Raw genomic sequence first — 144,179 nt, 5'->3', positions numbered from 1 at the left:
TATTATATGTGGATAGAGGATGTTTTTAGTAGCTTATGTTTCCGATGGTTTACTGTAACCAAAAACATGACATCTTTACATTTCTCAATTTGGCAATAATTGCTGTGCAAGACAATTGTATGCGAATGCAATCATTGTTCCTGAAACAACATCCTTGTATAACTACGGCTTTGTACGCACGAATGGCCAACTCTTTTATGGTTGATGCAGTTGACACATCTTTTTACGATATTCCTGGCATTCATTGGCATTTTGGTGATAAATAGATCTATCTCTTCTCGGGGAATTATGTCTCTTCCACATTCGAGTATTGCCTGGAGAACTTCATGTTTGTATTTGAATTAACAATGTGATATGTGTTATTTTCGTCAAAGAGGAAGCTTTGCTATATCTTCGTTCGTCTTTGTTGGCAATACGTACAAAACATTATCTTACATGTTTGCCAATCCTGACACAGGAACCATCAGACGAACGCTTATTGATAGTGAGCATCAGATCACAAGAGCTCTTTCATGTTTCATTTCGGCGAGTCAAACTTAAAAGGATGTTGCCGAAATAAACAGGTACTGCTTCATGCATTCTTCCGATTATTTTCGCAGGATATTTCGGAACCATGTTCTCGGAATCGAAACTGTACCCTTAGTATTTCTTGTACTTGTATATCTTAAATATCTGTTCTTACAAACATTATATAAATACACTATTGCTGACATTCAAGTTTCTTGATTATAGTCTCTTTCAAACATGATGGTTTTTTCAAGGGTATCTAGGGACAAATATGTGAAACAAAGTTCATATATTCGTGCTGCTCAACTTTCCTTGTCTCTCAACGTTTCTACGGATGGAGTGAAAACGCAACCAACTGGATGCCAGAGGAATATTCTATGAAGTCAAATACAACTCAGTATACACACTCTATGGTTTTGTACCATGCGGGAAACGTCACGTTTCTTGATTGAGTCCATTTACAATTTAGACAAAGTAAACTTGATGGAAGAAGCCTGAAAGTTCGCCACGTCATCAGTCTCGCCCTTTTCGCTCCATACGAAATCGCACTTCAAGGCCTATTTAAAATTTATTTTTAAAATGTTAATGAATATTTTTTCGGAGAATTGTATTTCAAAAATTGTATGTCACTGTTGACGAGTAGCTGTTTTTCATCAAATCCCGGCCAGTGATTACTCTGAAACGTCGCTCACATCCTTTCAACCTATACAAATGCTGTTATTGGTCATGAGATGCCTATGTTCCATCACATGTCAATCCTCAAACATGTTCTAAACCCGTCAAGATTCGGGTGAGAATTGGTCTTCAGTAATCCATGCTTGTCGTAAGAGGCGACTAACGGGATCGTGTGATTAGGCTCATTGACATGGTTAACACTATCATCTGCTCATGCTGGTGATCAGTGGATTGTCAGGTTCAGACTTGATTATTTAGACGCCGTCGTCTTATTGGTGGAACACTACAGTGTGCGGCATTACACAGCATATAAACATATGTAAACAATATTTTTTAATCAAATGACTAACGCTCTTTCGCGTCATGTACACAACATCCACACGATATCTATGACAAAAATGAGGTCTAAATCTTTTGCCGCGTGACGTGTCTCTTCGTTTGGAGTCACGATACTATATCATTCTACCAGGTACCCAGTTACAGTTTGCTGAACACCCAAAGAAATAGCAAGCGTGTCACATGCACTGAAGTGTAGACAACGACCTAGAGCCCTAGAAATTGTCAGCTTCCAATTTAGTTTTGTGTAACACGACACATATAACAATAATCCGTTTTCATATGAGCTGTGTTCATATCCAACTGAAACGCTCACTCAGTTTTGTATTAACCTATGAAAAGAACGATGAATATTACTTTTTTCACGAAACCCCGAAATGCGATCACATTCCAACAGTGCACATTTATACGGTTACAAATATCCTTGTATAGATTCATATCGTTTTAAAAACTTTTTTGATTATTAAGTGATATATGTTTTGTTTGAAAGTGAATCAGATACACATGTATATTAGATCACGCTTCAAGTCTAAAGTTAATCACGTGATATCTAATATCAGAGGAAAATTTCTGCCTCGCTTTCAACTTAATTTTCAACCCTATCGTGGTTCTGTCACGTGACTGTTCCTATGTGCTTTTTGTTTGACGTCTCTTGCTAGACGACGGTGGTCCACCGTTTGCCGAGGTGGTATCAGACAATCACGAGCATCAATCGAGCACAAGATAATGCCATGCATCAGCAACGTCGGCGAGGATGACACCCGTCCCCGTTAGACTCGTTGTGCGATAGGCAGAGGTTGCTTCACTTGTTTACAACTGTGGCACATGGTGATGACATCTCCTGGAAACATAAACAGTGCGAACCGGCATTTGAACCGGAGCCATTGCAGACCATTTCTAACCCAGATCTTCACGAAGTCTCACTTGAGTCAGTATAAGATGGAAGATCATATGTCTGATACCAAATGTGTTAGCAGTGTGTAAATATTGAGATCATATAGTGGCCTAACTTTGGTACTCAGACGAAATTCATTTTAACCGTATGTATTTAAGTATCTTTTGTGACTAGCCCGTTTCAGTGATACTGAGAAATGTCTGCTAAAATGAGTACATTGTACGACTCGGACTATACCTTGACCATCTGTTTACAAATACTGTCAACAATACTTATAAGATCACTCGTTTGCGAAACGACATCCCTTTGTAAGGACAAGACAAATATTCATTTTAACAGACACATTTAGTACAAGGGAAACAATTCTATGGAAAACATTCTTTACCTCATAAACAGAAATCCCACTAGTTATGACAGATGAATTCTTCAACATGAGCATGTAACGCATCAAAATTATACAATCCTCATGTTTTTTTCATATCTGTGTAATATATTTAATACATATAATATAAGTACGTTGTTACATAATGTTCCTTACTCCAATAGTGTAAAATCTTTTTTCAAATTTGTTTATTAAATGTAGAACAGTATCTTTACACAGTTTGCAGGGTCATGCATAGGAACCCACATTACATCATGTGTTTCATTTAAACAATACTCAAGGGACAACTAAACTTTATTTCATCCTTTCAACAAATATTTCCACAAAATATATCCCATTTCTTTGGCAATGATTGATTTACACTCTGGGGAACCATCTCCACCACACGCTTTTTTTCTGCGATTTTGTCAATAAAACATAGTCAGGTTGACATATCTGGAATGTAGAAAGTGTAATATAGTAAAACTGTTTATGGGGTGACGTAAATCATACTACTACAGCCTTGTGCTGGAGTTAAGCTAATTTACTGTTTTTCGCCCGTGACTTTGACAACGTTCAAACACAGTTAAGAAACATTATTTCCTGATATAAAACAGAAACATGAACAGGAAAGTCTTTACCCGATTAATAATATTTACAATCAGACACTTGACGAGTGCCGATGGCTGACTAACTTGAGTGGCCTCCGCTTTAGCAATAGTCTAGCAATACGACGGCCGGAAACACTTGAAATGGGCATCACACATTGTATTGGGAATCGAACACGGGACTTCGAGCGGGGGTTTTAAACACAAGACTACTGCCACTCCCCCATTCTTCATAAATGATAATATACGTACGAGTAAAAAACACAGAGTCCACAAACAAAGTGAATGTATGGTTTTTAACACTGACATCTGCAATGTTCCATTTCCATATTAAATGCAAAAATGCAAACAATTGGGCCTCAAACGTGCAAACCACCGACTGCCAACAAGAACAACAATTCCCGACCCATTCCAAACCAGGGTTCAGTCTCGGAAGTGACGTCTTCGCTCTCTGTCTAATTACTACCCAAGACTGCAAAATCGGGCGCACCAGGGCGAAGTTTGCATTGATGGTTATGTCATGATATTTGTACAAGGCTCAAAAGTTGTTGCTATATATTCATGTATCTTAACAGAGTGGACGTGTAATACACACGGATGAATCAGAAGGGGATGATAAATACGATTACTTCGTAAGCAAAGCCTCCTATCCATTTCTCCTAAACGGTCAATGGTTATTCTCACAAGAAATTTATCGGTGAGCAATGCCATCTGTCAAATGACAGGTATTATCCGTTAACGAGTTAGGTTCCAAGGGGTTATTTCTTCCTATGTATTGTAAACCAAAAACACTGTGTTCTGTAATCTGATTGGTTGAAAAACGTGATCAAATGGGATTTGATTCCCGGAAATTGCAAGACTATTCGATGCGTTCGACACGAAGAAACATCGGAAACAATTGTTTTGGTACGACATCCACAGTGGTGACGTCATTCAAACCATATTCTGACGTAAATTCGGAATGACGTCACAAATGTGCAGCTCCATGGGAACCAGATGAAACGGCCAGCTGATGACACTTCATCGCTGTACCCGTACTCGATGTAAAGGAGTGCAGACAGTAAAACTCTTTGGTTTACTCTTTGGTTTACGGGGTCGGTTCCAAATGTATTCCCGGGCTTCAAATAGACAATAACACCCGGAAATTGGCCAACACATGATGTTTATCTCCTAGTTATGGCAAGTTCAGTTACGCATCGACACCATTCCAGATGTTCCTGTAAAACAGTGGAATATGTTTGTGACACCTAATACCCATCGACACCTAAATGAGGAATGTGCCACGAGAGTTCATAGTTCCTGAAATGAAACCTTGGATTGTCATTGTCACAACTATATGTATCCAAGCATCCTCTGGCATCTTTTACTATGTTCATTAAGATGCCCACGCGGATACCATGACAATAGTGGATGGTGTAACGTCACATAAGACATAGTGCATAGGTTTTTAACACGTGAAACTTGCATTAATTGCGTGTTGATGCTTCTGGGTGACACCAATGCAAAACGTACTTTCTTCCCTCATCGCACTGTGACATAGCCGAAATATTGTTCAAATGGACGTTAACGTAAATTCATCCACTGTTGTTAGACATCCAGCAACGAAACGAATCAGTGAACATCGGTGTCCACTTGAAGTTTGAATATTTCATTATGGACATAAAACAAGACTATGCACATGCAAATGTTATTGATTCTGCAGGAATCTGCTTTGAAGGTAACGTCAGAACTGACGTTGCAACATCCGATCCTCCCAATATCAACGAGACGGCTGCTTTGAAAAACATTTTAGTGGGACACTGATAATGTGCATGGTTATTTTATTAAAGTATTACTGTAGAAATCTGTTAAACCAGTAGTGACTACCGCCTCGATTCCATCCATTTGAGTGCACATACAATTTGTGTGCTTTCAGCTTTATGGCATTAAATAGTACCCTAATCAGTTTTTCCTCACAGTTGTTGTCATGCATACAGGACAAACACTGGTCCATATTTCCGAACATATATGAATTATTATGTTGTACAATTACCTGTCTTTAATCGTAGAATACGTGTCTTTTAATGTATGGCTAGATGTCCTCAACTGATAACTGCTGAAGCGATGGTGTAAGTCCCCACCGTCCCCAGTATGGTGATCTGAATGAGCGAGTGAGTTTAGTTTTACGCCGCACTCAACAATATTCAAGCTATATGGCGGCGATCTGTAAAGAATCGAGTCTGGGCCATGCAATCCAGTGACCAACAACATGACCATCAAGACATTCATTCAAACCTGTCAAGTTACCTTTAAAACAGATCCATGTCAGGCATTGGCGGGTTTCCATGACATTTTCTACAAATGGATGTTTGGAATTTATTTGCATACGTTGAGTTGTTAGTGCTATTAAAGAGATGAAAATGTCTTGAGGAAGAAATGAGCTATGAATGGAGAATGAAGAGTGTCAAGCAAAATGATTAATTAATCATCTTCGTGGAAATTATGTTGCACTTATAATCTGATATTGAACTTCTTCAGAGATATAAATGCATGCTTCCCTTATCACTTCATCTGCAACATTATCAATGCATTTTTTTGTTGTTGCATAAATCCCGTGAGAGTAAAATTATTCCAGATGATATTTACATTAACATCTAAATGCCTGAAGGGGGTACCAGTAGGTTATGTGTCAATGTTAACTCTCATCCATCACAGCAGTGTCCGCAGAGACTACCGACTACCTTCCTCAACCTTGAAAACAGGTTTTCTATTCTTCCACAAATGGTTCAACACTTAGCAAGTAAAGAACAAGAATGTGATCCGGGTGATGGATTCACCAATGACAGGATCTTACCAGACCCTACGGATGTCTTAGGATCAATTGGGCATTAATTGCAAAATGTTACGTGGTAAATGCTGTTCGGAAGCAGAGGTGTACTGAAACTCATAAATGTAGATGGCAAACACATTGTCTTAGATTTTACCATGAGATACTTAATCCGGTAACCGACGACAATTTTGACGTCTATCACGTTTGGGACACACAAAAGACCATGCGTGGTGCTCTAGGATAATGAATAATGTACGACCAAAGGGACCTTAGAAGGAATTAAAAAGTACAATTAATGTACAACACACAAATAGCCATGGCAATTCTTGACAACGTCTGATTTTTTCATCACATGGGATAAATATGTTAAAACAGTGAGGGATCGTTTTAAGTAAATTATTTTAAATCATTGAAGTTTCAAAAGAAATGGAATTGCTAGACATAATTTAGAAAATGGTTTGTAAATGATTCAGTATTTCATTATTGGTAGCTATCCCCAAAGAGGGTTTAAGTACTGTAAGCTTATTGCTCTCCGGAGCGGGTATGTAAGTCCGAAAACTTTCAAACTCCATTTTCAAATATGTTCTCGTCACGATATGGCTGAAATATTGTAGATTTGACGTTAAAACATATTTACTCACTCGCTCACTCACTCACACGATAATGCCACTTAAATATTATTGTCTTTCTCAACATGTTTATGCAGACCTCGTGAGTGAACACCATTATGCATTTTAGAGAACACTATTATTCATGAGTCCAAAGTGTTTAATAGAGTACCTTTCCAAAAACGGGTGGATGCTTCCTTTCAATAGATGCAGAGAACATGTAACTTTGCAGAGTTGCATAATATCTGTACATCAATTTACAGTAAGGATAATTCACACTTAATTGTTGTTAAATGCTAGTGTTTAATAATGTTGACCTTTCTGTAGTGGTAATGAATACATGTACACACATAGAAATACATGTACACACATAGAAATACATGTACACACATAAAAATACATGTACAAACATAGAAATACATGTACAAACATACAGATACATGTACAAACATAGAAATACATGTACACACATAGAAATACATGTACAAACATAGAAATACATGTACACACATAAAAATACATGTACAAACATAAAGCTACATGTACACACATAGAAATACATGTACAAACATAGACATACATGTACACACATAGAAATACATGTACACACATAGATATACATGTACACACATAAAAATACATGTACAAACATAAAGCTACATGCACACACATAAAAATACATGTACAAACATAAAGCTACATGTACACACATGGAAATACATGTACACACATAGAAATACATGTACACACATAAAAATACATGTACAAACATAAAGCTACATGTACAAACATAAAGCTACATGTACAAACACAAAAATACATGTACATACATAGAAATACATGCACACACATAAAAATACATGTACAAACATAGAAATACACACAAGCAGATGTTCAAATGTGTTGTCTCCATTATTTAGAGTTAGTGATAGTGACAAAAGTCGACAACAATTCATGATATGATTCACAGACGGCTCAAACGACAGACAACATAACATGATTTTGCGACTATACACATACATTCGGGCGCATAAGATATATCACATGGCATCACATCAATACCTGACGAGATATGAAAAGTAAACAAGTTCTGTCGCTGAAAATGTCAGACTAGTCACACAGTTTTGTCAATTGCTGACAAACGGCATGACATTGATTTCTGCCTAACTGTTCCAGGTTTTGGAGTCCTGCTGTTATTCTTTATATAAGCTAGGCTTAAATTTTGAAACTGATGATTTTACAAACCTGAAAGCCCGCGACTGAAATGCGAGCACCCGAGTCTTAAATCTGAGCACGGGATACATTAGTTTCATATTTTAGCCCAGAGAAAAGAATCTCAAGAATATCAAGTGGAGCTGACCTATATAGTATAACTTAAAAACAAAGAGAATCAGGCAATATTGACAAAAGTGTCAATAAATCTCAAGGGTTTTATTGTCATACCTTATCACGAGCAAAAACACATTTAATCAGTCCTGTTCCTAATTCTTAAAACCTCAAGCAACATTGGATTTAAAATAAAATGTTATGAGGAGCTCATTTTGATTCAGCTCTCTGCATTCAAGTACTGAAGAGGCCACAGGTCTATAGTCAGACAGATAACAATAACATCAGATGAGATCAGTTGTTGATCCTGTATCGAAAGAATGGTGGAACTACATACAACGAGGTGTATGTTAATACCCTTTCCTTAAATCTGTGTAGTAACACAAACAAAAAGTGGTACCCACTATTAATCCCATTCAATGTAAACGAATTTGTTCTCTCTTGGAATATTATAATATATAACAATTTCGAACATGAGATCATGTGAAAAACATCGTAATTAGGATAATAAAATGAAGCATTGTTCGAGGTTTAACTCCAGGAGGTTTTACGCTGTGTTTAGAACAGCACTGTAATAAGTGGATCTGGTGTCAGGGTTTATTACCACTCCCTTACAATCGTTCTTTGCCAGGAGTCGAGGTTGAGCAAACATCAAACATCTACGTATTCTGCAGCCTCGTCAAAATACAGTGTGATTACCATCCTGATCTAAACTCAGTGATTTGCCAAATACTGAAACCAGCCAAGGCTCCTATGATCATGGTAATTTGGTGACCTTTTAGTTTCGATACCACGTTCCGTGTGTGGGGTTTTAAAGTCATATACCGTCCTATCATGCAATACTAACGTTCGACACGTACAACAATATTGATCAGAGAAGATCATGGATTCGTCAAAACTGCACAAACACGAACATATCTTTCGGGTCTGTGTCTGTTCCTTTAATTTGGCTTTTCTCTGGAAGCGTTCCTCAGACAACTGTTTTAATATCTAAGCTAGTTTATAAGCATTTCTATTCGAATACCTTTGTCATATCCACTTATATTCTTACAGCTACTGGACGAAGGGGTGATCTTGTCGAATGGTGCTAGACAGTAGAAAATTGGTCCAGAGTTTATCTTCTTCTTGACCTGAGTACAGTCTGCAATGGGGTTCATGTTATATGGCTGTTATGATTGATTAGAGATGGCGTGTATATTTGGAGAAGTATTAATATAAATTGTACCAGTGCGTGAGAATGGCACCTTGCATACATAGCCGGTTTTATATTGTGCAAGCTGGGGTGATGTGAATTGCAATTTCTAATGGCACTCTCAACATTCATTTCTGTTCCCTTTCAGACAAATAACGTAAGGCTTCCTTCCTTACAGATGTAACTAAACTAGCTAACGCCTTGCTTACAGACACAGTTAATGTAATTAATCTATTTAATTCAGAATTCTGCAATGTTCCGGTTCTATATCGAGCCTCAACCAGGCAAGCCATTGACTATCAAAAGAGCAACAGTTCCGGATTCAGGGGAGACCAGGGTGTCGTTTCGGAGGTAAACTGTTTCTCACACAATCGTGTAATCTGCTTTGATGGTGATGTCATGAAATCCTATTCTGACTCAAAAACAGTTGATGCAGGGTATTTAACAAAATGCACATATAATACAAGGTGAGGACCAAGTCACTGGGGATAGTAAAACACATGAAACTCGTCACCAAGCACCGACTCTCTGGTTCTCGGTAATCAACAGACGATAGTTATGGCTAATTGAGCACCAGTTCACACACACAATACTCCAGAGTGCGAATCCCAAACACATCACCTATCCAATGTCATATGTAAATATTTAACGAGTCAGGTTCCAAAATATTATCCCTTCCAATAGTATATGCATTTGGGAATAGCGGTTGCTGATACGTATGAACACCACTCTTAGCGATTCGACACAACACTGTCATGAAAGTGCCATGTCCATACCTCTAAGACAGGTACCTTTTATAAACTCCCGTCGGCGTCAGCAGGTAACATTGTCCAGTGTCGGAACTTTGTCTGTACTGGTTACTTGATTGTGGCAGCAACCAGGACAAATTCGAACTGTCTACACAAGGGCACAATCAGTATTCATGATCTCTCCAAACGGAGGCCAAGGAACGTGAGATGTAAATAGCCATAAGGCATTTTAAACACGATTGTAGACGTTCCCAGAAAGGATAAATATACCGTGAATCACCTGCGACTAAAATCACGCATTTAATTGATGACAAACCCGGCACCAAACAGCAATCCTCTTGTACAGCATGTCCTGTAAACAATCGAGTAAAAGAAAAAGTACAAGTATCTGAATCTCCTCTTTAGCGTATGGATTTCCCTCTCTCATCTAGCCGGCGCACTGTGACACAGCTGAAATACGGTCCAATAAATAGCTGAAAGTAAGTTCATCCACTGTTGTTAGACATCCAGCAATGAAAGTAATCAGTGAACACCAGCTTCGACGTGAAGTCTGAATATTTCATTAAAGATTCACCAGACTATTAAAAACAAAATGCACATCCTAATGTTATTGATTCTGCAGGAATCTACTTTGAAGGTAACGGCAAAGCTGACGTTGCAAAAACGATCCTCCCAATATCAATGACACGGCTGCTTTGGAACTTATCTTTGGTGTAACACTGATAATGTGCATGATTGGTTTATTAAAGTATTTCTGTAGCGAACTGTTAAACGAGTAGTGAAATGGTTATAATTCAGTCAAATCATATTTGGTCGTTTGAACAGAACACTTGTGTTCTTTTGTGGCACGAAATAGTCAGAGCACTGAACTGGTTTCTTTTCAGTTACTGTCCGGATAAATGTCAGATCCTTATACGGTCATCTAATCAAAGCAGCTTCTTCCCATGACCTCACTTGCAAATGGATGTTTGATATCAATTTGCATACGTTGAGTTGTAAATGTTATTAACGAGTGAGTGAGTGAGTTTAGTTTTACGTCGCACTTAGCAATATTCCAGCTATATGGCGACGGTTTGTAAATAATCGACTCTGGACCAGAGAATCCGGTGATCAACAACATGAGCATCGATCTGCGCAACTGGGAACCGATGACATCTGTCAACCAAGTCAGCTAGGCTGACCACCCGATCCCGTTAGTCGCCTCTTACGACAAGCCTAGTCACCTTTTATGGCAAGCATGGGTTGCTGAAGGCCTATTCTACCCCGGGACCTTCACGGGTCTGTTATTTACGAAATGAGAACGCTTTAAGGATAAACACTCAACCCTGAAGAAGGTGAATGGCAAGCATGATGATTACCTGGTCGTATTTCTCAGACAGGTATACTTTGGATAAAGATACATGCTGTCGTTTCACAGTTTTCTCAGTTTGTGGTGGCGAGTGGTTCTGTGCGTATAGCTCACGTCACAAATCAGACGAAGTTAAGCATCATCTAGCTCGGGCAGTCCTTGTATGGGAGATCGTGTTTGGAAGCTCGACTCCTGTGAATTTCTAGGCCTTCAGTCCTGCCCCACAATAAAACGCGTGGTACATGTGGTCTTACCTTAGGCAAGTGAGTTTGTTCAATATTGCTTTTTTGATTTTACACATCACAAAATGGGTACCCGGTGACGGTGAGATAAAGTCACGTGACTATAACCTTCTAGTGCCTAGGAGGCAGCTTGGGTTATAAAAATCAGATTCGGATTACAGCGTCCAGTGAGCAACTAATCACATGCATACTAAGCGCTATATAAGTGAAGTAGTAGTAGTAGTAGTAGTAGTAGTAGTAGTAGTAGTAGTAGTAGTAGTAGTAGTAGTAGTAGTAGTGGTGGTGGTTACTGCAATATTACCTATGCATGGTTTCGTTGTTGCCTGAGCAGCCATCTGGTATTTACACATTAACATCTGAAGGGGTATCTTCGGGTACCAGTAGGTTATGTGTCATTGTCAAAGGCCGGGCGGGACAACTTAGGAATGGCCAGCGAGTCCTAACTTGACACACAGAAGGGGGCAAGCTACAAAGACATGTTTTATATCATTGGAAAGATCTCGAGGAGATGAACACGAAACGTTCATTTGAGAATGTGTTCACGTGTTAATAATTAAAGTATTAATTCCCATCTATCACAGCAGTGTCAGCAGAGACTGAAGACTCATCTCGTCATCCTTGAAAACAGGTTTCTATTCTTTCACAGATGGTTCAATACTCGCCAACGAAAGAACAATTAAGCCATTAAGGTCAAGGATTCTCCCATCGCAGCTCCCATGCGATTTGGGTTAACTAAAGCTTATGTCATTTGCAGCTATGTACTGAAAGACAAAGATGACAAACGTAAACATGTAATTTGGAGGGACCAGTCTTGAAATAGAAAGTGACAGAAAATGACTATACAGAATGGACAATGCATACTGAATTATAACACTGATTCTAACTGCTGAATGTTCTGGAATGTCCGAGGTTCCGGACAAGCAGTTAATACATGCATAACATAGAGAAAACATACATACATCTATAATGTTTGTTCCAATTTTTAACTTGTTTGAGTGGCATTTAAGAATCTTACCAGTTCCGACAGCAAATCATTTTTCTCTCACCACAGTCACCAGTTCGAGTAATCTGACATCACCATTCTTGCCATCAACCAAACGGAATTCACCAAATGCAAGTTCACCCAATCCATTCATATCAAACGACAAAAGCCCAGATCAACCGAGACCAAGAATACTGGACACCTATGATGCACTCCTCCACAAAGAACAGTCTGAATAAACACCCTCGTTGCGTTCGTAACTACTGCTTCGTTTGAACAACTCTGGCACTCCCTTCCCTTTGCCTATTCACTCGCGTCATGAGCTCCGTGCTTAGCCAATTATGTTTTTGATTGTTATTATTTTTTTACATTCAATATGTATACACACCTCCCCATGATGATTCATTCCTGTTTGACAACGGTACAAAAATCTGTATCGAAACGGTACGAAATGAAGAAGTTGTTATCCATAAAGTTTGTTCCTAGTTTTGAGAGTTGACCAAGAGAAGTACTACTGAATATAATAAACCATAAAGGAAAACGAAGCTCAGAAATAACACGCACAATACTGCGACAGCAGAAGCGTAGGATGCTTATCATATGTCCAATGTTGATATGCAGACATGGTGAATTGATATGTCATGTCATAATTACTGAAAGGTGAACGTCATGTCGTGCCTAGATATGAATATAATCGAGGATCTGACACACACATGTACAGTTAAATACTGAAGGTGAAATGGTATTCTCTAAGACCCAAATATCGTATACAAAAATGAAGAAGTTTGAAAAAGGACACGTTTTCATGGGCTGAAAATGTCACATCTTAATGGCTTGGTTTGCAAGTTTGTTATGAAAGTCATCAGACATGTACATATGGCTTACAAATGGTCAGAGTGCTATCTAACAGTTGGAGGATTTACATTCCTGATGCTTTTTTTTAACATTGAATATTACCCGACGACAAATGAATAGAGAACTAGTCTTTGACTCGACATAGGCGTTACCCATATAGCTGTTCTTGGCAAATGTATTTCCCACAGACAGACTGTAGACTGTAGATTTCCTCCAGGATAATATCTTTTAGACACTATTGATCTTACACACGTATTTTTTCATAAAAATCTACGATCAAATTCAGGAAAGAAATGTTTTCCCGTTTCCCTCCGTTACATATGAGCCCGATATACACTTTTTCAAATTTCAGCTCAGCCAAGAGAATAATTAAATTGCAGGTGAGATCAAACGGACCTGACTTGCGTTGTGGTGGAAGGTCGATATTTCCGTCGAGGAGACAAAATGAGGACTTCCGTTGTGGAACCTCAGAGAATTGTGACGGGAGGTTAATGAATGTCGTCGATTTTATTGTGGTACCTTGTCATGGTAACTAAACCCCTTTAGACCAGCGTTGTTCAAATTAAAGACATAAAAAATCAACGTCAGATATAAACTGGCATACTATACTGAACAGCACAAAGAAACGCAAGTTTTGAAAAATGAAATCTTGTTCTACCTGAACGCTTTAACAAGAAGGCAGAGTTGCGTGTATTTTGCTGTTCAGTATGTTGGGATTCATTGTTATATCAGAAACACGCGTTTTATAATAATGCTGTGTTGATGCCTCCATGTTCTTAATAGCAAAACAAGTTTAGTCGTCCAACTACTCAATTGTTGTATGGAACATAAAGTCTTGTCTCCGGTATTCCAGACTGATCAATGATAGCCCGTGGGCAACAATTATTTATTTCAAATACTGTAAGAGATATATACTATAGAATGGAAATAATAAGCATGAACTTGTACCATCCACCAACAAATAGGACGAGCTAAAACAATAAAACTCAAACAGTGGAACTATAAAGGAAATGTCAGTATAACAGTCTGATATAACAGATATAATTTATGTGTTGATTGCTATGCCTCTGTATGCTCACATCTTGACACTGCAGTTCGGAAATCGGGGTTAGCAAAACATAAGCACCTACGTTTTTTCTGCAAATGATGTGAGTGGCGGGTAATACCGGATGTGCAGGACATGCATTATCTAATTAGAGAACAGTTTGCTTCATTAAGGACTTTTGAAAGGTTGTGTTGTTTGGTGTTGTTTGGTGTTGGTTTGTTTTCTGTTATTGGTGATTTACATTAAACACTTGTTCGAATATTGCAATGCGTTGTCCTTCTTTGCTTCAAGCCAGAGAATAATATATTACCTGAAATAAAACGACGTGCATCTGATCGGTTCGAGTGTTCAACTTCTGATACCAATGTGTTCGCTTCTAGTATGTCATGCAGAGTTGGATAATATTTAGATTCTGCTTTACACTCGGTTTCAAATTTGGTCTTTTTCTTACCACTGGCCTACCCTTATGAAACGGGAACATGAATGCACAGCACCAGGATGACTATAGAGAAAAACGCTTTAAAAGAGCAGAGATGCTTGTACGATTGTGGCATTAAACCATCATTCACTCACACACTCAACCTTGGTTTCAAGAAACACTTTCAATCGTAAAGGCACGCAACAGACTAAAAAATACACAATGTGATATCTATCATGACGTGCAGTTTCTGATTTACCAAACCTATTATCCTATCCTATCATCATGTTCCATCATTTGTTTTTCATCATCGATACCACGATGTCACATTTTGTTTGTGAAGGTTCTGCCAATCAAATACCGTTCTGTTGTGCAGGCCTGAGGTTCTCAAATGCCACAATATTCAGAGACTATTATTGACTCCTTGCTTGTTGTGCAAGCCTAAGGTTCTCAAGGTACCACAATATTCGGAGACTATTTTTGACTCATAAAGACAGTGTTTAAACACGAAATCATCTCGCTGATTTGTTTGTCTTCCGATAATTTGGCTCGTCTCTGAAATGTCATCCTTAACAACTGTACAAATGTTTCCGCTGTAGTAAGCTGGTTTATATGCATATAGATACGATTGTCCTGGCCATGCCAAATAATTTCCTTACTGCTGGAGGATGAAACAGTGCTCGGTCATCTTGCTGGGTGGTGCCAGGCAGAAGGAAATTGGCCCAGTGTCTATCTGCTTCTGGTCTTAAGTATAGAGTACAACGAGGATCGTGGCATCCCTATGATTGATTGGGGACGGCGTGTATGTTTAGAGTTGGAGTAATAAAAGTACGTGCTCATAGAGAATAGCTTATGTTATACACGTTGATACGATGTAAATAAATGTAATAACACTTTGTCATTTGGGTTTCCTCAAACAATATCACCAATTTGGTAAATATACAAAATACTTTCTGTGACGAACATATGAATGACGACGTCTCAATTTAGAGTTTAATTGACTTTGAATGAAATACGTTGACATCCTTTTCCACAACATTTCAGCAGTGTCATGTCGGAAATACCACACTTGTTCACGAAAAAGGAGGAAGTTCAAACTGTGATGACACTGACAAAATGATGCTGAGGACAACATGATGCTGAGGTTTGTATGGTGATATACATTCAGTTGTTGACAATCTGTAGTCGTTTGTTGTTTGTTTTTCTCATGCTGTATTGTCTTCGGTATTTCAGATTCACATACTAGTTTTATATTTATAAGTGTGGTGGCTTTTTATTATTCACATTTATTTATAGTGAATTTAACACTATTCACGATATGGATGCAATATTTTCCATGTGACTGTATGAGTTATGACGATATATCGTAGTATCTATAATCATGACTTTTTTCGGGCGATAAATGTATCGATACTTTTTTCCATATTGTGATGCGTATCGTTGACCTTAACATTGTTTGTTTTCACTAGAAATTGATGGTTATGTCACAATTTACACTAATATTTGATATCAAAATATACGGTTTTAAAGAAAATAACAAAGAATAACAGATCGTGATGTGCATCGAATCGAATCGAATTCCAGGATATCGCGATACGTATCGTATCATATCGAGAATTTTCTGTATCGTCACACTTCTAGTGACTGTAAATCCTAATTCTCTCACTCACGTATGTTGAGAGTTACAGGTGTACTATCATATATGTGGGTATGTGAAAATCCTCACACCCTACGAAGATCCTTTCATCTCAATATTCTACATCTCTTCCTTCACACCCACTAATGTGATCTAGAAACTATCTTATGTGGTTACAAGTTTTTAAGCAAAAATGTTGAAATGGATATATTAAAATCTGTTCATCACTTCACAACTAAAAGCAATCGATTTGTAAATGCTTAGGCAACTTTAGTGTGATTACGACCAAAACACCTAAGGACCTAGAACCCGCGTATGCCTGTACGTTCACTTGCCTTCATTGGACTTATCACCATATTGTTAATTGCATCTAACATATGCTTTATTTATCTATGAAAACAAGAGTTGTCAATTATTTTTGTTTACTTGTAACCCATCACGATTTTCGAAATGTTTTGTTACTGGGGCGGTATTTATATAAGCATAGTAATGCTTGCTTACCAACCCAGGTTTCAGAAAATAAATACAATGTATGTTTAAACCATAAGTTCCATTATCCAATCCGATGTATTTCATCACCATAGCTTACGTACCCTGCCCCTCACTTACATGAATATCTTCTTAAACAGGCACTTGTACATCATCTTACACTACAAATGTAGATGTATATCTTCTTACATAGGTATATCAATGACAGCATACCAAATATAGGTTTATGATCCAATATTAATATTGACATCTATAATACCACACTATCCTACAACAATACGTCATCTTATTCCAAATGGTTTTAACACAGCGTGTAAAATTCTCACTCAACTCACAGAATCACCTTGAACAAAAAAAATTAGCAACAGTACCCAAGACTCACATACGGTTTATGGTCAATGTTTTCAGAAATGGGCGTATTACATCAAGTGTTTTGGTAGCTTTCTCAAATGCTTCATGCTTGCTTATATGTGGATACAATTGAATCTGTAGTATGGTACAATAATCATAAACTCTATAATCAGTCATTAACACCGACAAAAAGAGTGTTTGATTGATGGTGTGGTATAATAGTAAAAGGAGCATGTTTTTACAATTGCTTAAGAAACGCCTCCAACAATGAAATTATCAATTACATTCTCCCACAGACACTGTGAAGTTATGTTAGTAACGTCGAAGTTTGCAATAGAACCCTTCTACCGAGACTGACTCCGGTAAGTCTTATCTGAAACAGGCAGACAATCCACTGTCAACAAGATCAATGAACAATTCGTCACATAGGTATCCTTTCGGAAGCGAAGTCTTGCTCTGTCGCATCACTAACCTATCGTAGAACATATCTTGCTGATGTGTGTAGATTGATGGAATGGGTATTTCTTACCGCTATGAAATTTGAATCGGGATAAAACGAACTGTAGCAGTATCTATGATAACACAATGGACATGAATTAAACAGGATACGGATGAAGAAGACCTCGGGACACGATAAAGTTCGACTACATCCTCAACGAAATTGACTACTCAGTTTTCTTTAATGAACAGTTGACAATTACATACCAGTTGGACCAATTCTCACCCGATACCCCCATGGTGCAATCTCCTTGTAATACCATCTGTCACATTTATGTATTGCTGACACTAAATTCCTATCAAACTGACTCTTGAGATTCCCAGTGATGAATTGGGCCGCTATGCTGTCTTTTTGTTGTCTTGTTGAATACATCACGACCTATTCAGTGTTCCTCCTAGCCATGTATGGTGGACATAAACATGCCCGCACTAATTCCACGACATCGGTGGAGGTAGCGTGGATACTTAAGTACCTTGTCAACTATCACAAAGAGCCTTGTAACACGTGATAATTGCATTCATTGTCCTAGTAAGTTTCGAACATCCTTCATAATGTTAGTGAGATCATGACTCAGGTACTCACATACTGATACATATTCTGCACTGAAACTAAGAAGTGAATATCCCGTCAAAATGAAATGCGCAAGTTTCATTAAAGACGCAAAATAAGAATATTACACGCAAAATGCACATCCTGATGTTATCGACTCTCAGAGAATCTGCTTTGAAGGTAATGTCAAGGTCGACTGTTCAAAAACCCACACTGCCACTTTCAGTGAGATGGCTGCTTTGAAATGTCTCTTTGCTGGGATGCCTAATGAGCATAATTGATTCAGTAAAGGTTTCGTGTTTCAAACTGTTAAACGAATAATAATTTTTGTCATTTACCTTTGTAAACCTAGTTTTCCTTCTTATGAAACATCTTCCATTACATATTCTGCAATGAAACCAGGAACTGAACATCACATCAAACTGAAACGCTCATACTTCATTAAAGGCGTAAAACAAGAATGCAGATCCTGATGTTATCGACTCTAAGAGAATCTGCTTTGAAGGTGATGCCAAAGTTGATGGTTCAAAAACCCATACTGCCACTTTCAGTGAGATGACTCTTTGTTGGGAAACTTATTGAGCATAATTGATTCAGTAAAGGTTTCGTTTTTCAAATTGTTAAACGAGTAATAATTTTTGTCATTTACCTTTGTAAACCTAGTTTTCCTTCTTATGAAACATCTACTGTTACATATTCTGCAATATTCCAGGAGTTGAACATCCTGTCAAAATGAAACGCTCGTATTTCCTTAAAGGCGTAAAACAAGAAAGCACATCCTGACGTTATCGACTCTCAGAGAATCTGCTTTGAAAGCAATGCCAAAGTCGATTGTTCAAAAGCCGACACTGCCGCTTTCAGTGAGATCATTGCTTTGAAAAGTCTCTTTGCTGGGATACCTAATGTGCATAATTGGTTCAGTAAAGGGTTCCTTTTTCAAACTGTTAAACGAGTGATGATTTCTATAATTTGCCGTTGTAAACCTAGTTTTCCTTCTTAGGACACATTTCAGCTTGCAAAACACACTGTGGGTGTTCTTGTATGAAATTATGTATTCCGGGCCATGAACCGACCTTTTTAGTGGATTCCTATAATCTATTTCTTTACAGAGGAATTGTTAAAAAAATACTGCACATGTCGGAACAGGCCATGAATAAGTCTATAAAACTTTCACGGTTTAGAAACATTCTATATTCTCTTTACTGGCATTTCTTCAGAGCGGTCATTTTGCTTCTAAAACAGATTCACATGAGATTATAACGAGTTTCCACGGCGATACCTGCAAATGGATTTTCGGAATGAATTCGCACATATTGTGTTGCAAGTACGATTAAATGGATGAACTTGCTTTGAGGAGTGAGCACTGAACCATGAAGGGCGAGTGAATGTCAGGCATGGTGATTTTCTAAGCAAATCGTGGAAAGTTGTACAGCAGTTATCCTCCACTTCTATGCTGATAAAGATGCATGCTTTTGTTGGTGTTTTATAGTATCTGAAGCATTATCAATACATGGTTTCTTTGCAGGTTAAATCATGTGTGACTAAGAGCCCAGCTGGTGTTTACACTGAATATCAATATATGAAATGGGAGTCAGTAGGAAATCCATCAGAGGTAACTGTGATCCATCCCAGCAATGATAGCAGAGGCTATTGACTGCTTTGTTCAACCTTGGAAATTGCATTTACTTCAAATCCAGATACTTCGAAAATTCATGAGAAACATTTCATGATTAAGATGACGTCTTCCCTATCCCACTGATTATTTAGAAATTGTCTTCTTCATGAATGGATGCGCAAGTTCCAAAACATTCGAAGTAAAATTTGATTTTTAGTCGTTTATTTGACCCACAGTAGCCAGCAACTTAGGAGATCACTTTATGCCGGTAGTCACTATATGCCGAGGTGAAGTAATATTTTACAACTCACTCAATCTTCCTGAATGTGCTGCAGTAGACCCGTGATCATAAGTGTTAATTGTTTATCTATTGCAAAATGTTTTACAGGTTTTGTAAAGACCACCATGACGGTTCAGATGTAACTATGTTACTTCTATGTTGCTATGACGACCATAACATTTGGTATTGCAAACCTTGCACTGGAAATTGCCACATCGTCTAAACAGACTGAAAGAGTAAACGACTGATGATAATTTATACATAATAATTTATTATTTATTCTAAAATAGCTTTTAAAGGTAATTTGCTCTTGTAATAAGCATTTGATCTGAATAAATTGAATGAACATGAATATAGGTCCAAGGGTCTAATTATAACCCGAATTATATCCACGGGTAAAATAAATAAGAATCAAAATATGGTTCTTACGCCAAACTGTTATGTTGATTTTCAACTATCAAATTATAAAAAAAACAAATATCTTTCTCCAGCTGTAAGTCTCTGCACCGCTTTGGATCTCGTCATAGCCAACATAAATAAGAATTATCATATGTCTTAATGTGGTTCCTACGCCAAAATGTAAGGTTAATTTTTCAGCTATCAATTTAGAGAAATTAATAACTTTTTCAATTTATAAATCTCTACATCCTTTTAGATCGGAAGTCAAGCCAAGTAGATATTTGTTATGCAGGTCTAATAAAAAGATCTGACTTCCGTCTTGGTGAAAAATGAAGACCTTCGCCGCGGCGACAAGGCAGACTTCCGTTGAGGAGAAGCAAATAATAATTTCTAAAATGTTAATGCATCGAGAGGAATTTCGCGTACTGCCTCACTCTAGGTAAACGGCTTTAAACCAGCATTGTTCTGACTGCAGTCTAAAAACAATATACATACAAAGTTGAATGTTTGGCTGGGTTACTTAGTCGTGTACACATGTCCATACCATTCTGTTGCCTGAACTCATCAAATCCATGTCCAAAACATATCCCTTGTCCTAATCAGTACCATTTTCTGTTTGGAATTCAGACAAAGTAGAGCCGTTCTTTTATTAAAATCGGAGAATGATTATAATAAGCATACTTGTGATCAACAAGAGAACCCGTTGAAATGGTATCTTCAACACGTACAGAGTTAAAAGTGACGTCTAGGATATCATTTTAAAGTAAAGATAGGTGCTTTGTGTATATTCATGTCTACTTGAGTCTGCTTACAGGGCTTTACCGTATGAAGGGGAACCGTTGGCAGCGGTATGCAACAAACTGTTTTACATGCTGGGTATGTGTGTAGAGGGTTGTTCCGTTAGAAGTTGATGTTCTTCATGAGAAATACTGTGTCGTGACCGAGTTGGTTCTGGTAAATAACAGAGACAAGTATCACTGACGTTATATGTTTTCTTCTGGTGGAGAAACAAGTTTATCTTACCTCACACATGAATGTCGCTTTCTGATTGGCTAAGTGCCATTCTATTATTTTCAGGCGACGTATTATTTTCAGTGTACACCGCTGGGAATTCAGAACTCTTCTGGTGCTTCGTAGTAGTACTTCTTTTATCTCAAATAACATTAAATCACGCATAAAGCACGTAAATTACCGACGTTTTGCGATTGAAAATCGATGGAAGGGAGATCACTCTAAATCTGTTTACCTTGTGTCGTCTGCAAAATGGCGATTCGCCCCCACCGTTCAACAGAAGTGTTCCAAACAGTTCAAAAATAAAATTCAGTTGTTCGGTAAGATAAATACGTTGTTCACTGGTCCCTCGGGAGCCATGGGCTTGCGAGCTCGAGGAATACAAACAAACCTCGAGGGTACATGAGCCCATGGCCCCCTCGTGACCAGTGGACAACTTATAATGTCGATATTATGTATCATCATGGTCTTTTTCTGACCATGGCGAGAAAGAGGAAGTTGTCTTAAATATACAAATATTGAGATTATCACATTTCATAGATGTTCATTCAGTACCAAACAAAATATTTTTGCGCGCTTTTGCGCACATATTTAATTTATATGTTGCCCACTATTGGGCATTGTAATATTTCCTATGTATGCACATGAATAATAGCATGTGTGCGTATCCTGAATTCTGTTCGGAAAGTATGCGGTTATTTTTTGCCGCTCATAGGTTTTTATTCGCAATAACCATATATGAGTGAATCAGCTGACGTTTTAACCCGTATTCTTTTAGTTCTGCTCCAAAAGAGGCGAAAGGGTAGTCTAGTGGTCAAAGCGTCCGCTCGTCACGCCAAAGACTCGAGTGCGATTCACATTTTTGTGATCCCCGCACTCACTCGCCCTGTTTCAAAAATAGGTTGACATAATTTGACACTGATACTGAGACACTTCCATGTTTCGTTCAGATAAATATAAGAAACAATATCCTTTCTATGTTCGTAAGAAATAACTGGTGATTTGAGATAAAATGCCCACACATTCAATCACTAGAAACACATTCTATAATGCATAAAAGTAACGGTATCTGTCATTCCCATTCCGACATACACTGTCTTGTTCGGACCCGTGAAGGTCCCGGGGTAGAATAGGCCTTCAGCAACCTATGCTTGCCATAAAAGCCGACTATGCTTGTCGTAAGAGGTGACTAACGGGATCGGGCTTGCTGACTTGGTTGACACATATCGTCACCCAATTGAGCAGATCGATCTTCATGTTGTTGATTACTGGACTGTCTGGTCCAGACTCGATTATTTACAGACCGCCGCCATATATCTGGAATATTGCTGAGTGCGCCGTAAAACTCAACTCACTCACTCACTGTTTTGTTCGTTTAACACTCTCTGTTCCCATGTTCCTGTCATCATGTTGCTAGCTGCCTTCCATCTTGGAAAACCAGTATGTTTGAGAAAGTAATAAAAACCGAAGACCGTTCAAGTCCCAAAGCACCATATTGTTCAGAGACTACCATCAACTACTAAAGACAGTGTATAAACACATAATCATCTCGCTGATTTGTTTGTCTTCCGATAATTTGGCCTCTCCCTTGCACGTCTTCTTCAGGAAGCGGTGTAAATATCTGCACTGTAGTAAGCTAGTTTGTAAAGAAATGGATTTGATTGACCTGGTCATGCCAACTAATTTCCTTACAGTGCGATGATTGTGTCAGACAAGGAAATTGGTCCAGCGTTCCTCTGCTTCTTGAGTTGGGTATAGTATGATGTGAGCTTTGCAGCAATAGACCGTTATCATTGATTAGAGATGGTGTGTATGTTTGCAGTAGAATTAATAGAAGGGCGAGGTCATACAGGAAGCACCACCTTGTCCATAGAAATGACTGACAGATGTCTGACTTTAGATGTAAAACTGTATTCTCAATGGTGTGATCGTTATATACTATTCAAAACAGGTGAGAGATGTTGGATGATATTACTTGCAAACCAGGCTGTTTGATTGTATATGGGGTTTGGAAATAGTTATTACATGATGAATGTATGAATTCCATGCAATGACAGCAATTTCGCGCAAGCGCTTTTTATTTGAATTTGCCCTGTGTAGAATTAGAAACTGACAGTTAAACGTTGGTGTACATTTCAGTGATAAGACTAAACTGAATGTAAAATTCGAAATCGACACTGAAATATGTTTCTTTGTTGTTTTGGTTGTGGTAAAAAAAAGACCGAAAGAAGTTCTGGCGGTTTTAAAGTCCATTCAACGTTACAACGGGCATCGTGTGTGTCATGAACGCCTACATACGACTAGCAGGTTGTTAGTTGGAACACAATATTGTGACACAGGTTCGCAAAGTTTCACAGCCAGTAATAAGCAGATTACAATCACGATATCGGCAGAACACAACTGACAGACGTCGACTGGTGCACAAGGATGCTTCATCAGATCGAATAGATTAATAACCCTCAAACTGGAGCTGAGGAACTTGCATTTGTGTGCGTGGACAGTCAGTTCGTGCAGAGACCTTTCTTGGACAGAACGGTCATTTGGAGGTGAATCTGCAACATCCTGGTGGCACACTTGCGAGTCGACATTGACATCGTTTTGTCTTTCAGGATGACAACGAAAGAGTGAGTGAGTTTAGTTTTACGCTGCGCTTAGCAACATTTCAGCAACATTCCAGGAATATGGCGGTGACCTTTAAATAGACAACGTAAGACCACACCTTGCCTCTCAGTACCCCAGCGGAGTAACAACTCTATCATAACCAGCATTCAATCCACACGTGTCACCCATTAAAATGTCTGGGACATCCGTCAACGAACTCGGAACAGTCCTGGCTGAAGAAGGCGATAAAATGAAACAAACTGACACTCGAATTTGATTAAGTCTCGTTCAAAGCCCGAGGTTGCTTTAAGAGTAGAGACGAATTCATGTTCTGTTACTGAGTTTAACGATATTGACAGTTTTGGCGTTTTGGCCAATCTTCCTACATAATCTATGGTTGCTTGACGTCCAACGACAAATGCAAATTTCATTCAGATGTCTTTCTGAACGGTTATTCCACAATATTCATAGTAGGACCTGATTATACAGGAAGCACAGTCCTAGCATGTATTCATTGATAAGGCGATGGAGCGGTCTTGTGGGTACAACACTCTCTCGCCACGCCAAAGATCCGAGTTCGATTCCTCACGTGTTTACACAAATGTGAAGCCCATTTCTTGTGTCCAGTAGCAGGAATAATGAGAAACGCGACGCTAGACATTCACTCACCCAGTGTATATATAAAATCGCCAGCTCGGGGAATTGGCTCATTTGGGAAGAGGTATGACTATGACAGCCCACACACAACACAGCACAACACCTGAGTAAATAAACAAGGAGTTTAATGCACAGCAGTCACAGGATTATTTTTACATTATCATTCGATACATATAGTTATCTATCAGCTTTCGGAGTACAGAAACATCATACGTAGATTCGCTGTACATACTACATTAATCACGATACACATTCAAAAGTATACAACTGCCAAAGGGCATTTATACAATCTACATTGTACACAGTTGCACAACAACATAGTATTCACTACGTAATACAATAAATAAAATTGGACCACCGTGGACTACAAACAGCCATATAGGCAGATACATGCATTGCACCTTGGCTGTGGTAGTTAGATAGATATTGGTCACGGATTAAGTCCGATGCTCGTTATCATTGTGACCCATGACTGGTTTAACACTGAGGAACGTGGTCAGTTAGTCCGTAAATTTCTAGTTTTCAATAACACACATCGTTATAACATACTGGTAAAACTTTTACCAACTTTCCAGTGTTAATATATACACTCCTACCATAGTGTATTTTTCTATTGCTACTCTTGCCATCCATTTTATTCTCAACAGTATGACCGGTTTGGTCAGTTAACGTAACACCTTCTGCGTCGAATCTAGACCATACTGAGTTCATATTAAACAGCTGACCAATAAATGGCTGCTAATAAGTATAAACAAATAGATTAAATCATAAATATTAAATTACATCTTTCATATAATCCTATTTGCCCATCATTTCGTGTATATGATGTTATGGACGTCATTATAGACTATATCCTTGTATTGTCATTGTATTCTACATAACTAGTGTATATCATCTTATTTTCCGGAAATAAATAATGTCATGGTATCCAACATTACCAAAGTGTGTCATATTACCCAACACAAACAAAATACAACGTATGCCATATTATCCTACATAATTAAAGTATGTCATTGTATCCTATACAACTAATGTATACTATTTTATCCCCCCAAACTGAAATACAATGTATGTCATTGTATCCTCTTAACTACAACACTAAAGTATGTTATATTGACTTACATAGCTAAGTTATATCACCGTGTTTTTATATATACCAGTACCAATGCGTTTGCAATATCATATGACTAAGAATATTTTGTCCAGCATAGGTAGATGTTTATCGCCTTGTCCTAAATGCAGGTATATCCTCTAATCCTTCACAGTAATGCGTATATCACCGTACAAAGGCTTATCGTCTTTTCTGACGAAGGTAAATCGGGTTATATCCTGGACTGGTATATCATCTTATCCCGCATTGATACATTGCCTTTGTCTACACAAGTATACCGTGCTTTCCCACATAGGTACATCATACTTATTTTCCCACATAGGTACATCATACTATCCCACACAAGTATACCGTGCTTTCCCACATAGGTACATCATACTTTCTTTCCCACATAGGTACATCATACTTACTTTCCCACACAGGTACATCATACTATCCCACAAAAGTACATCGTGCTTTCCCACATAGGTACATCATACTTACTTTCCCACATAGGTACATCATACTTACTTTCCCACATAGGTACATCATACTATCCCACAAAAGTACACCGTGCTTTCCCACATAGGTACATCATACTTTCTTTCCCACATAGGTACATCATACTTACTTTCCCACATAGGTACATCATACTATCCCACAAAAGTACACCGTGCTTTCCCACATAGGTACATCATACTTTCTTTCCCACATAGGTACATCATACTTACTTTCCCACATAGGTACATCATACTATCCCACAAAAGTACACCGTGCTTTCCCACATAGGTACATCATACTTTCTTTCCCACATAGGTACAACATACTTACTTTCCCACATAGGCACATCATACTATCCCACAAAAGTACATCGTGCTTTCCCACATAGGTACATCATACTTTCCAACACAAGTATACCGTGCTTTCCCACATAGGTACATCATACTATCCCACACAAGTATACCGTGCTTTCCCACATAGGTACATCATACTATCCAACAAAAGTACATCGTGCTTTCTCACATAGGTACATCATACTTACTTTCCCACATAGGTACATCATACTATCCCACACAAGTATACCGTGCTTTCCCACATAGGCACATCATACTTACTTTCCCACATAGGTACATCATACTATCCCACAAAAGTACATCGTGCTTTCCCACATAGGTACATCATACTTACTTTCCCACATAGGTACATCATACTATCCCACAAAAGTACATCGTGCTTTCCCACATAGGTACATCATACTTACTTTCCCACATAGGTACATCATACTTTCCCACATAGGTACATCATACTTTCCCACATAGGTACATCATACTATCCCACATAGGTACATCATACTTTCCCACATAGGTACATCATACTTACTTTCCCACATAGGTACATCATACTTTCCCACATAGGTACATCATACTATCCCACATAGGTACATCATACTATCCCACATAGGTACATCATACTTTCCCACATAGGTACATCATACTTTCCCACATAGGTACACTATACTTCCCATATAAGTGCGTCACATTTTTTCCACACAGGTACATCAATCCAGTCACATCTTGACACGTGGTATACGCAAGGTGAAATACATTAGACTCATCCAAAACAGTGTTGACATAAATCTATATCCTATGTCATTTGAATTTGAAAGCAACACTGACCAGCAGGTAGATGCGCCGGAGCTGATGGCACGCTGCACGTAGCCCCTAATCTTAAAACGTCATCTCTCACCAACTCTACCCATACACATAGAGATAATTTCTCATTACTTGGACGTGAGCCTGATACGTGTGGTAAAAGATTCCTGATTACCACATAATTCTGGTGTATGTTTTTAAATGATGACAGTCTTTCTAAAACGTCTGTTTCATTAAACCCCATCTTGCTCAATTAAAATAGTCACAGGCAGGATACAAAATAATATGCCTTTGATGTTGCAAACATGCCAAACTGAATTTCTGAAGACCCTTCTGGTGAACGACGAATGACCCTTCTTTATCACAAGTTTGATAAAAATCACCTTTTCATGAAAGGTATCAGTTAACAGTTGAGGTTCATTTCAGTGACATTAATTGGTAAATGAGAATAAACCTAACAACTGACATTTCTCAATGATTCTTCTGTTCCATCCTCAAGGGAAAGTTAACCAAAGAAGCTTTATACATCTTCTTAGAAAGGCTTTAAATTAGCCTGTCATGTCTCTGTTATCAAGACCATTACCCGTCTGTATTTACACTTAAACGGTTACGTCTATTAACGTTAAAATGCAAACATCAACGTTTGTGCCAAATGCCAGATCATAAAAGAAGTCAATGTCCTTGGCTTTACCTTTCATTTGATTTTCGGATAAAATTTGCATACATATGAGACGTCCTATTCACTAGAGAAGCAAGCTTTGAAGATGTGCCTGTATCCTTGAACTTCCAGTAGACCGCAAATCACGAAAACCCTCTCATCATCTCCACCGGAAAGCTTGTTTACTTAAGATGTGGAGTTATTATGCTGACAACTGCGAACAGACATTGTTGGCAGCGATGCTTTTTTCTTTAGTTCATTTAATCTTTTAACAACTAGGTTTTTAACACTGGACGCATCTAATTGCTATGCATGATACGGACACCGGTGCCTTAAACGGATACAAATCATAATTATCAGTCGTTACGGTTTCCGGGACCTTGTAATCCAGAAGAACAAGAGCGAGATGAACAGAAAATATTCTGACATGATAACGTGCTGTTCTTGTTTCTCGACAGGTGGGTTTTTATTCGATTCATAAATTGAAAATAAGATAAACATGGAATTGGATGTGCTTTGGGCCCTACCTTAGAAACTATGTGCTGAACGATGTTGCAGAAAGAAGTTGTCTACCCATGTCTTCATACTCATCATACCAACTTCTAAAATGCCACCTAAAGAAGTTGAACGATCTTGCTGGGATGTGTAACATCAAACTGTGCTTCTTCAGAATGGAAAAAAACAATTGGGCCTGGATCTATATTAAGTTTCAGAAATAGTAGATAAAGATGCAAACGGGAAACGAAATGTTGAAAAACCTCTGCCAGGATGTGTGCCATTAGTATTTTCATTATTGGGCCTGGAACTACATTTAGCATACCGTTTCATTTTCAAACATGATCACCGACAAATAAATGAACACAACCGTACCTCAGAGGACGCATCACTCGATATACTTAGCGCACACTGATCATTATTGCACCTGCAATATATACATTTTCATTATTATTAAGCAGCTCACCCGTAAAGATTCGGGTTACAACTGTTCTACAGTACCCCAGTTTCAAGCATCGATGCTCATGATGTTAACCACATGGTTAGGGCCACCGCCATACAGCAGGGACAGTGCCGCTTTAATCAATTAACATTAGTAACGCGATGTTAATCTCCATTTTACCTCACCTGAATAGTTGCACCTGTCAAGGTTGTCGGATAGAATTCTCATTTCCAAACAGACCCTTGAATGTCCGGATTAGACCTGTAACCCATACTTGTCGTCAGAGGCGACTAACGCGATCGGGTGGATCAGGCTCGCTGACATGGTTGACGTATGTCATCGTATCCCAACTGCGGATGACAGTCGACATGAAACGAACTGGGGTGATGCTACTGAATATCCTACAATGTAGCATAATTGTATCTGTTTATAGATCTTGCCCAACGGAAGACTACTGGCGTTTAACGGTCTGAATTTTAACGTGAATGGGTTTCGATATTCAGAATGCATCCACTCAAACATCCGTGAGATCCGGAAACCAAATGTGCTGATGCTAGTTTTAAACTCTAACTGAGATATCCTTACTGCCCTTCGTCGACAGGTTTTTCATAACAGCATGTATTTCATTTCTATGACAGGCATGTTCTCGTCACGACATAGCTGCAATATTGCCGATGTGACGTTAAATAATATCACTCACTCATTCAATAGCTTCTAGCAGTTTGCACCTGTGGTACAATCATTATGAGAAAACGAGTCATTTTAATTTATCAATATATACACGTTCGTGTATGTATATATATATATATATATTTCTCAGAGTAGTTGACAACATTAAACACGATTCTTATGTGTGGCGAGCTACAAAAGTTCACATTTTTCTTAAAACGTGCACAACATCTTAACGTTTAATAGATGTCAGCGTTTTCATTGCCGGTAATAGAGAGTTACATTCGCGACCATAAAACGGTGTTCTAACACAGTAGACGCCCTTATAAAAACGTCTTTTGAGACTTTCGGAAACTGTATTGTGCGAAATAATTAGGTTTCGTCTATTTGTGTTGGTATATTTCGTCAGTTGATGCTGACACCAGAAAGCAAGCTCATGACGCATTATCCAAGACTGATCAATAATATTGTTTAATTTGACCAACGTTCACTTTACCTGTGATTAGATGTTCAACGTCTAGCATCACCTTTGATAGGAATAAAGTAATGAAGCCTCGCTGAGTTTGCAAATGCATCCTAATTCAATATTTGATGCTTTGCCAATATATTCAACAGAACAATTTCAGGAATGTGATTCCAAGGCAATTTGCATATAATAAAGCAAATCAGCCATCGAGCCAAAAAGTACGTCTCCTTCTATTTGAATAGAAAATGAACTAGCTATTTATTGTAATTTCATCATACTCAGGGAGTGAATATATGATAGATACCCTTTCTTGACCAATATTCCCGGATTCCATTCTGTTAGCGCAGTGGAAGGATGGATAAATGAATAGAGGTTGTTACTTTAGCACTGATATTGTTACTTCTGCGGGGAGATTTGAAAAGGCATAAGAAAGCCTCGAGCAAATACGATGTTAGTGCTGGTTGTAGGTATTGATCATTGCGTTTGTGTAGTCGTCTACAAGAGTGAATGTCCGGGAGTGGGGGCGAATTGCTTTCAACTTATCACATAAATCGAATTGTTTGGGATATTTAGAGACCCGTTAGTTGCAACAAAGAGGCAAATTTAATCACCGATGAATTACCGCAGCGATTTCATCAATTCGTTGATTCCTGTGAATAAAACGGTTCATACTGGCGATGGAAGTGGTTCGTGACGTCTGTTCTGCTTCTATTCAAACACCATTGGAGTATAGCTGTGTTTTCGACATAAATGTTTTATGAAGTAAGACGCATTTGGACACATTGAATATCTACTAAATTACTGAGTTGGGAATTCTTATTGAAATGATCACCTTTTCTGCCGCTTGGTTGTGCTTCACATAATTAATTGCTTTCCCGTATCCTTTGATATATCGTATGTGTTTAATGGCGTATTAGTTATTGCGTGTCGTTCTTTCATGGCTACAAATGTGCACGCATGAAGCTTTAAATATACACCAATAAACACAGCGATACAAATGCTGTTATTTTTCAAATCAGTTATATATATGAATATAATGCAAAAAGGTATCACCTTGTGGTTTTTCAGATAAATTAAAACGGGCGTTTATGACTGAAGCTGTTTTGTGTCATCGAATGGAGAGTTGCAAATGTAATCACACTTTCAGTGGGTGAGGTCTGCAAGGTCCCAGTAGATCCCACTAAGGTCAAGGTTTTATTCCCTAGGTGAATAAAACGTTTGGAAACTGTTTTATGGTTTGAATATTGAATCAAAGATAAGATAGATTAGGTGGATATGTGTAATTTGGTGTAGTTTACGCCGCATCGTGAGATGAATATGATGAATGAGTTCAAAACTTAAAAAGTAACACACATACGTAAAACTAGAGGAAGAAAAGGAGGGGACAATACCAAGGAGATTATCCCAAGGGGATAATACCAGGAGATTATCCCAAGAGGATAATACCACGGCCCAGATAATACCACGGATACTATCAAACACATTGTGGAAAGGTCAAATATGTCAGGGAAAGTAATATTGCACCTAACATGTTAATGTTGCCTTGCCTTTTGCTTAAATATTGAATTCCACGAGGGCGGTCTGTAAATTGGCGAGTCTGGACAAGACAATCCAATGATTATGAGCATAGCAACTGGGATATGATGACGTTTCATCATGGCCTGACCACCAAGCGTGGGTAGCTTAAAACAATTCGGAACCCGAACATTCACGGGTATGTAGCATCTCTAACACAATCACTCATGGCGACATACAATGCATTTGTTTGGTGCTATACCTGCCTGTATAATCCAAGGTGTGTCCGCTTAATAGTGTCTGCATACTGAGATATCTGATCGCAGCTAAATAAGGACGCCCGATAGAGACAGGATGCGACTCTGCATCGAAGACCCGAGATCACGGGTTCGACTCCCCACATGGGTACTAAAACGTTTAAAGCACACACACTTCCACACTCTTCTTTACGATGTGCAGTCAGCTACCAGAGTGTTAAAGACTCTTAGTAATGTCTTACTAAAACCGACGAATCACTTTATCTCCTGTTGTATTCTAGATTGTCGTTTCCGTGACAAGTTTATTAAAACAGTCTGTCATCCTGTGCAGCCACGAATTAGAAGCCTAACTTCCACCTACACATGAACAGAAACTTCAGGGCCAGTAATTTGATTGTCTCAAGAGCAAGGATACGTCCAATGAATTTGGATCGTCTCATCTCGGAAGATGCACTTGACATTCAACTCTGAGGAGGCAATAGTCCGGATTATTGTGTGTGTAAGACTGCTGTTCTTGAGAGGTAGAAACCAGGAAAGTAGTGACACGAAATGTTTAAGTAATTTGTGGAGTGACAGGGTGTGTGTGTGTTTCAACGACAGAATGACTGTGAGTGAATCAGGGAAGGTGTGTCATGATTGAGTGAGTGAATCAAGGGGAGGTGACATGACAGAGAGGGTGAATCAAGGGAAAGTGTGATATGACAGCTTGAGTGAATCAAGGCAAGATGTGAAATGACAGCGTGAGTGAGTCAAGGGAAGGTGTGACATGCCAGTGAGTGAATCAGTGGAAGGTGTGAATTGACAGCGTGAATGAATCAAGGCAAAGTGTGGAATGACAGAGTGAGTGAATCAGGGAAAGGTGTGACATGACAGTGTGAATCAAGGAAAGGTGTGACATGACAATGAATGAATTAAGGGAAGAAGTGATCTTACAGTGAGTGTATGAGGGGAAGATGTGACACAACAGAGTGAGTGTGTTTCGTCAAAGGCATGAGCAGAGAGCGTCATCATTATTGATTATTATCTAAATGATTCATACAGTAAAGTGGTGTCAATGCAACAGTACTGGAAATAACCCGTGCTCTGTTTGGGCTTACCTTCTCCTAATAACGTACAGATTTCGGTACTTTGGGGGATCCTAGATCCAAACCCAGACACCCAGAGTAAGGCACCTAATCGCCACCACACACATTCAGTAACCATTCAACCACAATAATGGAAGCCTGGAAACTGAGAGTTTCAATCATATGCTTTGTTTATCCCTCCGACAAGAGGAAATGAGCACGGCTCCCATACTGGAAGCAATAAATACACATGCATTTTGAAAAGTGTCAGATGTGACGCAAGGTATAATATTTTCACAGTACTAAAGGTTAAAGTATAGACATGCTTACACAAAATCATCTACGGTGCGATCAATCATAACCTTTATAACGTCCCAAGTTCCCAGATGGCATAAGTACACACGAAACTACAATCTACGCCCCACCTGAGCTCCAACTGAAAATACATTAAACAATTAGCGTCATATATCAGGATGAAAATGTCATACTCATCAACCAGTGATGTCATTACTTTCGTCAAGCTTCACATTCAAAGCAACGATTCTGACAGCAGGACGTTATGACTTGCAAATATACACACAAAGTTGATATACAGTCCAAAGTCTGTAATCACTGGCTCAATAATCTGACACGCAAAGTGAAATGATTCTGAAAAGGAGATAACTTGCACCCTCCATCACTACTACTTATCATGACCGCAAATAGTCCATACTCCATGCTGACTCTGAAAGTCTTCAATGACTTCATAGCAAAACACGGTATCTGGTTTGACAACTTTTTATCCAATCCGTACATCAGTCCACCTCGTATTACCACCTGTCAATATCCTGTAAGCAAAGAATAAAAAATGCTTCCTCCAGTATTATTTTCTAAAAACTTGCGTGCGTGGGTAAATATGAAGATTAGTCTCATGTGGGTGTTTCTGCCCGCGGCGTGCTTCAAATTAACCAAGCTTCAAAAGGCTAATATGGTGTTCCCGCAGCCATTTTGACAAGACGTCATTAAACGGCCAGTCGACATCAAACGAAGTGCGGTGATGATATTGAATATCTTACAATGTAGCATACGCACATCTGTTTATAGACCTTGGCCAGCGGAAGACTTTCGACAGCTACTGGCGTTTAACGATCTGAATTTTAACGTGAATGGGTTTCTATATTCAGAATTAATCCACTCGGACCTCCGTGAGATCAGGAAACCAAATGTGCTGATATGCAGTTTGTTATGAGAAAAACATGTTGCGTAGTAGGTATGACAACAGCCGTGAAGTTCTGGGTTCAAACTGATCTCCAGTAATGCATGCTTGTCGTAAGAGGCAACCAACGGGGTCGGGTGGTCAGGCGCGCTGACTTGGTTGACACATGTCAACATATCCCAAACATGGCAGAATATATAGGAACTGTGTAGACTACCGCCATAGGGCTGGAATATTGCTGAGAACGGAGTTGGAAAACAAACAAACAAACGTACCTGTGACGACCGGGATTAGAATGAATCTATGCAATGGTTATTGCATGTCACTGTATCCAAAGTGAGCGAATTGATGCTTATGATATCAATCACTGGATTCTCTGGTCCAGATTCTTGACCAGTTCGAATACTGCTGGGATAGCATTTTAAGATAAAATAGATACACTTTATGATAACCTGTATTGATAAGCTGTAGAAATATACTAGTACACCATTCTACAACAATAAGACGTGGTCCGTCCCATAAAGCTAGTTTAGCTTTTAGACAAAACAAAACAAAATTTGTAAACCCCATATGGCGCTGTACATTAATCGGCTGAACGTTTATGTTGGGTTTCAATGTGGGTACCGAACACCATATCAAACTCAACTGGTGACGTAATTACTTATCTGATTGTGAAGGTCTTCAGCAACCCATACCCGTGGTTAGAGTGCGACTAACAGGATCGGGTGGCTCGCTGATCTGTTTGACAATTGTCGCCATATCCGAACTGCGTAGGTCGTTGCTCATGACGTTAATCACTGGATTGCCCGCCTCCATATAGCTGGAATATTGCTAAGTGTGGCGTTATACACCAAACGAGAATAATATTCAGGATCAAGCATCAACCAACTCCAAAATATGCCTAGCGTTCAGGAGTTAGCTCCCCTTATTGTCTTACTTGCTGCGCGATATCTCCATGCCCAATTGTAATACGTCTTTGCAGATATTACATGTATACATAACATACCTAGCGAATGTCATAAACAATTGTTGAGATGTTGTCCTGTACCCTCTGTGGTTTCTCACAAATATATCTGCCTTCATTCTAGATAGAAGAAATTCCAGAAGGTGAAGATCATAGTGGTGATTTACAGATTTTACGTGCGCTGTCGGTGGATGAGTATCTTCACATATTTCAAATAAGTGGGTTGGACCAGTGGGTTGCCCATTTTTGGGGAAATGCTTCCCATGCGATAGTCAGAAAAAATTAATACAGTACCTACCAGCGTATCACCAATATAGCGGACAAGTTGATTTGAGGAAAATTATCGATCTGCGTGCACATACGTAGAGGTTACACATCGTTCACAACCTCTGACTTCATGACTTCAGGTTTGTGTTCGGACGATCGTGAACAGGAAGTAGTACTTTGAGGAACGTTTTTGTTAGCGTTCTGTTTGTTTCAGCTGGAAAACCAGCTCCTGTTTGTGTCTGTGATATATGTGAATGTGAATATGTTATGTATTGGAAAACTGGAATTTGTCTTCAGCAACCCATCATTGTCGTAAAACGTGACCAACAGGATCGTGTGGTCAGGCTCGCTGATTTGGTTGTCACATGTCATCGTATCCCAGCTGCATAGGTCGGTGGACATGCTATCAGTAACAGCATTGTCAGGTCCAAACCTGATTATTTACAGGCAGCTGCCATGTAACTAGAATATTGCCTTAAGTATTAGGCAGCATCGCAGTTGTCGGTGTTTGAGATTGTATGCATCGTTATTGATGTCACCCTGTGTATCGGTGATACTGATCAAAGAAAAAAGCGATAATATATACATAGTTTCATTTTTGAATTTACTCTGTGTTAGTACGGAACATTCCAATTCTACAGGACAGGAAATGATGGCTTCTCAATAAATACTTGATGATGTGGAACGGAAAGAGATGATTCACCATTGTGGACAGTTGTGTGTTTGAAAACAGTCAACTTTACCTTTTCCACCTTTAAAACCGCTTCCCTCCTCACTCCCCCCACCCCCACTCCCCTCCCCCCTCAAACATGATATGGCTCAATTAAGCATCACTTTAGCCATGGCAATGGGTGGAAGCATCGATAAGCAATAAATATCATGATTGAATAAATACATTAATACTTTGAAACATTACACAACACTCACATAATTACCAACTCCGGTTCTCTATCTGAAATGCTGTTATTATGAACGATCAGACCAGCATTCACTGGCTAAGGAAACCACATTCAGTCCATCGGCTTCATATGCATTCACAAGCGTGCATCATTTAGCAGAAATTGAACTTAAATATAATACTGGGAAACATGGAAATTACTTGTATCGCTTCAAGAGATGGCAAGATGGACAGCAACAAATGAGCAATTTTAACATTACTGTATAGAGTAAATTACTAATAAAAATTATCTACACGCAGGGTATTTCTCTCTTCGTTTGTTGGCAGTAGTCCTTTGGTAAGCCCTCGATTGAAAAACAATGTGATAAAAACTTTGTTCCCAGCATATTTTGAAGTAATGTGGACATTATTACACCATGAACAAGTCACACAGCTGGAGTATTTGATCACACAACTAAATGCACTGAGCAGATAGCAACAAGAAAGAAAACCACGATTTGTCTTTTCGTCAGCGAAATGATCCAGCTGCCCATCATGTAGAGTAGTCTCCCTTGGACTGGTCACGGGGTTTACTTGCCGACAGCGACGCATACAAATACACTGCTAGAAATGTATGCACGAATGTGCACGTCATAAATATATTACCAGATCACATCATGTTTATGTATTTTGGCATTTGCTGACAATTTTACTTCCAGTATTCCATTAAAGTGTTTTCTGTTTTCTTAGTCCCATGTAACATAAATATATATGCAGATAAAGTTTTGATGCTAACTCCATTCTTCCACCAGTAAAGGCCTCAAACGAAGGTTACAAGAAATGGCTTCTGGTTGCAATGCGGGGCCAGTTGAAGTATATCTCTTTCTTATTAAAACTTGTCGTCGCCAATTTGTGTTTTATAAAATACCGTTTGCCAGTTATACCGCATACATAACTCACCAAATAGCCCTTTAACAGTCGAATAGGAATCTTTCTTTACCATGCCTTATGCCACTGTGTGAACCAAATATGGCAATATTCATTCAAACACCGTCGTTCTTCGAAGTATTCTGGTAGATCCCTTCAACGTCGACATAATGGTGTATGGCTGAAGCATACTGCCATGTTATAAATACACAACGTTTCGGGATTCCTATCTCCTTTCTGATTATCCTTGTTCCAGATCATGGGTCTGTGAAAACATTCTGAGCTCATGGACTTTGAAGACTCCGACATCCACGGCCCATACCACTTCCCCAGCATTAAACTGACACCCATGATATGAATAGACCTGATTTTTTCACAAGGTGGGCGAAGTCAGTCACACTCAGCTGTCTCTCTCTTCGTGTTCTGTCGGGGTTCGTTCTGTGGACGTTGAAACATCTGGATCACGGGTTCCTGGGCTTTGTAGTCGCATGGCAGGAAAACCAGAATTGTAGAGAGACTGACATCCATTCAGAGACCCCAAAGCTGGTCCTCTCGGAAACTCTTTCCATGACAAAGGGCTAAGTTCGTTGCTGATTCCATGACCGTGAGGTTCAAGACGTCTGCCAGCATCACTATCCGTCGTCACCGGTGATGTTGGAGCATCCAGGCGCACTGTCGTCGTGGGGTTGGTGTATAACTGCGGACTCCCTTCGTCCGAACAATCCACAGCTCTCTGACAAAGGTCCTGTGGACACTGTTCGCAAGGCCACGCCATTGCTCTGGGCTGAGCCCTAACCCTCTCTTCACAGCCTGTGTTACCCAATCTCTCACAACTTCTCACCTCAAGTTCCACCATAGCTGAATCAATACAACCATAATTCACTGTTACCCTAAATTCTACATCCATCAGTTTGATACTGCTTCTGTCCAGGAGGTCTGCCTCCATCCCGGGTTTCAGGGTCATCGGTTTCTTCTGGCAGAGCTCCAAGATGACAGATTTATTCTTTGTACAGTTCTTCAAGAAGAATCTCACGCCTTCGTCGCCCCCAGGTTTTGTTGTAATGGTTGCATATGTTCGAGACATACGTTCGTCGTTTAGAAGTACGTCCGATCCCTTCCCTCGACCTAGGATGAAGTCCTCGCCCACTGACTTCTCTATTGTTCGTGAAGGAAAATGGGAGCTGATCTGTGGACGGAGGTCACGCTTGTACTCAAGGATGATCTTGTGTGCTGCCTCTTCAGTGGTCTTGTTGTAGAAAGACTCGTGTGTTCCTTCTGTTCCCGCTGTGGATGCATCTTGGTCCACAAGGGCCGCCATGTCTGCTTAACAGCTTCTGGAAAAGGGAGTGAATGAATAGAGCTGTGACAATATAACGTAGTATCGATAATCGTGATACTTTATCGAATGATAAATATATCGATACTTTTTTCGTATCGTGTTACGTGCCGTTGACCTCAAAATTGTTAATTGTCACTAAATATTGACAGTTATGTCAAAATTTACACTGTTACTTGTAATCAAAATATACGTTTCTGAAAAAAATAACTGAAGATAGCATATCGCGATGTGTATCGAATCGTATTGTATCGTTCCAAGATGTCATGATACGCATCGTATCGTGAATGTTCTGTACCGTCACACCTCTATGAATGAGTTTGGTTTAATGCTGCTTTTTTGCTTGTTTGCTTTGTTTTTGTTGTTTGTCGTTGTTTGGGAGAATGCATTTAGTTTTACGCCACACTCAGCAATATTCCAGCTATATGTAAATAATTGAGTCTAGACCAGCCACTCCACTGTTCAACATTACGAGTATCGATCGACGCAATTGGGAGAGTATGAAAAGTGTCAACCAATTTATTGAACCTGACCACGCGATCCTGCCATTTCCTTCTCCGACAATTAGACTGCTCTGAACAGGACCCGTGAAGGTCCCGGGGTAGAATAGGCCTTCAGCAACCCATGCTTGCTATAAAAGGTGACTTTGCTTGTCGTAAGAGGCAACTAACGGGATCGGGTGGTCAGACTAGCTGACTTGGTTGACACATGTCATCGGTTCCCAATTGTGCAGAGCAGATCGATGCTCATGTTGTCACTGGACTGTCTGGTCCAGACTCGACTATTTACAGACCGTCGCCACATAGCTGGAGTATTGCTGAGTGCGGCGTAAGACTACACTCACTCACTCACTCACTCTGAACAGTGCGGAACGTATGGCTTGGTAGAAATGCCGAAGGCAAGTGTCAGACGTACACCACATCAACTCGCAATCGTAAGTGTCAGGCACACAACTCTTCATAGATATTGGCGTCTGGGCCATCCGTGTTTCTTTCAAACAGGAAGTATAATTTCTAGCAAATAAAAGATTAAACATTTGTTGACTGCCGATATATCATGTTCCGAAAGACACCAGTCAGATTACATTTATCCTCTCTCCGCCAAAGGTCACGGAGTAAAAAGTAACGAGTAAAAACTAGTGTTAAAATCACATTTAATCAGCATTACATACAAGGACTATGTCATTTGATTGCGAAAGTACTGTAACGGATGACTTCACAGTTGTCTGATTGTAGCTCCAGTTGATTCCGGGTATGATAAAACGGGAGAATCTTTAGTAACAAACATAATCATCCCAAGCTAAAGTGGAAAATTCCAAGTGGGGATATCCTGCTGCGTATCCTGACCCAAATTCTGGCGCTCGTACTCAGCATGTTCAGTTCAATCATCTAACAGGCCAGAACTGAATTTTACCTTTGCTTGCATTTCCTGCCCAAACCAAAACAAGTGCGAAGATCCGGGTTTAGAATGAGAAAGTAGGATGTCGAGGATATGTGTAACGTGATATGTCCACGTTGCGCAAATACTGGGAATTTCTATGGCGATAACCTCAGCGTTACCGAGCAGTTATGTCGCTGAGCAGCGATATCTTACATATCGCGGTCTGCTGGACAATACACCCATCTATGACGTCAGTGAATTATCAGGTATTATATTCAGAGGCGTGCTTCCGAAATTAATGAGCATCGGTGTCGGGTTTCATCCGTGGGCTCTGTTTCTACAGCACGTGTCATGCGTTACTTGTTTGTTTTTTTCAATTCTGAATGTGACAGTAATGAATAATGAATCACTGCTTCCCCTTGACGATACGTGTTTCGATGAGAGACTATTGCACGACAAGACGTAACATTCAGCGTTTGTCGTCCCGTAGACAGGCCACTTAGACTCCGTGACTGAAACTATCGCCTGAGTGTGAGGGATACCACACCGATACAGCTCACGTCAGCAAGTGTAATAAAAGTGCACTGTCATTCTAATGAGGAAGCGTTATATCTGAGTGGCAAACATCATTGTTGTTTTTTAGTTCATCTGTTTAGTGCTCAGTTGTGGTTATATAGAATCATTAGGATTTTAGGTATTAGGATTTTAGTGCAGGTAGTAGTAGTTTTGTTATTATAACTTAAGCAATGTAAGTGGTAGGCAGAAATGTATGTGCAGCTAGTAATTAGGTCAGTTAGTTGTATCTGTACATGTTTACTTTTGTATAGTTATTGAGGTCATTTGTATCTTAAGGGAGGAATATAGATTTTTTTAAAAGAAACACACAAACTATTCATATGTTGTGGTTACTTTGGTATGTGACATCAACTGTGTATTAGTCGGGTTCATTGAAGACTGATTTGAAATCCGAAGCACAAACTGCAGGACGTTTCAAAGCACGCAGACATTCCCAATATCAGATTGAGTGATGCTCCAGTATAACACATCGCCATGGCTGGCGTGATTGAGTTAACATTTAAAGTCATTTTGGCAATGTTTCAGCCATATCGTGACTAAAAAAATAATTATAAATATCTACTACAATTCTGTCAACGAAGGGTAGTAAAACAACTAGAATATCACCGATATAGGTGTAATACTAGCAATTGAATCTACAACGCTGTAACCATAGTGAACAACACAATATAAAAACAGGATATAGATCGCCAAGAACTGAAGGTAGATCACCGTATTAGGGACTATGGGAACTTACAGTACCTTTGCTACCTGCATGGACCCTAGCTTGATTTACACCATCCCATGTATAAAATAATTAGCCAACTTAAAAAAAACCAATAAACAAATATACTAAGTTTTTTAATCTAGCAATTTATAATAATTTAGCTTTGAAAATCTGGGGACTTATGTACCCTCTCAGGAGAATACCATGACTGAGAGCTTCCAGAATAAGCATCACACACACGACACACACACACACACACACACACACACACACACACACACACACACACACACACACACACACACACACACACACACACACACACACACACACACACACACACACACACACACACAGAGTAAATCGAACCTGGACCTTCGGCTTGACACATGAACACTTTAACCAACAGACTAACCCACAGCTGTCAACGTGGCCACGTTTTATGCCGTAAGATTGTCATAATTATGTTTAGGAAACAGGAATAGGGGACCTTCAAAACGATTTCCTGTTTGGTGAGTAAATGAGTATATGGTTTTACGTGGCAATATTGCAGCTATATCACGACGGAGGACACTAGAAATTAACTTCACACATAGTACCCATTCCGGGAATCGAACCGGGTCTTCGGCGTGACGAGTCAACGCATTAACCAGTAGGTCCATCCAAAGTTATAAACTTTACTCACCTTGATATGCAGATAGTTTCTCAAACGTCGAATGCAAGCATGTATGGCAACTTCGACATCGGTGGAGAACTGAAATTAGGGGTTTCCCCAAACGGTTTATTAATAGCAACTGATGCATTTGGTCTGTTAATCAATACTGTCAGACATTCCATCATGTACCTTTCACTCACTACATTCTATGACGTTACAATGCATCAAACTCGTGACACTTTGGGTGAGAAGTCAGCATACAACGGCATATTCCCCGATACAAGACAAAACATGTTCACGAAGCTTAGGCGTTTACAACCTGTTTCTTTCATAGGTATATGGTTACAGCTTGCTGTATCCCGCCTGTTCTGCGAACAATGATAGCCGGCGGGAAGTAGAGCATGATGCCCAGTAGAGGCAACGTGCTCCACTCGACTCGACACTACATGTCCTATGAAATAACCTGTTGCTTCTGCAAGCTGCATCCGCTAGTTATGTGAGGCGTTTGTTATGACCGAGTCAAATGTTGTGACTGCGGTATGTGAAGGGTGCAAGTAACTATATTATTTCCTGTACCATCACAAACATTCACACTGATCCCCACTGATCCCCGAAGCTGGTATCTTCCGGACTGGATACCACAGGTCCTCTAGACTTGTATCATATGTCCTCCAGACTGGGTATCACATGTCCTCCAGACTAGGTATCACATGTCCACCGGTATGGGTTTTACATGTTCTCCAGTCTGGGTAACACATGTCCTCCAGAGTTTTTGTCATCTTCCTCTAGACATGGTTTCATATGTCCTGAAGACTGGGTATCATCTTCCTCTAGACTGGGTATCACATGTCCTCTAGATAGGGTATGATCTTCCTCTAGACTGGGTATCACATGTCCTCTAGACTGGGTATCATCTTCCTCTAGACTGGGTATCACATATCCTCCAGGCTGGGTATCACATGTCCTGAAGACTGGATATCATCTTCCTCTAGACTGACTATCATCTTCCTCTAGACTGGGTATCACATGTCCTCTAGACTAAGTATCACATGTCCATCGGTATGGGTTTCACATGTCCTCTTGCCTGGGTATCAGATGTCCTCCTGTCTGGTATCACATGTCTTCCAGAATGGTATCACATGTCATCTAGACTAGATATCATCTTCCTCCAGGCTAGGTATCACAGATTCTCCTGTCTGGGCATCTCATTTTCTCCTGTCTGGGTGTCACATGTGTTTCAGAATGGGTATCATCTGTTTTCCAGACTGGGTATCACCTGTCCCCAAAGCTGGGTATCACCTGTCCTCCAGTGTAGGTGTCACACGTCAAGGCTGGATATCACATGCCCTTCACCTGTCCTCAAGGCTGGGTATGACATATGGATATCACCTGTCCTCCATACTAGGTTTCTCATGTACTCCAGACTGGATACCACTTGACCTCCAGAATGAGTATCATCTTTCTCTGGGCTGGGTATCACATGTCCTCCACCTGTCCTCAAGGCTGGGTATCACATATGTCCTCAAGGTTGGATATCACCTGTTCTCCAGTTTGGATATCACATGTTCACCAGACTGGGTATCACATGTTCTCCAGACTGGGTATCACATATCCTCCAGACTGGGTATCACTTGTTCTCCACACTGGGTATCACATGACTTCCGCGGGGAAGGGGAGGGGGGCTAGTTTTTGGTAGGTCGGTTGGGTCTAATTTGTCTTTTTGTCATGTTAGCATGTCCACGAGCTTCATGGAAAATGAATCCAGGAAGTGTCCTCCCCGGAGCGGGGGAGTCACCAATTTACCTGGTGCGGGACGGCTTGTTTGTTGTAAACCCGGGCCAAGCAGCTAATAGAGGGCCAGGGATCAAGGAGTGGCGACTGCCTTTCCAATAAATCTGATCACGTGAATATCCAGCGTTATACTTGGATTTGTAGTATTTATGGGGCGGGGTTCATTACATCCGTAGAATTATGTTTGGCAAGCAACTATAATGAAGGGAATTATTAGCTATTTCATCAGTTACAGTGAAACATCATCATCGACTGGATTCTACTGGATTCTATCGCCTACAACAACACACTTTGATGCGCACAGTTGCGTCCCTTGGGTTCAACAGAAACCTATGAACGGTGGTTCGACTTTCATTTCGCACACATGCTACCACTGGAGCCAGGGATAGAGCTTAATATGTCATAGTTCACTACCAAACAGACATAACAGGAGGACGAAGAAGTCCTTCACTGCCACTGATACAGTAGAAGCTTCGGGATTAGGGCTGTTGCTCAACAAGGGGTCAGACGTCGCCACAGTCCTGAATCGTAGCTGACTGCTGTGTAGTTATCAGGTAATGTAATGACGTAACGGGTATATTTGAACTGTTCACCTTTGTGTATGTGAATAACAGTATAAGGGTATCGTATGTAAGTAATTCGATGTAATAAATGATACCTAAATAAGGAATAAGCATTGGAAACGCACAACAACATACTGAGGTTCGACACAACGATGTTGTAATGACTGATGATTACACCGATGATTACAGTTATGTTGATGTAGCATACAGTACTTGCTAGTCAAGTAAAACTGCATGTATAGAATTCCACGTCACGTGTAATTGACTTATTTGTCTACTTTCTTATTTTGACAGCTTTGATCTATTTTGTATGAAATTATAATTTTAGCTTTTTTAAGGCTCATGTATTTCAGCAGTTGTCTAAATCATTAATTTGCCTTTGTAGACTAATCATTGACTCGGAGAAAATTAAGTTGAAACACGAAAATAGAAAGGGGCTTAGGACAGAACCATGCTCAAGGATCATAATATATTGTTGCATGCATTGTTGAATGGCGACCACCCTTTTAAAGGGAGTCTTCTGCTAAGGGTGTGTCAGTCAACGCATTCATGCTGGTGTTATTGTGTATAATGAACTACTTTAATGACCTTTATGTGTGTTGTTACCATTGGTGAATTCGTAACCATTGCCTGACATACGTACGGTGCAACCATGACAACAACAGTCCTGTGCAAACATAAGTTGACCTGGTGGAACAGTAAAGGCTGAGCTGTCCATCTAATTCGGTGTTATGAATGCTATGTTTGAAAATAGAATATATAAACCCATTTTTCATTGTTTCGATGTGTGCCAGGAAGTACTGATCTCAAATGTTTTCATACCACAGCCTTGTCTTACATTGCCGAGATTTTATTGTATTCAATGAGTCATTATTTCAGTACCGGTGTGATATAAATCCTTACGTGATTGTAAATAATGTTGATGGCCCTTGGGAGGGTTTGCCCCTCATACAGATATGCCAACCCACACAATAAATTTCGAACTGTAGATAGAAAGGATTTTTCAGTTTGTTTGGTCCAGCATTCAGTGTATTAGGAAACAGTCAGTGATTGAGTTTAGTTTTAAGCCGCGTTTAGCAGTATTCCAGCAATATCACGGTTTGGTACATCAGAAAATGGACTTCACATGTTGTTCTCATGTGGGGAATCGAACCCAGATCTTCGGCGTGACGACCGAACGCTTTAACCACTAGGCTACCCCACCGCCCCGTATTAGGAAACAGGCACACAGAACTTTCAATAGAGAGAAATCACATTGTTCCAGTTAAAATGTCTATGCTGTAAGTACCAGTCCACCATCGCTCCGTCTGTTCAGGTTTCGTGATCGGTGATGGAATTCCTCGACTTTTCTGTCAACCCAATGCATGCAGATCAGTTCTAATTGTCTCCGTACAGACAGTTTCACTATCAATCATATCCAGTCTTTATATTTTCTAAACTACTTCGTTTGGTTTTAGAAACAAGAATATTTACTTGCCTTCCGTCACCGAGAGCCAATTTTCTGGACCTACCTGCGCCTCCTTAGTGTTCAGTGCCATATCCATTTGCAATATTTTTCAAATCCGGATAAACAGTGGACAAAGGGATGCTTGTTCTACTCGAGGATCACTGAAAGGTCGTCTGCTAGCAAGCAAACAAAGAGGGATAACTCTTCATAAACTAATGAAAAAGGATTAACGGAGTTGTCTCTTGATTAAACGGAGTTGTCTCTGGAATGAACGGCGTTGTCTCTTGAATGAAACAGAGCACTTGATAGCTGGTCAAGGTTGTTTATAATCGAAATCCAATTAAACATACTCCTAAAATTCTCAATAATTTCTGGTCATACTATAACGCCTCGAGCAATTTGACTGTAACAAGTCGTAAGATGCTCGTTGGCTTGGTTGATGGACGTCATCGCATTCCACCTGTATGGATGCTCATAATGTCAATCACTGGATTGTCAGAGTCATTTATCTAGAAGATTACTGAGTTAAACGGCAAAACCTGACGTGTATTCAAAACTGAATGTTGATGTAACATGTAGGCAACAGCAACGTTGCAGTTACATATGACAACCCTCGTGAAGGTCCGGGTTAGAATATTGGCCTTACGTAACCAGTGCTTATCGTAAGAGACAACTAACGGGACCTGGTGGTCAGACACGCTGACTTGTTGAAACATGTTTTCGGTTCCCAGTTATGCTGACCGATGCACATGATATTGATCACTGGATTGTCTGGTCCCGACACGAATATTTACAGACAGCCGCTGGAATATTGCTGAGTGCGGAGTAAAACTAAACTCACTCACTCACATAAATCAATATGCGCAAGATAACCCTACCAAGAACCTGGGAATTGTTATCAGATACAGTCTTGTCTGGACTTGACTACGCACTCTTCCTGTTACAAAGTCGCAATAGATATATGCCTACCGTTCACCCACTTGTAACTATTTACAACCACGCAAGGTATATACCTGAGCACCGAATGACGTCATCCGACAACAAACATGGCACTGTGATCCCGGATATGGCGCTATCGAGCTAAGGTATCTCAGTGTTTACGGGCGCACGTGACGGTCAATAAACTGTTGCAGATATTTCACAACATGCACTCACATTCAACATTTTGCCGCCACAAGTTTGATCGTTCGACATAAAATCATGAATTGTTAAATATAACTACAAGTTAAAACAGAGAGAGAGATGGGGGGAGGGGGGAGAGGGGGAGAGAGAGAATGTGTGTGTTTTAGTGTTTCTGTGTGTAAGAGAGAGAGAGGGCGTGTATGTGAGTGTATGTGCGTGCAAGAGAGAGGGAGAGGGAAAGAGAGACTGTGTGTGTGCCTTTTCGTGTTCCTGTCTGTGAGTGTGCGTGAGAGAGGGCGTGTCTATGAGTGCTTGTATGTGCATGTGTGTGAGAGATGCCAAATGTGTGTGTGTTTAGATTGTGTTTCCTTTAATTATGAAGTCTGAATGTGGTGAAACGCCCTGCGCCTTTGACAACAGGTCAGATACACTTGTATGCTATTAATACCACAGACAGAACAAAATAACAAAACACGTGTTTCGTTAGGTTACGTTCCACCAAAGGCCCAAACACACTGATATTCGGGCTTTTCCTCTTCGTTGATAAATGATAAATGAAAGAAAAGAGAACCCTGCCTTATCCACAGAGAAGCTCTGGTAACAGAGGTGGGACAGTATATTGGCATCCGTGCAACATCTTACCTATGACGGGGTTCATGCTTCTTCCACCTCCATGCCATCCGAATGCCTTGTTTCATTGGATGCATATAAACTCTTAAAAAAGTAGGGGATAATGAACTTTGAATTTGGACAGGAAGTGTAAACGTTAACAAATGAAGATCCCTTACTTTTTTCAAGAGTATATGTACTTGGCCCATGGTAATGATACAACATGACATAGTGAGTGAGTGAGTGAGTTAACATTTAACGTCACATCGGCAATATCTCAGCCATGTCGTGACGAGAACATTCAACAATGAAATAGAGCATGTATACATCATAAAAACCCGTCAGCGAAGGACAGTAAACAACTAGAATATCACAATTTCAATTAAAACTAGCATGGAAAGTTAAAACTAATACCGCTATTTAGACAATACAACATAAAAACAGACTATAGATCGCCAACAACAGAAGGTAGATCACCACACTAGGAACCATGGGGACTTACAGTGCCTTTGCTACCTACATGGACCCTAGTTGGATTTACACCATCCCTTCAGCTGCTGGCGATTGTACGAAAAGTTAGCCGAAATTAAAATCACATGAATACTACGATTAAAATCCTGGTAGACTTAAATTTACTGTGAATGTTTGTGGACTTACGTACCCTCTCAGGAGGACAATAATTTTACAATTCTTCAACCCCCTTTGAGGGTACAGCCACCAACAATTCAAGTTACTAATCCAAACTACCAATCGTTAAAATACATCTATTTACACAACAAAACATTCAAAATTCCACCAAAAAATCAATTTCTTTTAAAAAAAACAATAATTAAATATGAATTAACGCTAGCAAAAATATCCTTTATTGTTTTAACTGTAAAATACTTATCCCTTGTGATGGAGAATTCAACAGTCAAGCAGAATATGCTTGACCGTGACTCTCTCATCACAAGGGATACAAAACGGAGGATCCTCACCTCCTAACAGGTGCACATGAGTATATCTAGTATGGCCAATGCGACATCGTTGTAAAATAACCTCTTCAAATCTGGACTGACAACCCAAGTAGGTGTAACCAATATACGATTTTATTTTATGTAATTTATTTATACCTACTTGGGTGTCCCACTTCTGCATCAGATCACGGATGTAAGTTCTAATGCTAGCTTTGAAATCAGACTATGGAATAAGAAGTGGTGTCACAGATTTGTTGAGTGCTGCCCTGGCAGCAAGATTGCGTTACCGGAAATGTCTACGTGGCTGAGTAACCAACAAAAGACGATGTCGTATTGGCCAGTGGCAAGATTATTATACAATTCAATAATTTCAATTAAAAGTGGATGTTTACAAGAGATATTTTAATAGCCTGAAGCCAAGAAAGAGAGTTTTAACAGATTATATATTGTTTACGTTTAGGATGTCTTTGAATATATTTAAGAGCTGTTAGTATAGTGTTAGCTTCTGCTGTAAAAATAGAACTGTTATCTGATAATCTAGAAGATATTGTTCTGGATCCAATGACAGTGGCACAAGGCACAGCGCCACCGTCCTTGGACCCATCTGTAAATGATGATTTATAATTGCTATATTTATGTTTCAGTAGATTATATTTCTTGTTTATACTGAAATTCATTCGTTTCTGATTTTTTAAAAGTCGTTAATGTTAGGTCAACCTGTGGCCTAACCGACTGCCAAGGAGGAGAAGAAAGAAGACGGGAAGGAGCTATGTTTTCCAGCTCAAAGCTGGCAGCAGAAATAAGTGGTTTTATTCTTAAACCAAGTGGCGGAACAGAAGATTTCTTATTGTATAAATCCTAATACAGAGGATTGAAAACACAGTTATATGCAGGGTTTGACTCATTTGAATATAGTTATGTTACATACTGTAAAGCTAATTTTATACGTCGCTGCATAAGAGATGGTTCATCAGTCTCGACATACAGGCTGTCAACAGGTGAAGTTCTAAAGGAGCCAAGACAAAGTCTTAGACCTTGATGATGGACTGAATCTAATAGTTTTAAGTTGCTTTTGCAGGCTCCACCATAGACAATGGAGCCATAATCAAGTTTAGAACGCACGAGAGATCGATATAGATGGAGAAGGGTAGCTTGGTCCCCTCCCCATTTAGAATTTGAAACCACTTTCAACAAGTTAAGTGCTTTCAGGCATTTAGGTTTAAGTGACTTATATGCGGTGAAAACGTTAAGTGTGAGCCAAAATGAGACCCAAGAACTCAGCTTCCTTCACAACTGTAATTGGTGTGCCATCTAGAGATAGTTCAGGGTCTTTATGTGGTTTATATTTACGACAAAAATGTATAGTTAGTTTTCGATTTAGAAAAATTAAAGCCGTTTTCAAGACACCATTTATTAATCTTGTTTAAACACAACTGTAGTTGCCGTTCAATGGTATTCATATTTTTACCACGACAAGAAATATTAAAATCACCCACAAATAACGATCCATCAATGGAATCGTTTAAAACTTTTGATAAACTGTTTATCCTTATACTAAAAACTGTGACTGACAAAATACTGCCATGTGGAACACCCTGATTCTGATTGTAATGATCAGACAGGGTAGAATCCACTCGGACTTGAAATTGTCTGTTATTTAAAAATTTGCCTATGAATTCAGGCAAACGACCTCGCAAACCGAAATCGTTTAATCTCTCAGAATGCCATACTTCCAGGTTGTGTCATATGCCTTCTCAAGATCAAAAAAGATAGACACAGCATGTTGTTTATTTCCAAGTACCAAACAAGTCGATTATTTATCATGCGTTCCATGGTCTTGCAAACACAGCTAGTTAATGAAATCGGACGATAATTGGATGGATCCGTATGATCACGTCCAGGTTTAGGTATTGGTACTACTATAGCATCACGACATGAAGAAGGAAATTTCCCGGAAGTCCAAATATCATCAAAAATTGATAAGAGCGTCTCTAAACAGGATTCTGGTAAGTGCTTCAGGAGTTGATAATGTATGTTTTCAGCTCCAGTAGCAGTGTCATGAGCTTGATCAAGAGCAGTATGGAGTTCATGAATAGAAAACGTTTCATTATAATCTTCCCATTATCAGAATTGAAATTAATAGTTTTCTTTTCCTCTTGTTTTTGATATAATTGAAATTTAGGTATATAATTAGAAGATTAAGAACGTTTAGGAAGAGTTTCGCCCAGTTTATTCGCAATATCTGATTTATCAGTAAGTAATTGATCTCCATGTTTAAGATGATGGACAGTAGATTTAGTACCTTTTATTACCTTTAATTTTCTGGACCATGTTCCATACCTTGGACATGGGTGTCCGAGAATTTATTTTAGATACATAATTTTGCCAAGATTGGCGTTTGTTCTGTTTAAAAGTACGCCGTGCTTTAGCATTTAAAATTTTAAATTTATTTAAATTATGCACCATGGGATGGCGACGGTAATAATGTTCTGCTTTTTTCCTTGCCTTTATAGCTGGTTTGCATTCATCGCTGAACCATGGTTTTCGAATGTATGGAACTGCAGAAGACTTTGGTATACACTCATCAACTATGGAGTTCAGTTCATCAGAAAAACATTTAATAGCATTAGTAACGTCAATAAAACGTTCGGTTTTAAGTTTTTCAGCACACAGTGTTTCATATAAAGCCCAGTTAGCCCTTTTCAAATTCCGCCTTGATGATGGAGGAACATTAGATGGAGTTACAGATTTTAGTATAGTAGGAAAATGGTCACTTCCACAGAGGTCATCGTGGACTGACCATTCAAATTCATTAAGTAATTCTGAATTTGTGAGTGACAAGTCAAGAGCAGAATAGGTCCCTGTACCAGGGTGTAAATATGTGTTGGAACCATCATTATAAATACATAAATCATTGTCAAAACAAAAGTCCTCCAACAAGTTACCTTTAGTGTTTGTAGTTACACTACCCCAGAGTGGGTTGTGCCTATTTAAATCTCCCATTATAATACAGGGCTTCGGGAGTTGGTCATATAGAGCTTGAAGATCAGTTTTGGCAAATGTCGAAGACGGCGAAATATAAAGAGAGCAGAGCGTAAACGCTACATGTAACGTAATTCTCATTGCAACAGCTTGCATATTAGTATTAAGTGAAACAGGGCTTTGAATAACGTTTTGTCTGACTAGAATGGATGATCCGCCAGTGGCCCGATCACCCGAAGTTGCAAAACAATGATATGCATTAGATTGACGAAGGTCAAATCTATCTGTCTGTTTTACATATGTCTCTTGGAGACATATCGCTGAAGGTGTAAAATCTTGGACTAATAGCTGTAATTCATGTAAATTAGTCCTCAGTCCTCTGCAGTTCCACTGCACAGTATTATTGGAATAAACTATCTTTTGGGGGGATTTATTGGTGATCTACCCCGCACCCTTTTGGAGGGCGACAAGCTATGAACCCTAGAATGGACGTTTTCAGAAACGTCCATGTCTTCAAGAGACCCGTATTTATTGAACAATTGAATTTTGTTCTGTGACCCTATAGGAGCTCTGCCACTTTGAAGCATCAGGCTTTGGCTTCGGTTTACTTTTTACCGTTTGTTGACTATCAGCTGTTGATTGAGACTTTGAGTGTGACTGAGATGATGATTTGTGATCAGAAGAAGGCTTTGAGGTACTAGGAAGTGATTCCTCAGTCTGTGATGATATAGCTGGGTACAAAAGCTGTGGAGAATCGCAATTTACCCAAGTCAAGGTAGTTTGGCAGCCTGTGGTTGATGTAGTTTTAGAGTTAGATCCCGACGATGTTTTTGCTACTCTAGCATAACTTTCTGGAAGATCAGATCTCTTTACCAGTTTTTTGGCCTCGGAAAACGAGATATTTTGAGTAAATTTGATTTTATTGATCTTCATTTGTTCTTTCCAAACAGGACATTGCTTAGAAAATGAAGAATGGTCGTCTGAGCAATTGGTGCATTTTTTGTAATCACTGTCACAATCTTCTGTTGTGTGTGTCTTCTCACCACAGTGAGCACACACAACAGGCAATGTGCAGGTATTTACACCGTGTCCATATTTCTGACATTTAAAACACCTTAACGGGTTGGGGATGTATGTATCAACTGGAATGTTACAGTAGCCTGCCTTCACTGATTTGGGTGCATTTGGAGATGAAAAAGGAAGCAGGTGCGTATTCGTTCTGATGGTTTCGTTGTTTCTCCGAGTTGAAAAGAGCTTGACATAGAGCACACCTTGATCCTTCATTTCAGATCCTATATCAAGGTCCGACATATCATCAAACAATCGATCACGATCTCTCACAATACCTTTACTCGTGTTCAAGGTCTTGTGAGCAGAGACCATGACCGGAATGCCCACGAAAGATTTCATGTTCATCAGGTTCGTTGCTTGTTGCTTTTTCCCGCATTCGACTAGCAGGGCACCCGAACGCAAGCGTCTAATGTTTTTCACCTCCCCAGCAATACCTTGAATACCCTTGGATACAGCAAAGGGGTTCAACTTTAACGGTGTCTTGTCAGGAGTCTCAATAACAACGAAACGCGGCCAATATTCAATCGATGCAGACGGTCTATGGTCAGTATCAACAGGGTCAATATCAAGTGGACGTTTTGTTTTTTTTGGTTGGGGTTTCATACGCCATAGTTAGTGTAATATGGTTCATCATCCGAGCTCCCCACCTACCACGGAGTATCCGAAGGACAATGCTAAAGCAAGCGGGCCTCCAGCCTGCAGCACCAAGGATACCCGGATGATATACTCCAGTAGAAGAATTACAAAGAATTAATCCACCAGATTGGCCCATGAACCACCGCCTTCTGGACATAAGACTCTAGGCAAAATTCAAAACTTCAAATACATTCCAAAATCAGAAAAATGAATAATTCAGCCAAGACCGAAATTAAAAGTCCAAATAAAATTTGTGAATGACATATATATAATCCATGCACAGGGCTTGGCATGACCAGCCGATTGGTTGAATCGGGCCAAAGTGGTGTGCTGAGCAAATGGAAAGCAGTTAAAAGCCCAAATGCCCTCAACCACCAGGTTCCAGTCCTCCACCGACACGGGACGCAACCCACGGCAAACAGGTTGCCCAATTTAGTCGCCTCTTACGACAAGCAATGGGGTGCTGTGGACACATTCTGTCCCGGGTCCACACGGGAGAAGAGCACTTACCCAGCAACCACCACGAGGAGGTGGCTCTTCATGGGTGCCAAACATGACATAAGTGATTATAACAAGTGATTATAATTTTATCGAACTAAACAGAAACAGCATGTAATGTAGCATTTTGACAGAGTCGAAAGTGAATAGCTTCTTGATTAATTATATTTGATCGCTTTTAAAACTATATATCCTGAGCGGTCTGAGTATTAAGGTGGGTAGTAAGGTGAATTTTAATTGTAACTGCAAAAATAAATGTGAAAAGGTTTAGACGTTTTGGTAAGTGCAATTAATGTTCGAACTCTTTTAAAACTACATATCCTCAGCAATGTGAGTGATAAGCTGAGTGTCAAGGTAGGCGAAACTTCATATTGTTGGCAAAGGTCCTCTCATGTCAGAATTGGGTCCCTGTGGGTGAAGTTCATCTGGGCAAAGACTCCGGATTTATACATTCCTGGCAACCAGCTCTAACAAGACAGCATTACAAACTACTGTGTAATAAGCCATCCAACAATCACATCTCATTCATTGCACGGCTGTATAAATTTAAGCAGAAAACTGTTTCTTCTTGTACGTCTTTGACGCTTGATCCACACTAATCCATCCAAAAAGCACAACTCATTCATGGTATGGCTGTAGACTCTCAACCAATACAATGTTAGCACGTCTTTGACGCTTGCTGAACAAGAATGTCGATTTTACTGGCATAGCTGGTTACACTCGTCGCATTTGATAGTGTTTCATAAACACATAGTAACTACATAGGAGCAATTGTCCAATCGACAGTGCTGTTCAAATGGGTTATTGTTGATGTGTTTTGTCGCTTGTAGTCTGAGAAAAAAAGTGAATGGACGTAAATATATCCGTCGTAAAGATGTTGTTTTCCCAACGGAAAGAAATTATAGTCCCATATGAACACAAACGGGTTTTAGTTACCTTCTTTAGAGAAGACATCTCGCGTTTGAATGAGTCCCGATCTCTAATCCCTTTCCAACATATCTGGGACACGATTAGTCGTCGTGTGCAGCACAGCAACCCTCCTGTACAGAACCTGGCCCAACTGGAAGCTGTTGACTGGTCCATCAGAGGATCAGGAGGCTGGCAGGTCGTATAAGGACGAGAGTGGTAGCTGCCATAAAGTCACATTGAGTTTACCCTCGGTATTGTCCTTGAATCGTGTAAGACGTGCAAAATGGCATTGTAAACGTTGTATTCACCAATAAATTAAACATTAAACACGACAGGGTCATACTTGTTTAGCCATGGTTTTGTATGTAAATTAGTGGGGCATTTCTGAAAAAGATGGGCAGTTGTCATCATCAAATCAACATGGATTCCAAACATTTTGTCGTGTTTTATGAAACAGAGAATCATGTGGGTCAGAAAAGCTGTTTTTCCATCGTGGTCACCTCCAGAAGTTTTCTGTACGTGTTGCAAACCTATTGCATGGAATGCTTAGTTAAGTTCTTTGTGTGTATAATTGCAGTGTGTCTCAAGGATGGAAACAATCAATCATTACAAGGGTCAGGTTTCAGTGTGTATCTATGGTGCAACGACATTCTAGCGGCGTAACCCTAACGACAAATAACCCCAGACCAGACACTGAGCCCTTCATGTGGTCTGTAGACAACATTTAACGCCTGTGAAGATCCAGGTTTGAACTGCTCAGCAGCAATGCTTGACTAACAGGATCGGAAGGTCAGACTCCCTACTTTGACACATATCAACGTATTCCAGCTGTGCTGTGTATTCTTGCTCCTTCATCAGGTGAATGGAAGAGAGGATAGACAGACAGACAGACAAATAGATAGATGGTAGGTAGGTAAGTAGATGTATGCACGGACACGCACGCACGCACGCATACACTCTTCCTCTTCCATACCGACTTGACTTCAAGGTTCTGTACGATGTCTCAACCACGTTGAGCCTCCATACCTTCTAACCCCTCCCCCTACCCCTGGAGGCTTTCAAGAAGGCTGTAAAGACATTCCTTTTACTAAAGCCTACAACTGACTTTTCCCCGTCTTTTGTAAATAGTTTTGATGTGCCATGATCATGAATCAGTGGATGGACACTGGCGCTTTACACTATTATCAACAAAGAGGTTGATATCCATAAATCTTGTTTTTCTCATACATTCCAATTTTAAATGCCCTTCAAACATGTCAGGTTGTTATCACTGGATATCCTGCTTCAGACCCGATTATTCACAAACCACAATCATATATCTTGAATATGGCTGAGTGGGGCGTTAAACCACTGACAAATACACAAGGAAAACATCAGTAAACATCCCAGAAGCAGTTTTATGAGTCTTGTTTATTAAAACAGAATTATACACGGAAGAAATAGAATGCAATGGTGGTGATTGAAACTACACGTAAATGCAATGCACCATGCCAACGTGGACAAATGCTCATGATATTAACCACTGGTTTTCCGACAGTAAATCACTAAAATATTTCAGAATGCGCTAAACGTCACCACCCTCTTACGTTCGTGCTGCAGTATCATGTTAACTCAGTGCTTCCTGAATGAACGTGAACTACATCACGCTCTAGACGATGCAGTGCAAAGGTCGTCAGAACACTCGACACGTCGTCTCTGGCGTTAACTCGAAAGGGAATACAGGACAGAACAATAGAGCAGGAAATTGTTTATTTATTTCACTTATACATTTCACCACAATATCATCAGTTTTAAACTGGTACACTTAAATGCTTAAAACACGTTTGATTTCATGGAAATAAAACTTGTCAGCGATTGTCAGCAATGTTAATAAACACGACACGTGCAACGCATTAACACGTTAAACTAAACACATGCACAAAATACCGTAATGGCCAATAACAAGCACCAATACAAAAAATACACACTACAGTTCATATCTGTCGGCCTGGATAAGGTAACCCATGTCTGCCCCTAAGTTAACCCAAGTCTGCTTTAGGTAACCCATGTCTGCCTAAGATAAACCAGCCTATTACTACCCATGTCTACCTGAGGTAACCGATGACTGCTAAGATAACCCCCTTCTGCTTAAAGTAATCCATGTTTGCCCAAGATAGCCCATGTCTGTCTATTAAAACCCAGGTCTGCTTAAGGTAACCCATGTCTGCCAAAGATAACCCATACATGTCTAAGATAACCCATATCAGCCTATGTCTATCCAATGTCTGAGGTAACCAGTGTGTGCTAAGATAATCGCCGTCAGCTTAGAATAACCCATGTCTGCCTAAGGCAACCCGTCTGTGCCAGAGATAACCCAAGTCTGCCTAAGGAAACCCGTCTCTGACAGAGATAACCCATGTCTGCCTAAGGTAACCCGTGCCTGCCAGAGGTAACCCAAGTCTGCCTAAGGTAACCCGTCTGTGCCAGAGGTAACCCAAGTCTGCCTAAGGCAACCCGTCTGTGCCAGAGATAACCCAAGTCTGCCTAAGGTAACCCGTCTCTGACAGAGATAACCCATGTCTGCCTAAGGTAACCCGTGCCTGCCAGAGGTAACCCAAGTCTGCCTAAGGTAACCCGTCTCTGCCAGAGATAACCCAAGTCTGCCTAAGGTAACCCGTGCCTGCCAGAGATAACCCAAGTCTGCTTAAGGTAACCCGTGTCTGTTTCAGATAACCCAAGTCTGCCTAAGGTAACCCGTGCCCGCCAGAGATAATCCATGTCCGCCTACAACATGGCAAACATGTTAAACGGTACGAATTTGTTCATCTGGCGTACAGCTGAAAGACGACAATGCGGTAACCGTAGTTCAAAAACATGCGGAAGCTGAGATGAGTTCAACTGGCTATTAAAAATAATAAGACTTCATAAGGAACAGGGAAGATGGAAGTAAGGGATACACGTCACGAAGATCATCAAGTACTCCAATAAAGGAGCACACACAATACATCTTTTCCGGCTTTACGCGATTCGCAACTTAAATATCACGGCATCACTGACATTGGTGCCAGAATAGTATCCATCCAAACAATAACACCATATAGATGCGTGTAAATGCGCATAATGTAAGATCAATATTTATTTACAGAATTACAGGTTTTAATACTCACTGCCTCCATGTAGCGGTAACATTGCTAAGTGCGGCAATAAGAACAACAAACCAATAAAACATTTTGACACATACGTTCATGTGGAGTGGCGAGGAAGGTTTAAAAGTATGATGAATAATACTGTAATCTCATAAGTAAATGGCGAAATTGTGTCTTGTCTCCAAAACAAAGGCTATAACAACCGCTAACTAGACCCCTTGCCCTAATGCTGTTTAAGGAATTACAGGCAAGAAAAACACAATAATGATTTCATCAAAAATAACACTACAACAACGTACAATTTAAAACATGGTTCCTGGTAATAATATATATAATAACACAAAGTATGTTCCAAAGCATGACGATGTTGGAATTTATCATTTCAAACATGCTGTTAAGTCAACAATAAAAACTGACAATATGTCAGTGATAATATCGATACATGTCAATTTATCGATAAAGGTCAAAGATAAATATTGATACATGTCAAATATAAACATGGACACATGTCAAAGAGAAACAACAATACATGTCAAGATAGATATCAATACATGTCAAACATAAATATCAATACATATCAAACATAAATATAAACGTTTATCAAAGACAAATGTCGCTACATAATTATTCAGATAAAAGTTTCTACATGTCGGTGATGAATATTGCCACGTTTCATAAATAAAATAAATACAACCAACCAATAAAACTGTCAGTGAAATAACATTTCTGCCCACGCAAGAAAATGATAATGTGCAAATAGCATGTCTACACTCATTCGGTGTCATAAAAGCAGAGATTCCGTATTAGAGAAGAGAACAAAGAAAAGTACTGAAATATTTTCATCTGGAGGTGCTACCCTACAATACCCACATATGTTCAATGCTCAGTGGTATTTGTCATAAGATACTTCAAACAACTTCATTCAGGTGATAAAGCGACATGGCAAGAAGAAACTGGCAGTTGCTGAGAGACATCACCTCAAGATGAAACACCGGAACCCGGGTTAACAAATCAAGCCTGATTGTACATCAATCTCTCAAGTCTTACTATTCAATAAGTATCACGACAGTCACCACAAAAGGACTTCAGATATGGTACTTATGCGGGAAATCGAACCCGAGCTTTCGGCGTGACAAGCGAACACGTTAAACATTAAGCTACTACTTAGGGAATACCGGAGTGGCAGCAAAAGAGAGCTTGGGACCTTCTGAAACCGGGCCCAAAGTACGAGTATTATATTGTATAGAGAAGCGAACGTATCTCACAACAGTGCAAAATGCCAGTGTTAACTATACAACAGCGGGCATGAAGCAGGTGTCTGTAATACACACCTGGGCAAAAGAAAGCACCAACTTCTTTAGTGAATTTGACCAAAACATTACAAAAGTGATCAAAAAGAGCTAAAAACAGTCATCGAAACACAGTAAGGTAGAAGTCCAAAATATAAATATGTCACCTTTCAAATACATCACCACCAACGGCATTTTTTCGGGTTTGTTTTGTCATCGTAGCCGCCGTCAAACATGGGGTATGCTTTCTTTTGCATCAGCTTGTACATACGGTTTCTTCGGAGCCCGTGTCTTTGGTTCGAAGCAACATAAATAACAGTTTGTTATATACAATAAAGATATCCTAATCCAATATATTTATTACTTAGATCTGGCATCTTATCAATCCTCAATCCTCAATCTCAGATTTCGTGTCAGGATTCATGACGATGGACAACTGTCCAATACACCTGTACCTTGCAGGTATCACAACCAGAACCATGCAGATTCATGAAATAATATAAAGACAAAGTGAAGAGTCCGGTTGTAGAAAGCGAGATAAGCGCTAAGAATAGAGGAAGTTACACCAGCAAATGTCCGTAACTCTCGTGTCTTAACATAAAACTGGCATTACACCCAGGACCATACCAAGCGATGGTGAGTGAATAATAACGTTCAATATCTGAATATGAGTAATATTATAGGAGTTTGAGTCAGTCCGTTTGTGTTACAACAGAGTGTTTCAGCTGCCCCATCTATTTGGACTTATCTTCGTGTTCTTTTGGTTGTCTCTGCGACGTCTTGTTCACGCCGTTGCATCCCGCTTGAGTTTCCCCTACCTCTGCTACGGCGTGTGTGGTCACTACATTAGTCGCTATATCTACTGGATGGAGGTTGACGGACTGACCGCTTGCTGGCGAAATGCTGTGGAGATTGGCGGACTGACCGCTTGCAAGCGAAATGCTGTGGAGGTTGACGGACTGACCATTCGCTTGCGAAATGCTGTGGAGGTTGACAGACCGACCGCTTGATGGCCCTGTACGGTGGAGGAGCCCTAGAGGAGGTCCACGTGGTAAATTCCGGAGATCTGTGTTTGGGTTCATGTGGTTCATTTGGTTCGTATGCGTGGTTTGCGCTTGTGGAAATCGGAATCCATCATACACTGGACTTGGGTACAACACTGGACTTTCATCCTGAGTAGAGGGAGTGGTTACTATTGTAGTCATGGGAGACTGGACAGCCTGATTGGCAACGTGTGTATTGGTCAGAACATTGGCTAAGTCCTTCATTGACATCCCTGAATTTCGCTGGCCTGTCTGTCCATGATGTTGACAGGGGGCAGACGCAAGGGATGGAGACTGCTGACCTCCACCCCCTCGTTCCAGTAGTTGGTCGTGAGGTAGTGTATTCGTGCTGTAGTTCACCATGTGTGTCATACCAATCGGAGAATATACATGTCCTGTTTGAGGAATCGCAGGAAGACCTGGGAAGTTACTATAACGACACTGATCCTGCACGGTCGGTGCATTGTAATATTTGGGAACGTTTGGGTGAATAGAGGAAGTTACACCAGCAAGTTTCCGGTTATCGGCATCTGCACTATTTACATAACCGATGCAAGCACCAGCACCATGGCCAATTCCAGCACCAACACCATGGCCTACTCCAGCACCAACAGGATGGCCTACTCTAGCATCAACAGGATTGTCTACACCAGCACCAACAGGATGGCCTACTCCAGCACCACCAGCGTGAACCACTCCCATTCTGTCACCAACACCAGCAACATGGCCTTGACATGACCCTAACTGTTGGGAATACACCATCTTGGGTGCGACTTGGTCTGGGGGAAACGGAACACTTCTCTGACCTGTCACAGGCGAGCCGAACTGATGCCTCTCAAGATTTGCAACTTCACCAAAAGCACCCGGTACACTTCCAATACCGTTCACATGTCTGCCAGTGTTCACTGCCTCGGATGGTCCGCCGTTTAATGGTTTCACTTCAAGCAGAAATGTTTGAGAGTTCATGTCCCCGAGATCGATCGCAACAGTGAACTCGACATGTTCGAGAGTGAACCTCCCCTGATCCACCAACTCGACTTCCTGGTTGGGCAGAACACTAACGATTCTCCCTGTAGCGTCCTTGTAGGTGATTCTCTTCAGTTTCGTTCCATTACACGTGTTCCTCAACACGAATCTTGTCTGGTTGGCAGTGTTGGTCCGGCATGTGACGCCGGCGAACCACCGAGCCATGTGTTTATCATATAGCAGCACATCAGATGTTTCGTGCCGGCCAAGAGTGACGTCACATCCGACATTTTTCACCATGGCCTCAACTGGGAGGCGTTTGATTATTGCCTGGGGTGTTTTGGGGTCATACAGTAGGTATATCTTGTGAGGGGTCTCCTCTGTCTCGTCGTTACAAAACACTTCATCGGTTGATTCCTTCGTAACAGCGTTAAGATCAACCTCCTCTTCCTGTGAGTCTGGAAGATGAGAGGTGGAACTAGTTTCAATGTTGAGCATAAGATTATAACACGGCAAAGTGCAAGCATGTAAGTCTGTTTGCGAGTGATACCGTTTTCCAGATACCTGGCCCAGACTGAACTATAACGGTTAAACTATATACTACTCTCTCCATTCCGAACTCCCTAATCTCATATAGTCGTCCCACAAAAGGCATGAGGCAGCATGAGCGGGTGAGTGAGGGAGTTTATTCAGCAATGTTTCAGCTATATGGCGGTGGTAGTAAATAATCGAGTCGGGACCAGATAATCCAGTGATCAATAGCATGAGTGTCGATCTGCACAATTGGGAACCGTCTCTAGCTTGACCACCCAATCCCGTTAGTTGCCTCTTACGACAAGCACGGGTTAAACAAACGGATCAAACAAACGAGTGAACAACAAGATGAACATCGACCTGCGCAAGTGGGAACCGATAATCTGTGTCAACTAAGTCAGCCAGCCTTACCATCCGATCCCGCTTGTCGCCTTCTACGACCAACATGGGTTACTGAAGATCACTTCTAACTTGGATCTTCACGGGTAACCATGTTAGGGACACCACTAAATTACCTCCTCTATTATAGTTTCAAATCAGAATCGGTCCTATGCAATGTTTGCAATACTTTAATTTGCCAGTGGGCCATCAGGGCCTGCTGGCGCCAGCAGATTTTAAAATCTTCAGGTCAGTTTCACACTGTTTCTACAAAATCAGTTAGCAAACCCTCTGGTGCTGTGAGACGTTTTTGTTTGTGTGAGTGAGTGAGTGAGTTACGTTTTACGCAACACTCAGCAATATTCCAGCTATATGGCGGCGGTCTGTAAATAATCGAGTCTGGACCAGACAATCCAGTGATTAACAATATGAGCATCGGTCTGCGCACTTGGGAACAGATGACATGCGTCAACCAAGTCAGCAAGCCTGACAACCCGATCCCGTTAGTCGCCTCTTATGACAAGCATAGTCGCCTTTTAGGGCAAGCATGGGTTGCTGAAGGCCTATTCTACCTCAGGACCTTCACGGGTCTATTTGTTAAAGACTGGTGTTGACATTCCTATGTGCAAAGCGCTGAAATACCAAGAAGTTAAAGTTATCGTAACATCATGTGTCATGAATAATTTCCGAACAAAGGAAATATGTCAGTTGTTAAAAAAAGACAGATAATTTACTGAATGTCACAAGGGCCTGCAGATATACGAAACTGTCGGCCCGATGGTATAACAACCGGCGCTGAGTTTCAGGACCGGCGTTTGTTTCAAACGCTGGTCCTACATGACATGTGATGGTCCGAACATGTGAATGATATGATTTGTTGTCTTGACGTTGTGTTCATGTATCAAATAGTTAGAACTTGGCGAAGTCGTTCGTGGTATCAATCACTGGCTTGTCTGATCCACCCTTGTATGATATATAGTGCTTACACCTTAGCAGTTAACAAAGTACACACAATGCACTTCGACAAAGACAATTTTAAATCCACAATTCTCAAAAATGTGTTGGAATAGTATATTTCAAACTGATATTCATAAATGTTGTTCAATTTGCTTGAAATTAGTTGACAGTTATCTTTATACAGTACTAAAGGCAGGAAACATGTCACTCTAAATTATTCAGCCATCTTGACTGCTATTTTTATGTCTTTGTGTTCATTACAGTACAAAGGTCGGAGGGTGCTGAAAGAGTGCAAGCTGCAGTTACTCACCTAAGGGGGTGTGGCGATCCCTCGTACCCATTATGAGAGCTTGTTTAATCTGAAACACACAAAATACCTATGTCAATCACGCCAACAAATGTCATGTGATAACAATGACGATTTACATTCACCATACACATAGCTGTTCAGAATATTTAAACCAAAAATGGTCGATTAAGGCTATATTCACCAATAATAATCTAATTAACACCGGCTGGGCCGCAATCGAGGATATAATATGATCCTCTGTCTTGAAACAGAGACATAAAACTATGTCTTGTCTTATACAGCTCTTTAAAAAAAACACATAAATGTGTGTGTGGTTTATGTCACTTGTCTTTCTTCCTATCAAGCATTGCGATTTATAATGTGTCTGTGTGTGTCTGTGTTTGTGAGTGTGCGCGCTAGCTGATGTCCCCGTGAATTGATTGAGACTGGCACAAAGCGCCTCTTAGCAGACCAGCTGGAACTCTCTATATATACATACATATGGATAGATAGATAGATAGATAGATAGATAGATAGATAGATAGATAGATAGATAGATAGAAAGACAGATAGAGAGAGAGATTGAATAATTATATATATACATATGCTTGTGTGTGTGTGTGTGTGCGCGCGCGCGCACACACACACACATATAATAACGTTCACCTGACGAAGGAGCAAGCATACACTCCGAAATATCGTGTTATTCACATTACGGAAGTTTACGTCCATTCATCTTGACTGTCTTATAATAAGCAGAACTTATTTCAACAGGGATGAAACGTATTTTCCAGGCTTAGCGATCTATCGACAACAATACGCGTTCTTGATAGCCTGCCCACGTGACATGTGTCGCTTGTGTTTATATAGGTCACTGCGACCTGGCGTCCTCTCACAGTCTTGTTCTGCACACTAGCTGGTACATAATTGCGTTACATCATACAGTATCAATTTTCAATTAAGGCTAAGCGCATCTCACCAGTCAGCATGCACGTTAACATTTACAAACACGCAGAACTGCATGAATATGCATGCACACATGCATAAATTTCGATGAAATGCTCCTCGGTCAAGAATAAAAATCACTCTGATGAATTTTCTTCTGTCATTCGGATCATTTCATCTGTCATGTGGATCAGGAAATCTCTCATGTTTAACATGTACACCCTACTTAGACAGTTCTAGTGTTTCCTAATGGCCAGACATGCATTGTAACAAGACGTGGCAATAGGTCCCTTTCACAGTACCCTAATCCTCAGGTCAAGGCAGTGCACTGAGTCCCGTACCTGAAGTCACTCTAAAGTTATGACCGCCCACCTACGTACACAATCCCCAAGGCCCTCGTGTCACAGTCCACTGCCATAAAATGACTCAATGGAAGATAGCCATATGTCGACTATAATTAGTACAAAGCGATACTGACCTGTTTTGTTGAGCACTACTTGAAATGGTACTATGAGTCCACCGAAACAACGGAAATATGTGTAACGTTCCGTTAAAATGTCGGAGATACTGGTATTCACATCTGAGCGTGTGAAGTATATAACTGCACAGTTTAGAACGCCTCGTTGGGTTCATTATTGTGGATGTGTCAGGCACAGAGTTGGTGCGGACTATCGGAAAGTCCGATTTTCTAAGAATTCTAAATATAGATCGTGATATCAACAGATGACAAACTTTGTTTTCATGAGGCGCGTGGTCGCATGTGTTATGGCCGGAAATACCGAATGTCATGTGATGAATATTTTGTGAGTGGAAATATTATAATGTGGATGTGGTGAAAATGGCTGACCTCAATAATGGTGAAATCATTGACCAACATACATTTGAAAAATACGTGTGGCTGTGCATAGAGAAGGAGATAGAGGTTGGTTGTGGGGAAGTGAGTGGGGAGGTTTCTTAAACCTTTCCCTTGCATGTGTTAGACAAGACTCCCACTGTGATTCGTAAATATGCACTGACACTGACTCACATGTCACACGATAATACGTAACTGTATATTCGAGGTACGACAATGGATATCATTCCCTGAGTAAAACTGTGAATTGTTCAGATTCATGCACCTACCTCATGTAAAACGCTCAGCTCGGTATCTCGCTTGCGTGTTTTCCCTTTGTGAAAGCAAATATGGTGGATTCTGAAGGCTTGACGCTATATAGCTCTATTAATAGTTCATGGGAATCCCCCGCCGTTCGTCGTTGTGTTTGGGCCATATGATTTGCTCCTGTCAGATCACCGAGTCAGATCACACCTGGATATGTAAGCAGCGACGTCGCCATGCTATTAATAGTTTACCTGTTTCATGCCTTGTTTTAACCCTGGACCAGTCACGATCTGATAACAGTCCGTTTGCAAATAAAAATACCGATGAATTTCAATTTGTACAAAACTGTAGATCGAATATCAAGTTAAATGAGGATTGCTATTTCTCATCATTTTACCTTGCCATTTGAAAATTTAAATCTCATAATGTTTGTCCATTTAGTTTGTTTGTTGATTGTTGATTTAGTTTGTTGATTAACAAACGATCTTATACTTTCAATCGTTGGTATTGGTTTGTATTACAAGGGGGTATGCACATTAAATGAAACACCGAGGACAAGCAGGGTTGGTCAAAGTGGGGTAATCTATAACACAGAGTTAACGCTGATCGCGTACCGCAGGAGCCTTTGTTTCTCTGTTCCAACTACTGCGCCTACCCCCTTGTAATACAACCCATTATAACGTTCTTCATGTGCGATCGCTTGTTAAACAACTTTCATCTGAAGTAGAATAAAATTCGGAGATTTAAATATTCGGTTGTCAAGGTAAAATTACGAGGATTCGCAATCTCAACGTCACTTAATCTTATTTACTTTATTGTTTAAGGTGAAATTAACTTTTTCGGTTGTTTTGTTTTTCTTTATTAACAAAGTATAACAAAACATATTTTTGCATCCTGTTCTCAGTTGTTACTAGTTGTTGTTCTTATTGATTCTAATGTTCTGACCAACCCGTCAGGAATTCGAAGACAGGCAGCCTTCCACATAGTGTTCATACAAGATGGCGTGACTCCATGTTCATATCATTCACATAACAGCAACATTCATATCAACTTCCAACACTTCCAGCTTATCTACGATGGGATTTGTGTTAACAGATCAATAATTTACTTAAGAAAGTGGTTTATACAGTGGAAGCTGTGTAAACCGGCACTCCTCGGGACAGAAGAAATAATCCAGTTAAGTCAACGTGTCGGATTGCAGAGCTGTAGATAAAGGTATATGCCAGTTGCCGGATTGGACAGATGCTGGTTTTGACAACTTCCACTGTACTATCAAGTAAGCTGTGTAGGTCAGGGCATGATCAAAGTAACAATTGCTATATAACTGAAATAAGATGACCAAAGCCCATCCTAATCTTAATTAAGTGTTATATAAGTATTATATACAAAATGTTAGTTTTTTTCCTGTTACTTGTTTTCTACATTCGTTGTAGGGACGTAATGTTCACTGGTGTGTCAGTCTTGACTGACAGTATCATGGTATATTGGGAATAATTCAAGAGTCGAACACCATTACCCGACTCATTCAGTACCTTTGAATATACCGGAAAACCAGTGGTTGACAGCAAGAGCATCGACCCACTTTATCGTTCAGTCATATATAATTCCACTCCAGCCTCTTGTCAAGAATCAGACACTGGGGTGCCTTGGGTATTAACCTAAATTGGAACAGTGGGTGAAGCTCGCAATGTCCTGGCATACTCGAATACTGCTCAAAACCCCAGTCTCTATTCAAGAGAAATAGCCTATGACGTCCGGAAATAACAGCTATATTCAAGATCTGTTCCTTCTGCCACTAAACTTTCATTAAACAGACCTTCCGTCGCTGTTCGTCCCTTTCCGTTACAAATTGGATGTTTCCGTGGAATGACATGAGTTGATCATTCGTGCCACTCAACAGGCTAGACACATACTCTGTCACTGCAGAGATCATATTATATGGTCCCTGGTCACAGAAATAGTTACTTTCTTTCTGTAAGGTACATATCTAAAAAAGTTATATCCGATCAGGTCCAAAGCAATGATAGAAATTTAAAACAGATATAAGTACAAGCCTAGAACAATATCATGGTGTAATAATTCATAAAAAAAACGTCTTTATAAATTGTTACCACTACATGTGATAAGGATTCAAATATTAAAAAATATAAATACAAAACATTAGGTTCAGCATTATCAGATATAGTTTTGAAAAAGATAACAGTCTAAAGTAATGAAAACTCATCTGAGAGACATACTATTCAAAGAGGTATGAGTTACTGCATCGTTTGAAGGAAAACCCTAGCCTAAGGTAATAAGGAACCTTATTTTGTAAACATGACATCGCCAATAATGGAATAACATTATCCAGACACTTCAATTTAGGTTCATAAAAATTTAGTCCAGTGTAAGCGGGTATATTCGTAGTACCATTGTCACCCAAGCATAAAGTAAAATGGTTCAATAAGAAGTACCAGAAGTACCACTTCAATAAGGATTATATGTCAACAAAATTCGTCCCTGTTCAATTAAGACGTAATTCAGATAAGATCAGGATTAAGTACTCCCCTCTGTCTAGACTAAGGCTTAGTCTCTGAATATATATAATTTTGATACTAACAAACAAAGCCATTTTAATTGAAAAGAGAGACCAGAGATTCAGAACCTGAGGAAATCTAGACTTGCTTCATTTAAGGCTTCAGCATTGCAGAGAAGGCTTGGCAGTTGGGGAGATAATGTGGTTCAGGCACTGAGACAGACTACCCTCTGTCTGGTCATTCCTATTATTGTCGAACACATCCCATTTTGTCACATCAACTAACCGTAGTCTTCATATTGTTTCGGCTATAAACAAATAGTTTGGCAATCAAACTGTTCGTCAGTAGGGTTTACACTTTGAAACACAGGCTAGCTCGGTTTGTTCTCACTGTGCCCACTTTTCACAATGAGCAGTGTTAAAACAACCGAGGGATTAGGGTTTAGTCTGTATCAGGCTAGAGGGCAGTGGTATATCGTGTCTGAGTACATGCGGTTAAAAGTTGGGGTTCGTTTTATCATGTCTATACATGGCTGTGACATTTGTTAGTGTTCACAAGTTTATTCAGAATTGTGGTCACGGTGCCACCAGACTTACCTTGAAACAGACTGACTACATCTTCTTATTTTCAGCAAAGTTTCCACAGTGGTGGGGTGCTGTTTCATTCTGTCACCGAAAAGAAAGAAATGATTCTAAAATACCCCCATTACTCATACGGCTAACAGACATAGGGTCAGTCAATAAAAAAAGGTTCGAATTGATTTTTTAAAGAAGCGTTTCGGGGTCTCCCGAAGAGCAAGCAATTCAGTTGTTCGTGATACAGGCAGAAACTATTTGTGTGTTAATTATTCAAGTCATTGTATGAGATAATGGTACAGACTTATTCGAATGGACAGATCAAAGTATCCCAGAGCTGATTATGATATGTTGACATTTGCTAAAGGACAGGGCAAAGCAGGTTGACTTTCTCGTATTCGAATATTATTGTTTGAAACTGGCTTTGTCTATATATGGCTCGCTCAAGATTGTGGTAGTGTTAATGTTTTCATCTATGTCTTTTGACAAGGTTGTAGAGACATACAATTTAAAAACTCAGTCATCATTTCTAAACAGTTATAGTGTTTTTTAAATCTGTTTTGGATGATGAAAGGTACATTCTTGTATTCTTTCCCCAAAAGGAACTGGAGAGGATATATTTATGTTTCGCTGTGCATCTCTTAAATTGAAAGTTCACTCAGATATAAATGTCATGATAACCCTAATGCATTTGTATGTACAAAATGTCTTCTGGGCTGTATCAAAGATGAATTTCACTTTCCATCTATTTGTCCTTATTATAAGACAGACAGACAACTGTTTTACCTGAAAATCATTATAAGAATCTGTAATTATAAAGCCTCAACTGCCAGTATCAACTGACACAAAAACGTATTAACTTTTTGTCGTTGTCTTTAAAAAGAAACTTCACAATTTGATATCGTAAATGAACGATACACAGGTATGTACACTAGGACAGTGTTCACGTTTCTGTATTAGTAATATGGGTCACGTGACCCCAAATACTAATGAACTTGTCACTTGTGGATAACAAACTACAATACAAGCACAGGTGCCAATAACTTACGATATTTCTTAATGGATCTTAACCTTGAACTCTGAAATTCCTTACTTCATCTTATGACAAGCCTGATGGAGTTGTCTCCCCTGCAGTATATCACTACTAAAGGATCCAGGTTTAAATAGGATGCTGCTTATTTGTGATTTTCTGGGTTTGTATTGCCTGAATACAGAAGACATGAAAGACACCTATGTCTGGTTTTCTAAATGTCGAGTCAATGATCTCGATACAGTAATGACAATTCCTCTAAAGTTGAACAAAAAATGAAATCCATGAAATGACTTCATAAAATATCCTCATCAGCATATATCTGCCATTAAAGTCAAGTAAGTACTACTCGGAAGAACTTACAGTACAAGCAAGTTTATAACATGACTAAAATGTCAAATGTAAACTTGTTTGTAGCGGTATATTTTACACTAATTCACTATCCTTTGTGTCCAGATTCGATTTTTGTGGAAGTAGCAATCGTTGACTTCAAGTGCTGACAAGCAGGTGCTTGACTGTGGGAGTGAGGGTTCAAATCCCAAATGGGACACCATTTAACAAAAGTTTGCACCTTACAGAGAGACTATAATCAAAAACATAACATGGTATACATCAATGGGCAAGTACTAGTTCCCATCTTGCCTCATGATACCTTAATCCCTCTCAGCACACGTTTTGACCACTTTCAAAGTCCTCAAACAATCCTGTCCTAGTTACAGGAAACCATCAACAAAATCATCTAAAAAAGCTGTACAAATCTTACTGAACGCATTTATTATCTTCAACTGACTGACAACCACATTTCAAGTGCATCAACATGAAATTCCATATGGACAATTATTGAATTCCAAATAATGAGTCTGTATCACAATCAGATACACATTTCATCTCCAGAAATCTAGTAAACTTTTAGATACTCTGCAGTGTAAGAAAGTTCATTGTTGATAAGAATAAATAGCAATTAATATGTAATCAGAAGTTGGACATAAAATGTCAGCTTTCTATGGAAGCTTGATGTTGCTGAACTATGATTGTCCCCTCAGATGTGGTGACTGGAACAAGACTAAGATTCATGCCCTCCAGTTCTGCCTCACTGGCTTCCATAGTGATGACAGTCGGGAGGTTGCCCTGAGCTCCATCGATGAGCTCCGCCTGCTGACTACTTGCACGCTGCAGAGCCTCGATGACCTCCATGGGTTGTTCGAAATAAACCTGCTCTGTTGCCTCCATGCCCTCTTCTTCAGCTGCCTGACCACCTCCTTCTCCTCCTCCTGCAGGGACATGGAATGTAATGGTGTGGGTCGTCACTCCCTGCTCCGTGGAGGATGATTTGATGAGAGTCTGCACACCACCAAGGATGTGTGCTGACTGGGTGGCATTGCCTTGTGTGTGCTGTGGATTCTGTGATATAGCACTGAGGGCCTGGTAGATCAGAGAAGCTGCTGAGACATCACCTGATACCAGTCCTTCACAGTTTGATAGTTTGGCTAGATCCTCAGCACTGATCTGGGCCTCGCCACTTGCCATTGTCTGGACCTGCATCTCCACAGCCATAGCTTCAGGACTTGGACTTTCCCCAATGACAACAGCATGGGCTTGACCAGTCACATCAGATGTGCTCTGGACAAGCACCTGCTTTGCAGTTGGCTTTACTTCCGGGACAAGCCCATTCTTGTGGTCAAGTAGATGTTGTTGGTAGCTCTGCTTGTTGACTGTTCTGAAGATACAGGTGTCACAAGCATAGATGCCTTCCTGACCTGGATGTTTGTTTTTCATGTGTGTCTTCAGAGAGATGGCCTGTATACAAGAGTAGGGACAATACTGGCACTTATACTGCTTCTGTCCTGTGTGCCGCATCTTGTGGCGACGGAGTGAGTTGTGATCGCCAGTTGCGTACGGACAAACATCACATCTGAAAGTGAAAAAAACCCAGTAAGAGTCGAATGTTCATGTTTAATGACATATAAATCTCCTTAAAAATCCACAAAGTAATAACACTAATGCTGTTTTACTATGCAGACATAAAATTACATACACTTAGTTACTGTGAAAATATTTACTAGTATAATTTCCATGCCTTATACTCAAGATATTTAAGGATCTAATGGCATCTTTGTCCTAATAATCAAATATTAAGTGAATTGTTGAGGATAATATAACCTCTCATCATTGGTTGTACCTATAATAAAGCAGCTATTGCAGCCTTTATCCTTTGACAGATTAAGTCTTATAGGGCAGTACTGGAACAAGTCACATACTTATTCTGATTCCCAACAATTCTATTACCATGATTACCCAACTCTACCCAGGTACCCGCTGCAGGTCTCAAGTGTGGAGTATAAAATGTCAAATATCTTCAATCGAACACATATCACTCAGAAGGAATGTGAATATTAGAAACCTAAAGGCTGCAATGGAGGTTCATTGTTATTGTCATTAACCAATACTGTATTTGACTGAGCTGTCTATTAAGTCAAACCATGGGTCTTACTCTACACCCATCCTTCTCACTCTTATTACCTACATATACATGATATACAATAGATATACAATGATTTACATTCATTTATTGACATAAATATTTAACAGCTCAATGCCTGCCTATCACTGTAGTTGCTTCTTTAGCTTAGCCATACTGTAGGAAGTGGTGACAAATCATGAATCATTATTAGTTTTAGTGATCAGCTACTACTTGATTCACTTAAATGGGTGATTTTAAGGGACTTCAATCACATGGATATGTGACTGAGACCTATTTCAGAAGAGTCAATCCCTACATTAGTTTATCTCAGATAGAAACACAGGCTTCATACACCACAGCCTTGGAACTGAACCCAGACCTTCAGCATTTATCATTGCTTATATGAGCCAGCAATTGTGACCTATCTGAGTTCTGACAGAGCTGCTTATTTCATTGAGCTAGCAAATGAGTGGATGTTCTGAAATGGTGGAATCACACCACTTAATTCTTTCCACACTCACATTATCATTACGTAGAACTTAATAAAAGGTTTTCAGACAACTTACTTAAAAGGTTTCTCGCCAGTGTGTGTTCTGACATGGAGCTCCAGCATGGCCTTCCTGGACGCTGCATGCCCACAATAGGGACACACATATGGCTTTTCTTTACTGTGAACTGCTTGCATGTGTTTCTTCAGACACTTCCTGTTGGCAAACACTCTCTTACAGACTTCACACTGCTTGGTGCTGTACCAACGTTCAGGCTCCTTCACCCTGTGTTCCGTATGGATGACCTGATGGTTCCGCATCTGGCTGAACTGTTTAAATCCTTTGCCACATATATCACACGTGTAAGGTCGGTTTTCACTGTGTATCTCCTTGTGGATTGTCAGCTTGTGATAGGTGTCGGTCTTTGATCCACAAAGCTCACATTCAAACAAGTCACAGTCAACCTCATGTTTCTTCCACAAATGAATCCTCAAGTTCTTCCAAAGATTGAACTGTTCTTGGCATTCAATACAAGAAAAGTTAAAATCCTTATCATTGTGACACTTAACATGCATGTCTAGTGCACTTTGTGCCTTGAACTTTGCATGACAGCCAAACAGTTTGCATTTCAGCGTATAAGCCTCAGTGTAGGTTCTCCTCTCTCTCTTTTTCTTTTTCCTCCTCCCAAGAAAGTAATCCTCCTTCAGAGCTCTTGGAGGTCTGATCTTTCTCTTTTTGCGACTCTCTCTGCCCCCATTGATGTCATATCCTGGTTCCCAGTCATCATCATCCTCATCAGGATCTTTGGCTTTAGGGGGTGCAGCTGGAATGGAGGACTTCCTCTTCCTCCCTGGCTTCTTCTTCTGTGCAACCTGAGTACCAACACTGATGAGACCTGTTGCATCCTGTTCACCATTTTCTCCACCAGCAAGGAGAGCACTGTGAGCAGTGATCATATGTTCGCGACACTCATCGATACTGCCAAACCCTGTGCTGCATTGCCCACAAAGAAACAGCTCCTTGGTTACAGGAGCTGATGCTTGGTTACCATTAGCTACTGGGTATTCTGCTATCACAGAGTACTGACCAATGTTAGGATTATACACTGCTCCACTGAGGTCTAGAGTTTGTATCGCACTTGCAGGCAAGCTTACTGAGGCTTGAGTGGTGGAATTGGATGAAATAGTTAAAACTGTGCCACTGCTATCAGCAGCGCCAGGATTCAAGCCATTGGGCAAAACAACAGCTCCCTCTGAAGGTGTTTCTTCAACGATAATAAACTGTCGTCCTTGACCATTAGCATCACCAATTGCCAATGCTACAGGAGTAACACCACCACCATCAACTTCTTCATCCTCAGGACCCTGTAAAGGTGCCAAGACTCCTTCAGCAGAAACCTCCCCAACAACAGTGCCAGGGACTTCAGGGACACCTTCAAGTTCAGATTCTGCACTTGCAGATTCTGATGGACAAACTGGTGCATCCACCGTGGCATCATCAACTTCTGAAGCTGCCACAGGTTCCATCACAAGTGATGGATTTACAACAGACATGCCTTGAGGACTATCTGGTTGAGTCGGAGGCGATGTGATCTTCCTGGGCATGTGAATCCGCTTGACATGTTTGCCCATATCTGATGGGGTAGTGCAGGTGAAGGTGCAGAACTTGCAGCTGTAGGTTGTGACCACGTTCATGAAGTCCTCCCAGTTCATGTCCTCCTCAGACATCTTGTCCCCTTCTGTGTCTTCATCCATGGTCCACCAGGAGGACAAGCTGTAAAACAAGGTGAAAAGATTCTATATATATCTCACTTTATTTATCTATACATTTACCCATTTATCTATTTCCAGAATCCATTTCATTAGTTACAGGCATTGGTGAGCGAATAATGAAATGAAATTGATCTTGCATTTTATTCTGTCAGTTTGACGTTCACAACAGCCATAGTTTATCCTACAGTGGACCTTGACCAGGAGATCCTGTGGTTCGTGTTCCTCAGAACTAACCCAGACACCGAGAAAGAAATTCCCAAATTAGAATTAAAATGTTCACAAATAATGCTAATCTGTCAACAGGGATACATATTTCATGTTCATTTATATCTGTTATCAAGGCCAATAAAATGAAAGAGGCTTTAACATATTTAAAACTTAGTTTACTGAATGTTATGTTCATATTCCATAATAAATGTAATCTGAATCTAGTATAAATACCATAACAACAAAGCATTCCAGTTCGCTTTTCAAGAGTTCTTTGCTTGGAATCAAAGACAAATCTCTTGTATGAATATCAGCTGCATGAATTGCACAAAGAGAAGAAGGGGAATGTGGAGTGCATGTTTTGTTAAATGCTAGCATAAGTTTGTTCTGAGATCTCTAGGAGAGACTAGCATGCTGGCATGGTGTAGAGGAACCAAGCAACAAATTGATTGGTTGACTGTTGGGTATGTTGTTTATGCCACACTCAGCAATATTCAAACTGCAAATACTCACGTTTGGACCAGACAATACAGTGATCAGCATCCAGTGATTGGGAAAGGCAGGGACCATGGGCAATTTTGCACGAGAACAAAAAATGGCCCATTAGAATTTTTACATTTACAAGGGCAGTGGCCAATTCGAAATTCAGAAACTCAGTAATCCAGAGAATGGCCTATTGTCATAATTCTCTATCCCAATCCCTGAACATCACTTACAAAATTCGATGGATGCCCGTAACTAATGAAACAGGATCCGATGACATCCAATCACGAGTCTGACCACCCAATCGCATTAACCGCCTCTTACTGCAAACATAGGTTAATGAAGACCAATTCTAATCCAAAATTTCCCAAATCTGTCAAGCGCAGACTGGCTATATCATTTTTATACAGAGGCAGAGTGAGTGAATTATATTTAACATTATTATTACTCAGCTCGACTGAAACAGTCATTCCTACAATGTTCTGAAACACAAGAGGAATATTTTGTCATTGATAGAACTGTATTTCCAGTGTGGAGTCAGGACATATTAATTTTGAGTTGACCCATCACCTGTTAGAAGCCTTGCCATCTGACATGATCATGCTTGCTGAGGCAACTTGCTACTTACCAAATCTCAAATTCTAGTCACACAAAGGGTACATTTCCAGGAAACAGTCATTATAAAGTCAGGGGGAGTAATCATTACATACCATTTGTTAATTTGATAGGGATCATTAATTTCATAAAATGGACCCGCCCTACACTAGATGCTTGGCTTCTGTTATTTGTTCAGAACAAATAACCGTGGTATGGCGCATGGCATGTAATAAAGAAAACAACCAGCATTTTCATTTGTGGAAATACAGCATCCATATTTTTAGATAACACTAATGTAAAGCAAAGCACTTCAGGACTGATTAGACATCAAAACAGTAGATATGATGGTTGGTGGGGTTTTTTTTATTTAACGTGTTTGACACTACACTCAGCGAAGTTCTAACTACATGACAGTGGTCTGTCAAGAATCCAGTCTGTGATCAACAGCATCAGCATCAATTTACACAACTGATTTTCCACTGAAATCTGTCAACAAAGTCAGCAAGTCTGACCACCTCTTACAACAAACATGAGCTGCTGAAAACCACATCTAACCCATATCTTTACAAGTAACAGTGCTTTTTAATGAGATTGAGTAGATTCAGAGTTATTATCATGATTAGATACATATGAAAATTATTGACAACCAATTATTCAAAAAAATATAACTTGAGTTTTCTACTAACATGACATATTATGAAAGGTTTCATTTTGCATTATAACACTATGAAATGACTTTCCAATTACTGATTATTTCCATCTTTTTCTTGTTTGTCTATTTGGATTTTTTGTGGTCAGCTTTTACAGTCATGTAAACTAAGTACCTTCACAGAGCCAAAGAAAGTTAATCAAACAGCTCAGCTGGACGACCGGGTGATCCTGTGTCTAGATGTTCTTATGAGTGATTGAGTGAGTATGGTTTTACACCATTCTCAACAGATGGTGTATGCTGAAAACATTAGCTTATCCCACCGTTTGTGATTTCACATTGAGAGTTCTCTCCAAAAAGCTTCAGTACTTGTTTCATACACAGCAGCCTTTAAAGGTCACATGCAATGTAAAACACAACTTTGCAGATTCTGATACATTTCGGCATGCACTTACCGAAACAAATCATAAAAAATGCCAATTCAACCTATAAAATTGAAAAAAAACGCGATGAAAAAAAAAAAGCCCACGAAATCAGAGTTCAAACGTTTCACTAAATTCCCCCAGCGCTGGGGGGAAAACTGGTTTCAACAGCTGTGCTGTGCTGTGCTGCACTGCGCTGCGTCCATAACGCATGCACATTGAATAGGTTCGTGGGGCTTGAAACAGTCTGCATGCCCAGCGTCTGAGGTCGTGAGCAGTAGTCTAATCTTGGTTGTGTACACAAACAAGTAAATAATCTAAGAATAAAGATTTTTATGGATATCAACTTCTTTATGAGAGAACACAACGTTTCGGAGTTAATGCTTACTCCTTCATCAGGTGATGCTTACAGAACACAACGTTTCGGAGTTAATGCTTACTCCTTCATCAGGTGATGCTTACTCACCTGATGAAGGAGTAAGCATTAACTCCGAAACGTTGTGTTCTCTCATAAAGAAGTTGATATCCATAAAAATCTTCATTCTTATGTATTTTCACTTCTAAATGACATTCAAAGAAGTAAATAATCTACTCGTTACGTAAAACAACTTGTTGATTGTGGTAAGCAGTCTCTGTCACAGAGAAAGCTCAGTGTATGGTTTATTCCCACCTATATGTCTGTCTGCCTGTCTGCTAAAGACAACATGCAATACACAGCTTCAGTCATTGACCACATGCAATTTGAACTTAACACCTATCAGACTATACGACATAAAGAAAATAAGTTGATTTATGACTCGTGCAATGTATATTATATGTCATGAATAAGTGATAAATGTGTTTTAATTATGTTTGATTTTTTGGTTGCATGTGACCTTTAACTTTAAGGTCCCCAAATTACATGCCAGAAACACAAAAGATAACTAAACACCCCAACCAACCACTTTTTACTTTTAGCCTCATCTTTTGTGATGAAATGATAAATTTAGTCATTATATGAATATGGTAACCTTGGTCATTATCCTGTTTTCCATTTTATACATATCCAACTAACAATACAAAGCAAAGGGTGGGCCAGTATGGCTTAACGCGGCTTTCAGACATATTCCACCCATATCATGGAGGGGAACAGTGTGTAAAATAGCCACTGGCCCACTAGACCATGGCTCGTAATAATCCAGTCAGGCCAGTAAATATCCACAGTCACTGACCTGACTGGCTGAGATCATTTTGTTAACATTACCCTCCCTGACTTGTGAACTTATAATACTGAACTATGCAAGAATTTGGCCAATGTTCATCATATTAGTAGCTTGATGATGAAACCTGTATCTGGTTTCACAATTCACTTTCACTTTTTAAATTATAGAACTGATTAAACTTGGCAACACAAATCATGCAGAGGAACTCTGCAAGAGATAGGAGTTTTTGCATATACTTTTTTAAAGTTTCAGACCTGGCAATTTGTCTGTATGATATTTGCGAGCTGCAAAAACTTTCACAGCTGTAACCGTTATCTTTGTTGACACTGCAAGCTCAGCTGCTACGGCGGCCAAGCTGATTGGCTACCATGAGAATGTGCAGCCAACAATGGGAGGTAATAAAATCATCGTAGATACATCCAGGGCATCATGGAGATTCCTCGGAATATATACCCTGGAGACATCGAGGATGTGGTCATTATGTCACTAGTGGCAGTAATTGTATGCTTCACATGCCTGAATGTTGCTTGTCAACCTGGGAGTTAATTGGTTGGTTGGTTAACACAACCATCAGCATTATTCCAGCAGCATGGCGGCAATCTGTGAATAATCAAGTCTACACCCGACAGGACTGAGATTAACAGCATGAGGAGCAACCTACCCAACATGAAAGTGTAATGCAAAATATATGGTATGTTAAATTTGACCACTTTGAAAATGGCATTGTGTAATCATAGTCTTCGGCCGCGGGAGCCGTACCATTTACAATTATCAGAGGGGCAGTCTAAGTAATATTAGGCTCAGTTCTTTTCATTACAATCAAATACTGTTCCTACCAAAACCTAGTAGGAGGTTGTGTTAGGTAAGCTGAGAGTCACCTACGACCGTCCAATCTAACAAAAAAAGGCCAAACGGACGTAACCAATGAAACAACAGCTACTCTTTAGGGTGTACAAAAGTTGCTAGTCACTTACACTGATCACTCAACAAACGAAAATCTGTATGAAACACAGGTATTAGACCTGTAGTATATATGCTTATGGCTTTCTGATGAAATGGTTACCATAAGCAAATATTTCTGCATGCTGACATCCTTGAATACATTGACCGTTTACTCAATGTTGACAGTATTTTAATGTCCTTCATGTGCATCACTCAGTAGTGATTGTATGGAAAACAGCATTCGGAATCATTCAGGTGCAAACCTTTCCGAGGTAAAAGTGCTCAAAAGGAATGTGGGAATGTCCAGTTTCGCAATTTGGTAAGGTGTGTTCTGATTGGTCAGTCTCAAAGGTTACCTGACGCAACCTCCCATTAGGTTTTGTTAAGATTCAGTTTTGGAGTGTAACGAAAAGTGCTGAGACTTAGTTTACTTAGACTGATCAGAGGGTACACAAAGTCTGCAGTCTTCTACCATTTGTCTGACTTTCATTTTTGTAGAAGTCGCAGTGGCTGAGCAGGTTAGGTGGCTGGCTTTGTGTGCTGGCGGTTAGATGCCTAACTCTGAGGGTGTGGGTTCCATCACGAATGGGACTCAACTCAAAGGAAGTACTATAATTTGACTTTACTTGTTCCTTGTCAGTCCAGTGTTTGTCTGTTTTAAGAGTGACATGATTTAAGGCTGAAATATATGTATGTCAACCTCTCTAATTTGAAGATTCAAAGTGTATTGTAACATCGGATGATGAAGGGGTATTGTAACATTGGGTATTTCAACATTGGATAATGCAGGGGTATTTAAAATGTATGGATGTCAACCTCTCTAATTTGAAGATTCAAAGTGTATTGTAACAACGGATGATGAATATTTTAAAAACAGTACAGAAAAAGTAGAAAATATAATTACGAACACGACGTTTAGCTGCCTTAACTAGGATATGGTATACATATTTTTTAATTTCAGCAAGCACATACATTTCCTGGAATTACTAATTAGGTTCCAACATCTCGGGAGTAATATTGGTTGTTGTTCGAAGATTGAGAAAAATATGTTGGAGGCCATTTGAGAAACTTCCAACGGGTTTCCTCGAACAAAATGTTTAACCGCTCATAACTTGTCGACTCAACGTGGTGTGCATATAAAGTGTTTTTTTTAAGTACAGCTCCGCACACCGTTCTTACATTAATCAAGCAGCTGCATATCTTTCATAAAATAAACACATGCAAAAGTCAGTGGTGACTGTTGGTTGCTTTTCAGTTATTTGCACTGAAACAACTGCAGCAACAAAATTGTAAACATTAGCACGTGTTTATTTGGAACTCTCGTGCCCACAACAGCAACCTGAATGAACATCTATCCTCGACGCCATTTTGCTTTACATGACAACTAAGAAAAACAGCTGCTGTAAACCGAATATGGTGAATTTGAACACACACGATTACTTGTTTGTAACAGTTTAGTTTTAAAACTTACCTAATTCACCGATGTTGGCGCAAATGTCTTTGTATTAATCTTCTACATGTACATTATCCTCTATAAATCAATATCGCACGAGGCTTTTCTCGTGTAGGATTTGATTGGTTGAGTTTGACCTGCCATCTGTTGGCAATGGTCTCATTCAAGGGGAGCAACTCCACTAGGCGCCGCTCTAATGGTGTTGCCAGTTTTCACCCGACCAGCCACAGACTCACTCAAAAGATATGGAGAAACGTTTCTTACTGGTATTTCCATAAAATTATACACTGGATAATGGTCAAAAGAAGTTAAACTGCACCCGACTTTTCAAAGTAACTATTTGTACTATTTAATGACATACACGTAATACAAAAGTTAACACGCGATGATCCCTCCCGGCTCGTGTTAGCAGTTGCGAAATCTATTTTTAGCAACATTTTTTCATTGTACAAAGTCTCCAAATCACATATTTAGTATCATATGCTAGCTCATTATTATTTGTCGTTTTGTGTTATCGTCTATATAATATTCCGTCGATCAAAGCTGCTCATAAGAGAACACAATGGTCAAAGACTTGGAGTGAATTCAAATTTCACATATTGTACCCATTTTAAGAATCGAATCTGGCTCTTCGGTATGACGAGCGAACGCTTTAACCACAAGGCTAACCCACCGCTCTATCATTGACTATAACTTGGAATGGATCACAAATGTACTAAAATAATAATTAACCTTCCCCTCACGCTTATCGTATCATTTTTGGACGACCGTTCCTGTGCAGTTGTACATATAATGTTCACGAACATTCCTCCAAAGACAAAATAGTCACTTTTTATAAAATATTTTTAAGAAATGCATGTATTTCTATAAAACATATACTTGTTTATTCATGGTCGTATTGCCATTTTATCACCAGCCCCCGAATGGATCTAAAGGAAGCAGTCTCATGGTAGTATGTGATTAAAAAAGAATTGTTTTCTGCAGAATTTGAGATGGTGAAATGCATGGATATCCAGCTTCTCTTTCCATTCAAACATTCCGCTGCCAACGTGAGTGAGTGAGTGAGTTTAGTTTTACATCGCACCCTGCAACATTCCAGCTATATGGCGGCGGTCTCTAAATAATCGAGCCTGGACCAGACGATCCAGTGACCATCAGCATGAGCATCGATCTGCGTCAATATTCTAACCCATCATCGATGTCTCAGAGTATATGTGGACATAGTGTAGATTTATCGGAAAGTATACCCAGGAGATATTGAGGATGATTCTGACCCGGACCTTCACGGGTAGCGTTGCAGAAGGGTGGGAAGTACGTAGATCGCGCTTTAGGTGATGAAGTAAAACTCTAAACTCCACTTTCACACTGTTCCTTTCTCCTCTGCAATGTGAGACGACTGACCAATCTCATCATGAAACTTTATTTCAATTATCGATAACTTTTCGTGTTATCCAGTCCCCAATTCGATATTGTCCTCAGTTGCTGAATTGTCCATATGCAGTACTTACTTACTTCAATACTTACATTAGCCCACGAAGAGCAGTGTTAGAATTGATCTTCAGTAACCAACGGACACCAACGGGATTGGGTGGTCAGGGTCGCTGTCATTGTATTCCAATTGCATAGATCGAGGCTCATGATTTGATCACTGGATTGTTTGGTTCAGACTCCATTATTTACAGACCGCCGTCACATAACTGGAATATTGTGCTTGGCGTAAAACAACAGACCGACCAACCTAACATGTACATGACGACTGAACCGTGAAGATCTGTTCTAATACATCTGTTAAAAGCAGGTGTTAATGTGAAATGAGTTAATATGGCGACGTGTATGCATGTGTATAAGTGCCCGCTTGTACTAGCCAAGACTGAAACTGGTTTAATTTATAGTGCTTGCTCACTGAGATACCATGCCGCAGCCTAAAATGTATGAATGCACCAGTCAGACACATTACACTGACTCCGAGCAGATCATTCCGTGTACGTATTAATGCCGAACGCCCGGCTAAGACCAACCACTACCAAATTTTATCGTCATTTGGTATGACGCGGCCGGGGATCGAACCCGCGACCTTCCGATCTTACCACGACACCACCGAGACAGCTAGATCTTAAAGAAACCCACCTGTGGCGACTAACAGGGTCGTGTAAACGTTCTCGTCGACACAGATCGATGTTCATGATGTCAGTCACCGGATTGTCTAGTCCAGACTCGATTGTTTACAGACCGTCATCACACAGCTCGACCATTACTGAGTGCGACGTCAAACAAGAAACAAACACAACTCCGCGACTATAATAGATATAACACAGAATTCTCAACATTGACGACTATCTTTTTAATTAAATCGTTTCGTACAGTAGATGTTTAGCCTTTTGGGTGATTTTTAGCAGCACAGTCCTTTTGTTATTTTACGACAAAATGTATCAAAAGAAGGAATTACCATTATATCACATCACTGTTTCTTTCACTGTCGAAATCCCTAAACTCACCTACACTTCAAGATGCAGATTATGCAAAACGTCATTTTCAGGTAAGCTTACACAGGTTGCAATGCGGAGTTGCGTCCCTTTCGCCTGTCAGGACTTGAAGTATCTATGAAACGTTATTTTAAGACTACGAGACGTTTACATTCAACAAAACAAACTAAGAAAATATCAAAGGCAGGTTGAAATGTTTCAGTCATTCAAATGTACTGGCAAGCATTGTAAAACACCGACTATGGAATATATACAAAATCATGATGGTCCGATGTATACACGATAACTGTTAGTCAATACAATGATCTGTATTATGATCTTTCCAATTCAATAAATGTTCACTCTGGTTGTTTGAAATGTGAGTTGTTATTTCGATGTATCCACGCATCTAGCAAATCTTGCGGACCCTAATTTCAAGCAATGTCAAACACATTCACATTAAAATCCCATTAACGACCTTGGAGAAAAGATCCCCATTCTTCCTTTCATGGTGGTGGTAGCTGAAGCGATCGGGTGGCCTGACGCGTTTACTTGGTTGATGACGTTCGTTACTCTAGTTTCAACCACTGGTTTGCCTTGTCCAGATGAATTTTTTTAAACATCACCGTCATCAACATATACCTGGAATATTGACCGCGGCACAAAATAACATTGATGTACGTCTACTGGATGAACTCACGGGTTTATTCGGTCACATACGTGATTTAATAAGGACAAAGGACGGCCTTGGGCTGCCTTGTGTTTGAGGATTATGCGGATAGTTCAAGTCACTCGTAACACGTGTCGTAGCCACGGAGATCGTAACTCTTTAACTGTAACACCGACTTACCAGTTCCGTTGTCCAAAAATCGCTCCGTTGTCCGAAGTCATTTACCAATACAGAAGCTATTGTGATAAGAGCCTTCCCTTGTGAAATCAAAGCCAGTCGTGCTTCCTGAATTCATATCTTTAAGCGGGTATGAGACAGAGTCTGAGAAAGCTATCCCCGTCCACACGAGTAAACTGTGTCAAGGCGTATTGTTTAAGATCCAGCACATCAACGGTTGCTGTCCTGTCCTGATATACAACAAACAGCTTATCCCTGTAGAATAGCATCTCGCCTATATCACCATCCAGCTGATTCAGAAAAGCCGCTTTCTTTCCGGATCCTGACAAGTCAAGCCTAAATATATTTCTCCTTACTGTATAGTATAACATGTTATTGCGTATATCTAGAGTGAGGGGTTTCATCCAGATCCCTTCAGCCAGTCGTCTGATTCTGGAACCGTCATACTTCATTTTGACGATTGAGAAAGAATAGGACACATACAGAAGACGTCGTTTCGTGTCCAGAGCGATATTCCTTGGGTTACCATCATCTTTATACTTGCTAATGACCTTGTAATGGTGTCCAGTAGTGTTCATCATACTGACCACTTTGGATGTCCAGTCGGACATGAACACCTTGCGTCTCTTGCCGTCCACTGCGAGGGAGAACACTATCTTACCCTGCTGAAGTTTGGTAAGATCTGATCCATCGAGTCCAACGGAGAATACCGCGTTATGCTGGTGCCGGTTTGAACCCCAGAATATTTTCCGCGATTCTGGATCGAAGGTTATGCCTTCGACGATTCCTTCCGTTTTTATTGTACCTCGAACACTTGTGTTTCTGAAAGTGACTCTTGTCATTTCGCCGTCATCGTTCACAATCAGAAGACTGTCTTGGTTTTGGAAGTTTGGCATATTGGCATGAATCTCAAACATAATGTCAGCTGTGAGATTTTGAACAGGTGTTAAGCCATATTGTTCATACGTCTTGTTTGAGACACTCTTAACCACCTTGTGCCGCGTTTGATCGGGTATGTGGGTATGTTCGTTGAATACAGTCGACATGTTAAAAGCAGACGACATTAGAGTATCAGCTGGTGACATCACTGGCCGAGCAGGCGGCAACATTGGGTCATCCGACCGATCATCAACAGCGTCACACTTACACTTCATATCCAATGATTGCAGTGTTTGATCAACTGTTTTAAGTTCCCTTTTCAGGATTTTATTTTCCTCTTCTAAAACAATAAGCCGGGTTTGAATCTGACGGATGACGGAATTCACTTCGTCATGGTCTGACTTATCATTGTTCCTCGCCCTTTTCCGCATTTCCTGATCAACAAAGATCTCCACAGATCGATTAACATTCTCCTTCAAAGTTTTCAAAATCTTTGGGAGAAGTTTGTTCCGCATTTCACGTTTCATCTGCCTCCTTAGTTTCTTCATAGGATGTGTGACTGAAGATTTTAACGCCAACAGACCTTTTTCCATTGCGGCGATCCTCTTTTCAATAGCACTCCCTTCAACTCTGATCGCGGCCATAAACATCAGAAGCCCGAGCAACCGGAGCACTTCCATTGTTACCGTCACTGGAATGCCTCGCTTCATCTAGCAATACTGATTATATTCATGAGTGTGTCCGCTATAACTATCCAGTAGTTATATTTAGTATGCTTAACCTCATTTTGACAAAATGGTTCCGAGTAATTACTCACTTATTACATAGCAAAAGGAAGCCGGATATCACAGACTGGAAACTGTGACCTTTTTGATGGGGTTTGTTGGTAAAGCGGTGTCTGTAATGCGCGTGTTTTTTGTGAACAAACAACTTAAATATGCATATTCATGAACATCCCAACACCTGGTTGGACTGAAATTGCCAGGGATGAAATCAGCGTTTGTGTGTTAAAGAGATCAGTGACTGATACGTGTTGTGATGTCTGGTGAGTGGGGAACCATTAATTGCCCATCACTTGAGTGCTGGCACAGTAACACCAGGGTTAACGGTGCATGTCTTGAGTCATTAAGTATGAGACTATGAACTGTCGAGTGTGTGGCTCTTCTCCGACGCCAGTCAGCCTCGTCCATTTCCTCTCTCGGTGCCCTCTCTTCATCCCTGTAGGAGTCACGATGTATACGGGTCTCCAGCACAAGTTCAGCCTTCAGTAAGCCGGATATCAAGGTTGTATAATCAGTGATACACACTGACCCTTCTAGGGTTGGAGGCCAGCAAATAAGGATGATGTGTGCCACGGGATTGGTCAGTTCTTTCTGTGGTCAACCAGATGTGGCAGTGGCCATATACATATTCACCCACATTGACTAGCCTCCCCTGACTTCCTACACGTAGATCTGTCCACGGTGACAGTGTTCTCATGAAATCGGACGGTAATAAGTTAATTGTAAGTTGTATGCTTAAAAAGCCACGTGTAGAATTTGGATGTAAAAATTAATCGCAAAAGAACGAGTTATGATGGTGATTGTTCCTCATTATCTGGTTATAAATCTTGGCTATTTCCAGCGGGTTACTGTTTATTTGTGCTCTTGTTGTACATGTTCTCGAAATACGTGGTATTCTGGATGCAAGAAAACGCAACACCAACAAGAATAGCCGTGTGAACAATTTGTGGGGCTTCTTGTGATTGCCATTCAACACTTGTACATGTATTACATCTGATTATTAATAGTGGTCATAACACAGCATCCATGTCTTGACACTGTACTAACTGACGTTATCAACGAAGGGAGGGAAAGCATGCAGTGGCACTATCCATTTAGTGACGAAACAGGAAGTGACGCTTTCCATGCCGTGACGCCATCTATAGAGTGACTCTGTCAGCGTGATGATGCAACTCATGCAGTAACACTATCCATTTAGCGATGGCACCTGAGTAGTGGCGCTATCCATGTCGTGACGCTATCTGTACAGTGACATTGTCAGTGTGGTGATGCAACTCGTATTCAGCGACACTGTCCATTTGGTGACGACACCTTTGTAGTGACGCTATCTGTACAGTGACTTTGTCAAAGGGGTGATGCATTTCATTAAGTGACACTATCCATTTAGTAATGCTGCCCGTGTAGTGATGCTATTCATGTCGTGACGACACCCATTTAATTACACCACATATGCAGTAACTCAATGCGCGTGGTCACTCTATTCACCTAGTAACCACACTTAGGTAGTGATGCACTATTTGTAGTGACACAGGCCAGGTAGTGGCTACACATAGGTAGTGACGCTATCCTTGCAGTGTACCACATTCGATGTAATGTTATCCACTTTGTGACACCACTAGTGTTCTAGCTATCCATGTAATGACCATACAGTGACGTCACATGCATAGTTATAGTCTTAGCAGTAAAAAAACGCACCGATGAAATTCACTTTAAACAAAAAAGTAAATCGAAAATAACAAAAGTAAGATTGCGATTATTCATAATTTCACCATTCCAGATGAACATTCAAATCTCAGAATTGTATATGAGCTTAGGATAAAAGTTGTTGAACAAATGATCACAGTTTCAAATCGCTTTATTTGTTTGTATTACAAAGGGGTATGCTCATTAAATGAAACATCGAGGACAAGTAAGTTCGTGTAAGCTAACACTCATGACGTACTGCACCTGCATTTGTTTCACTGTTCCAACTACTGCGCATGCTCCTTTGGAAACCAATGGAAACGATTTGTATCAATGATCGTTTGTGAAACAACCTTTATCCTTACCTTAATGAAATTTGAGACGTAAATTTTCTATTGGGAATCTTAATTTCACTTTATTTGATTTATATATAATTACATTTTTGTTTAAAGTGAAATTTATCGGTACGTTTTCGCTGCAAACATACTATACGACACGTATTTAGCGATCAATCGATTATATTGTGACGTTATGCATACAGTGACGTTATCCTTATTGTGACGCTATCAATACAGCTACGTTATCCAGATAGTGCCGTTATCCATACAGTGACACGGGTACCATGATTTCGAATTTGAAATAATTACAGGTATTGTATTTACTGATACTGAAACACTGTTACCGATTCCGATTCAGGTAGAAGATTCTAACGTATTAGAGTAAGACGTGTCCCGTCTGTATCGTCACTGGACAACTGAGGAAACAAGGTTGTATCTGAAATAAGCCAATCACGCCGATTGAGATCTACGCCTATAGATAACACATTAAACCATATACATTTGTAGTTTGTCTGTGTCTACCAACAAGTGTCAAAGGTGCGATAACTGATGACGTCAGCCTGCACATTACGACTCTGTTATCATGTACAGGTTGGCTGGGTCACCTGTTGGACCTCAAGGTTTATGTACAAGGTTTATGGACTCTACTGTATGCTCCTAAATAATCTCATCGCATTATTCTGAAACACCTCGCTCTATCCATGTTTCGTTGTTACAACCGCTATACGGTACTGGACAAAATTAGTCATGAAATGGTTTTACAAGTGAAATATGAAATTATGTCCTGAATCTTCAATAAGAAACATCTGCATATATGTAGTGATCTTTTCCTTTTTTCTCGCTGTGTATTTATTTTTGTAATATAACTTTGCAAGAATGAAACAGACGCATGCTGTCATGTGCGTTCCCGAAGGTATGATCCCGTGATGATCCGGGTTAGAATTGATCTTTAGTAACCCATGCTTGTCTAAAGAAGAGACTAACGGGATCGGGTGGTCAGGCTCACTGACCGTTGACTTTTGTCATCGGTTCCCAACTGCGCAGAACAATGTTCATGCTGTTGACCACCGGATTGTCTGGTCCCTACTCGGTTATTTACACACCGCCGCCATATAGCTGGTATATTGCTGAGTGCGGCGTACAACTAAACACATACGTACATTGCAGAAGGTGCGTGATCTATATCACTTTAACACACATTTCCTGGTTATTTTAACTTTACATAGGTATTGTGTTTGGTCTGTGGGACACGACGGGCGGGAATACACAAGACAAAAGTCTTTCCACATTCATACTGAGAAATCCCTCTGTACTCTGTACTCTGTACTCTGTACTCTGTACTATACATTTCGACACCATCCATCTAAATGTGATGATAATGAGCGTTCGCAAAATGATGAGCCTATCCTTGCTATCGGGTACCCATCACAAACACATGCAAAGGTAAATAAGTCTTTTCACATGAATCATACCCGAAACATACATGTATGACACTAGTCATGATAAATTTTTTTTGTTACTGTTAGAATACCAAGTCATGAATATCAATACCTGTTCATCAAAATGACAGTTCTGTCAACAAACTTTATAGGCTACACAAGAGTTTATTCAGACATCATGACACATACAGCTTCAGCATATTCACTACAACGGTCTGGCTGAAAAGCCATAACAGGATTCGTTATATACACTCATATCGATAGAGCGAAATGACACTGAACACGTCGGTTTCGTTCTAAGTTCTGCTGCGCTCTGCAATTGCTAGAAGTCAGAAACGTTACGACACATATCATTACGTATCGCTATATATAAGAAAGTTCTTGTTTTCTAAATACCGAACGCAGTCCCTGTTTGCAGTTATGAAATAGTTTAAATAACCAGATATGCACTCATTGGTGTTAGCAAAGACGTTAACGCCTGAGTACCGGTTTTCGTCCACCATTAATCAGACACGGCGTGATATACCCGGAAAGCCATTAAAAGCGACTTCAACCTAATCATTTTATCACTTTTATCACTGCTCAATTACATTTGTTGCAGTTTGGTTGTTTGTTAAAGCAATACTATCAATCATTACTTGCTATATGTTTATATATTGTTAATGTAAAAAGCACACTTTCATAATTTGAAATCGCCATCATTGGGGTAAGTTAAACCGAACAAATAGACACCTCAGATTTTGATAGGAATACTCGGATTTGTCAAATGTACAACTGATACACAATTTGATATAGCAGAATCATTTCTTGTACATCATATGTAGAGCTGTGACGATATATCGTAGTATCGACAATCGTGATACTTTATCGAACGATAAATATATCAATACTTTTTTCGTATCGTGTTACGTGTCGTTGACCTCAAAATTGTTAATTATCAGTAGAAATTGACTGTTATGTCAATATTTGTAGTGAAACTTGACATCAAACAAATCGGTAACAAATCGTTTCAAGATATCGCGATACGTATCGTATCGTGAATTTTCTGTATCGCCACACTTCTAATCATAAGCATACTATTTTTCCTCTTCTCGGCTCAGTTAATATCATTAGCCATTTAAAGAGAATTGAATGTTGCTGGCTGATAAATTGTATGGGAAGAATATATGGATATCAGAACATATGTTATCACTACGCACCTGATGTCAAGGGGGAAATAAGATAATTAACACAAATGTCATGAAAAACGTTCAAGGACACAGGGAGGGTCGTCCAAAAATATGATTCGTTACTTTCATTACATTAGTGAGAATAGCATTAAGAAACCTTAAACCCTCCCCCATGGTAATGAATTACCAGTCCGTAACAAAACAAGCATTATAATGAACATGAATCTGGAATTCAAACCATGACCAGCTGATCCTGGGACTCTTGCAATCATCCATCCTGCGATTCCTCATAAAATGTTTTAATGGTGGAATAGCTTCGTGTAAGGTGAAATAAGTGACAGACTTACATTGTAATCACTACATACATCATCATATCACATTACAGAATAGTGACATTTTGGAATGTTTTCAAACAGCAGGGATCAAACTCATACGAAAACCCTCTCCTGGAAAATACACAAACTGCCTCACAGAGCGATCCTCTAACGCTAGAACATCGATGTTGGCATTGGCTTTCTGGTAGGATACATACAACCTCTTATCATGGAACACCAACGCGTTAGCAGCATGCTTCAGCTGATTCACCACCACCCTCTCCATTGAGGACAAATCCACCCGAAATAGATTCCGGTCATCGGTGTAGTAAAGATGGCCATTGGCGTGGTTGATATCCATCGGTTTCATCCACTGACCATCGGCCAGTTTCTGCAAGTCACTTCCGTCATAGCTCATGCTGAAGATTGCAAATGCAAAGGAAACGTACAGCTTTTCCTTCCGTGAATCCAAGACAATCAGTTTGGGTTTGTTTGTATCGTAAATCCGATCCCTGACCACTCGGTAGCTGCTTCCGTCGGTTGCCATGACACTGACCAGATGGGATGTCCAGTCGGACATAAACACCAGTTGTCGTTCTCCGTCGACCACGAGGTGAATTACCCACTTTCCTTCGTCCAGCAGGCTCATGTCTGACCCGTCGAGTCCAGCCGAAAACACATACTTGCTAGTTGAGTTCGAATTTGGATTTTTGTTACAGGCCCAGAACAGAAGTTGGGAAACAGGATCATATGCAATAGTTTCCACGAAATTGTTTGTCTTGATAGTTCCCCTCACTGATGGTTTCTCAAGTCCGACTCGCACCATATCACCCTCACTCACAGTGATCAGTAAACTGGCTTGTTTGTTGAATGCCGGCATGTCGGTTGAGACGTTGAATGTAACCCAGGGAGGCAAAACGGCTTTTCTCCTTTTGGTCACTTCTGTTTTGACCTTTCGCGGGCGTGTAGAGGGAGCAAATGGCACTATTATGTGATCTTCTGCGTCACCGAAAGACGAAAACTGGGTACGTTTCACGGGTGGATTGGCAGCGGACTGTTGTCGTGACGGCAGTCCAACGTAGCAGCTACAGTTGTCCGCCAGTGCTTCGGTCATCGTCTTCAAATATGACAAATGTTCATCTTGTGTTGTCTTTAACGATTCTTTCAGAGCCATGTTTTCTTCCTCGACATGAATGATCCTCTCCTCCAACTTCTTGAGTTTCTTCTCCATCACATCTAACACTTGTCCCACAAATTTCGCGTTCTTTGCAGCAGCATTTTCAGCCTCGATTTTCACCTGCTGTTCCATGGATTTCAACATCTTCGGGACAACCTTGACCCTTATTTCTTTCTTCATCTGTTTCCTCATCTTTTTCAAAGATAAAGTCATCTTTTCGTCAAGGGCCTCCATGCCTCTTTCCAGGTCACTAACTTTCGTTCTTAGAGAACTCCCTTCAGCTATAACTGTCACGGCTGCAGTTGCTATAAAGACATACAGCAGCATCTTTTGGTTCGATCTCCACTGTGCGCCGACACCTAATCAAATACTGCACGCAGTAGAACGAAATGGATGATGGCTCCCCAAGGACGTCGGACGCCCAACTGGGTCAGCTACAGGCAGTTCGGAAATAACAACTTAGACCATTCACATGTCATGCAAGCAAACAACGGGGGACAATGGTGTGTTTATGTAATTCAAAGGATTGAGTGTAATCCAAGGGGTAAATATTAACACTGAGAGTTGTGTGTGGGGAAGGTTAGCTAACAATGGAGGGTGATGGGAAACCCGTTAGATTCGACACAAAGCCCCAATGTATTATTGTGGTGAAGTAATAGGTGTTTGTTATGACAGCAGTTATAGCTATGTGCTGTGTAACAATGAGCTTCTTCAAGAATCATTTAATGCTACAACTAAATTTAAGAACGCCCAAGTCATTAATTTAGATATTTTACATTGAATGCAGTATGTTTCAGAAATGTGACTCCATTCTGACCATACATAAAAATCGAAACGGCGTCACAATGTCATGATCTTAATCGTACACAACGATATACAGTTATCATTAACCGTTAAAAATATCAGTGTTCACAAGAAAGATTAACAGGAATTTCACAGAAAATAATTCAGGCCTCACAAATTTCATGTTCGAATTCTGCAAAATAACTATTAGCTTCGTAACAAAAATCCTGTGCGTAGGGCCGCTGATTTTTTTGTTATTTTTCCAGTTCTTATTTACAACATTTATTCACAAATTTGATATTCTAGTATTAAACGCATGCATCTATTATATGGTCTCTGGCTTTATATGATGAAATTATTTCGTAGGTTCCTCTCATAAAATTGATTTAAGAAAATATCTAATTATTAAAATCAATAAGTGAACTTGTTATATACCTCAGTAAAATCATCAATAAATATTTAAACAAAACCGAAAGAGGCGTATTTCTATGAAATCATCGGCGTGTACCACATTCCGGCAATTGTGTGACCTTTACCTTGCTCACTTTACCTTGAACCTTGATACGAAGGTCAGTTTGCTTCGAGAGATGTTGTGATGACACTGCCCTCGTTCAGTGTAGTTTAGTAACGTGACAGCCCGATATGGTGGGGTCGGAGTACGCTTGTATGTGAGAAATATGATCTCTGTGACGTTCAAATGGTTTGTAATGCACATCTGTGTTGGGAATGCGTGTTCATTCTGCGTTGACGTTCCATAACAGCCCACATAAAGTGACACCACTTGTCACCAGGGACGAAGTGAATGATATTTTTACCATTACGTCAAGTGGGCCGACAGTTAAAGCACTAGCGTTGACAGGTAAACAAACTGTTCTTTTTGCAAGCCTCATGTCACCACCTCTGTCTCTGAGTATAAGTAGTTACACCCCATTAGGGACAATATATACCTTTACGGCATTTTTCATCTCTCTCTCTCTCTCTCTCTCTCTCTCTCTCTCTCTCTCTCTCTCTCTCTCTCTCTCTCTCTCTCTCTCTCTCTCTCTCTCTCTCTCTCTCTCTCTCTCTCTCTCTCTCTCTCTCTCTCTCTCGGATGACATGTACACTGTATACATAAAAGGCAGATTATATATACAGGCAGATAATATAGCAGCAAAATCATTGTTAATCATTGTAGTTGCCAGTCAACATGCTTTTGTCAGACTGACTGACCTATTTTTGATTTTTAAAGAAGCAGCATTTATGTGAGTGGTCAGATTGCATCATTTCTTTGAGAGCATGTTACTGTACTGTCGCACTCAGACATTAACAAAACAGTGTTTGACTTGAATAGCTGATGAAAGAATGTGTTAGATTAATGCTGCTGTTTTAAACTCATAATTTTTCATGACACCTTTTCACCTGAACGTCCAGCAAACAATTATGTATCATGTAATTTTTTTTTCAATTTTGATTTACAAATTCTATATCCTTCAACACTGCATTCAGCAATTTCTGGCTATATGATGGCTGTCTGTAAATAAATCTGGACCAGACAATCCATTCAGTGATTGTCATCGTGAACTTCCCTCTATGCAGTTGGGAAACAATGACATGTATCAACCAAGTCACCAAACCGGCCTACACAACCCCAATAGTCACCACTTTTGATGCTCACAATGTCCCTGTGTTCCTTTACATATAGCTTGGTACACGCTATTGTTTGCAAAGTATTACAGTAAAAATTTCCTTTCTTAGCTTCATGCAATGACTTCTATTCGAGAAGATGGAGATGTTTTTAATAAGAAACTATTTTATTATTTGAAATGATTTATTTGTTAGCAGCTGGAGAAAACAGGACAGACAGAAATACTTTCAAAATATTCAATGGTTTATTATGTTACAGTTTCATTTTGAAGATCGTTTCATCTTTTTTCATTTTGTTAACATCAAGCTAATTTCATATCGTCAGCTCCAAAGTTGATGTGACACTGAAATTTTCTGTAAACATGAAATGCATCTCTGCTTGTCACGGTTACAAAAATCACTATGTCCCTTTGTCCACTATGACCTTTTGAATTCAAACTGAAAACCAGTTGTTTTGTGTAAAGAAGAACTTAAGCATTAATAATTAGGGCTGTATATTGGCATGTAAATTGTATAGCAGTATACTACCATTCAGGTACCTTTATTGCGATACATAAACAATATATTGGGAAATTAAGTGTTTGACAGTTAATGATAGTAGAGGTCTAGATTATTAATCCCTAAACATACATGATATTGTTCTGATATCAGCATACTCAAACTTACATCAGGTTGCTTAGAAAAAGATTTTATTTTCATTTTTTTTACAAGTTATTGCATTACTGTATGCCATTTTGTAATTAAATAACAAAGGAAAATATTTGTTGTGAATGAACATGTTTAGATTTAATTTAAATCATAGCAATAATCTCAAAAGCTTAATAGTATATATTCTTCACCCAAAATACTGGTTCTCAGAAAAAAAAAACTGAAGAAGTGTTTAAAAAGCATATTGCAGTTTACCAGCAATACCATGCAGTCCTATTAATAATTAATTGTATTTAAGAGTTTAATATTATAAAATAGAAACCAATTCAGTTCATTTAATACATGCAATATATCAGTACAATGCACAATTGCATGGTCTTTTTTTTTCTTTATAAGTGTCCTAAGAGATTGATTTTTTTACTTTTCCAATGTAATTTGCCTTGTAATTCATTTGATATGCAATACTCAGATACTTGTTACTCATATTCCAAATGTGAAACTTATGTAAAGAATGAGAGTATGCTTTTACTTTGCTTTTAGCAATATTCCAGCAAATATCACTGTGGGCTTCACTCTTTGCACCTGTTTTGGGAATCAAACCCAGATCTCAGAGAGTGGCATGACAAGCAAATGTTTTATCACTATGCATCCCTCTGAGTTGTACTTGATAATCATGACGACTCATTACAGAGATGCTAATGTCTACCATTGTATTGTAGTCACTACGAATTTTAGCCTCAGACCATGCCAATACGATTCCATTAGAAATTGTAAGAAATTTGAAGAAATGTCATAATGATTCGGATCTGTATACAAAAACATATATTTTCATAGATTAAATGCATTTTCTCCAAAAAGAGACGGCATGAAGAAATGAAATTCTGATAATTATGGAAATCTGCTGTTAGAGGTTCAAAGATTCTTTTTTTTACATAATTCGCTTACTTTTTACTAAAAATGTCCTGAGAAAACAAGTTTCAGTGAAAGCTATCAAAACCAGCATCTGTCCAATCTGGCAAGTTGTCAGCACCAGCATAAACACTCAGTCCCATCTGTGGCTTGTACAGTTACCATCAGTTCTGCAATCCCACACGCTGTCTAAACTGGATTATTTCTTCAGTCCTGATGCGTGCCAGTTCAGACAGCTTCCACTGAATTCCTAAAAACTGACTACTTTCAGGACAAGAAGCAAATAGACGGAAATGTCATACTTGTCTTAAGCAACATTCACGCTTGAACAGAGTCATATTATCATTCCCAGAATTCAGCATGATTACATTAGTATTTAGTTGACCAGTAATTGTATAGTCCAACTAAAAATTTGAATCCTGGAAACTTTTTTGCAACACTTTGGACTTGCATCTTTGTAATTATGCTGAATCTTTTATCAATGTTATTCAAGATGCACAGTTTATTGGATGATACTTTTACCCTGTAATGTCTTTTAGAAGTTTATTTAGTGAGTGTATAGCTTTGTTTTCTCATGATAATGTTCATATTGATTCTGTGTGACAGATGAGGGCCATTACTCGTCAACTTAATTGTGATCATGTTCGCAGCTAATTGAATTGTTTAGGACACATGTGTCTTTCATTAACTCCTCCTACGTGTACCGCAGTCACTGTAATAATAGCCGTAGGCTCAGAAAATCGGCATCATGGAACCTTAGTTAAATTTATTGTCACAGTTCATGTGATTGCTAAACATTTTGTTAGAATAGTTATATTGCAATTATGTAACCCTCACATGTATTTTCAGTCGAAATTTTGTGTGCGAATAATACTCTCTGACTGACAGATCAAGAAGTTGTTTGGGGTTGGGTCTTAAAGAAGCAGAGCTCTCAATACAGTAGATATGGTATCTTATTTGAAAATCAATATTGATACTGACTGATCAGCTCTCATTCCAAACACGTTGCATGCTGATGAGTTGTGCTTGCTTATTTATTGCCCTTTATTGCAGTGGTCAGTGTGAATCAGAACAGCCTGCAAGTAGGTTTGGACTGTCCAGTGATGGTCAGATTCATATTGTGCAGAGCTACCCATGCTGTTGGTCTTATGGTGACAGTTAGGATGATGTTGGACAAGTTGTTAGAACACCATATATGAAAAGGTCTTCACTGAATAAACTTGTCAGTGTCAGTAATTGGTACATGTGGAGGAGGACTGTCAGCCACCTTTGTCAGATAACCCACATGATATCATAGGTTCTGTTATCAAGTCGACAGCCTGTCCTACATCTGGAACACGTTCTTGTGAGTATTGTAGAACACAGATTTAAAAAGGCAAGGGTTTGATATTTATTGTGGCCACATGATGGTATGGGTTTGGGACTTCATTGGTACTCATGCACTCAGCCACTGTAATTATTTACAGATTTACATGTAGAGGAAATGTGTGCAACAGTTCCATTGAACAACTTTCTCTCATTCACTATCCATCTTGACTAAAGTGATTGGGTGGTCAGACTTGGTTGACACATCTTATCATAACCCAATTGCACTGAATGATGCTCATGATATTGATCACTGGATTGTACATATAACTAGAATATTGCTGAATTTGAGCCCTACATTTGTCAAGCAAGTAGGGGAGTCTAACTATCCAATCCAAACTTACTTACTTCTTGTTCTTATTGCATGTTTTGCTGAAGACAGATTCTGACACCAATCTTTGCACATATCCGAGCAAGTAGGTATCAGGTTAGAGAGGTACAACAAATGAAAATGAGTTTTGTTGGAAATGTGTTAGTCCCATGCAGAATGTATGAGTGTTGACTGTTATGTTTCTTCCTGTTAAAACAGTTTAAATATTTTGAAGATTTGATGTTCCTCTGGTCAAATAACTTGTTATCTGTAAGTGAACAGAAAATACAGTTTACATTTTCATGCAGGACACAGCAATGAGATCATTTTTGTGTTTGTTGTTTCGTCAAAAGCACTTAATTACTGTGAAAAAATTGGTTGTGACAAGTAGTTTTGTCACCATGACATAGTGTCTGTCTTTTCATTAGATGCTCATCATCATTTTTGTGTTGAATTTTAACTGTTGAACATGTTTATTGATCTAAGTTTCCAACATAAAAGCACCATATTTGATAATAATACCAGATTGTTTTTATCGCGAAGTGTATAGACCGCATCAAGAGTAGGATGCAAGTTCGATTCCCAAATGTGTTACAGTGTAAAACCAGGTTTTCGAAGCTCTCTTAGCGCTAAGATAGTCACATGTGCCATTCATTAATATTAACTTACGACTATCTCAGCACTATGAGAGGTACAATGATCTAGGCCCAGGGTATGAAACTCCTAAAACTTTCAGGATGGGATCACAGGGCTTGTTAGATGTGAAACTCTCCAGCCCTGACCAAAACTTACTTGCCAACAATATTAATATATCTTCATAGATACACATCTAAATTTTAACTTGACCTTTGGGTAGGTGAATTTGAGAATCTGACAGTCCGTGTTGAAAAAATTTGTCCCGGGGATTTGACGAGGCAGGTATTTTGAATGCAGGTGAAAAATGGTAGGTGTTGTTCCACTGGCTGGTGCTTGGCATTGAAGGGACTGGTGGTCTCTGAGAATATATACTGTGTCTCAGTGGGAATCCTTGTTAAACAATAATGTAAATATCTCATTGTGCTGGCGTGATAAAAATGGCGTAAGTCCACACATGCTTGAAATATCCACAGACACATTATAACAAGTGCAATCTTCATAAGTGTGATACTTAACCCCATGTCACTGCTACCATCCTAATTAAAATATTGGTGGTTTCCTCTCAGGTTTCACATGAGTTGTCTGCTCTTTGCTGGTGAGGGGGAAGAATTGATGACAAGATGGCGTTCTGCCGGACAGCCAGGTCAAGGACAATTGCAGTATGGTGTGCCGGACTGTGCTTGATGGTTATTGGGATTGGACTGATACCCATCATTGATACCATAGTGGACAAGAAGGTGAGAGAGGTGAGTGAATGTCATAGTTGACAAGAAGATCAGAGAGGTGAGTGAATGTCCTAGTGGACAAGAAGATCAGACAGGTGAATGAACGTCATAGTGGGTGTGAGTGAGTGAGTTGATGTTTATGCCACACTCAGCAATATTCCAGCTATATATATCTGCATAGTAGGGAACAGATAGCATGTGTCAACCAAGTCAAGGAGCCTGACCACCCGATCTTGTTAGCCATCTTTTGCAGCTAGCATGGGTTACTGAAGGCCTATTCTGCCCCAGACCTTCACAGGTCCATAGTGGACAAGAAGGTCAGACAGATGAGTAAATTTCATGGTGGACATGAAGGTCAGACAGGTGAGTGAATGTCATGGTGGACAAGGGGGTCAGACAGGTGACCATAGTAGACAAGAAGGTCAGACAGGTGAGTAAATGTCATGGTGGAGAAGAAGGTCAGACAGGTGAGTAAATGGTGGAGAAGAAGGTCAGACAGGTGAGTAAATGTCATGGTGGAGAAGATCAGACAGGTGAGTAAATGTCATGGTGGAGGAGAAGGTCAGACAGGTGAGTAAATGGTGGAAAAGGTCAGACAGGTGAGTAAATGTCATGGTGGAGAAGAAGGTCAGACAGGTGAGTAAATGTCATCGTGGAGAAGATGAGTCAGGTGAGTAAGTGTCATGGTGGAGAAGAAGGTCAGACAGGTTTGACAACTAACCTTCACTACTAGGGCTGCACAATATAACCAGTTCACCAGTATTGACTGCTTCAGACATGAAAACAATATGTAATGCAATATGCTGATCGAAATCTGGTATTTTCACATTCATTCGGAAAACTTCATAACACTCTGAAATCTTAAGATATTACTGTTTTTGATTGTTCCTTTCTTATTTTATTTGTGCCAAATATTATTTTCATTCATTTTGTTATAATTAAAGTTTTTGTGAAAGCTTAATCAAGCATAGTGACTTCGACATGGTTTTTCTTTATAAATCCAGGATTAATTTGATTGTTAGTAGTTAGTAGTTAGTAGTTAGTAGTAGTAATACATATTACAATATATGCTTTTGCATTGCAACATACCTGTATTACTCACCCCTGTACTCCACCACCCTCCACTTGTGTAACTCATGTCTGTCTGTTCCAGAGTGTGATCCTGAAGGAGGGCGGCCTCCAGTATGAAATCTGGAAGAACATGACAATCCCCGTGTACATGCAGTTCTACATGTTTGACCTCAAGAACCCAGATGAGGTACACAATGGCGAGACTCCTGACATGGAACAGAAAGGCCCCTACACATACAGGTACAGAGTATTTGTGTGATATTTCCTAAGTGCACAGTTGTCCAGTCACTTGTATATGTCCTCATTTTAAGGGTGATGGTGTTGCCTGACAGTCAAAGCCATTGACTGCCATGTCAAAAGCCCAGGTTCCACATCCCTCATGGTTCTGATGTGTGAAGCTCATTTCTGGTGCCCTCTGCCCTGATATTGCTGGCATATTTGTAAAAGCAGTGCAAAAAACAATTCACTTATATTGGTCCCATCAAATGACATTTTTGTAGGTATAATACCACACTCAGTGGTCTATTAATAATTGAGCCTGGACCAGACAGTCCAGTGATCAACATCATAAGCATCAGTCTACGCCACTGGGATACGATGATATGCATCTATAAGTCAGTGAGCTTGACTACCCGATCCCATTAGTCTCATCTAACGACAAGCATGGGTTGCTGAAGACCAATTCTAACCTGTATCTGCACAGGTATAATCTCATGACAAGCGTGTATCACTTAAATAAAAGTTTTCAAGTCTGAATATCAGCAATATGACTTCTGATTATGTTAATACAGGCTTGTAATCCTAAGTGATACTTTCACAACTAAACAAAATTATCTCATACATAGATACACAAGCAATTTTGAGAACAGGAGTAAACTATATTTTATGCAAAAGATATTAAGATTTAATTCATGTCAAAAGGGCATGAGGTAGCCTTGTGGTTAAAGTGTTCGCCTGGGTACAATGTTTGAAGCTGATTTTTGGTGTCCCCTGCCATGATATTGCTGGTATATTGCTATAAAAGCTGTAAAACTTAACTCACTCACTCATTCCTGTCAATCATCCTGTAAATAATCAAGGCTGGACTGATCGTTTCTCAGTTTGATGAATGAGTAGGTTTGTTTACAGAGAACCTGTTTTGCTCCAGAATAAAATATGCATACCTGTTTTGGAATTTAGACAACAAGCAATGTCTAATGACATTTCATTTTGAAAGCAGACACACACAATAGTGCTTGACCTCTCAGTGCCACCAATTGCGTTTTCAATGTGTTTAATTGTTGTAGTGATATATGTGTAATTAGTGTCACATCAGTATCACAATCATCAACACCTGGTGATGGTGACCATCTGTATTATTGTAATTCTATATATATATATATATATATACATGGTGTCAATATGTTTTCAATGAAACCACTCTGCTAATGTTTATTTGAAATAATAAAAAAAGGGGTAAATATGATTTTTAAAAAATATGTCATTATTAGCAGATGTATTAGACCTGTCATACTGAGGTGGCTTTATAACACCTTAAATAAGGTAGATGTAGTACCACTCCTGTGATTGTCAAAGATAATATATGTTTTGTTTCATTAATTGGGGATCATAAGATGTATTTGTTAACACAGTTATTAGAACGTCAGAACAAAGATAAAGACTGATGACAAAGATCTCATGCATGTTTATATCTCTGGACCTAGATTTTTGGGGCTCTGTAAGCGTGAAGTTAGTGCCATATATCAACATTTCTAACTTACTAACTTATGACTGTCTTAGCACTAAGATACCTAAAAAAATCCAAGTCCTGCTCTTCCATTGTCAAAGTGGATAGAATAACACATATGATAACCTTGAATGAAGATTGTTAATGTCACGATACTGTCACTTTTCCGTTTGTTTTATGCCTTAGATTTATCATTGTTAAGTATTATTTTTGCATCTTAGAAAAGAAATACCATTCAACCAAACTTGCCAATGTCAACAAAGATAGCAGTTGCAACTGTGAAGGTTTGGGGGAAATCATACCTACAAACTGACAGGTCCGAAACTTTTGCATCATTTATGTTCCCAATTTTATTCAGTTACATAATTTAAAATGCGAAAGTGAGTTGTGATTGGTGCGCTCAACTTCCCAGCGTAGACACCTGATTGGATAAAAAGCCAGCCAAGGGAGGTAATAAATTCATCGTCCGGAGCAGTAGATACATCCAGGTTATAGTGATGTGGCGTTCTGATTAACTGAAATAATCAATGATTGGTTGCAGTGATCAGACAACAAGCAATCAGGCACATTTTCTTATAATGGAACACAAACGGTTTTAGACCTAATGTTGCAGTCTTTTGAACACTTGACAATGGAGCATGTCTTTAAAGTTTTCACGGTCTCATTCTTCATTAAGTGGAAAGTCATGACTGAATATTCCTTGAAGAGTCCAGGAAGTTTATGTTCAAGGATATATTTGTCATCACTCTAAAGTAGCAAGTTGCATTATTTCATACATATCTGCAATAACAACCTTGATATGAAAATATGAGAAATGAGACTAACCGACTATTTTCGATGATTGTTCATTGGTAATGAAGCAATTATCAGTTGTGATATTTCAGCCATTCCCAAGACTAGTATAGTGGAGAGTTCTCAGAACATATACCCGGGAGATGGATACCCATACATTGACCACACAGGTGATGAAGATGTATAAAGCATCTATCATTGTTGAGGACTGTGTAAGGTGCACATGTCCTAGTAAAGGTATATTCCCATGTCAAGATATATGTATACACCCCCTATTATTGTTTAAGTAGATGTTTTGCAGCACATTATCAGTGTTCTCTTTGTCATGATTGTGTTCACAGGGAGACAAGATACAAGGTGAACATCACTCACCATGACAACGGCACTGTCTCCTATCGGCAGATTCGGGTGTTCAAGTTTGATCGCAACATGTCCGTCGGGGAGGAGACAGATCAGTTCACCACTGTCAACGCACCACTCATGGTTAGTAATTGCCATTTGTGGTTCATTAAATAAACTTGATTTTGTAATTCGTGTTTGCTAGTGTTGAAATATTTATCACTACTGTCAACCCACCACTCATGGTTAGTAATGATCATTTTTGGTCTATCATATAAACTTGATTTTATAATGTCTGTTTGTTAGTGTTGAAATATTTATCACCTGTATAGTACCAGCATAACTGAAAATATCTGCCTGTCAAACCTAGGGCTGTGTATCACCAAATAAATTGTATTGCAATGTATTGTGGTTCATTTACCCGTATTGCAATACTTATTGCCATATATTGGGAACTTCAGTTTGACAGTGACACTAACTGTGTATGTCAATCCTACTTTCTACATTACACTTTTAGACCCTAAGCGTATATGTTATGGTTCTGATAACAGCAATCTCCAAATTAGGTTGCATAGTCAGGGATTCGATTTTTTTAAATACAATTTATAATATTACAATATGTTGTTTAGTCATTGAATGATTAAGGAAAATATATGTTGTGACTGAAAGTCTGTGTAAATTTGGATTTAAATTATAAAGATAATCACACAAACTTCATGTATGTTCTTTACCCATTGACTGGTTCACAAAAAAATATGACAATATATATTGTTTGAAAGCATATTGTGATATACCAGTAATACCGTACAGTCCTAGACAAAACTAGTTTCATAAACTAGTACAATAATAAAAGGACTTCTTCACAAATTAATTCTGAACTGTATTCATTTTTCATCACGTCACACAGATTATTCATCCCTTTACCCAACATGTGAAAAAGCCTGGCCTTCATAACAAAATTGTTTTTGATCTGAAGGTGTTCTCACAAAAGAAGCTCTGTTTGTGCTCTTTATAATGAAAACTGAGGGCATGCTGTTCCAAAGAATAGAGAATATTATGCAGCTGTAAATGTTTTTTAAATGCTGTGCAGCTGCTGCTGTTGTTATGAAGATTTGAGCACCTCACTGACAGTTTGGTCCGTCTACTTCCCAAAAGGCTCGGAATGAAATTTGAGTGCACTCTGATGCAGCAAGAGAAAATATTCTGGTACATTGTATGTAATGTACTGTGGATTAACTGTTCATGTTAAGGTTCAAAGGTCAAGGGGACAAATTCTGGATGAATTTGTAAGTAATCTTTATAAGTTCCACAGAGTTAAGATCTAAGGTTAATTTTGACTCGTGGATAAAATATTCAGCCGTGAGAATGACATTACCTGATAAGGTTACAATACAGGGAAGTCATGGAGAAAAAACTACTCTCAGTCAGTTTTGCCGCATAAAAGGCATTCTTTTGGTTGTAGATTATACAGGTTTTTATGTGTTGTTCAAGGACATTACAGTTGAATTCTCTGACAAAAATCTTGTTCTCTCATGCCAACAGACATCTGGTCTTGAATAGACCACATTCATATGTCTGAAATATTGATTAGCACACTTTTAAACAACAAACTAACAAAGGTTTTGGATTTTGTATTCAGACACTTCTAACAGCACTGAGGTTCCAGCCGGATTCATTGAGGAAGTTGATCAGTGGCATTTTGAGACTTACACCATCGGAGCTGTTCATGACGAGGTCGATGAAGGAAATTATCTGGGGCTACCATGACCCCCTGCTCAAGGTTGCCAAGGGGATTGACCCTGAATGGTTCTATACAGACTTTGTTGGATATTTCATCAATGTAAGACTTCAAATAGTCAAGTATTTTCTTCTGCATTCTTCTTCCGAACAATACAGTGAAACTCAAGTGTTTCTGATTCTCAAACGGGTTAATCCTGATAGAGAATTTCTAAACATTTATGAACCCTTTTTGGGACCTAGGTTAAAGGACCTGCAAAGGTATGGAGGTTTGCCCCTTTTCATGGTGTTCCCTAAATTTACAGCTAGCCAGCCCAATGGTCTGGTAAAAAAATTAGATGATCCATTCATCTGGGTAAATTCACCATATGTTGGTGTCTGGTCTGGTTTAATCCTGTTTGGTGCTGGTAATATTTTGAAGTAACCAACCCTTATGTCTGGCTTTGGCTTATTGAATACACTGCTGGTATGTTGTTGTGTTGACCTGCCCGGTTCCTCAAAGTTAGCTTAGTACAAAGATACACCTGCACTTTAACATAGCCTTCTGTGAATAGAAGCATTTGGATTGCTTCTGGAATCCTCCTGGTCCTGGCATTTCATCATGCTATCTAGTCCTACTATCCAGGCATGGTATCTATCAAATTTAATGTGGGATGTAGAAGCATGTGTTTGAGTGACCTGTGAAGTGACAGGAAATACTCTTGTACTCTAATTCTGCTGTTCCATGCAGAGATGCTTTTGTAAAACAACATGGGCAGATCCAGGAATTTTGATAAATTTTTTTAAGAAACCAAACTCCCCCAATACCCCCTGGATCCACCAATGAACAAGTCTGTAAACTAGCCTGTTAAAGCTAGAACTCCTGAATGATCACTTTGAGGCAAATGAGCGCATGCATTAAAGGGAGATAATTCAAATCGCTTAACGCCAAAACATTTATAAGTAAGGGTTATTATTCTATTTCTGCTTGTAAGGATATATTAATTGTATTTCTCAAGTCATGGTTATAGGTATTTGCACCAAATCTGTTATTTGAAGTAAATCGCCTCAAGATACATGTAGTTTTGTATAGTGAGAACACGTGTGACCTTCACCTTCAGAAAAACAACACAGACGATGGTGTCTACACAGTGCACACAGGGGAGAGGGACATCAACCTGTTGGGGGTCATCGATAAATACAATGGGTCCAGGTGGGTGAAACAGCCAGGGATTAACTGTAATGTGTCAAAGAGTTGGTTATCGATATAAGTCATTAATAATTATCAACTAAATGTCAATCTGTTATTCATAAATCTGACACAAGTAACTTTGAGCTTGAATATCTGAAAATACATCAGCTGTCCTAATTTGATACCTGAAATTAGTGTTAGACTAGCTGCATGTCTCAAAACTGAACATTATTTTACAGAAAATAAGAGTTTTTAAATTAGAAAAAAATAGAGAAAAAATAACCCAGAGACTTTCTTCGTTAAGGTGTGGAAATCTAGACTTGCTTGCATTTTCTAGTCATGCGTAGATTTTCTTGGATGTATTTGATACAGAGTCTGCATGACAGACTAAATCAGTGTCAAAATTATATGTCCAGTCCATATGAAGGACAAGAAACCAAAGTGAATCATGGCATCATGGTCAGTCTGTCAACAAGTCTATGTTTTGTTCTTGTAGCTACCTGAACTTCTGGTCCACAACTTGGGCCAACATGGTGAATGGAACAGGTAGGTCTTGATGGAACTTTCATAGCAGATGTCACTCACTCACTCACTCACTCACTCACTCGCTCACTCGCTCACTCGCTCACTCGCTCACTCGCTCACCTGCCCCACTCATACTGTTTGGTGTGATATATGTCCACTTGTTTTCCAGATGGGACGATAGCTCCTCCTTTTATACAGGAAGTGAAGAGACTGCCTACATTCTCCTCTGATGTTTGCAGGTAAAACTTCTAGACAGGTCTTTCAGTATCACAGAAAATGTCAGTTTTCAGTCAAATCACTGTATGTATTTAAAGATAGACACTGTTGTGAACTTCAAGTGCATGAGTACATACATTGAAAACACTGGATCATATACCTTTGGATGACTCAGTAGCTATTGTATGGATGAATTATCTGGAACCTTAAAAATCAAGAGTGTGAAAAAATTCTAATGGCGAAACAGATCATAAACTCCATTAGTGCTGACTTGAAATAAATAGTACCTACCCATTCACCCATGAATTTAGCGCTGAATGTTTTTACTAAATCACAAGAAAACAATATGCATAGAATCGACTCGTTTTTATTTATGTGAGAGGCCACGGCTGATTGATTGACCTCATATCAGCGCACGTTACAAAAGGCTTGCACACTTTTCTCACATCGCATAGTCACCGATTCGTAGGTGGATGAGCCAACTTTTCTGCTCCCTGCTTGCTGATGTTGACAGATGTACATGGTATTTTATCAGTGTCATGTGAACCAATCAAAAGTCAACATTCTAACGTCAGGCTGGATAATTGGTATTATACTCTCCCAGTATGTTACAGACTTCTGTACTGGGGCATGGGGGTTGAATTCCATCTGGGATTTTACTTGATGACTAACTCACTTACTTGGTGGGCCTGTGAAGGTCTGGGGTAGAACAGGCCTTCAGCAACCCATGCTTGCCATAAAAAGGCGACTATGCTTGTCGTAAGAGACGCCTAACGGGATGGTGTGGTCAGACTGGCTGACTTGGTTGTTATCGGTTCCCAATTCCGCAGATCGGTGCTCATGCTCATGTTGATGCTCATCACTGGATTGTCTGGTCCAGAATAGAATATTTACAGAGTGCCGCCACATAACTGGAATATTGCTGAGTGCAGAGTAAAACTAAACTCTCTAACTCACTCACTTGGTGAGTCATTTGATGTTTTGTGATCCACCCCGTCTGTTTTGATCAGTCATGCCGCCACTGGTTTGCTTGGTCCATGCTGCTAAACAACTTTCACTCATTAACTCGAAGTGGCATACTATATATTTCTCCTTATACTTTGGAAATTGTTTGCAGTAGTTTTGAATGAGCTTAGGCTCTTTTGGCTGGCAATACTTCAGGCTTTCCTTCAACATCAAGCGAGCGGTGGGTAGCCAAGTGGTAAAAGCATTTGTTTATGTCACCAAAGACTGGGGTTCGATTCCCATATGGGTATAATGTGTGAAGCCCATTTCTGGTCTCCCCTGCCATGATATTGCTGGAATATTGCTAAAAGCAGCATAAGACTAAACTCACTGACGTCAACATCAAGCTGTACTACATAGTACTGCTGTTCAGTGTAGTGTTCAATCAATCACTCTCTCAGTCACTCACTCACTCCATCACGACATAATGACATAATTGTTGAAAAAGGTTGAAAACAGTGGTTTCCATCTCGCTACAGGTCAGTGTATGGTCTCCACTCATCTGATGTGAAGACCTCTCAGGGGATTCCTCTCCATCGCTTCACAGGGAACCAGGCAGAACTTGGGAATATAACACTGAATCCAGACAATATTGGCTTTTGCACACCTCAGACCAACTGCTTTGGGACAGGGGTGCTGAATGTCAGTACTTGTCAAAGTTGTAAGTTGTCCAATACTGCTGTGTTTCTTCCCTATGCTTGCATTACCATTATACACCTCGTTAGAAAATCTGCACAATGAAACTTGTTTGAAACATAGGTTAATTGCATCTCTTACACTAAATCTTCAACCAATTTCTTTTATATTTAATGCTTGATGCTGCACACCAATAGCACTCAAGTTATCCAGGAACTCATTGCAAAATGGGACCATGTTGCTACAATTGACTTAACTCTTCATGAGACTATTGGAGTTACACACAACATTGCACTGAGAGCTTGTTGTGGAAAGGCACCTGAAGTATGTCTGCATTATACACTCACAAAATAAAAGTAGATAAAACTACCACTACTGTTCTATCAGACAGATGAAGCCATGTTTTGTGTCAGTCCAATTATCATATTCATATCGAACTTTGTTTACTTGTTGTTTAACACCGCACTCAACAATGTTCCACTATATGGTAACAATCAGTTAATAATCAAGTCAGGACAAGACAGTCCAATCACCTGGAGCTTGAGGGTATTGATGTTTGCTTTTGGGATATGATGACATATGTCAACCAAGTCTGTTACCATCTGATGCCATCAGTCACCCTTATGACAAGCATAGGCTGCCTGGGACCAGTTGTAACCTGGATGTTCACAGGACCATTGATGTGGAGTAATGAACAGTGTTCACATATATTACCACAAAGGCTGCATGGATTCCTGTTCATGCCAAAACAGAACAAGATACATAGTTTACCATGATTTTCTTATGTATATAGTAAACTACAGTTATAACAAATTAAAAAGGGCTGTAAAATTTTCATGATATCCATTGTTTGTTATACACATTTTTCTGTAACCTACTGCAAGTGGCAGCTACCAAAGACTACAAGTCATCATGGTGATAAAGCTAAGGGTAAGAAGCCAGCCATATCACAAACTACTGACAATCTACTGGTCTGTCTGAATAGATGAATAAACTTGCTTAGAAGTTATAAATATATTTGTTCACCAAAACATTGCTTTAAACAATTACCACTGTATATGACTAAACTGGATGAGCTAGATGTTGTAACAAGAAGAGGGTAACATATTTTGACCCGTGAAGGTCCGGGGTGGAATAGGCCTTCAGCAACCCATGCTTGCCATAAAAGGCGACTATGGTATGCTTGTCATTAGAGGCGACTAATGAGATCGGGTGGTCAGGTTCGCTGACTTGGTTGACACATGTCTTTGGTTCCCAGTTGTGCAGATCAATCCTCATTTTATGTTTTGATGACAGACAATGCATATTCTGTACCTGACAAATTAGTTAATATTTATTAATGAAAGCTGGTGCCAACAGACTGTAACAGTCTCCATGTTTACCTTGTTTCAGTGGACTACTTCCAGATTCCGGCAGTTGTCTCCTTTCCACACTTCTACCTCGCTGACAACGAGTACATCCACGGGGTGTACGGCATGTCACCCAACAAGGAGGAACATGAGACAGCCATTGACATAGAACCAGTGAGTAAAGTAGGCCCTGTGGAGGAATAATGGGAGGGGGGTTTCAAAAAGAGAGTGGGCTTGTATGTTGAGTAATTGGAGGTGTTTTAGGCATAGTGTGTGTTGAAGGAGGATGGAAGAACTAGCAGGAAGGAGAGGTTACGGGATTGTGTGTGGAGGATTGAAGAATTTATTTTCCCACGATCATTGGATTTCGATCTCAAGTGGCACATCGTATTATCAATCTCAACTCCCTTGGGACCATACAAACCTTCCAGCCACTTGTGGCTTTCCCATTGTTACGAGGTACGCATTCACAGTTGGGTGGACTGGTGCTCAGCAAGGATGTTTATAGTAACCATAGCATTACCATAACAGTATATCCTTATGTGCCCTTTGTTATTGTCATTATCCCTGCTTGTTTAGATATGTCATGAATACACAGAGATCGAATATGCTCCTGTGCACATTCAAGGTATTTGGCAGGCTTCACTCTGATTGACTGGGTAAACTTTGCCCTTGACCACCAGTATTGAATCTTCTGTTGTTGTGACAGCTGACTGGCCTGGTGCTGCAAGCTGCAAAGAGACTTCAGATCAACATGCATGTCGTCCCCATCCCAAACGTACAGTAAGTAATCTTGTATTAGTTCTACTGGCATACCACAAAGTCTTGTATCACTTGTACTGGCATACCACAGCAATCTTGTACTAGTTGTACTAGCATACCATAGTAATCTTGTATTAGTTGTACTGGCATACCACAGCAATCTTGTACTAGTTGTACTAGCATACCATAGTAATCTTGTATTAGTTGTACAGGCATACCATAGTAATCTTGTACTAGTTGTACTGGCATACCATAGTAATCTTGTATTAGTTGTACTGGCATACCATAGTAATCTTGTACTAGTTGTACTGGCATACCATAGTAATCTTGTATTAGTTGTACTGGCATACCATAGTAGTCTTGTACTGGTTGTACTGGCATACCACAGCAATCTTGTACTAGTTGTACTGGCATGCCATAGTAATCTTGTATAAGTTGCACTGGCATACCACACTCCACTACTGAGTCTAACAAAACCTTAAGGGAGGCCGCGTCAGGTAACCTTGGAGATTGACCAATCAGAACACAGCTTACCAAATTGCGAAAGTGGACATTCGCACATACATTTTGAACTTTTTATCTTGTAAAGGTTTCGTATCCGAATGATTCCGATTGCAGTTTAGTGTACGATCGCTTCCAGGTGATGCACACGGCACATGTTGCGATCATGAGGAAACAGTCGCTGAAAATAGTGTTTTTGGCAATATTCAAGAATGTCATGTTGCGGATGTATTAGCTAATGGTAACCTTGTCAACGGAAACCCCAAAGCACATATACTGCAGGTGAAATAGCTGTGATATATGCATATTTTTGTTTGTGGAGAGATCTGTGTCAGTGACCTGAATATGAAGCCCCTCTGATCCGTAAGTAGTAGCCTTTGTCTGATTGGTTAAATCTATTTAAGTGTCTCGCAATTAATTGGACGGTCATAGGTCACTCAGTGGTTACCTGACACAACCTTCTATTAGGGTTTGTTGGAATGAGTGGTGGAGTGTAAAGAATAACACTGAGACTAAGTTTACTTAGACTGCAGTTGTACTGGCATACCATAGTAATCTTTTGTTAGCTATATTGGCATACCTTAGTAATCTTCAAGTATCTTGTACCAGTTGTATTGCCATAGTACATCAGTTGTAATGATACATTTGCGTAAACTTGCATATTTTTTCATTTCTGAGATACTATACATTTCAGCAGTGATTGTCATGAACTCTTTTACTTGCTCCACAGGCAGACAGCAAACATCAAGCCAGTTGTGATGCCAATATTTTGGGTGAATGAGGTAACTATACCCCTGAAAATTGTTTCAAACTTTCAAGTGTGGATTCAATGGAAAAAATGCTGCCACCCTGTTGTAGTGGTTAGAACATCCACCCAGAGGGCATAATGTAGTTCGACTGGACTCATACTCAGTATATTGTATTCATGCTTAACATGCGTTTTTGTATCTCATTGACCTAGCTGTATAAAATCAATACTATCTGGGTCAGTACCAGCAGCCGCACGTACACATGTATGCACGCCATCATATAAGCAAAAGTACAATGTTAAACCACATCTCAACCCACCTCAAGGACAAAGAAACCCCAGGATTCATGGTTGTCTGTCTGTAGTGATTTTCAGGGAATATCTGACCGGAGGGATTTTGAAAGAGAGCCTTTTTACTGCTGCTCACTGGCAGAATATGGCTGGAATATTCCCTCACTCACTCACTCACCCACCCACTCACTCACTCACCCACCCACCCACCTGCAGGGCTGTGATCCATGTTGAACAGACAGGCTCCTCCAGTCCTAAGACCCAGATGAGGACTCAGATATCTGCTTCCCATTGGGGTGATAGTAATTTAAATTACACATTACAACTAAACACTTTTGTGAACAGTTATCATGTTACTTCTTTTGTCAGAGTGCAGCTGTTGACGACGTCCACGCTAAGCAGCTGCAGGATCTGCTGTTCACTCCGCTACTGGTCACAGATATACTCAAGTATGGACTGATTGGTATTGGTGCAGCCATGTTTCTCTGTTCTGCAATCTACGCAATATGGTTCTTGAAGGTAATATGCATGTAAAGTTGACCACAAATGCAAATATTTTGTGTGAAATATACATTTGTGTGGGATAGCAGTACATTTATCATCAGATCCAAGGTTTCAGGCACCGGTGTGTACTCTGACATCGAGTTAGGCTTGGTTACTGAATACATATGATTTTGATAGAACAATGCATTCCCTTTAAATTGAAAAGGAGCCAAGTGAGATGTGCAATTCAGAACCTGTGTAACTCTAGACTTCATTTAGGGCTTTAGCACTGCTGAAGGGGCTAAGCAGAAGGGAAAATTAGTTCATTCATTGACTGTGCGACAGACTCACATGTGTCAGGGGCAAATACATTGTTTTGAGAAAAGAGGTGTGCAAACCCTTGAGAAAGGGGGGTTGGGGCAGGGTGCAACTACATTTTCACCCATTTTCACAAGAATGGTCATTTAACAAACTTTCGGGACAAAAGGGGTTTGCGCTAACCTCTGCACCCCCTATCTGGATCTGTCTATGTGAATCATAATAGGTGTTCATTATATGACTAAAAGATTACTATGGCAAGGAGTTACACTCATCAAAATGTACAGTGATCTTGTTTTGTACTTACATTGTTTTGTTTGTAGTTGGAGGGTGTCACCATGTTGCTACAACTTGTAGTGATTTATCGAATCCTCGATGCCTTATGCTTGTCAGTTCATAATCTGTATCAATCACGCTGGCATAGAATATATATTTAATGATTCCAGAGAGTAATTCTTGCTTGTTTTTCATCCAAGGCGATATTTGTAGTAATTCAAAACTCGTGAATTACTTGCAGTCACCTGCAAGTTCAACAAACAGCAATGAAAGATCCAGTGCCTACCTCGCTGTTGACAATCCAAACGAAACCACGCCACTGCTGTATGATGAAGCGTTCACTGGCTACAACGGCCACACAAGCAGGTTACAAGAGGGCAACGCTTCCCCTAACACCAACCAGCCAGAATGCAACACTGCAAGGACTGACACTGATAACATGGAAGGCAACACTGCAAGATGTAATGGTTCCCCTAAGACTGATAATATACAAGAGGACACTGCAGGGATCGACACTCCCTCTAACTCTGATAACATGCCAGGGGACATAAACATTCCGTGTAACACTGATGATACGCAAAATGACACTGCTGAACCCAAGACTTCTTCTAGCAGTGAAAATGTGCAAAAGGATGCTGCAGCGATCAGCACTCCTGCAAACAATAACAATATGCAAACTGACACTGCAAACATTCCATCCGACACTGACGATATGCAACATGACACTGCTAAACCTAAGACACCTCCTAACAGTGATAATATGCAGGAGGACACTGTAGGAGCTGATATTCCTTCCAACTTTTATATGCAAGAGGACAATGCAGCAATCAACACTACCTCAAACAGTGATAATATGCAGATTGACACTGTAATTGATAACATTCCTTCTAACACCGATGTTGTGCAAATCAACACCACTGGAACAAACACGGCCCAGAACATTGACAGACAGACTGGTGACTCTACAGGCACAGACATGTGATTGCTACACTTGAATAATATTCATTGCCAATGCTTATGGGCTTAACACTTATGTATGCAGAAACTCCTTCCCACAATGGAATCGACATTGAAGCCAGTGCAGTGTGGAGACAGTCTTGTGGAGCAACAGGAAGACTTACATGGATGTTCTATCATTGTTTATGATCTCTTGCCTACTCATCATAGAGTAAACAGCCTTGCTCATTCAGAACACCACTCAAATGGAATGGCTCCAAGGGGGATAACTCTTGGACTTTTCTTCAACCTTCCAAAGTCTGTCATAGGTTCCTGCTTTGAATGAACAGGAATTCATGGGACCAAGTTTATCTTCAGCCGTGAAAATTTTTCAGTAATAATGTTTGAATTCAGGTAAATAAGTCCAATATGTCTGTGATGCTCCTGTTTTGAATGTTGTTGCTTTTACAACAAATACCTCTTCTCTATGTGATGATGATGATGATGATGATGATGATGATGACGACTGAGAAACAGTGCTTCAGAATCAAAGTATAGTAGGTTTGTGAAAGTTTTCGTAATGTAAACCTGTTTATCTGGATAGAAATATTGCCCATATTGACAAAGGAGAAGGACAATTTTTAAATCATGAGCGTAATCAAATGTTCTCATGTGAATGGTAATGAAACTTTGTCCATTTTATATTTGAGATTTATATTAACACAGGATTCTCGTAATGCTTTGCATAATGAATAGGTTACAAATTAAGATGAAGGCAGGCATTGTCAGAGAATAGTTGTTTCCGTGGTTTTGGTCTGCCCTTTGGTCAGCAGTGGATGGGTACCCGGGAGGATGAGATGATATTGCTGTTAATCTTCCATCCAACATGGGTTCTATATTTGCAAAAGAGACATTGAATAGTAATTGAGTACACACTGATCCAGTTTTACAAGATACTGTTGTTACATTTATTAAATTTATCCTACCTCGCTTATGTGCTAATCAGTGACCCTGGCCTGGGGCCACTCAAATATATCAGGTAAATTTAAAATCATTAGCAGTGCAGGGATGTGAGGGAGGAATGGAAAGAGAGGAACTGTCAGTTGTACCAGAAAGGATGGAGAGAGCACACAGAGACAAATGAATCCACAATCAGTAACTTTGTCAGCACTTATGCACATGCTGCACCTGGCTGTTCCTTGCTTTGCACTCCTCCCTCGTAACAAACAGCGAACTGTGGCAATATTTTAATAATGGTTTGTTAAACAATTTTTTTATTTTTAGGACATAAATTTTGCAAAATAAATCACAGAGTTGGGCTGAAGTTTTGATCATGATCAACATTGCACTGATTATTATATATATGTTCAGCAGTTAGATTGAAATTCATCGGTCCGCTTTTGAGCCAGTCGAACTGAGATAACCACAGATCACTCATAATGGGTCGAGTAATATATATAATGTTGATACTGACCATCTGTAGGTCATTTCTATGTAGTTGTTATCCTGTGTGGGAGGAAGGGAGTGTGTGTGTGAAAAATATATTAGTTGTTATGAAATGCCTTGAAAACGCTCTGTTACAAAATGTATATATACTTTTATACTTATGAAAATATGGAAATGTTGTTAAGACTTTTTATCCAACACCATTATGGATATGTTTGATTGTGTTTTTGATGTGTTTGGAGTAGGGGCTATGCAGTATGTATAAAACAATGAAGTGCCTGCTATTTATTTTAGATGTGAATCAAATGGCTGTGTATTCAAGAATATCGAAGCACATTCTTTGTCTTCCATTTGTGCCAAATCTATTGTTCATATTCCTTATTTTTATACATATTTATGTTAATGGTTTAGTCTTCAACAAACTATATAATATCAACGAAAAGACAAAAGAAACTGTCTTTTTAACTTGAAGAATGAGAAATGGAAGGGGATTTGGGAAAGAACTATCCATGTTCCCAGTGTTCCCAAACAACTGATGCATGTTCAACATGGCAGCTTAAATGATTGCATGATTACTTTGCGCAATTGTTTTTCTCAAATTCTTGCTCAATATTAGTCACTGATGTGCTTGTACCATATTTGATTGCTTATAAGATGTCATATAGTTAAAGTGCAGCAAACCTCAAAAACCCATGGGTTTCTAATAAGTCTCCCTCTGGCTACTGATCAGAAAAGTGGATCTTATCTGCCTATGAGTGACAGGACTGTGATTACTATGGGTGCCTGGCACAGCCTGGCAATGTCAAAGGTACATATCTGTCAACACTTTTACAACATATTTTGATTAAAAAAGAGATTAATTTGATTAGCTCATATGAAATATTGAATTTTTAGTTTACTGGAAAGAAAATCTTCAACATGGTGATGTCAGCATCAGATATGTGTACAACACCAACACTGCACAATATAGCGTAAGTAGAGTGGGGAGGGGTTTGTTTTCACAGCCAGCCTGAAATACGAAGAACTGTGTGAAATTCTTAACCCAATCACAGGCTTGTCTCAATGGAAACACACCTATTCTGGCCACCTGACTAGTACAGTGGGAAATTCAAATGTGGATTTAAAAAAAGAGTAATGTATTTTCAAAATGTATGTTTTGTAGTGTCTCCATCAATACATTTTACCACGAGCCTTCATAAAATATTTTACACTAAATTCCAACGTTAACGGTAAGTCAGTTTTATGATATTTCATGAAATGTACGTGAATACTGGTTTGCTTTGCATCAAAAGACAGGCCACACACCATATGTGTATGGTTTGAACCCCAGCCTTTTAAGAAATATTGTTGAGTGTGAAAGCATACAGTGAAAGTCAGTAAAGGAATGACAAGAAAAAGTAACATTCCAGTTCATCTTTTCACCCTCTAGTCTGTGCTTTAGAGAAATGATTGTTTTAACAAAGATTTTTATGTTTTATGTTTATTATTTATCAACAGAAAATTTTTAAATTGAGTGAATATTAAATATCTTTGTGTACAATTAATTGTTTTGTTTGGGATGCCAGTGGTTTAATGATGTTTAGATGTTGCTTCCTCGTTAAAACAGATAAATAATGTGTGTAGATTTGCATAATTTTATTGACTAATTGGCATTTTAACTTCCTCATTAAATTCAGTGTTTTACCTCCACCTCAGTGTAGAATGTGTCACAATAGTGTTCAGTGTGATTGTTTTATTCAGATTTTAGTTTGTAGGGTGGTCAAGTGGTTCAAGTGTTAGCTTGCCTATGTGATAACACATTTGATTCCCTATTAACTTGTGAAACCCAGATTTGGTGTTTTCTTCTGTGATATAGCTGGAATATGGCTGATAGAAGCATCCAAACTCACTCACTCACTCTGAGTTGTTTTGGTTGACAAATGTGATATTTGTTTGATTGTGTATTTAGAATGTGTTGTGTGTTTTGTTTATTTGTTTATGAATTATATACATGGCTGTGATTGATTGATTGATTGTGTTGTCATGTATAGCAAGATATTGACTGGCACAATTTGTATGATACTTCATGGTACTTACCTCAAGACATGTAGTATCATGGTATATATATTCCTAGATATATATTGGCATTACAGGCCTCTCAGGATATGCATTGTCAATATATACACTATGCCAAGTGTAACTTAGGATCTATGCCATATGTAACTTAGGATCTATGCTATATGTATCTTACGATCTATGCCATATTTAATGTAGGATCTATGCCATATGTATCTTACGATCTATGCCATATGTAACTTAGGATCTATGCTACATGTATCTTAGGATCTATGCCATATGTATCTTAGGGTCTATGTGATATGTATCTTAAGATCTATGCCATATGTATCTTAGGAACTATGGCATATGTATCTTAGGATCTATGCCATATGTATCTTAGGAACTATGGCATATGTAGCTTAGGATCTATGCCATATGTATCTTAGGATCTATGCTATATGTAACTTAGGATCTATGCTATATGTAACTTAGGATCTATGTCATGTTACTTAGGATCTATGCCATATGTAACTTATTATCTATGCCATGCGTATCTTAGGAACTATGCCAGGTGTATCTTAGGATGTGTGCCACATGTATCTTAGGAGCAGTGTCATTGACTCATTATGATGTATTTTTGAAGTACATAATGCCAGTATACAATGAATAACAATAAACAACAACCAAAAATACCAAAACAAAACAATTAAAATTCCAACAAGTTAGTATAAATAGTCGGCAAGCAAGTTAAACTTATGAATAGGTAACAATGGCAAGAAATCAACATAGGTGATTGTTGTAAAATGTGAATGTCACAATTGTTATGCGACTTCAGCAAGTAAGCCAGCATGAATAATTGAATGCGATTATTTTTCAGTATGTAATTAATATGTGAAAAACAACTGCTTGTTATTTGTCAATTTCCAGCCAAGCAAATACCTAATTTTAAATGTTGACGTAACCGTCAACGTCTTTTCGGACAATGATTATGCTGATGAAGCATTCGTAAAATGTGACGCCACGCGCCGCATCCACGCCTGGCAACATCACAAACTGAGAGTTGATGAGTCTTCTCGTATTTCGGTAAGCCTTTTAATGTAGACTGACCGAACCGCCAGCCCACAGAAAATACGGCTGATGTTGAATCAAATAACCATTTTGATATTTTACAAGGTCTAAATTCCCGTATCACGTTCTGGGCCCCGTTTCAGAAAACGATCGCAGCGCTACATGAATGAGCTTTGTTTTTAACCGCACTCACCAATATTCCAGCTACTGGTGACGGTCTGAAAATAATCGACGCAGGATGAGACAATCCAGTGATCAACACATCTACGATATTGTGATACGATGGTATGTGTCATCGAACTTGACCACCCAATCCCGTTAGTCGTCTCTTACGTCAAGCATGGGTTATTGATACCCCGATCTTCACGGGTTCCTATCTGTCGTACGTTTAAGTATGGGCGTTATGACAATGTAAGCGCTACAATCGCTTTGTAGAACGGGGCCTAGAATCGGTCAGCGCTACGGTTGTCGTAAGTCTGTGTTATTGTATGGGACTTCCGATCTCCTTAGCACTAAAATAGGTCAATGACGCAGGCTACTGCAGTATGCATGTAACATATGAATATATCAGTTTTCACGACGACCTCGTTCATCCAGTCATCTGTTCTTTAGGAGATGAGTACGCTATTTCATTCATGTGCATGTGTATGTTATATATACCCAGGAATGTAAATTATGAATGTTTTTAATGTTGTCCCTGCTATATTCTTAGGACAATGTTGTATATGTCACAAAGCCTTTGACTGACTCAATGGCTACCTGATACAATCACATCCAGAATGCAAAACGAACCAAACATAACTCCATGGTGATAAAAAAGTTGTGATACAGTTCTTCAAACTTTCACCCACCAAATGTGTTATTGATTTGTTATATCATTTCCCAAGGAATGGCACGTAAAATATTGTTTTCAATAAATTGAAATTGTGATTGAGGTTGTTGGTTTTGAATTTTGGTGATGTTGCCTAGTGGTTTAAGCGTCTGGTCGTGACGCCGAGTCCCCACCCTGGGTACAATGTGAGAAGCTTATTTCTGGTGTCCTCCGGCATGATAGTGCAAGAATATTGCTAAAAGCGGCGTAAAACCATACACACTCTCTTAATTTTGTGAACGATATCATAAAAAATCTACATTTTTAGTTAAATGTTTACTAAAACTTCACTGTATGGCAACTCCTATGTCACAACATGAATGGTGTTCATGACGGTAACAATCTGGTTGTTGAAGGACAACGATATAATTCATACAGAAGAGAATTGAGTCCGTAAGTCAATTGTAACACGCGCAGATTATGATTCTTTGTTTCTCAACACATGTAACAGAGAATTCCACAACGTGATTAGCAACATCAGATGGCGCATTTTGGATGAACTGAAATACTATTCGAAGTGACCTTAAATCCAAATCGGTACCTACATTAATGCAATAAAACAAGACCTTTCAAATGTCTTGGGCTTATTCATCTGACAAACAAGCAAACACTAAAGTCATGACTCTGGCATTTATTGGCAATGCAGACTGTGTGCTCGAAACGATTACATGCGAGTTAGACACACGTAGTCTGTGAGGAAATCAAGCATCGCACGGCCAGACTCATCCAGGACGTCAGCTTCAGCATTGACTCTGTTCAGGTCCTGGACCGCCCCTGGCAAGGTCTTAGCAAGCTCTGCAGCTCTGTCGATGAAGCCGACCCTGGTGTGGAAGGTGATGAGACCAGCGGAGACGTAGGCAGCATGCAGCGATTTGTCGTAATTGCGAGGTTCCTGTCGAATAGCAGACATTGCTTTGGAAGACGAGAAACATCCTTGTAGGCACCATGGACGAGTTCGGCATAGTATACACTTGTGTGGATGAACTCATGAACAATTTCTTCCACCATCAGAGGAACCGTCCAGTCTTGACGCGGATCCAACCATATGAGCCCTAAAGCAGAGGTTATCGACCCACCTCTGTACATGTCATCTTCGTCTTTGAAGAATGTAATACAAGAAACCATTTGAACCATTGCGTTGTATAGTTCCGGGTGCGTTTTGTTGATTACGTTCAGTGTCCTGTTGGCTAACAGCAGTATTTTGTCCTGTTCATCCTTAGTGAAGAGGTGTTTCCCTGCCTCCAGATAAGACTTTGAATGTTGTACAAGATTTGATCGGTTCAATCCATCCACGACATCTTCGTCCCCAAAGCTGAACATTATCTCGTTTGTCTTAACAGGTAGATATATGCCCTGCAAATCTTGAAGTTCCTCAAAAAAGTGTTGTTTTAAAGTCGCGTTCTCGGTGATAATTTCCTGTGTGCTAATGTGAAATGTCTGCAGGTACCTGCAGTTGAAACGCGCTCTGTATGGGAGATCCACTTTTAGACGCATCGTATTCCATTGCTCGCTTTGAAATGTCTGCAGGTACCTGCAGTTGAAACGCGCTCTGTATGGGAGATCCACTTTTAGACGCATCGTATTCCATTGCTCGCTTTGAAATGTCTGCAGGTACCTGCAGTTGAAATGCGCTCTGTATCTGAGATCCACTTTTAGACGCATCGTTTACCACTGCTCTCTTTGAAATGTCTTCACCTGACCATTTGATAATCTTTTCTGTGTCAAACTTCTTTTCATAGACTCCTTTGAAATTTCTAGCCATGTAGTTTCTGAAGTATTCTTTCATGTTGTCATGCAAGGTACTTTTGAATCCATGTTTTGTTTGCTTGGCAAGCGGACCAATGATGAATGCTTGCAAACACACCAAGAATAGAGTTCTCAGTCTCATACCTACGGAAAAAGTTTCAGTCTGTGTTACAAACATTACTGCCAGTAAAGAGCTGGAGAATTAATTTGGTGTTATGATAGGGAAACATAACACGCCGCCTTCAGCAGTAATTCAACTGTTTTAAACAATCTGTGTAAAATGGCGTGTTTGCCAAACAAGACAGGTTAATTTTAAGAGCACATCTATCTAATGGATCATCATGTACACTAATCCGTTATGTATAGCTCCCCAAATCACATATGAACCTTAGCTCTTCATTGAAAACAGCCACTTGTCTCTAGATTCATATGGAACCGAGGGAATGTGGCAGTTTGAGGCTTGTCACAAATGTGTGAAATCTCATTGATGCTAAACTATGAATGCTCATCCACCATTTAATGCTACACTTCAATGTTATGAGAGGAGATGCAAGAGTTTAGTGCAGCAATTATAAGGCGTTATGGTGGACATTACAAAGTGACGTCACTATACTGTCACCTCATGATGTACGAGCACTTTGCGCTATATGCTAATGAAAGTCAAATGCACGTGAGAAATGAAGGTATTTGTTCACTGATAAACGGATATTTTGGAAGCAGTGTTTTCTTGCAGATCGTATGTGTTTAACACAGTTTGGTGAGTCACACCTTCATGCAAAAGCCATAGAAAGGTTCGATTCCCCACATGAGTCCCATTTCTAATCTTCATTTCATGAAGCCCATTTCTTGTCTCCCCTGCCGTGAAAGTACCGGAATATTGCAAAAACTCTCTCATTCACTCCACGTCAGGAACATAGTCCGTCTCGTAGAGTGTACCGAAAGGTTCGTCCTTTACCTAGCCTCAGAACAATCACTCTTTGCAAATCACATTCACTTAATAGAAATGATTGCAAAATTTGAAATTTAGTGCCTTCCGAATTAAAATAACGAAAGACGCTCTCAAATCTATATATTGAAAGCATCTTTCGTTCTTTCAATTCAGAAGGCACTAAATGTCAATTTTTGCAATCATTTCTACTAAATGAAGGTGAGTACATTCATATATATATGTTCAGTGGAGAGTTAACACGGATTCATGTGATTGTATATACGAATCCTGCGTGGTACCCAACCACGTATTCCTGATAGTAACAGGTACTTTATGATAAAGAGAAATATACTTACTTGCAGGAAGTATGGAACAGCTCCTAACGAACTGTAAACAATCTCAAAGTTAAATATACCATTAATGGGGGCATTTGACGTCAAATATCATACGCAACCGTCATATTTCCCATACAGATAATATTTTTCAATTTTTATATGAAAATAATTCTAAACATAGCTAACAAATAAAAATTCCAGATAGTGTTGTCGTGTTGTGCGGAAACTCTCAGCACTGTCGTTTTTTCGCCGTATATGCCATATTGTTTTAGATACCTGGATTATGACTGACGAGAACTAGGGTCATAACAACCTCATACAATTCATAGCAGACCATTGTGGTGAAAATAAACACTACGGCCTCAACGTTGCACTTACATGCATGCATAGGTTAAGTCATGCATGCAAGGGATAAGGCATGGATATGTCTGTTTCGTTTCATATGTGCATGAGATCAGTTACTATTTTAACTTTCAACCGATGGCTTATAGCCGCAAGACTACCATGTCTGTGTATATTTCACTAAACTTAACTGCAATAAATCCCCGATCATTTCAGACACAGAGTCAGCCGCCGCCGCGGCGTTGTGTTGGCGATTAGGTGCCTAATTCTGAGGGTGCGGGTTCGAATCCCGGATGTGACTCAACCAAAAAAGTACTAGAATTTGTACTTTACTGAGAAAGTGAAATCCTAAATATGACATATGTTGCATCTTTCAAGAAGTACGAATGGAGAAAAATTACCTCGGGGAAAATATGCCAGAGATCCAGTTTGGTACAATACAGATTCCAACAGATGTATTGCTGACTCCAATAAATCTAACACCAAATCCATGTCTTAGAATTCAACAATAATCCAAAGTGCCAACTTACGACTTTGTTATTGGAGAACAGTTGAAATAACTCTGTTTACATTCAAAGTATTCCCTTGAATTCATACAACTGGACAGTTCTGTCACACCATTTCATTTTTCATATTAGTGCATGACAACTTTACATGACATACTGTTCAGCATTTGTTTATATGATGTGGGTAGTAAAATATGTCACCCACCTTTGCGTGTTATATACACTCCCTGTACTATGTTCGAGCGGCCGACATATTGTTCAACACTTGTTTACATCGTGTGGGCTCTAAAATGTCACCCACTTTTGCGTGTTGGACACTTTCCCTCGTCTATGTTCGAGCTGCAGACACATTGTCCAACACCTGGCATCGTGTGGACTGTAACGTATGTCAGCCATCTTTGCGTGTTATATATATTCCCCGTTATATGTTTGAACTGCCGACATATTGTTCAACATTTGTTTACATCATGTGGGCTGTAAAACATGTCACCCACCTTTGCGTGTTGTATACAGTCTGTGTACTATGTTCGAGCTGCCGACATATTGTTCAACATTTGTTTACATCATGTGGGCTGTAAAACATGTCACCCACCTTTGCGTGTTGTATACAGTCTGTGTACTATGTTCGAGCTGCCGTCATATTGTTTAGCACTTGTTTACACCATGTGGGCTGTAAAATATGTCACCCACCTTTGCGTGTTGTATACAGTCTGTGTACTATGTTCGAGCTGCCGTCATATTGTTTAGCACTTGTTTACACCATGTGGGCTGTAAAATATGTCACCCACCTTTGCGTGTTGTATACAGTCTGTGTACTATGTTCGAGCTGCCGTCATATTGTTTAGCACTTGTTTACACCATGTGGGCTGTAAAATATGTCACCCACCTTTGCGTGTTGTATACAGTCTGTGTACTATGTTCGAGCTGCCGTCATATTGTTTAGCACTTGTTTACACCATGTGGGCTGTAAAATATGTCACCCACCTTTGCGTGTTGTATACAGTCTGTGTACTATGTTCGAGCGGCCGTCATATTGTTTAGCACTTGTTTACACCATGTGGGCTGTAAAATATGTCACCCACCTTTGCGTGTTGTATACAGTCTGTGTACTATGTTCGAGCGGCCGACATATTGTTCAGCATTTGTTTACAGCGTGTGGACTGTAAAATATTTCACTTTTGTGTGTTATACACCTTCCCTACACTGTGTTCGAGCTGAAGACACATTGTCCAGCATTTGTTTACATCACGTGGGTTGTAAAATATATCACCCACCTTTGCGTGTTATATAAATTCCCTGCTCTGTCAGAGAGCGGACACATTATTCAACATTTAGTTATATCGTATGGAAAGTGAAATATGTGGCTCACCTTTGTGTGATATATATTCTCTCCTCTATGATGAAACTGTCCACACTTGTTAAACATATATCAATATCAACTAGATTGTAAAATGTGTGACCCACCTATAAACTCACAATTTAAAAAATAAATGTATAGATATACCTAAAAACATTAATATATAATCGCAAAAATAGTTCACTCATGACAAATGTACTACTGGTCTATCACGATGTGAAATTCATCAATTTGGAAAAACATCACTAGCGGTTAGCCTGATGGTCAAGTAGTTAGACTAACCTCCCTTTGTATTTACTGTGCAACTGGCATGCTTGTCTGACGTCACCCGCATATATAGCCACGAAGGTGTGGAATTAACAATAGCATAAACTGACTATCAGGTAATCGGACATTTACGTTCTGTTATAAGTCTAGCCTGTGTTTCGTCATATAATCTATCATTTTCGGGAGAATGTGACCGCACTATCTTACCTGAGTCAAGACCAACTAGGGTCAAGATACTTGGCACCTAACGACGGTTGATGTCAGTATGGTAGCTAAAACTACCGGACATGCAACGTTTATTTTCGTAAAGGTTTACGTTATGTTGTTTTACCTTCTATCACATTTTTAGTGCATAGCGAAAACACCGAGAAGCCGCACTGAAAACGGTACAGGCGCACATGTCCTTCCCAATTGTTTTACTCACTCGATCGCTACATGTACTAAAATACTGTAACGCGAAACCAGAGAGGGTATGCTATGTCATGACATATGTCACTAAGTATGGCCTTCAGCATGTAATCTCATGAGAGTAATACTTAATAGTCTAAAAGGTAACCAGGTAGCGTGAGTTTGTTTACAATCGTATCTAAATTCCGCCCCTAATTTGCATTACAACCGAGTTCACTTGTTACACCAATAAATAATTATACATTACTAAGAAGGGACAGATATAGGGAATGCGTGTCAAGGTAATTCATTAATTAAAGCATTGAAAACTAAAGTATTACTGTAAATTCTAATTCACTATTCTAAAATTGACTCCGCGCCTAAGTCGTAGTAACGTTACTAAAAATATACACGTTTCTGATAGGTCAATTTTTTAGAAGACCTCCCTTTAACCTCTGCTCCTGCATTTCTTGCATTCATAATGTGTTACCTGACGGTTCCTAACGCAAGACTTGGCAACACGTAAAACTTCTTACATCTTATTACCTTTATGACAACAATATCAAAATTCATATATAACATACCAGATAAATTTTAACAACAATAACAACTTCAGTAACATATTCACACTCATATATATATACAATTTAATCTATACTTAATAATAAATTATCCTATCTCCGCTAGTGCATCTCATATACTTATGAATTTCTTAATTACCATTCTTGTAACAAAATTACTATTCCACCCTTCAATCCAGCTTCTGCTGGTGTCCACCATTCTATGACTGTAATGGTGACATGGCGGATGCCATGGCCACCAGGGATCTCTTCTATCCTCTCTTCGTGTCTGTGTCTTTTGACCCCTGGCGGCCAGTTAAACAGGCTGTTTGAGTCTTCCCTACGTCTCCTTTCCTCTCTTTCCCTTCTGTCTCTCTCATCCCTCTTACGCGCTCTCATTATTCTTTCCGTATTCTCCCTTGCTCTTCTTTCCTTCTCCCTTATCTCATTCTCTCGTTACACTTTTCTCTTTTCCTCTTCTTTCTCCTTCCTCTCTCTCCACCTTTTCCTTCTGTTCTTTTTTCTTCTGTTCCCTTTCTCTCTGTTCTTTTTTCTTCTGTTCCTTTTCTTGTTCTTCTTGTTCTCTCTTCTCCCTCTCCCTCTGCTTCTCTTCTTTCTCCTTTTCCCCCTGCTCCTTTTCCTCGTCGTCTCTTTTTCTCCTTTCTCTTCTTCCCAGTGCTTGCATCTGGAAAGGAACAGAGTTCAATTATAGTTCTGTTGTTCCTGGTATATTTATGAAACTTTGTATATGTATACTCTTTCCCCAATCAATTCAGTTTGTACTTGCTGATCTTTATAGAATATAATCCTCAGCATATCTTGGGCGTCTATGGGCACGCTTAAACCCATAACCACAAGCCACTTCCAATGGAGAGTGATCCTCTACTAAAGGTAAGTCCTCTGCAAAAGCTTCACTGTTGTTTTCTATGGGAGAATTAGGTGCTGGTATTGTACTAACTTTATTTGTTTCCCCACGGGGAATAACTGGTTTCATTCGGATAACATGTATTTTTTTAGGTTTACCTCTTAATCCACAATTGACCCGATAATTGACTTCACTGAGTTTTGTTGTTATTTTAAATGGTCCTCTCCAAAAATATTGTAGTTTGGGGCATATGCCTACTTTTCTGTGGGGAAGGTAAACCCGTACTTGATTCCCTACTTTTGTATGTTTGTCATAATAGTTCTTCTGTCTCAATTCATTTTGTTCCAGGTGCTTCCTAGCCAGTACAAATACGTCTTCTAGATGTTCCTTTACATCATTCACCCATTGATGCGGTGAACTGCTATCCCGAGTTGGGAGTCCTGTGCACATATCAACTGGAAGATTGATTTCTCTCCCTAACATCAGTAGATCTGGGGTGAAGTTTGTACTTTCATGAATTGTGGAGCGGTAAGCCATAGTCAGATAAGGCAAATAAAAATCCCAATCTCTTACGAAAGCACTTAGCATAGTCCTATTGAACCGTTCTACCATTCCGTGAGACCTTGGATGGAAAGGTGTAGTCCTGGTTTTGTCAATGTTAAGGCGTTGGCACATGCCTTGGAATAATTTTGATTCAAATTGTCTCCATTGGTCAGTGTGGATTTGTCTTTGGTACACCAAATCTTGTTATGACATTTTCTATGAAAGTTTCAGCCACTGTTATTGCCTCTTGGTTTTGCATTGTATATGCTTCTACCCATTTGGTGAAGTAATCTGACACAACCAAGATATAGATGTTCCCATTTTCAGCTTCCGGAAGTGGGCCTACAATGTCTATATCTATCCGTTGCATAGGAATTCCTGCTCCAGATAACTGCACCAGACCTTGACGTTTCCTAGGAGGTGGCTTAAGCTTACAACAGGCTTCACAAGAATGAATCCATAGTTCCATATCCTTTCGGAGACCAAACCAGCAATACTTCTGCCTTATCTTCTCTACCGTATTCTTAACCCCTGATTGACCTCCAGCCAAACTGTCATGGACTTGCTCAAGGATTAACTTTTGTTTACTTTTCGGGATAAGGGCTTGAAGTTTTATGTCTTTATGCTTAGTCTCAAACTTTCTGCAAAGTACACCATTATTAATGGTCAACTGATCCCAAAGGGCACAATACAACTTAACAGCCTCACTGCACATGGAAATTTCTGACCACTTAGGTTCACATCCCTTTTCCAGGAATGTCAATATTTTCCCCATGTCCCCGTCCTGTTTCTGATTGTCGATTAAGTCCTGCTGACTTGTATCGACCAACTGTAATTGTCAGATTTCCCTAGTTACAGGCGAGTCCTCAGATGTCATACCACACTGTCGTGTATGGGAGGCGAGGCAGACCATCTGCATTAGCATATTTGCGTCCAGGTCTATGTCCTATTTCGTACTGGTAAGAAGATAGAATCTCCAGCCACCTAGCTATTTGACCACATGGTTCATTGAACCGAGTCAACCAGACAAGCGCCCCCGTGATCAGTCCGGATCAGGAAGGATTTCCCATAAAGATAGGGTTTAAAGTGTTTGACAAAGTGTACTATTGCCAGTAACTCTTTGCTAGTGACGAGTATTGCAAAATCGCTCGCGTCAGTGTCGAGGATGAATGGTTTACTAAAATCGGTATGGGCTAAGGTGTCAGCACTGGTTAGTTTATTTTTAAGATGTTCAAAAACTGTGGAACATTCCTCAGTCCACTTGTATACTCTGTCCTTCTCAGTCAATTTATGCAGACGTTTATATACACTGAAACCTCTGATGTTTTTCACACTACCCTACAACTGAAATTTTGGAATTTGGGTGGTGCAGCTGGGTTCTTGCATAGGCTGCACCTGTGTGCAAATAGGATAGCAATCTTTGAATTCAGCCCTGCCTACTCCCTTGGAGTTGGAAATATTAAGACCATGCAATTGTTACAGTTTTGTCGATTACAACATGTAACACGTGACCTGTACAGGGAAAATGTGCAAATAAAAAAATATATATAAAAAAACCAAAAACTTTACATGACGAACGTAAAAGGAAACTCATTCAATGATTCATGGGGCATGTGTTTGTAAGCGTAAAACAGAGCATGAGCATCTTCAACAGTTTGTCAAAAAATAAATATAAACGCCATCGAAAGCTTTCTGGTGAAGATATTGTTAAACGTCATCGCAAGCTTACTGATAACGATATTTCGTCATTAATAACATCAATTTAAGATTTAGGCGCAAAACATTTATAGAAGAAATAAGCGTCCCGATAGACACCAATAGTGACCCCCTCCTCCCCGTTTCTTAATGCACATGAATCACAATATCTGCTTGGCTGGCAAAATCAAAGTCCGGCCACTTTGTATAGCTCAGTAAGAATCAAATAGGGAATTCCCTTCTTAATTATAAACCAGAACATGAAATAAAGGAGAGAAGTGGGTCCGCCACATGTCTTCCATATCTAGGTCGGCGCATAAAGATTCAGTGACAAATATTGTCTTAACTATTTTCATGTTGACTCAAGAATGCATTCTAGTGCATTACAACTGTTACCGATTGAAATGCCTTCGAGACAACGTCTTTGTTCCATTTTTCATATCCTAACAACAGTTCTTGAGAAGCCTTGCACAACGTTAGAATAACCGTTTATGCCATCAAGACATGATAACTTGTAACTTCTGGTCAAGTTCTTACCATGGCAATGTTTGATCAAACTCTCCTCTCGTAACTCCTTGTCAGACTCTTTCCATGGTGATATGTGACCAAGCTCTTCCTCCATATGCCCCAAGACAATATATCATGCACTCCCCTCGTAACGTTTGGACAAGTTCTTCCCCTGGAAATGCTTAATCAAGCTCTTCTCGCACAACCTCAGGGCAAGTTCTTTCCATGGCAATGTTTCATCATTTTTTACCCCAGACGATCTTTGGTTAAGTTCCTCCAATGGCAATGTTTGGATAAGTCCTTCCCTTTCCATATTTTTGGGGCAGGTTCTTCCTTTGGCGACGTCTCAGAATGCTTTAACATAAGCGCCATCTGGACAATCACTTTCCTCGGTAACGCCCTGACAAGCAGGAAGGATACGACTAGCTAGTGGTATTATTATGTGGTGGTGTGTGGTCCTGTGCATAGAGCTCAGGGCACAAATCAGTTGATATTGAGAAACGTTGAGCCCGGAGCGTCCTTGGATGGCTGACCCTGCTTGGTAGTTTGACTTTTGACAGTTTATAGTTTTTCGGAATTGACTCTGTTCACCCAGCAAATAATGGGCACCCAGATGGACAAGTCAAGTTATGTCAGTATTGACATTCTAGCGCCCCACAGGCCACTTTGTTGCCCCGGGTAATAATAATCAGGTTGTGTTTTCAAGATTTTCAACTGATGGAAAATTATGCATAGCCAATTTCGTAATGCATTTATTTTGTATTATTTAAATGTTTTGAATAAGATTAAAAATGCATCAGAATGGGTTCGGGTGATCCTGGCACAGTCAGGCTGTAAAGCCCACAATCAGTGCACGGCCCTTGCCCTTTTGCACGCATCCCAGACAGGGAAAGGGACTTCTCCCAGGAAGCACTGCCGAGTCGAACTCACCAGAACTTTCCAGGGAATATGATGACTTCCCAAGAAGTGCCAGAATGACTCTGCTCCCAGTGGAGAACCCGGGTATTCTCATCTGTGCCAAAAAGATCAGCAGGTACCAAACCAAGGGTACCGAGAGCAATGGAAGCCTGTCGACGGTGTACTTGGGATGCAAACAAGACATTTCAAAGGCGAGGTTCGCATATTAAGCATGTGTTTCACGAATCTTGCAATCACGTTGCTGTCAAAAACGCCAGTAAATTCAAAGATATATATGACTTCATTGGCTTTATCATTTTCCAAAGAAGTTTAAAGCTGTTATTCTCCATGTCGCCCAGGAAATGTATCTAGTCGTACCGAGTATGCCATACAGACCCTGAACCTACCATACCCAAGAATGCCCACGCAAGTTTGGAAGATGTGGCAAGTCTAGATTCCACAATGACGGAAGTCTCTGGGCTTGTTTTTACTGTATTTATAATTTTAATTTCAAAACTTTCCTTATGTTCTAGAGACATGCTTTTGGTCTAGGTAGTACCATGGACGGACCTCAGAGTCAACGCAACAGACATGGTGAAGGTGATAGTAAAAACGATGAACCATGGCGTCATGTCTGAAGATATGCTGTTTGTGCCAAGGTAGGGCATCATCTGGCAAGGTGTTGGACAGTCTGCACAGTCGACATTTCGTGCAAATATTTTGGCAATCGTGAGTGGGAAGTGACGGTGTTAGGCAGCTCAAAGAAAGCCTCTCTTTCACACCTGCGACCTGCGACATCATCAAATTGAAGGAGTTGGTTGCATCAAAGTTCTTTCCCGCATATTATACACAGGATGCAGTGGTTTCTCGGGAAGCTCCTCCACAAATGGCCGACTTAGTGAATTACTCCCATCGCTGTACCGCCCAGCGGTGCATCGCCATTAACACAATCAACCTAAAATTTCAGATTCTGTCCAACAACCTTGGCACGCTTAAAATAGCCATGGAATCCCTTGCTTTCATCATGAGTCTTAACATGCATCACCAAAGGTTCTTCCGTTAAATACATATATGCAAAAGTACACAATACAATTCCATCACGAAGAGCCTACACATTAAACAACCCCGACTTCCGGAACTGATTGGGACATATTAAACTGTTAAGAGAGGAACGAGGATGGCGGGTTCTGTTATCAGACGTGATCCTTCTGGTCAGGCGGTCAAGACTCTCAATATGGCTTGTTTAACCAATCACCTACTCCAACGGAGTAGGAAAGAACTGACCCAGAAAGCTTTGGTGCCTTTAATCTTGATTTCAACATTTAGCTGTAAGCTCCAGATTTTCCTTAAATGAGATTTGTACTCGGCCCCAAGTTTGTCTCGAATCTGGGCATTCTGGAGCATGTGACGAACTTGCATTCCAAGATAGGTGTAGGCTTGATCTTTCACACGATGCTCAATAACTCCTCTCGCTGTAGTTCACTAATTACTTTGCCACTTTTCAGATGAAGAGTATCATATTTGTTCAGTCCAAATGGCATGCTAACTTTAGATCAGGACTCGACAAAGAGAACCTGTTCTTTCAAATTGTGATCGCTTTTAGCAAGGAAGTCGACGTCATTCATATAAAGCGATGTTGGGGATCTATGCTGAGGAGATCAGGGATGGCAACCTTCACTGTTTAGCAAACAATATTTAAAGACAAGCACAAAAGCAAAGGACTATAGGAGTCCCCCTGGAATATTCACCCTTTGACTGTCAGTGATTGAGAATAGATTCCGAAGTCTACACCTGCCCTTGCAAGTACATCTCAAGTTGGGTCGACCAGTTGTACGTATTATTATTATTATTATTATTATCACTATAGTCATAGTTGTGATGTTTCTTTAGATAAATACAACCGGGACTTTAACATCGTGTTTGATAAACGCTTTAACAGCTGTTATTATTTCCATGAAGGTAAGTGTTTTCGTAGAAGTTTATGTCCTAAACACACGACCTGAATCAAAATAAAGAAACTCATTGCCATCTGCCATGTGTTGGTCATGTGATTCACTGAATGGCTGTAACTGCACCTGCGTACCAGGCCGTCAAATATTCAGTCAGTATCAGTCATTATTTGGCGCATGTGGTTTGGTAACAGTTACTCACTACCACAGGACAGTCATGATGTATCCTTCTGCGAGAGAAGTAAGGATGTTTAAACGTACTTGTCTTTTGTTTTCTTATCCCTGGTGTAGTGTCACTAATCATGAAAGAAGATAATTTCTTGTGGTTCAATTTAATCAATTTGAGAAGTATGCTGTGACTCGATATGTAAAAATCCGAACGCATGGTGACCTGCTCCACTCACTTGATCCTTGCTTGCGTGTGTGTTTGTCTGTCAGCATTATTCCAACTTTGACCTTTATGTAACATAGTACACACCGAAGAATCTAATAACTGATATCATTAGGATTCACGTCTACTGGGTAACTACGACATGCCCTCAAATCTGTTATGAATACATTCACTTGAGGGTCAAACCTCTTGTATTCTGACCCCGGCCTTCTATTGGTCAAAAAGCAGGAATACCAGGGTTTCCAACACCATTCCATGCATTGTGTACACTCATCGTTGTCAAAATGGGAAGATGTAAACGTAACTGTAGCGTTTCTTGCAACAGTCAAATAAACACAAATTATGCTTGAGCAGTCTATTTTGCTCTCATCAGACAGCGTTTTCATGATAATTTTCGTACCGTATCCACATATTTTACGACAGTCTCTGCCCACGTAATATTTGCTTAAGTTAAAAGAAACCACTGCTTTACAAAATATAAAATTGTATTGTGAAAGCTAGTTTTTACACTTGAATGTGATATTCTACTGAGATTTAAATGATTTTCAACATCACTTTTATTATGATGAATATTTTGTAACACAAAGGACATCTTCACACCGCGAACAGCTCAGTTTCTCATTCTGTGTTAAACAGTTCTCACTCAAACATTCTGATGAGTGTTTTCTTGCACTTTGGACTTTGAAAAGCATTGTTTAACGTTTCATTATCGGGACCGTGTTTGCATAAAGTTATGGCTTAAGTTTGGATGAAATTAAGGAGTAGCTGAGGTCCTTGAAGTGCAAACACCTGATGATGTAGTGCAATGTGCTTCAGTAATCCTTCAGTAGACCTGTACCATGTTAAATGTATATATGTCCTTGAAGTACATTAATGCATGTCCTTCACACAAATCTTTGACTGTATGGCTACAGAGCCATTGATAACAACAGATTTCCCCTGACCTGTTCAATACATCCTTATGTCGAAATGTGAGGCAATATACTGCTGACGATCGAATATTTTGTCTTTTGAATATTTGATCTCCCAGATATCTGAAATCTGTTGTATTTGTCTGTATCTTGAAGTGAACTGCAAATTATTTCTTTCTTTATCATGTCCCTTTTTGGTGATTTGGAGAGCATTTTCATGAAGAATGACCTTTAACACGTGACAATGTCTCATCGAAGACAACGTGGGGATGTATCCAATAAGAAAATTTGAAATATGTGAGAGGACATGAGACGATCTGATTGAATTATGTTTCGGCTGTCAGAACGACTTTGGTGAGTGAATTGTTCCTGCTCCCATTTTGGAAATAGTCCGGCCGTAGGGGTAAGGGGCACGAAAGACGGACTTTACGTCCTGCACCTAATGCATCAAACATGGATTTGGGGCCTGATGACCAGGTACTGTCCGTGGGATATGGTCTCTAATTATTGGAACACGCTTTCCCACCTCTGTATTTATGCAATAAACTGGCGGCAAAAATAACATGGAAATCAGATTTTAACAAGAATAACTAACTTTACCAAAACTTGGTTGAAAAGAGTCGCCGAAACGCATCAAATTTTATGTCTGAAACCATTATAACCACACAAATCGTACTCTTGTATTCTGATAACAATTGTTGCTCAGCACATTACAAACGAAGTCTACAGTATAAACATGATTGTATTTAATATAATAGCTTTAATATACCATATGATTGACAAACCGTGAACAGTTTCATGAAATGTCATAAAACGTTTACACAAAATTGAATTTTTATCAAAGGTTTGTTTCTATTCAAACTAAATGCAAAAGAAACATGAGAGGCCTGACAAGGATCGATGATGTATTTGATCTTTTTCTTGAACAAAGACACAGAGGCTATAGAACCATATTACTCTTCCTGGTACATGAAGCATAGTGTTTTCCTCAATTCCTTCTAGAGATGAAGATATATATTTCATTCTAAATATTACAACGGCCCTCTATTAAGAGTGAGTGAGGTTAATAGTCACAGCGGCTGTATGTCAGCGATGTAATGAAGAAAAGTAATTATAAACTCATCATAAATGCATAAAATGTAAATTCGGTCGACGAAGGACAGCAAAACCAGCTAGAAGAGGACTAAATGTTAAATCTAGTATCTATGATAATCTCTAAAATTAAATTTCAAATCAGGACAATACAAAATACAATAGAGGGCGATAGAGCACCAACAACTGAAAATAGATCTTCATATTAGGAACCATGCGAACATACAGTACCTTTGATACCTGCACGGACCCTAGCTTGACAGTCTGAAGGAAGGACCCTTGAAAACAAACTGGCTTGAGAGTATTTATGCTTGCTGGCCTATCTGTTTGCATATGATCGAACCCCGATTGCAATGGGTTGGTCATGCCTCTATGCATCTGGTTTGATGGATTTTTGATAACCCGCTCACTCGCAAATTCACCTCACCTAGAAAATCCAAAATATTTCCAAAGTGACTTCAATTTTAATTGACTGACTAACGAAGTGGAACCATAGTCAGTCATATCCTAAACTATGCAACGTCACGAACTTATGCTCTATGGTGCATGCGTAAACTCTATATTTGGAGAAACAGGTTAGGTTAGAATTGGTTTTCAGCTCTTTGCGTACAGATGTTCCGACATTAGTGTGGGAAATTGAAATTGCTGGCAATGTTAAGAATAGGATTTCAGCTATATCATGTCATATCGGAATCATGTCTGGCACAGACAATTCATTGAATTGAGCATTGGTCTACGCAACTGGACATATTTCAACCAACTTAGCGAGTCTGACCGTCCGCTCCCGTTAGTCGCCACTAACGACAAGCGTGGGTTGCTTAATTTAACGCGGATCGTCACGGAGGACGTCCAAAGCTTTCGTGATGACGTTTCAGTAAACGGCAAACATGAGGCATTATCAACAATTATTACACAATGAAAAGCTCAGTATTGTCCAAGCACGTACACTCTGTCAACAGTATTGTATGTGAAATGCAAGATGGCTACGCCACTTAACCATGAGATCTAACGGTGTTAGTTTCTGATTAATGATCAAAGTGTAAGGAACACAGGAACATGAATGAAAAGAGACGTGGAACCATGTTCAGTCATATACCACACTTTGCCTGGATCTTATGATGTTGAACCATCACTAACTAATACTCTATGCTGCGTACGTAAAAACACTTTCCCAGATAACCTGGATTAGAATTTATCATCGGACATCAGTTAAGGAGGCATTATCAACAATTATTACAGAATGAAAAAGCTAAGTATTGTCCAAACACGTACAATCCTTTCTACTGAGGCGAATTTTAAAGGAACAATGGTAACAATGAATTACCTGAAATAAAAATAACTGACAGTTAGACCTACTTGCGTTGTCAGTCCACATTTGAAGAGGTCATCATGCAACGATGTCGTTTTGGCCATATTAGTTACACTCACAAATATTTGTTGAAAGTAAAGATTCTTCGTTTTGTATCCCTTGTGACGAGACAGTCACGATCAAGCATATCCTGCTTGACTGTGTTGAATTATCCATCATTAGGGATAAACATTAAGAGTAAAAGATCTTTTCATCACATTTAGTTCTCATTTTATTTGTTGGGTTTGACGGAAATTGATTTCACTGATGAATTCTAATTAATATGTTCTGTATATAGATGTGTTTTAATGAATGGCAGTTTAGTAACTTAGATTGTCAGTGGCCGTATCCTCAAAGGGGGTTAAAGTACTGCAACAATATTGTCCTCCTGAGAGGATACGTAAGTCCCCAAACTTTCAAAGTTTGTTTAGCTCTACACACTTTTTAAATCTTCGAATATTTGTTGTTTTATTATGGCTAACTATCAGTACAATCGCCAAAGGCTGAAGGGATGTTATAAACCCAGCTAGGGTCCATGCAGATAGTCAATGTATTATAAACCCCCTTCGTCCATAAAGTGATGGTCTACTTTCATTTGTTGGCGATACTCAGTGATACTCAGCGATGCTTTATAGACCGTACTGTCTTGATCTGAAGTTTTGTTTTAGAGATGTATACTAGTTTTATATCCTGATATTGTGATATTCTAGTCGGTTGTACTGGTTTCCGATGATGTTTTTTTTTAAATTTGCCGTAAATTACAATGTATAACAATTAAATGTTCTCGTAAATGTAGGCTGAAACTAGATGGCGACCCCGCCGATGGCGTTAGTTTCTGATGAATGATTAGAGCGTGAGGAATACTGGAACATTCATGGGAAGAAAATTATTTTAAAAACCTTGGAATGTAGAGAAGATATCGTAATTACAACAGAAGCATACAAGTGTATTGGCGTGCTAAAAGAAGCCTCACGCATCATCCTGATCTTCATCAACCTTCACTGATGCACTCTGACAAGGTCTTTGCCTGCTCTTGGTAACACAAGTTATATCATGTAGGGCAACACGTGAACCTCATCATTGGCTCCGATGAAAAAGAGATAAATAGAAATATTCAAGACAGCTTGCTTGGGAAGAAAACATGCGTCTTAATCCCATATGTCAGCCGTGTTATATCTGTGCTGGCAGGTGTCCAATTCCTAATCACAAGCAGCAGTACACCATAACGTGTCTGGGTTTTTTCCGTAATGAGGCCGTGAAGTACAGGTACTGTGTGCACTCGCTCTAATGAATAATAATAGCATATTATCTAAGCATGGGTTCTACAAAACACAGTTTCGTTTACCATAAACCCTCCACTTTATAATTAAGGGCACAACAAATTGTGCATCTTGTCTAAAATTTGTGTACCAGATCATGCATGTTCAGAACGTCATATCAGTGCGTTTAGACCCCATGGACTGAACGAGATGGGAGGGAAACAGTGTGCTTAAAGAACTGACAGAGGGGTGACTGTATGCTCGCTGACTAACCTGAGGACTCGAGGAATTTAGTGTAGTTCTCACCTCATATCTTGTCCTTCACAGTGGTTTCAAATCGACTGAGGCATATTGTGACAAGCCATGCTTCGGACTGTCCTCCTACATCAAACTGACATCTGTAATATAACTAAAGTACTGTTCAGTTCACTGTATTGTGGTGTTCATTCAAACTGAGTCATGCCTCCATTCACCCACTCTATCCCTACACACTAACTCACCTAGAAAAAAGAATATTGACTTTCTTTACGCCCATATATTACGTTTCAACTAACTCACTCTGAGAAACGGCTTGGCACCATATTCAATCATATACTAAACTTTGCCAGGATTTCATGTAGTTGAAGCATCACTAATTGATACTCGATGCTGCGTACGTAAAAGCACTTTCCCAGAAGATCCAGTCTTCAGAATTGTTTTCGGCTTTTTTGGGTATGGATCATCAGCCATCATTTTGGGAAACTGAAATGCTGGTAACGTTACGTACATGATTTCAACCATATGGCTGCGGTCCGGAATCGGTGTGTGGGCCAAACAATTCATTGATCAGCAGCATGAGCATTGGTCTACGCAACTTGACATGTTTCAACCAAGTCGGCGAGCCTGACCACAAGTTCCCTCTTGTCGCCACTAACGACAAGCATAGGAGCTGCAGATTCATTCTCACGGCGAGCGTCCATAGCTTCCATGGTGACGTTTCCGTATACGGCAAACATGAGGCATTATCAACAGTTATTACACAATGGAAAGCTCAGTATTTTCCAAACACGTACATTCAACTAAGGAGAACTTTGAAGTACCAAAACTACAGTATGGCTTGTGGAATACAAGATGGCTACACCACTTAACCATGGGTTCTGACGGTATTAGTTTCCGATTAATGATTAGAGTGTAAGGAATATAGGAACGTAAATGAAAACAGAATCATTTCCAAAACCTTTGAATGTAGAGAAGAAATCGTAATTACAACAGAGGCATATACTGAGTTTCACCTTTATCTTCACCTGTCTTCACTAATGCAATTTGAGTAATTCTTTGCTTGCACTTCGTAACACCTTAATTACATTATGTTGGACAACACGTGAACCGCTTCCTTGTCTCCGGTGGAAAAGAGGTAAATAGAAATAATCATGACAGCTTGTTTGGAAAGAAAACAGACATCTTAATTCCATATGTTCTCACAAAATAACTGAAATTTGTAGTCATGACTGATTACACAATCTGACTGTAACATATATACACAATTGGCCGTTGTTTATTAATCAGTGGTGTAAATAATTTATCATCTGAGCTCAATAACATTCGTGTTGCTAGAAAATTATAAATCAATAAAATTTAAGGTCTGAATGAAATTTGATTTCCAGTCCCTATGAATGAATGATTTTGTAAAGCTTCCAGGATGTGATGTAAAACAATTTCCGAGTATGACTACGTGTATTCATAGAGTCGGGATGATTTCACCGATGCTCCACTAATACACGCCTATGAACAGTTACAAACACATTCTGTGAATAATTTGTGTCACATAAATCCCATTAATCGGCACTTGCATCGCCCAAGAGTCGCCAAATATCGTTTTATTAAGACAGCTATGATATTTACCATATTACGTGATGAATCTTCCATGTAGAAATGATACAATGCAAACACAAAGTATGTGATTACCCGCTCACAAACCAAATATCCGGCATCTGGTACTGCCATTCTTGGTTCATTACAACTTTATCTTTATTCTCTTTGTGTATAACACGATCATATACTGCGCCAAGCCGTTCCTAATCAATGATGTTGTCTTAACAGACCCATTGAACAACATCACGATAATGATTGTCAGATCTAAACATGATGATCAAAGCTCATGGTAAGGACTGTCGGCAATAATCACGTTGATTCCTTCATGAAGTCGGGTTGCAGTGGAATACTGACGCACATGATTCACTGGTATGATTTACTGTTGCTCTCAAGCTAAATCACAATATCGGTGGGATCATCTGACGCATATGCCTTACCTGTAGCCCTTGTATCGTTGCAGTTCCGAGAACATCATCTAATCATTTATACTTGGTTCTAGAAATAAAGAAACTGTTGTCGGAATGTTGTGATGAAGATTTCATACGTTGACTATTTAAGATATTAAAGGACACATCTCTGAAAAGACGATCACATTCACAGTTGACTAGAAGTAAATTCACACTGTACACACTTATATTGTACTATAGGCCTGTTGTCTCCTCTGTATCCTAGCCTCAGTAACTTGAATTGAATTGAAGTAAATTCCCCTAGGGAATATTTTAGTAGTTCTAGATGTCTTATACTCCCACATGTCTTTATAATAATTTACACAAGTCACACTCCCACACAGGATCTGTCAATCCGTTGGGTTGCCTTGAAATGAGGTGTAAAGTTTAGCCAGTGTCCCTTTTATTCCCTCTCCAAAGACAGACGGCAAGGAAAGCTTGACTTCAAAATATAAATATCAATATCAAAGAAACATTACATTCAATACATTTTTCCCAACTCGACAGACTGGCTGAATCTTTAAGATTAATGACGTTGCATACTAAATGTCACAAATGCTAAATTTGGCTTTAGTTTGTTGAAACATGTGTCCCAAATCTGATTATGTAATGAAAATTGGAAGTCATCTCAGCATTGATTGACAAGTGGCGCACCCTTGTGAATCCGTCTGTCAAAAGTTCTTTTGCTGATTAATTGTTATTGTTCATTATACGTTATTTTAATAAATATGTTTCGGTATAGATATGGCATAAAGTAGGAAAATCAATTTTCAAGGAAGTATGTAGGATATGACACATAAATCAACCGCTAAAACAACAGTAATTACAAAAAATATCGATTTGACAATGAAAACTCCTAAAAATTACAAGAACAAGACCTTACAGATTAATATTCCAAAATTGAAAAAAATATTGGGGTATGAACATTTTCTCCAATTTTGAAAGCATACCCAAATTAAATTTCATAAGAACCATAAGGAATGGCGTTTTATTCACGTTTCATAGAATCACTTTATTCTCATTCTGTGTCACTTGATCTCAGGGGCCCTGCTCCGTGACTTTATTTCTGCCTCATTGTTTTCGGGGATACGTTTGTGCCACCTATAAGTGGGAAGAATTGTGTCCCTCGGAAGCATGTGATGGTGGCTTTTAATTTCGCGCGATTACGTTTCCAGATTTTTTCATTACATTCCAATCTACAACTTTCAATATCTGTTGTATCAGGGTCAACTCCTGATCAACTGACAATGTCGAACTTGAGACACGCTTTGTGTTCATTCGAAAACGGTACTGTTTGCTTGGTTGCCTTTTGTGGGGTATTTCTTTCTTCATACCATTATTGTAATTGTTCTTTTTTCTGCCCGATTTTGACAAACAAAATATGTCAAAGAGTGTTTAGTTGAAACACCAACCAATGAATAAATACCAAAACACTTTTAACAGTTTGAAAGGCTTCCCTTTGTTTCTTATTGCGTTCACACGATTAATTGATTTCGTTCATGGTGTCTTGATTCTTTGATACTTCCTTCAGCCTCTCTTTCCATCTATCCTATATTCTTCAGATCCTAACTTCTTAACACAGTTAGCATGAGTGAGTGTGCGAGTGAGTTTAGTTTTACACCAGGAATATCAAGTAGCGCTGTGGAGACACAAGAGATATCAGTAAATATGACAATGCAAGATATGACGTCATGTTTAATCATTTGAAGACTGAAGATATTGTAAAATACAGATGGTCACGCTAGCCATGACATCAAGATGGAAACAATGTCAGGAGCACTTACTGGATGCCCTCTGTTTGATTGTGAAATAATACTGAAAATTAATGTCAACTACAAACCTCCAGAGGAGTTGATCCCACGTAATAGTTATTGTCTGGGATGTCGCCTCAGAAAGACTTTCAAGTCCAGACAAGTTCCAAGAGAGCCACAAGCCGACAATATTTGAGTAAGTTAATAATTGGCTGGACACACATTTGTGTTGACAAAAGATGACAGGGCATTTTGGGGTATTTTTGCTGTCCTTTGTAGCCTGTCCGTAAGAACACCAGCCTTGAATCAATTATGCCGACACGAGAAATAAGGTGTGTGCTTCTGTATCTGAGAGACGCTAGATCGTTAAATGGAGCTTTGAAGTCCATAAAGAAAGGTTTATCTCCGCAGGTCAACAGTGGACACCGGAGATCATCTTCATTGTAGATAAAACAGTCAGGTTCCATTTGGTATATCACTTAGATAAATGAGAGCTAATGATCAACCGCAACGTGATGGTTGAAGCGTTAAAGCGTCATTAGTTACAAACTCATGCCCAAACTCACCTACGCTCAGTCGTTCCTTCGAAACATGGAAACTCAACATCTCATGCTTCCATTGCAGCCAAATGTATCACTTATCAACTCGCAAAACCGTTCTGGAAGGTTTGTTGTATTGAAAACGTTAGAGCGTCATCAGTCATTTAAGGTCGCAAATACTCTTCCTTGATGCCCAATGTCAGTATGCAAGATTTATGTCTCAAAGTCCGAATTCAATAAACAGAAAGTTAAAGGTATGGGTCATGCAGAACTACTGGTCAGAAGGTCGAAATCTGGAACGATTACGACCATGAACTATGCTAGCCAGAACAATACAGCTTTTCATAGAGCGGACGTAGTAGTAGAGGAAGGTTACACTTAAGGGGCGATTGATAGTCCAGTGGTTTGAGCTTTTTCCTGTCTCACTGAAGACCCAGATGGATTCCCCACATTTTTAAAGCTCATGTTTCATGTATTGTGAAATGTAATAATTCTGAAAGCAGCGTAATGTCAAACTCACCCAACCTATTATGACTTTGATGTGACACTCTCACGTGAAATAGGTGGCACTGAAAGAAAGAGCAGTGTGTCACTCTCTGGTTAAACATCTTTTCTGTCTAAATAGCTTTAACGTGATCTCTTCTGCCAATTCAAAACATGTTTTCTCATGTCATTATTCTCAAGTAAATGTCTCACTTCTGACACTCCAGTTGATGACTTGAAACACAACCAGAAATGAGCACACGCATAACTCCGAATCTAGTCTGTGATGCTGAAGGCTTGCCTCTCTATAGCATCTTTCTAGGTATCGGAATTCCTAATAATATTTGATTTAATGTCAATTGCATTTCCTGTCAACATACTATGTTTCGATTTCAGCGGGCTTTTAACGTACCTACAATATAGTACGAATATATCATGTGAGTGAGTGAGTGAGTTTAGTTTTACCCCGCTTTTACCAATATTCCAGCAATATCACGGCGGGGGGCACCAGAAAATGGGCCTCACACATTATATCCATGTGGAGACTCGAAACCGGGCCTTCGGCGTGACGAGCGAACGCTTTAACCACTAGGCTACCCCACCGCCCGAATATATCATGTGCTCCCAAACTAATGAGCAATGCTGGTATTTTTAATGAACATAGCTTTACGATATTCCCACTGCAGCATCCCTATATGGATTGAGACCAATGAATACAACGAGTACACCATGCGAACAATGGACTTTACTGGAATATTGACGCATTTCAGGATACACTGGTATGTCACAGTGGCACATGTTTAGATTCCATCAGTTCGGTCCTATTGGCATCTCACTGTGACACAGTTTGTGAATGGTCAGTCAGACAGTTTGCACTGGTAACTCAGAGTGACATGTATTTCTGTTCCGTCAGTCACGCTGTGCGGATATTCTTCGTGGAGCAAGTACTGACATGAGGTGAGGTGCGATGGTGAAGAGAAAATCGAGATGTCCATGAGGTGTCGGTTCTAATTAATCACTTGAACCAAACATTCACACCTGTGAATTATTACGTATATATTGCATATTATTATTACATATATATATACCAAAGAATAACAAACGTTATGAAAACGTGGTTGAAAAATGTACCGAAACACATTAAACTGTATGCCTAAATCAGTTGTAACCTTACAAATCGTACTCTTTGTATTCAGATAACAATTGTTGTCATCATCATCAAACATGGGTAATACACATGGCATTCTGCACATTACACATGAAATTTACAGTAGAGTGACAGCACTTGTGTATGAAAGTAATTTAAATAAAAACTTTAATATACCATAAAAACTACAAACTGCGGAAATTTTCATGAAATGCCATAATAACGTTTACACAAAATTGAATTTTTTAATATTCTATTGTTCTTATGTAACACAAAAATCCAGGAGAAACATGGGAGGTTGCCTGACGAAGATAGTCACTGATGATGTATCTGACCTCTTTCTTGCACAAGACACTCAAGCTTTATATATATATTCCTCTTCCTCATACATAAAAGGTACGTGTGTTTTGTACAGTTCTAACTGAAGATGAAGATAAATTTAAATCTTTCAGTAAGCCTGTTTTAGTGGTCACTGAAATTGGTCATACGGGCGATAGTTATGCTGTCTTACATCAAAGTGTATACAATGCGAAGAAGCGTTGGTTTAGAGCGTTTAAAGGGGCGTCTCTAGTTGACTCATTGACTTATCTGTTTGTGTTTGATCGAACCCCAATCGCAACTGGTTGGTCATGCCTCAAGCATCTGGTTTCATTGAGGTTTAACAGACCACCACTAGAATCTGAAAACAACATCCTCATACTAACTCGAGGAATGGTCACTCACTCACTAACTCACCTAGAAAATCGAACTTTGACGTTCTCTAAGGCCATATATGCTACCCCTGGCAAATGAAATGAATTTAAATTTTAACTAACACACTCTGAGAATAGGCGTGGAAGCATATTTAGTCATACACTAAACTTTGCCAGAATTTTATGTCGTTGAAGCATCACTAACTGATACTCGATGCTCCGTACGTAAAAGCACTTTGCCAGATGACCTGGATTAGAATTGGTTTTCAGCTTTTAGCGTACAGATCATCCGACATCAGTTTGGGAAACTGAAATGCTTGCAATGTTAAGAATAGGATTTCGGCTATATGGCGGCGGTCCGGAATCGGGAAATACAATTCATTGATCTGCAGCATGAGCATTGGTCTACGCAACTGGACACGTTTCAACCAAGTCGGCGAGCCTGACCATCCGCTCCCGTTAGTCGCCACTAACGACAAGCGTGGGTTGCTGAAGATTCAATTTAACGCGGATCGTCACATAGAACGTCCAAAGCTTTCGTGATGACCTTTCAGTATACGGCAAACATGAGGCATTATCACAAATTATTATACAATGAAAAGCTCAGTATTGTCCAAACACGTACGCTCTTTCAACAAAAGGGAACTTTAAAGGAACACACCTACAGTACTGTTTGTGGAAAACAAGATGGCTACACTTAACCATGAGATCAGACGGTATTAGTGTCCGATTAATGATCAAAGTGTAAGGAA

The 144,179-nt window shown here is 39.6% G+C and overlaps 4 protein-coding genes and 1 pseudogene across 6 annotated transcripts; 1 reads left to right on the top strand and 4 right to left on the bottom strand.

Annotated features, from left to right (window-relative positions):
* Positions 1-36,656: 36,656 nt before the first annotated feature.
* LOC137258522 (uncharacterized) lies at positions 36,657-42,341 on the bottom strand. Its single transcript, XM_067796225.1, has 2 exons — positions 42,265-42,341; positions 36,657-38,915 (listed from the first exon to the last, which is right to left on the bottom strand). The coding sequence occupies exon 2, from the start codon at positions 38,897-38,899 to the stop codon at positions 37,982-37,984; it is 918 nt and encodes a 305-aa protein (XP_067652326.1). The 5' UTR covers positions 38,900-38,915; positions 42,265-42,341; the 3' UTR covers positions 36,657-37,981.
* A 14,209-nt stretch (positions 42,342-56,550) lies between these two features.
* On the bottom strand, positions 56,551-65,559 carry LOC137258865 (uncharacterized). 2 transcript variants are annotated; one of them, XM_067796561.1, is made up of 3 exons: positions 65,467-65,559; positions 63,421-63,469; positions 56,551-61,699 (listed from the first exon to the last, which is right to left on the bottom strand). In XM_067796561.1, exons 2-3 carry the CDS (start codon positions 63,449-63,451, stop codon positions 59,967-59,969), a joined length of 1,764 nt encoding a protein of 587 aa, XP_067652662.1. In that variant the 5' UTR covers positions 63,452-63,469; positions 65,467-65,559; the 3' UTR covers positions 56,551-59,966. The 2 variants fall into 2 exon arrangements, with proteins under 2 accessions (XP_067652662.1, XP_067652663.1); XM_067796562.1 differs by lacking the exon at positions 65,467-65,559 and adding an exon at positions 64,823-64,997.
* Positions 65,560-70,321: 4,762 nt separating this feature from the next.
* On the bottom strand, positions 70,322-80,445 carry LOC137257997 (zinc finger and BTB domain-containing protein 24-like). Of its 2 annotated transcripts, none has more exons than XM_067795525.1 (3): positions 80,259-80,445; positions 72,592-74,286; positions 70,322-71,476 (listed from the first exon to the last, which is right to left on the bottom strand). In XM_067795525.1, exons 2-3 carry the CDS (start codon positions 74,265-74,267, stop codon positions 70,558-70,560), a joined length of 2,595 nt encoding a protein of 864 aa, XP_067651626.1. In that variant the 5' UTR covers positions 74,268-74,286; positions 80,259-80,445; the 3' UTR covers positions 70,322-70,557. The 2 variants fall into 2 exon arrangements, with proteins under 2 accessions (XP_067651626.1, XP_067651627.1); XM_067795526.1 differs by lacking the exon at positions 80,259-80,445 and adding an exon at positions 79,967-80,168.
* Positions 80,446-92,911: 12,466 nt separating this feature from the next.
* On the top strand, positions 92,912-113,590 carry LOC137258171 (lysosome membrane protein 2-like). The gene is made up of 14 exons (XM_067795745.1): positions 92,912-92,972; positions 98,171-98,350; positions 99,483-99,640; positions 102,260-102,401; positions 103,897-104,097; positions 105,095-105,186; positions 105,662-105,711; positions 105,860-105,929; positions 107,391-107,572; positions 108,940-109,070; positions 109,606-109,679; positions 110,890-110,941; positions 111,568-111,717; positions 112,517-113,590. The coding sequence occupies exons 2-14, from the start codon at positions 98,225-98,227 to the stop codon at positions 113,255-113,257; spliced, it is 2,169 nt and encodes a 722-aa protein (XP_067651846.1). The 5' UTR covers positions 92,912-92,972; positions 98,171-98,224; the 3' UTR covers positions 113,258-113,590.
* Positions 113,591-119,249: 5,659 nt separating this feature from the next.
* On the bottom strand, positions 119,250-121,720 carry LOC137257951 (uncharacterized; annotated as a pseudogene).
* Between the last annotated feature and the right edge of the window lie 22,459 nt (positions 121,721-144,179).

This window comes from Haliotis asinina, chromosome 12 (genome assembly GCF_037392515.1).
Source record: "Haliotis asinina isolate JCU_RB_2024 chromosome 12, JCU_Hal_asi_v2, whole genome shotgun sequence".
NCBI classification, from domain to species: domain Eukaryota; kingdom Metazoa; phylum Mollusca; class Gastropoda; order Lepetellida; family Haliotidae; genus Haliotis; species Haliotis asinina.
The sequence above is the reverse complement of the archived record's forward strand: the minus strand, read 5'-3'. Positions and strand labels throughout refer to the sequence as shown.

Bases quoted from the DNA above. Each gene is read 5' to 3' on its own strand.
- LOC137258171 (XM_067795745.1), top strand. From the start codon at position 98,225: ATGGCGTTCTGCCGGACAGCCAGGTCAAGGACAATTGCAGTATGGTGT. The intron at 105,187-105,661 runs GTGGGTGAAACA...TTGTTCTTGTAG, and splicing joins GATAAATACAATGGGTCCAG to CTACCTGAACTTCTGGTCCA. The intron at 111,718-112,516 runs GTAATATGCATG...AATTACTTGCAG, and splicing joins ACGCAATATGGTTCTTGAAG to TCACCTGCAAGTTCAACAAA.
- LOC137258865 (XM_067796561.1), bottom strand. From the start codon at position 63,451: ATGGGTACGAGGGATCGCCACACCCCCTTAG. The intron at 61,700-63,420 runs GTGAGTAACTGC...CTCATCTTCCAG, and splicing joins GGATCGCCACACCCCCTTAG to ACTCACAGGAAGAGGAGGTT.
- LOC137257997 (XM_067795525.1), bottom strand. From the start codon at position 74,267: ATGGATGAAGACACAGAAGGGGACAAGATGTCTGAGGAGGACATGAAC. The intron at 71,477-72,591 runs GTAAGTTGTCTG...TTTCACTTTCAG, and splicing joins ACTGGCGAGAAACCTTTTAA to ATGTGATGTTTGTCCGTACG.
- LOC137258522 (XM_067796225.1), bottom strand. From the start codon at position 38,899: ATGGCGGCCCTTGTGGACCAAGATGCATCCACAGCGGGAACAGAAGGA.